The 142,819-nt window shown below is 50.0% G+C and overlaps 1 protein-coding gene and 1 long non-coding RNA gene across 2 annotated transcripts; one reads left to right on the top strand and one right to left on the bottom strand.

Annotated features, from left to right (window-relative positions):
* Positions 1 to 44,518: 44,518 nt before the first annotated feature.
* Positions 44,519 to 113,059, top strand: VIPR2 (vasoactive intestinal peptide receptor 2). Its single transcript, XM_055591406.1, has 13 exons — positions 44,519 to 44,658; positions 47,680 to 47,779; positions 66,054 to 66,161; positions 68,554 to 68,651; positions 87,739 to 87,836; positions 100,346 to 100,487; positions 104,083 to 104,233; positions 105,211 to 105,271; positions 106,208 to 106,277; positions 106,786 to 106,877; positions 110,924 to 111,053; positions 111,136 to 111,177; positions 111,785 to 113,059. Exons 1-13 carry the CDS (start codon positions 44,596 to 44,598, stop codon positions 111,956 to 111,958), a joined length of 1,329 nt encoding a protein of 442 aa, XP_055447381.1. The 5' UTR covers positions 44,519 to 44,595; the 3' UTR covers positions 111,959 to 113,059.
* A 10,398-nt stretch (positions 113,060 to 123,457) lies between these two features.
* Positions 123,458 to 130,296, bottom strand: LOC129659719 (uncharacterized). Its single transcript, XR_008718200.1, has 4 exons — positions 129,630 to 130,296; positions 125,777 to 125,950; positions 124,284 to 124,370; positions 123,458 to 123,972 (listed from the first exon to the last, which is right to left on the bottom strand). It is a non-coding gene; the product is annotated as an uncharacterized LOC129659719 (long non-coding RNA).
* Positions 130,297 to 142,819: the final 12,523 nt, after the last annotated feature.

Genomic DNA, 142,819 nt, shown 5'->3' with positions numbered 1-142,819 from the left:
AGAAGCATAGGGAGAAAGAACGTGTAGGGAACTAATTTAGAGGAAGAAGGGGGTTGCAAAGAGAAGCCTGGAAACAGGGACCCTTGAGGAGACACCAGCAGGGAAGGAATCCTTGGGATGAGTGAGAACCAGCCCAGGAGGAGGGTGAGGCTCAGGCACGAAGGGCAAAGAGCTGCTGCAGAATGTCTGTCCCCCTCCTCATCCGACTGTGGAAATCTCACCCTCGTTGGGACGGCGTGTGGGACCGACTAGCCCAGGAGGACAGAGCCTCGTGGTGGGAACGGTGCCTTCCAGAAGGACCCAAGAGCTCCTGGCTCCTGCCTCCACATGAGGACACAGGGAAGATGCCTCTGCAAGCCAGGAAGCAGGTCCTCGCCAGACACGTCAGCATTCAGACCTGTAAGAAACAAATGTGTGTTGTTAAGCCACCGAGCCCAGGGTTTGTTGTTGCAGCAAGAAAAGGAACCAACATGGTGGGGAGGGCGGTGGTGCCCCCAGGCCAGGCACCCGCAGAGCTAAGCTGACCACGTCTGAGCATTGCGGCCGGACCGCGGGAGGTCACGGAGGAACCTACGAGGCTGTCTTGGGGGCTTGTTGACTTTGGCAAGAAAACCACAGGAAAAACTTTGGAGGAAACACACGTGTGACAAGGGGAAGAGAAAGTTTGGTCCCTCTGGGGAGCTCTGCTGAGAAGCAGCGAGAAAGGGTAGCAAGCAACCAGGCTGAGAGGACAGTTGGGAGTGTTTCACAAGCTTTTGACTTCCTATTTATCCCCCGGATGTAAATCATTTGAGCACGTTAACAGCCTGAGGTAACAGGCGAACAATGAAAGAATGCTGAAGCCTCGGGAGAGATGAGTGAAACCACAGAAGAGGAGGGAAGGGAGCCAGCAGGGAGGGAAGGTAAGGAGGAGTCAAGATGCTCAGCTGAGCTCCTGTGCCCCCCGCCCTCCATGGTCCTCTGAGAGACTCGCTCATCGGCCAACTTGAAATCCTGGGTGTTTACAGCCCCTTGGAGAATTGTAAGAGTGGGAAAATGTGGAAAGTGGAAAAAGCTGTAACAATTGCTGTCCCTTCAAGTTTGGTATCTGTGACCTCTTTCAAGTTTACCGTTGCTCATGAGATGGAATGGGTTCACATAGATACTAAAGAGCAGTTCATGTATTAATCTGTTTTGGCTGGAAAAATTCAAAAGCAAATGAGGCCTTTGTGAAAATCTTCCTCTTTCAAAACCAAACCAATACTTGCTCTGTGTGTTCCTTGTTAGAGGAAGGAGGCTTGGGCACCCTCTGCCACAAAGCTTCGACAGAGCAGGGGCAGTGTGGTCGGAAGACACGGCGAAGCTGGTGCTGAAGGCACAGCAGGGTCTCGACAACAACTGGGTCTGGTTGGCCGAGCAGCCCTTGTATTTCATTCAGTTTTCCTGACAGATTTGTGGTTGTCTGTTCTCATTTTATTTCAGCCCGTATGCTTTAAATAGATGAGTTTTGCTTCTCTTCTACATGTCCAGCTAAATGAATTCTATTTTTCTCCAAGTGAAAACGTACTGGTGATCAGAGTATGTCTGTTCTAGACGGAGTTCATTGCTGAGAGATTCCTTGGGTGGTCTCACCTCGGAGTCTTCAACTGCTGTCCAGGTGAGAGAGGGGATTCCTACTGAGGGGTCTCTGAGCTGCTCTTCAGTCAGGTTTTATGGGTTGTTTCTCTTAAATGACTGGAGAACAAGAGGTCCTGGTTTAACAAAACAAAATATTATATTAGGACCACTTGTCTCTTTGATTTTATGTTAGCAATGTCCCTATTTTCTGATTCAGCCATATAGTAAGTTTTCCTTTCAGAAAAAAAGTGCTTTCTGTTTGCTATACAACATTGCGTGTGTAGTCAAAGATGACATACGTGCACTGAAAACTGTCTTAAGAGGACAGATGTCATGTTAAGTATTCTTAAAGTCACTCAGTCGTGTCCGACTTATTGTGAGCCCATGGGCTGTAGTCCACCAGGCTCCTCTGTCCATGGGATTTTCCAGGCAAGAATACTGGAGTAGGTTACCATTTCCTTCTCCAGGGGATCTTCCTGACCCAGGGATTGAACCCAGGTCTCCCACATTGCGGGCAGACGCTTTACTGTCTGAGCCACAGGGACCTATTATCTAAGTATTCTTACCACAATAAAATTTTTAAATTTTATATGGTATTTTTTTCAACTCAACAGGAATTTCTATCCTTCTCTGTCTTTAAATTTTTTCAGATTAAACTCAGCAGCAACACATAAATTAGTTTTAGCTTTCTTTTATATTCTTAAATCTAAACTTTTTCCAAGCTTTAAACCTTTTTACTGTATTGGAGTATAGTCCATGTAGTTGAAGCTATGGTTTTTCCAGTAGTCATGTATGGATGTGAGAGTTGGACCATAAAAAAGGTTGAGTGCCAAAGAATTGATGCTTTTGAAATGTGGTGCTGGAGAAGACTCTTGAGAGTCCCTTGGACTGCGAGGAGATCCAACCAGTCAACCCTAAAGGAGATCAACACTGAATACTCACTGGAAGGACTGGTGCTGAAGCTGAAGCTCCACTGTTTTGGCCACCTGATGTGAGGAGCTGACTCACTGGAAAAGAACTTGATGTTAGGAAAGATTGAAGGCAGGAGGAGAAGGGGGTGACAGAGGATGAGACAGTTGGATGGCATCACAGACTCAATGGGCATGAATTTGAACAAACTCTGAGAATGGTGAAGGACAGGGAAGGCTGGCATGCTGCAATCCATGGAGTTGCAAAGAGTCGGACATGACTTAACAACTGAACAACAACAATAGCCGATTGACATTGTTGTGGTGGTCTCAGGTGAACATCGAAGGGTCTCAGCCACACACATATGGCCATCCAGTCCCCCTCAAAGCCCGCTCCCATCCAGGCTGGCACACAGCATTTAGCAGAGCTCCATATGCTACACAATGGATCCTTGTTGGTTACCCATTTTGAATTTAGCTGTGTGTGCATGACCGTACCAGTCTCCTAACTATCCCTTCCCCTTGGCAATCATAAGTTCATTTTCTAAGTCTTTGAGTCTTTCTGTTTTATAAGTAAGTTCATTTGTATCATTTCTTCTTAGATTCCATATATAAGGGATGTCATACAGTATTTCTCCTCTGTCTGACTTACTTAACTCAGTATGACACTCTCTAGGTCCATCCATGTTGCTACAAATGAAATTATTTCATTCTTGTTAACAGCTGAGTAATGTTCTGTCATATATATATATACCACATCTTCTTTATCCAGTCCTCTGTTGATGGACATTTAGGTGGCTCCCATGTCTTAGCTACTGTAAACAGTGCCGCAGTGAACATTGGAGTGCATGTATCCTTTTGGATCATGTTTTTCTCCAGATAGATGCCCAGGAGTTGAATTATAGGGTCATATGGTAGCTCCACTTTTCATTTTTCAAGGAATCTCCTTACTGTCCTGTGGCCACGTCACCCTGACTTAATTCTCACAAACACACACCATTATGAGAGACAGCTCGGGGAGAACTCGTGAAAGAGCAACTCCCTGAGAAAATGCTGAGTACAGACTTAGAACTTATCTGACATTCAGTAACAGAGCTCAGCAAAGCAATAGTAAAGCTTTGAAGATAAGGAAGTCTGTTCTGTATGCAGAACATCTGCTGAGGCTGATGTGTCAGCCAAGGTATCTATCTTAAGAGCATGAGAAAGGGCAGATAAGGAAAGGGGAAGACAGAACAGTCCCCTTGAGAAACTAGCAGCTTTTGTATTCCCACACCATTCTCCAGAGCGGCTGTGCCAGTTTGCATTCCCACCAACAGTGCAGGAGGGTCTCCTTCTCTCTGCACCCTCTCTAGCATTTGTTGTTCGTGGCTTTTTTGATGGAAGCCCTTCTGACTGGTGTGAGGTGACGTGTCAGTGAAGCTCTGTTCTGCATTTCTCTAATAACTAGCAAGGTTGAACTGCTTTGCAAGCGCCTACTGGCCATCTGTATGTTCTTTTGGAGAAAAGTCTTATTCAGGTCTTATTCTGCCTATCTTTCTTTATCTAACAAGGTCTATATCCTGACTTCATTTTAAAGCTAGTTTTGCTGAACATTTTTTAGTTTCCATACTTTGAATGTGTCATTTTGCCTCCTCTGGCCTCAACTGTTTCTGAAGAGATGTTAGCATTATCTGAATGTTTCAGGGTGAGTAGACTTTCTGACAGAGAAGGCAATGGCAACCCACTCCAGTGTTCTTGCCTGGAGAATCCCAGGGACGGGGGAGCCTGGTGGGCTGCCGTCTATGGGGTCGCACAGAGTCGGACACGACTGACGTGACTTAGCAGCAGCAGCAGACTTTCTAAGGCTGCTTTCAAGTTTGAGGCTGTCTTGGGCTGCCAACATCTTGGCTGTGATATAGCTACACACGGATTTCTTCGTTTTTATCCTTTCTTTGCCTTTAATTTTTCTGACAGGTAGATCAATATTTTTCATCATGTTTGGGAAGCTATTAGTTCTCTCTCTGAACAATATCCCACTTTCTTCCTCTTCTCCTCTACTGCTCCCATTGCCCTTATGCTATGCGCCTAGCCAAGCCCCAAATGCCTCTTCATCCCCGCTCCGCGTGATCGCTCCTGGTCTTCCTTCTGCCAGTGCAGACCTACTGGTGAGCCTTTAGGGATGTTCTCATTTGGTTATTATCACTTTCATCTCCAACATTTTCACTTTATTCTTTTCAATGACTTCTCTTGATTCATATTCTCTGTTTAATGAGACATTGTCATCCTGCTTGAGTTTCTTAGGCAGGGTTCCATTTGGTTCTTTGGACATCTTTCTTGCAGCTGCATTGAAGTCTCTAAGTCTACACTCTGGGCCCCTCAAAGGCAGTTTCTCTTGCGTGCTTTTCTTCTCTTGCCCTGTGTATGGACCACACTTTCCCGTCCATTGCATATCTCAGAATTTTTGGTTAAAAACAGAGGATCTCAGATAATACACTGTAGCAACCACACACTGACTCACCTCCGGGTGGTGTTTGCTTGGCGGTTTGTCTTGTTCTTGGCTGAGCCAGTTCTCTAAAGTCTGTCTCCCCACCAGCTTGCCCCTGTACATCGAGTGCAACCCCTAGTACCTCCAGCCGGATTTCCGCATCTTCTAGTCTGGCTGCGTAAGTTTCCCCTCTGGGTCAGCCCAGGTCACCTTCTGGTCAACGGCTGTGTTTAAGTCAGTGACATTTTTCACCCTTTAACACATTACATGACGGGCTCGGAGGCAGCTAACGCCACTCACTAGGCTCACCTGTTCTCCTCCTGTTCATCCAGAGAGCAGCAGCCTGCGCCTTTCCTTGCTGACCTCTCCTGAGGGACACGGTGGGAGGTGTGAATGGTCTTCCAGGCCACCAGGCCTGCCTTGCTGTTCCTCACAGGCCGGGCTGCCTAGGAGTTACCCCTGGGTCAGAGCAACTTGGTCAGTTTTGGTCACAAGGCCCACGTCCCGGTGTGACTCCTGCCCTGGTGACGGTCTGTGTGTGGCCGGGAAATGCGTTCATGTCTGCTGCTCGCGACACGGGCTGCTTGCCGGCACCCAGCCTCGCCCCTTCCCTCCGGGTCGTCTGAGAAGCTTCTGGAGGCTCTGCTGCCTTGCTCACACTGTGGAGCTACCAGCCCCCTGGTAGCTTCCCCCTGCCCAGACCCCCATGGCTACTGACTCCGCTTTGGCGAGGGGCCCTCCAGGCTCCTGTGCTGTGTGGGCGGGACTCCTCCGCATCGTGCCCTGCCTTCCGCCAGTCCCACTGCACCAGCGCAGGGGTGGAGAGCCGACCTCTCTTCCTGCAGCGTCACCCATGCTCTGCAAGTGGGAGCCTAGAGGTGAACGAGGGAGCTGGGGTGTGGACCCCGGGCTCAGCCTGCTGTGCAGGGGAAGGCTTCCCTCCTCCAGATGGGAGCCGAGGGGGAGAGGCTTCTGCAACGCGGTGCAGGAGGAGGTGCCGGGCGAGGGCAGCTCATCCTCCCAGGGAGGGAAACACAGCCCTGCCTGAGAAGTGGGGGCGAGGGTGCCTGTGTGGTCGGCTGCCCCTGCCAAGGACGCAGCCTCCACAAGACAGGGCCTGAGGACCGAGAGTGATCCACCTGCTCGTGGTTCAAATGTCCTTACGTTAACATGGTAAGAAGCAGGCAGAGAAACTGTAAGTCACTCTGGCCACTGCCCGGTGAGGCTCAGTCAGAAATCATGATAGTAAGCCACTACAGACACTTAAATCTCAGCAGCGCGTGTTTTTGCAGAGCTTTAGCAGACTAGTCCCACTTCCCTCAGTTTCCTCACCAGGAGTTTGCCTGGTGGCTCAGATGGTAAAATCGTCTGCTTGCAATGCTGGAGACTGGGGTTCGATCCCTGGGTCAGGAAGATCCCCTGGAGAAGGAAACAGCACCCCACTCCAGTACTGTTGCCTGGAAAATTCCATGGATGGAGGAACCTCGCAGGCTACAATCCATGGGGTCGCAAAGAGTCGCACATACTAAGCGACTCCACTTTAATTTTTAGTAGTCTAGTCTCAATTCCCTCAATTTCCTGAGGAGGTGAGGGCTTTGACGGGACCCCGGAGAGACGAGCGGGAACATGCAGGGCAGGGTGGGCTTCCCCTGGGGACACCCCGAGGCCCCAGGCGGCTCAGCCCACACAGGGGTCCCAGGCAGCTCTGAGAAGAAAGGCACAGAGCCAGAAGTCATGATGACCTGCTCAAAAATGCGCCCACAACTGACTCCAATAAATCAAGAGGCTCCTGGTTTCTTGGATGAAAAATCTGCAAATGTTGTGAAGCTAGAATTTCTTCTGTCTGGAAAATAAAATCATAAATCCTGGTTGTGCATGTCAGTTCACCCAAAGGAAGTTCAGAAGCACTTTCTTTGGCTTGGTGTGTAGCAGCTTCTGGCTTAGATGAGGCTTCCAGAAATGCACTGCTTTTCAGGGAAGATGGAACCCAGCAGAGCCAAGCCCCTTGCTCTGTTGACGAGGCCCAGAGAGGTGAAATAATTTTCTGTGGTCTTCCAGGCGTGCGGGCCTGTCCAGCTCTGGTCGTTTTATCTGATGGACGAGGAGCCGGGGGGCACTGCTTCCCACAAGTGCAACTCGGCCAACAGGCCTGAAAGCCAAGACAGTTGCCCTGCAGCAGAGACCATGTCGACTCACATCTGCCCTGCAGCAGAGACCGTGTTGACTCACATCTGCCCTGCAGCAGAGACCGTGTCGACTCACATCTGCCCTGCAGCAGAGACCGTGTCAGACTCAGCCAGGCTGGTCGGGAGGAGGTTTAAGATCAGAGTGAAATCTTGAAGCTTAACATGTGAGCAAGACTACTGTACTTGCCTGCTCGGGCTTTAAGTTTTAAAACTCACTGCTCTAGGTTAAAGCCTTGAAAGCTGGTATTAAACTGTGACCACCATTAAGAGCTTGATGTTAAAGATTTTGTTGGATTGAAGCTTGCTCAGTTGAGGGATGCTTGGGAAAGGCTCAGCATAAGGAAGATCCAGGGAGAAGTCCTGGAGCAGGTGGCGAGGATGCAGGTAGGGAGACAGAGCAGGGCTGTCAACAGGAGCCAGACCCGCGTCCGCAGCTGCTGACTCCCACCTGTTCTTGCTCTGTGCTGGACCGTTCTTACTTATGCTTCATTTTGTTTAACCTTCACAGCAGCCTATGTCAATGATATTATTATTGTCTTTCATTCTGCAGCCCAGGACCTCTGCCTTGTAAATGGCAAAGCACAGGGACCAGATATTATTGGATAAACTCAGGTTATGTTCTGGGCCAAAAGGCATGCTCCACTCCATCGCCAAGGCAGGCAAATGCAATGATTCTCCACAATGCCAACTCCTCAGACTATCATCTCCCAGGGGAAAATCTTTATAAATGGCTCACAATGGCACTGAAACTCACAGCCAAGTCACAGCCAATGCCATAAGAAAGGCCACGTGCAAATCCATCTCAATCGCTAGGAAAATAGACTTAAGTGCCAGGCTTAGCATCAGATCCTTGGTTTCATTTAGGGGATGGAAGGGAGCTTTATGTGCTCCCTCTAAGTTGGTCCCAGGATGTGACGAGTCCGTTTGGGAACAGGCAGCAGTGCCAACAGCTGCGTCACTGCGGTCTCAGTCACTCAGACGTCGTCTGGAAACTGGCCTGAGAGAGGAAGACTTGAGTGGCGCTTGTGCTCCTAGCCTTCGCCCTTGATCCATCCCTGCCAGGCGTCCTACAGTGGGGCTGTGTTCTACACATGGCAGGTATGTGCAGCCTGAGCTGAGTTCTGGTTGTAAGAGCAAACAGAAAAAAATTCTTTTTAATTTTCAAAATGTTTCCCTCTCCTGGAAATAAATAAAACTCGAGCCTGGCAGAAGGTCTTCACTGAGTCTTAATGGTTTCAGCTTGTCGTGCAAGGCACTGGGAACTGAGTGGAAGGAAGACCCCAAGGGGGAAAAAGACCACCCTACCACCCCCAGTGAGTGAGATGTCCAGGAAAGGACTTCATTTGCACCGAACTCTCTTTTTTACATCAAGGATAGAGAAATAGTGCCTGAAATATCTGAGTAACTATCTCCACTTGATTTTAGTTTCAAACACCTAATCTGTGACCAAAGAAAAAATGATGAAGAGAAAGGAGTCAATCTGGGTGATTAGCTGGTGTCTGAACACAGGTGCATCAGAAACGCTCCTGTGACCTCAGTACCTCTCCCCGGATACGCCCACCCCAGGCAACTCCAAGCCTCCACCGGAGACCTCAAGGCAGCCCCAGCGGCACAGGAGAACTGAAGGATGGAGGCCTTGGCTTTCATGCCCCTGGGATGGGGCAATTCTGGGGCACACCCCAGACGTTCACCACAATAATCTGCTTATTAATGACCTTCTCTTCCCCGTGTCTCTTCCCTGTAACCCCATCAACAACTCAGGGGCCACCTCCCAAACAAACTGGCTGCTCAGAGTTAGCTGCAGAGTTATTTGTGACAGAGAGAAAAAGCTATAATTTCCTACTGATGAACCAAGAAATGTATTGTTAAGAAACAGTGCCTGCTATTTTCTTCAAGGACTGTTTTTTGTGGTTTTTTTTTTTAACCCAAAGCTTTTAATTTTTAAAAAACTTATTTTTAATTGGAGGATAGTTGCTTTACACCACTGTGTTGGCTTATGCCATGCAACAGCGCGAATGAGCCTTGAGTGTACACCTCCCTCCCTTTTGGACCTCCCCCGCCCTCACACCTCTAGGTTGTCGCAGAGCTGAGTTGAGCTTTGTGTCTACAGAGCAGCCTCCCGCTGGCTGTCTCCTTTACACACTGTGGTGTGTGTCTGTCAACACTATTCTCACAATTCAGCTCACCCTCTCCTTCTCCTGCCGTGTCCACAGTCTGCTCTCTATGTCTGTGTCTCTACTCCTGCCCTGCAAATGGCTTCATCAGTACCAACTATTTTTTGATTGGCTTTTGTAGCATTTTCACTGTCACTCAGAGCCATGTGAATGTATGAAAGTGAAAGTGAAGTCGCTCAGTCGTGTCCGACTCTTTGCGACCCCATGGACTGTAGCCCACCAGGCTCCTCCGTCCACGGGATTTTCCAGGCAAGAGCACTGGAGGGGGTTGCCATTTCCTTCTCCAGGGGATCTCCCCGACCCAGGGATTGAACCCAGGTCTCCCATATTATAGGCAGACACTTTACCATCTGAGCCACCAAGAATATATAAAACATAAACATATATTAAAAATCCAATTAACTGACCAAAAAGTATTCAAGAAGTTAAATGTTAGAGTTCTCAGTCCTTCTCCAGGTGGCCTTGAGTGGACCCCATGATCTGGGAGATGAAGCCACTTTTGTTTGGCAATAAAAGAAAAATCCCTGCTTCAAACTTATGGGGAAAACTGATGCACATAAGTTGAGCAAATCTTAAATACATGACTCGATGAATTTTACACACACACATCCCCCTGGATCCAACTACCAGATCAACACACAGATCCTTTCTGACATTCCTGACCCTCAAAGGGTCTGCGCTCTGGCCTCTGTTGCCACGGTGAGCGCTGTCTGCTTTCACACCTGGTGTCTCTGGGCTCATCCTTGGTGGGCAGTCTGGGGTCTGCTTTCCTCCCCGTTTGTCACATCGTGTATGTCAGCCGTCTCTCCTCTTTGCTGCTGTAGATTATCCCAGGGCACAACAGTAGCACAGGTTACCTCTCTCTTCTATTATTCATGAATACGAGATTGCTTTTAATTTGGGGATGCTATTAAAAGACCGCTAAGAGTATTGTACATGTGCAGCGGTGGACACACACACACACACACACACATTCATCTCGGATGTCACCATGGATGGAGCCAATGGGTTATGCACAGACGTGGTTTTGGTCTTCAGTAGCTACTCCAAATGGTTTTCCCAGTGGCTTGTACCAACTTACACTCTTACCAACAAACACTGTGAGTTCCGTACCCCACCTCCTTGCTAAGACTTGGTTCTGTTGGTGTTTTTAATTTCAGCCATTTCTTTGAGTATATAGAACATTTCTTTGATAAATAATGATGAGTAAGTAATTTAATCACACTTCCATATGCTTATTAGCCACTTGGGTATCCTCTTTTGAAAGCAAGTGAAGAACACGTGGCTTTAATTCTAAATAAAATAGTATTATATAACATTATGCTGTGTTCAGTTGCTAAGTCGTGTCTGACTCTTTGTGACCGCATGGGCCGTGGTGTGCCGGGCTTCCATTTCTTTACCATCTCCAAGATTTTGCTCAAACTCATGTCCATCTTGTCTCAGATCACTTCATGAAATTAAAAGATGCTTGCTCCTTGGAAGAAAAGCTATGACAAACTACACAATGCATTAAAAAGCAGAGACATCACTTTGCCAACAAAGATATGGTTTTTGCAGTAGTCTAGGTTTGTCAAAGCTTTTCTTCTGAGGAACAAGCATCTTTTAATTTCTGCAGTCACCATCTGCATTGATTTTAAAGCCCAAGAAAATGAAATCTGACACTGTTTCCACCTTTTCCCTATGTATTTGCCATGAAGTGATGGGACCAGACGGCATGATCTTAGTTTTTTGAATGTTAAGTTTTAAGCCAGCTTTTTCACTCTCCTCTTTCACCTTCATCAACAGGCTCTTTAGTTCCTCTTCACATTCTGCCTTTAAAGTGGTATCATTATGCCCTCAACAAAAATGGTCCATGAAAAATAATAGATGTCAAACACATCTCATTTTCAAAATTTACCTGAAAGTTTCAAAAATGAATTTCCTTGCTGAAGAATGTCACCCTGAAAGTTCTTAGGGTAATAACCTGACAGTGAGCCGTCCTGTGTCCGAATGATCATAAATGCTGAACCGCTGAAAGCCCCCCTTGAGAGCTTGCATGGAAAGGGCTCAGCCTGGCCTGACAGCACAGTCTTGGCTCCGGTCGTCTGCGGTCCTGTCAGCACATGGCTGTGGTAGATCACGTGGGTGTGCAGGGCGCAGGGTCTCTCTTGTGGAGGAGTTCACAGCTTGTGGCTGCCGCACTTGACTTACAGACATGGGGCCTCTGCTTCCCTCCCGCCTCACCTGTCTCTCAGAAAACGGCTTCTGTTCCAATTTCCAGAGCACCTTGCTGTCCAAACACAACCTCCCTGTGATGCAGTGTATTCCTGCAGTGACCTGTGGGACAGGCGCCAGGCCTGACGTGGATTCTCCCCTCGGTGAAGCAAAGAGAAACAAAGAGCAGGCTCCTGGCCGATGTGAACCTGAGGGGCATGTGTGATGGGCTGTAGAAAGGCCCATGCAGCTCTAACTCCAGCAGCTTTGGGGGAAGCATCTTGGCCTCCCTCCTCTCTGCCCCAGGCAGCGCCAGGTGGACCCATTCCTCCAGGCAAGACTTTCAGCATCACCCACCCCCAGCTCAAGGGCTCGAAGAGGCCGTGAGCAGAAGAGACCCCAAGAGAGACAGAGAGGCCGGACGCATGGGTGAGAAGCCATGTTAGTGGTGGCTCCTCTGGCCTTAGCCAAGAGGGTCAGACAGCGGCCTGTCCTTCTGCACATCTGACCTGGAGCCATATGCAAGAGAAAACAGTGGTGTTAATGCCCTAACTTTTGTGGTGGTTTGTTACAGAGCAGTAAATAACCAGAACACGCCCTGGTGGGGGGGGCGCTGTCCACCCACGTGCTTTTCTGAATGCAGAATGCAGCAGGGAGCAGACACCTAACCACTGGTTTCATCTCAGAAGAGGCATTAAGATCTCCGCCTGGGGCTCAGTGACATCCTACCACCTGTGCTCCTCCTGCGATAAGTGACATAAGCCTCAGGAGTGGGCATCATGGGAGCTGAGCAGGGCCTCCGATCGGACAGCTGTGGGCTCCATCAGCTCCTCCAGCGAAGTGAAGACCGAGGTTTTCAGCTTCCCCCTTAGAGACTGTGATACACGTGTGCAGTGAAGGCCTTGATCAATGGCACCCTGGCAACCAATGGGTCTACTTACAGGCGAGTCTTCTGAATGACTTCTAGCTTGAGGCATGAGGATGACATCTTCTGGGCTGTATTTGAATCAGAGGCTGACCCGATGAAGGTGCTGGGCCCCTGCTCACCTGGAGGCTCTGTGTCTGTAGCCCTAGCAGGACCCCTCCCGCAGGGTCAGAGGAGGAAAGACATCATCTGTCAAATTTCCCTTGCAGCTGCAAGATGTTCAACATCACTAAGATTTAGCTGCTTTTGCAGAACGAATTACTTCAAACCTTAGGGGCTTCAAACAAGCACTTGATGTTGCTTTTACACAGAGCTGGGGGCAGGAATTTGGTAGGAACATGGCTGAGCACCTTTCACTTAGGGTCTTTAATGTAGTCATCCCCATTGGCAGCTGAGGCCACGGTTGTTTGGGGGCCTATAGGAAATGGCAACCCACTCCAGTATTCATGCCTGGAAAATCCCATGGACCGAGGAGCCTGGTGGGCTACAATCCATGGGGTCGCAAAGAGTCGGACACGACTGAGCGACTTCTGTGTGTGTGTGTGTGTGTGTGTGTGTGTGTGTGCAATGAAAAGGAAAAAAGAGGAATGAGTTTTTCTCTTTCCCTTTCCTGAGAACAAAGAATATAAAGAGAACAGTGAGTAGGCCTGAACATTCCTACTTTTTTCGCTTTAACTGCTCCTAACGCTGTATGTCTATAACTAAATTTGCTTTTCTGCCCCCAACTCTGCAGAAGCTACACTTCGCACCTATTTTCCTTGGACTCTATGCTAAGTGCGTCCCCTACCTGGTTGTTTACCCTTACAACACTCTGCCTCCCGTAGTTACATAGAAAGAAGGTGCAGAGCCACCTAACTGCCAGACTCAATGGCTGGCTGACTACTGACAGTTTATGACTGTCTTTGAAACAATGCAAGAGGGAAAAATAAAGATCCTATCCCCTTTGTTCCTCATCACTGATTCCTGCCTGCGAGCCCTGCCTTCTATAAGCCCCTGGACTTCTCATGGGGAGGGGGGGGTTGGGGGGCACAGTTCTTGAGGCACGAGCCTACTGGGTTCCCCTCTCAGTCCACTGAGAACTAAAGCCACCTTTCTATTTCCTCCAAACTCTGTCCCTGTATTTTTCATTCTCGTTCGGTGGACAGAGAAGGCCAATTTTGGCCACCGACAGGCCCTGGAGCCAGATGCCCATTGAGAGCTTACTCCTGGGATTTCTCTGGGTGTGGAACAGAGGCCCAAATCATTGCGGATGGCTCAGGGTAACTCCTCACATGGCCTCCGTCGGCTCCCCAATGGAGTGTCCCAGGAGAACCAAGTGGAAACCATGGTAACCCAGATCTTAAACAATAAAAAGTCAGAGTTGATTTTTAAGGACAAATTGGCAGACAATATAAAAATACAGTGAATAAAAATTTAAAGAGCAAAATTATTTCATGAACTTTCCATTCAGTTCAGTTGCTTGGTTGTGTCCGACTTTTTGTGACCCCATGGACCGAAGCACACCAGACTTCCCTGTCCATCACCCACTCCCAGAGTTTGCTCAAACTGATGTCCATCAAGTCAGTGATGCCATCCAGCCATCTCATCCTCTGTCATCCCCTTCTCCTCCCACCTTCCATCTTTCCCAGCATCAGGGTCTTTTCCAGTGAGTCAGCTCTTCGCATCAGGTGGCTACATCAGTATTAGAGCTTCAGCATTAGCATCAATTCTTCCGATGAATATTCAGGACTGATTTCCTTTAGGATGGACTAGTTTGATCTCCTTGCAGTCCAAGGGACTCTCAAGAGTCTTCTCAACACCACAGCTCAAAAGCATCAATTCTTCAGCTCTCAGTTTTCTTTATGGTCCAACTCTCACATCCATGCATGACTTCTGGAAAAAACATAGCTTTGACTAGCCAGATCTTTGTTGGTAAAACAATGTCTCTGCTTTTTAACATGCTTTCTAGATTGGTCATAGCTTTTCTTCCAAGGAGCAAGCATCTTTTAAATTTCATGGCTGCAGTCACCATCTGCAATGATTTTGGAGCCCCCAAAAATAAAGTCTGTCACTGTTTTTATTGTTTCCCCATCTATTTGCCATGAAGTTATGGGACCAGATGCCATGATCTTAGTTTTTTTAATGTTGAGTTTTAAGTCAGCTTTTTCGTTCTCCTCTTTCACTTTCATAAAGAGGCACATCAGTTCCTCTTTGCTTTCTGCCATAAAGGTGGTGTCATCTGCATATCTGAGCTTATTGATAATTCTCCCAGCAATCTTCATTCCAGCTTGTGCTTCATTCAGTCTGGGATTTCACATGAAGTACTCTGCATATAAGTTAAATAAGCAGGGTGACAATATACAGCCTTGACATACTCCTTTCCCAATTTGGAACCACTCGTTCTTCCATGTCCAGTTCTAACTGTTGCTTCTTGACCTGCATACAGATTTCTCAGGAGGCAGGTAAAGTGGTCTTGTACTCCTTGGAAGAAAAGTTATGACCAACCTAGATAGCATATTGAAAAGCAGAGACATTACTTTGCCAACAAAGGTCTGTCTAGTCAAGGCTATGGTTTTTCCAGTGGTCATGTATGGATGTGAGAGTTGGACTGTGAAGAAAGCTGAGCACAGAAGAATTGATGCTTTTGAACTGTGGTGTTGGAGAAGACTCTTGAGAGTCCCTTGGACTGCAAGGAGATCCAACCAGTCCATTCTGAAGGAGATCAGCCCTGGGATTTCTTTGGAAGGAATGATGCTAAAGCTGAAACTCCAGTTCTTTGGCCACCTTATGCAAAGAGTTGACTCATTGGAAAAGACTCTGATGCTGGGAGGGATTGGGGGCAGGAGGAGAAGGGGACGACAGAGGATGAGATGGCTGGATGGCATCACTGACTCGATGGACGTGAGTCTGAGTGAACTCCGGGAGTTGGTGATGGACAGGGAGGCCTGGTGTGCTGCGATTCATGGGGTCGCAAAGAGTCGGACACAACTGAGAGACTGAACTGAACTGACTGATTCCCATCTCTTGAAGAATTTTCCACAGTTTGTTGTGATCCACACAGTTAAAGGCTTTAGTGTAGCCAATGAAGCAGAAGTAAACGTTTTTCTGGAACACTCTTGCTTTTTCTATGATTCAACGGATGTTGGTAATTTGATCTTTTGCTCCTCTGCCTTTTCTAAATCCAGCTTGAACATCTGCAAGTGCTCGGTTCACATTCTCTTGAAACCTAGCTTGGAGAATTTTCAAGGTTATTTTGCTAGTGTGTGAGATGAGTGCAAGTGTGCAGTAGTTTGAACATTCTTTGGCATTGCCTTTTTTGGGGATTTGAAAGAAAACTGACTTTTCCAAATTTTCTGGCATATTGAGTGCAGCACTTTCACAGCTGCACCTTCACATCATCTTTCAGGATTTGAAAGAGCTCAACTGGAATTCCATCACCTCCACTAGCTTTGTTTGTAGTGATGCTTCCTAAGGCCCACTTGATTTCACATTACAGGATGTCTGGCTCTAGATGAGTGATTACACCGTCGTGGTTATCTGGGTCATGAAGATCTTTTTTTTGTATAGTTCTGTGTATTCTTGCCACCTCTTCTGCCTCTGTTAGGTCCATACCATTTCTATCCTTTATTGTGCCCATCTTTGCATGAAATGTTCCCTTGGTGTCTCTAATTTTCTTGAAGAGATTCCCTAGTCTTTCCCATTTATTATTTTCCTCTATTTCTTTGCAGTGATCAGTTAGGAAATCTGTCTTATCTCTCCTTGCTATTCATTGGAACTTTGTATTCAGATGGTTGTATATTTCCTTTTCTCCTTTGCCTTTCACTTCTCTTCTTTTCTCGGCTATTTGTAAGGCCTCCTCGGGCAGCCATTTTGCCTTTTTGTGTTTCTTTTTCTCAGAGACGGTTTTGATCATGGCCTCCTGTACAATGTTACGAACTTTTGTTCATGGTTCTTCAGGCACTCTGTTTATCAGATCTAATCCCTTGAATCTTGTTGTCACTTCCACTGTATAATCATAAGGGATTTGATTTAGGTCATACCTGAATGGTCTAGTGGTTTTCCCTACTTTCTTCAATATAAGTCTGAATTTTGCAATAAGGAGTTCAAGATGTGAGCCACAGTCAGCTCCCGGTCTTGTTTTTGCTGACCATATAGAGCTTCTCCACCTTTGGCTGCAAAGAATATAATCAATCTGACTTCAATATTGACCATCTGGTGATGTCCATATGTAGAATTGCCTCTTGTGTTGTTGGAAGAGGGTGTTTGCTATGACCAGTACATTCTCTTGGCAAAATTCTGTTAACCAATTTTGTTACCCTGCTTCATTTTGTACTGCAAGGCCAAACTTGCTTGTTACTCCATGTATCTCATCTTCCTACTTTTTCATTTCTGTCCCCTATGATGAAGAGGACATCTTTTTTCAGTGTTAGTTCTAGAAGGTGTTGTAGGTCTTCATAGAACCATTCAACTTCAGCATTTTCTGCATTAGTGGTTGGTTGGGGCATAGACTTGGATTACTGTGATGTTGAATGGTTTGCCTTGGAAACAAACAGAGATCATTCTGTCATTTTTGAGATTGCACAGAAGTACTGCATTTTGGACTCTTTTGTTGACTATGAGGGATATTCTATTTCTTCTAAGGGATTCTTGCCCACAGTAGTAGATATAATGGTCATCTGACTTAAATTCACCCATTCTGGTCCATTTTAGTTCACTGAGTCCTAAAATGTCAATGTTCACTCTTGCCATCTCCTGTTTGACCACTTCCAATTTACCTTCATTCATGGACCTAACATTCCAGGTTCCTATGCAATATTGCTCTTTACAGCATCAGACTTTACTTCTATTACCAGTCACGTCCATGACTGGGTGTTGTTTTCTCTTTGACTCTCTCTTCATTCTTTCTGGAACTATTTCTCCACTCTTCTCCAATAGCATATTGGCACCTGGGGAGTTCATCTTTCAGCATCATATCTTCTTGCCTTTTCATACTGCTCATGGGGTTCTCAAGGCAGGAGTACTGAAGTGGTTTGCCATTCCCTTCTACAGTGAACCACGATTTGGCAGAACTCTCCACCATGACCCATCCACCTTGGGTGGCCCTACATGGCCTGGCTCCTAGTTTCATTGAGTTAGACAAGGCTGTGATCCACATGATCAGTTTGGTTAGTTTTCTGTGACTGTGTTTTTCATTCTGTCTGCCCTCTGATGGATAAGAAAAAGAGGCTTGTGGAAACTTCCTGATGGGAGGGACTGGCTGGAGGGGAGTCTGGGTCTTGCTCTGATAGGTGGGCCATGCTTAGTAAATCTTTAATCCAGTTTTCTGTGAAGGGTGGGGCTATGTCCCCTCTCTGTAGTTTGGCCTCGGGCCAAACCATGGTAGGGGTAATGGTGGTAGTGGTGACGTCCTTCAAAAGGACTTGTGCCAGCATGCCCCGTGGCTCCCAGGACTGCTGTAGTCAATACCCCTGTCCCCACAGCAGGCCACTGTTGACCCATGCCTCTGCCAGAGGCTCCTGGACACTCACAGGCAAGTCTGGCTTGTCTCTTGTGGGGTCACAGCTCATTTCTCCTGGTGCACCCATGGTTTTGCTTGTACCCTCCAAGAGTCTGTTTCCCCAGTCTTATGGAAACTCTGTAATCAAATCCCGCTGACCTTCAAAGTCAAATTCCCTGGAGAGTCTCAGCCCCTCTGTCGATCCCCAGGTTGGGAATCTGCTGTGGGCCCTAGATGTTTGCAACAGTGTGAGAACTTCTTTGATATCATTGTTCTCCAGTTTTGTGGGTTGTCTACTCGGTTGTTCTATGGTGGGGCTAATAGCAACCTTCTCCAAAAGGATTTATGCCATATGGCACAGGTCCCAGGTCTGCTGCAGCCAGAGCCGCTGTCCCTGCAGCAGGCCATGCTGATCCGTGCATCCACAGGAGACACTCAAACACTCAAAGGCAGGTCTAGCATAGTCTCTTGTGGGGTCTCTGGGTCCTGGTTTGCACAAGGTTTTATTTGAGTCCTCTAAGCATCTCTGGTGGGTATGGAGTTTGATTCTAAATGCAGTTTTGCCCCTCCTACTGTCTTGTTGGGGCTTCTCCTCTGCCCTTGGGTGTGGAGTACCTTTTTTTGGTGGAATCCAACATTCTCCTGTTGATGAATGTTCAGCAGCTAGCTGCAGTTTTGGAGTTCTTGCAGAAGATGAGCACATGTACTTCTACTCTGCCATCTTATAACTGCCATCTTATAACTTATAACATCATGAACTTTAACTTCAAAAATGTTACAATTTCATTGGTTTCTAAATTTACTGCTAAATTATTTCTTATTGCATGGAGCTTACTGAGCTCATTCAGATCTGGCTTAATGGGTCACCTCTCTGGGCTATAAGTGCCTGGGATACATAGGGTGGACAAGAGCAGACGTGACTGCCAGATGGGCTTGTTCATGATGGGGTGGTCTTGAGTATTACTAAGGAAGGGACGGTGAGGAAGGAATCCCAGTATGGGAAATGGCTCCAGAGAGTTGTGCAAATACACTACTTTTATTTGGACTGAGCAAAGTGTTTGAGTGGGAAGACAACAAAAATGTGTCTTTTGGTGGAGAAACTAGGAGAAGAGAGAAGGCAGCTCTTGGCGCTGAGGGACGCTGCTTTGGGTAAACACCTGAGGAAGAGCCAGCAGGGCTCCCCGGTTCCGTTGCTCCATCTTCACCACACCCATCTCCTGAGTCCCGAGTGTTGGTCTCAAATCGGAGATGCAGCACTTTATTTTTCTTTTTAGGAATTAAATTCTAAGAAGATGGCATTAAAATTGCATTTTCAAAAGACCATTTCATAAACAGAACTGTAAGGAAAATGGGAAAATTAAAAGAAACATTTTTTATATTATTCTTCAAAGGGAAGAAAATGTGACCCCTGCCTGGGGTGCAGAGTGGGGCTGTAAGCACCTGGCAGTGCGGGGGCAGGGAGGGCGGGGTTGGGGGTCGGGATCAAAGCTGCAGATTCCCAGGGACCGCGCCCAGGTGAGGGCGTCAGACCTCATGACACCTGCCCGCCCACGCAGTCCAGCCACAGCCCCCCACTTACAGCGCCGACCCCCACCCCTGCCCAGAGGCCGGCAGGTTGACCATGCTGCCCACACCGAGCCTCCATTTCCTCTTCCGGTTTCCTCTCCCACTCCCATTCCAGTTCCCGCTCCTCAGGTCTCTTGTTTTACAAGCTGCGGAGAGAGCTGCCGGCGCAGAGAATCCAAGCAGGAAGTGAGTGTTTGGGGGATGAGCACCCTAAAGGGATCAGCGAAGTGCTCTCGGTTACAACCAGGCACAGCCTCAGGACGCACGTGGGCCTAAGGGAGCGTTCTCTTCTGCAGTCACATTGCGTCCAACTCCACGTGTTTACTTTACGTTGACTCATAAAGGCATTTGAGCTAAAGCTCACTGTTTATTTCATGTGTAATCATCTCTGCGTTCTCTGTGATCAGCCAGCTGAGTTTATCAGAACAAAGCACTGATGACAGCTCAGCTTTTCCTGTCATCGCCGAGGCGGTCTCCCTGCAGGCGCTGAGCCCCGAAGGCCGGGGCAAGTCTCTGGTCCCCAAATGTCCAGCACGGCCCCACATGCTCTGGGTACTGACTGGTGACTAACCGTGTTGGACCGCTGAACATGTGGTTTAAAATTGTTCTTTATCTTGTTTTCCTTTAAACTTGTTCATTTTCTTCTCTTCTCCCTAAAAAAAAAAAAAACAGAAACAAGACATTGAAAAGGGTCTTTCAGACCCTCTGTGTGTTATGTCTGTCCATGCCACTGGTCAGGGCTGCCCTGTGAAAGAAACACCAGACGGGACCCTTTTCAAAACTGTTAATGGCCCCTTGTGCAACGGGGCTCAGCAGATACCGTCCCTCCCCTGGGCCCTCCACATCAGTCCCCCGTCCCTGTCCCATGCTCCACCGGGGCGTTCAGGCCCAGCCCCAAGGCCTCTGCATCTCTGCCCTCTGGCTCTCTCCCTTCTACCCCCCATTCTCCTCCTCTCTGGACCGGTCACCCCCTCAGCGTCCTCTGGGCACCCCAGCCTGCCTCCTTCACCAGCCAGCTCTGAGGGAAGGACCCTGGTCTTGCAAGAATTGGGCGCATGACAACTGCAAGGCTGGTCTACTTTGGAGGAGGACCTGAGGGAGCAAGGAGCATCCTACCGCACCCCCTCCTTCCCCACTGCCCCTCCTCCCCAGGCCCACTGCGGGGCGCTCTCTGCCCAGACTTTTCTCAAAGATGAAGGGTCTGAGTTACCAGTTCGTGTTAAACGTGCATGATTTAAAACCTGTCACCTGCGCCCCAAAGCTTGGCCCTGGTTTAGAAGACAAGCTTCTCCTCCTGACAGCTGTTGGATTTGTTTCTGTTGGTTCCGCCCAGCCTGGGGAGGGAGCCCTAGCCCCCAGGCCGCTCTCCCCGGGGCCTGCTCAAGCCCAGCTCCTGGCTCTGTTGGGTGAGAACCCCGGCCTGGCCTGGCACTAAACTCTGCTTAGATGGGTGCAGGGTCTACATGTTTCCCTCAGCAAGGAAAACAAGATGCTTCCGGAGATGGGCCAAAGGTGAGAGTGTCCACCTTAGGCTTATAGAATCTCGAGTTGTCCAGTTGGGAGCGACAGCAAGTTTTGCTCACTACAAACTCAGGCAAGTGGTGAGAGAAGCGGGTAAGGAGGGGTCAGATCACCTATGGCCTCAAGTGTAGGGTGACCATGGAATAGGTCCAAACCAGGACAGGTCTGAGAATGCAAGTGAAAGTGAAAGTCGCTCAGTTGGGTCTGACTCTTTGCCACCCCATGGACTATACAGTCCATGGAATTCTCCAGAATACTGGAGTGGGTAGCCTTTCCCTTCTCCAGGAGATCTTCCCAACCCAAGGAGTGAACCCAGGTCTCCCACATTGCAGGCAGATTCTTTACCAGCTGAGCCACTAGGGAAGCCAAAGAATACTGAAGTGGGTAGCCTATCCCTTCTCCAGGGGATCTTCCCGACCCAGGAATTGAACGGCATCTCCTGCATTGCAGGTGGAATGCAAGGGACACTGGTAATAGCCTTGCTGGGTGGTGGGTGAAGCAGATGGTGGACTCGGCATGATGCTGAAAGGTGTATAAGCGGCAGCCATAGGAGGGTTCTGGGCAGGGAGGTGTCGTGGTCACTGCGTTTTAAAAGTGGGTTTGATGGTTGTTCAACAGAGCCTGTATCTGTGGCATCCCCCGACCCTCCATCCCTGTCACTGCAAGGAACTCATCATCAGGGCTATCCTTGAGCTCTGCAGGGACTTTGGGCTCACCCCACACTCCTGTTCCATGGCCCTGACCACTGGTGTGCCCTGCATAATGCCTTCCTTGGACCACACCGTCAGTCCCCTACATCTTACACTGGTTTCGGGGAAAATCCCCACATGACTAGATCTCATCTTTCTAAGCTGATTGTGAGGTTCCACCTAAGGCTGTGCCTCTCAGGTGGCTTTGTTGACGGGTCTGGAGGATAGATCTTTAAGGTGAGGAACAGCTGCCTATACCTCAGAATGCTATGCACCTGGCCTCACTGATGTTCACAAGCCCCTTCTTTGCTCCACAAACCCCAGGAAGGACAGCTCCACCTGAGACTGCTGGTAGTCTGGGGCCGGTTTCACGCCTCCTACACTCACAGTCAGTTGGTGATGGAGGCAACAAGTAGGAAGCAGAGTCTGCCTCCCAGGGTGGACCCTTGAGCTTGGGGTAAGGAAGAGTGTTGGGGGAGGGCAGGTGTGCAGGACAAGCTCTACCTGTAAGGACATCAGCATCCCAAAGGCTGGTCCTGCCCCCTGGACCCAGCAACCTGAGCAGAAGCAGCCCTGAATCCCTGCTGGCTGCTTTGGTACCTTTGTGTGTGTGTGTGCGTGTGTGTGCGTGTGTGTGTGTGTGTGTGTGTGTGTGTGCTCAGTCACAGAAACAGAAATACCTGTGACTTGGGCATCAAAAACACTAGATGTCACTGGTGAGGTTTTTGAAAGAAAAGCTGAGAAGATTCCAGCTCAGTGGGAAAGCAGCTGCTTTGTGTGGCAGTGACTTGGGAGGCAGGAGCAGGAAAGGCCCTCTGAGCTCCCAGGCTCCCGCTAGAGGCTGCCAGCCTGATGTCAGCTCGGGCCAAGCAGGCGTCTGCAGGGGCCAGTCACAGCACCCACAGTGCAGGGATGGTTTCATCAAGAGGCAAGTAGAGCAGCTCAGATTGCAGAGCACGGGTCAGGGAACCAAACAGAGTTAGGTGTGTTGGAAGGTTTGCTCTGTTTCCCCCCTTCCCCTCTTCTGGGAATGAGGATTCAACCCATTCCGTCAAGGTCATTACACTCTCCAGGCTGATAATCTCCAGCTTTTTGTTTTGAGTTTATCCACTCTGGGAAGTCAGCCTGCCATTTGAAACATTAAAGCTACAACTACAAGGCTTTCCTGATCTTCAAAAAGTACAGAAAATCTTGTTTTATCACCTAATCTGCTGATTGGTTTATCATTTGATCTGTTTTCCCTGGACTTTACCAAACATTAAATGTTGGAGTCCATCTGATTTATACTCTGGCAAGCCCTTTAAAAAGCCATCCAGTGTATTTACAGCAGTATCAAGCTGTATTCTGCCTCACCCCTGGCTCCCTTAGGCGTCCAGTTACTAATTCAGGACACGGGGAGCTTGGAAGCCATCAATGTTGTCTTCACAGCAAGAAAAAGCTGAACAACCTGGAGATCAAAACTCACTTAGACATATCAGAAAACTGAGTTCAGAGGGAAAACCATGCCCCCAAACTGGAGACACAGACAACTGCTGCAGAGAGCCGCAGCCCCAGACAGAAGACCAGAAGCAAGACCATTGCGGGAAACAGGCCTAGGGCTGGAGCACCAAATTTGTAATTATTAATTGATGGAGGTTCATTGTGGACAAATTCAAGGGTTAAAAACTCCAAGGGGAACCCAGATGGCTTCACGTTTTCATGACTTTTACCTCCAGGAGTGACCAGGTTCTCATAGTGAAAATCCCTTTGTGCTTGCAGCAGGGATGGAGAGAAAAAAACCATTTTTAAACACTTCAAGCTGGTTTTAGAAAAGGCAGAGGAACCAAGAGATCAAATTGCCAACATCCACTGGATCATGGAAAAAGCAAGAGAGTTCCAGAAAAAAAACATCTATTTCTGCTTTATTGACTATGCCAAAGCCTTTGACTTTGTGGATCACAATAAACTGTGGAAAATTCTGAAGCAGATGGGAATACCAGACCACCTGACCTGCCTCTTGAGAAACCTATATACAGGTCAGGAAGCAACAGTTCAAACTGGACATGGAACAACAGACTGGTTCCAAATAGGAAAAGGAGTACGTCAAGGCTGTATATTGTCACCTTGCTTATTTAACTTCTATGCGGAATACATCATGAGAAACGCTGGGCTGGAGGAAGCACAAGCTGGAATCAAGATTGCCAGGAGAAATATCAATAACCCCAGATATGCAGATGACACCACCCTTATGGCAGAAAGTGAAGAAGAACTAAAGAGCCTCTTGATGAAAGTGAAAGAGGAGAGTGAAAAAGTTGGCTTAAAGCTCAACATTCAGAAAACTAAGATCATGGCATCCAGTCCCATCACTTCATGGCAAATAGATGGGGAAACAGTGGACACAGTGGCTGACTTTATTTTTCTGGGCTCCAAAAATCACTGCATATGGTGACTGCAGCCATGAAATTAAAAGATGCTTGCTCCTTGGAAGGAGAGTTATGACCAACCTAGACAGCATATTAAAAAGCAGAGGCATTACTTTGCCAACAAAGGTCCGTCTAGTCAAGGCTATGGTTTTTCCAGTGGTCATGTATGGATGTGAGAGTTGGACTATAAAGAAGGCTGAATGCCAAAGAACTGATGCTTTTGAACTGTGGTGTTGGAGAAGACTCTTGAGGGTCCCTTGGACTGCAAGGAGATCCAACCAGTCCATCGTAAAGGAGATCAGTCCTGGGTGTTCATTGGAGGCACTGATATTTAAGCTTAAACTCCAATACTTTGGCCACCTGATGAGAAGAGCTGACTCATTGGAAAAGACCCTGATGCTGTGAAAGATTGAGGGCAGGAGGAGAAGGGGACGACAGAGGATGATGGTTGGATGTCATCACTGACTCGATGGACATGGGTTTGGGTGGACTCCGGGTTGGTGATGGACAGGGAGGTCTGGCGTGCTGCGGTTCATGGGGTCACAAAGAGTCGGACACAACTGAGCGACTATACTGAACTGAACTGAAACACTCCAGAGTGCTCTGTTCCTATTGAGGCCTGTCTCTGGGGGAGCTGACTGACAATCGCCTGACCTACTGGGGGCAGGGAAATACTCAACTCCAGCACCCCCGGCCATCCATCTGCTTAAGGGGAAGAAAAAACTGGGAAGCACTTGGCAAGTTCAGTCCAAGGACACAGGCCTCAAGGCTGAGGCCTCTCACAGGTTATAAAACCCCCTCCCCACATTCCCCTCTGCCACATCAGTAGGGCTGCTGGACACAACAAGGAAATAAACTGAAAGACCTGCACATCTCAAAGCTTTAAACAAGAAAAAGAAGTCATCTCTAGAGAAAACCAGAGACAATAGAGGAGGAAAAACCAAGAACATGAGAAATTTTAGCCTCCAATATCCAAGGCTTTCTCAGACAAGCAAAACTGAGGGCGTTTGTTGCAAATAGTTCTGCCTTGCAAGAAATGTTAAAATAAACTCTTCAGAAGAAAGAAATATGCCATAGATTAGAAATCTGAATCTCTATAAAAAAGAGTGTTAAAGAAGGTATAACTGAAGGTAAAATAAATTTTTTTAATTTTTATTTCTAATTGATCTAACACATGACACTTTGCTCAAAATAGTAAAAGAAATGGTACATTTTTTATAGCTGATGGATGAATACATTGAATGACATAAAGAACATTAGGATTTATTGGGGGTACTCTGTTATAAGGTACTTATGTTACTAGTGGTTTAGTGTTGGTTTTGGTGTTTTTTTTTTAACTTTGCGAAATAAAACTTACTCAAAAGGACACTTTATACTTCAACACATTCCCCTAAAGACTTGTTAAAATTTCAAAGTGTTGGAAACAGAGTCAGGCTTGAGAGACTGTCTCAGCCAGCTTTACCATTTTACAGATGAAGACGCCAAGGCCTGAGCAGAAGGGACCCCAGGAATGCCAGTCTTCAGATGCAAACCCAAAGCTCCTGACTTCAGTGCTTTCTTTTTCCTTGTGTTCTGCCTGTCTTGTGGTTACATCTTTGCAGGGAGGTGTCCTTTGAAAGTGGACATGAATTGGTCTTAAATGTATATTACAAACTCAAGGGCTACCACTAAAAAAGAAGTCATTTTAAAGAAATACAATTAATATTTTTAGAGATGATAAAATTAAATCACATAAAAAGATAAACTAAAACCAGAGAAGAAAGACGAGCAGGAAAATGAAAAAACAAACAAGAAAAAAATACCCATAAAGGGCAATGAATAGAAAACAGTAACAAAAATTGTAGATTAATCCAATTATATCAGTAACCACTTTAAATATCAATGATCTTAATATACACCAGTTATAAGGCAAAAACTGTCAGAGTTGATTAGAAACAAGGCCTAGCTATATGATGTCTACAAAAAACTCACCTTAAGTAAAGACACAGCTAGATTTAAGGTGAAGGAAAGAAGAAATATATGTCATGCTAACAGGAATCAAAAGAAAGTTTGAGTAGTTAGTTTAATTTCAGACAATGCAGACTTTATAACATGGAAAATTATCAACAATAAAGAGGGGCACCACATAATCATTAAATGGTACATTCTCAAAAATATACAACAATCATGAATGTGTACGTGCAAAGCAGCAAAGCCCCAAAATGCGTCAGGCAGAAGCTGACAGAGCTGCAAGGAGAAATAGCCTGAATCTGCTATTTCTGTTGGACTTCAGCACTCCTCAGTGAGCAGTTGGCAGATCTACCAGGCAGGTAATTAGTAGACAGATGAATTGAATAGCACCATCCATCAACTGGATCTAATTGACATCTATAGACTGTGCCGTTCAACAACAGCAGAATTCTTCTCAGCCTTACCAGGAACATTCACCAAGACAGATCACATTCTGGGCCACAAAGCACACTTTAGCAGATTTAAAACAATAGAAATCATACAGTGTGTGCTCTCAACTCACAGAGAAAGTAAACTAAGGATCTGTAACAAAAGAGAGTTGGAAAACCCCCAAATCCTGGGAGGTTAAACAGCATACTTCTAAATAATTTGTGGATCTAACAGAAGTCTTGTGAGAAATTTAAAAATATTTTGACCTAAGTGAACATAAAATCCAACTAAACAAATTTTCAAGATACAGGGAAAATGGTGCTTAATGGAAATTTATAGCATTGAATGCACACATTAGAAAAGAAGAAAGATCTAAAACCAGTCATCCAAGCTTCCACTTTAAGAAACTGGAAAAGTAAGGACAAATTAAATCCAAAATAAGCACAAGAAAAAAATATAAAAATTAGAGCAAAAATCTTCTGTGTACAGTTCTTTTGTCTCCTTAGGTAAGTTTATTCCTAGATATTTAAATCTTTTTGTTGCAATGGTGAATGGGATTGATTCCTTAATTTCTCTTTCTGATTTTTCATTGTTAGTATATAGAAATGCAAGTGCTTTCTGTGTATTGATTTTGTATCCTGAAACTTTGCTGAAGTCACTGATTAGCTCTAGTAATTTTCTGATAGTATCTTTAGGATTTTCTGTGTACAGTATCATGGAATCTGCAAACGGTGAGAACTTTACTTCTTTTCCGATCTGGATTCCTTTTATTTCTTTTTCTTCTCTGATTGCTGTAGCTAGGACTTCCAGAACTATGTTGAATAATACTGGTGAAAGTGGACACCCTTGTCTTGCTCCTGATCTTAGGGGGAATGCTTTCATTTTTTCACCATTGAGAAAAATGTTTGCTGTAGGCTTATCATATGTGGCCTTTACTATGTTGAGGCAGGTTTCTTCTATGCCCATATTTTGGAAGAGTTTTAATCATAAATGGGTGCTGAATTTTATCAAAGGCTTTTTCTGCTTCTATTACCATATGCTTTTTATCTTTCAATTTGTTAATATGGTGTATCACATTGATTGATTTGTGTATATTGGAGAATCCTTGCATCCCTGGAATAAACCCAACTTGATCATGGTGCATGAGCTTTTTGATATGTTGCTGAATTCTGTTTGCTAAAGTTTTGTTGAGGATTTTTGCATCTATGTTCTTCAGTGATATTGGGCTGTAGTTCTCTTTTTTGTGCATTATCTTTGTCTGGTTTTGATATCAGGGTGATGGTGGCCTTGTAGAATGAATTTGGAAGTGTCCCTTCCTCTGCAATTTTTTGAAAGAGTTTTAGAAGGATAAGCATTAGCTCTTCTCTAAATGTTTGATGGAATTCTCCTGTGAAGCCATCGGGTCCTGGGCTTTTGATTTTGGGGGAGATTTTTTATCACAGCTTCAATTTCAGTGCTTGTAATTGGGTTGTTCATAATTTCTATTTCTTCCTGGTTCGGTCTTGGAAGATTGAGCTTTTCTAAGAATCTGTCCATTTCTTCCAGGGTATCTATTTTATTGCCATATAGCTGTTCATGACAGTCTCTTATAATCCTTTGTATTTCTGCACTGTCCGTGGAAACCTCTCCTTTTTCATTTCTAATTTTGTTGATTTGATTCTTCTCTCTTTTTTTCTTGATGAGTCTGGCTAAAGCTTTGTCAATTTTGTTTATCTTCTTGAAGAACCAGCTTTTAGTTTTATTCATCTTTACTATTGTTTCTTTCATTTCTTTTTCATTAATTTCTGCTTGGATCTTTATGATTTCTTTCCTTCTATTAATGGGGGGGGGGGGTTGTTCTTCTTTTTCCAGTTGTTTTAAGTGTAAAGTTAGGTTGTCTATTCAATGTTTTTATTGTTTCTTGAGGTAGGACTGTATTGCCATAAACTTCTCTCTTAGGACTGCTTTCACTGCATCCCATAGGATTTGAGTTGTGTTTTCATTGTCATTTGTTTCTAGAAATTTTTCTGTTTTCCTTCTGATTTCTTCAGTGACCCGTTGGTTATTTAGAAACAGCTTGTTTGGTCTCCATGTGTTTGTGTTTCTTACACTTTTTTCTTGTAATTGATTCCTAGTCTCATAGCTTTGTGGTCAGAGAAGATGCCTGATATGATTTCAATTTTCTTAAATTTTCTGAGGTTTGATTTGTGATCCAAGATGTGGTCTACCCTGGAGAATGTTCCTTGTGCACTTGAGAAGATGGTGTATTCTTCTGCATTTGGATGGAGTGTCCTGAAGATATCAGTGAGATCTGTCTCATCTAATGTATCATTTAAGACATGTGTTTCCTTACTAATTTTCCATCTTGATGATCTGTCCATTGGTGCGAGTGGGGTGTTAGAGTTTCCTATTATTATTGTGTTACTATCAATTTCTCCTTATATGTCTGTTATGAAAGAAATCAAGACATAAACAGATGGAGAGATATTCCATATTGCTGTGTAGAAAGAATCAATACTGTGAAAATGACTATACTACCAAGTGCAATCTACAGATTTAATGTGATCCCTATCAAATTACCAATGGAATTTTTCACAGAACTAGAACAATAAATTTCACAGTTCTTATGGAAACACAAAAGACCCCAAATAGCCAAAGCTACTCGAAAAAAGCTATGAGAAAAGAATAATGGAGCTGGAAGAATCAACCTTCCTGACTTCAGGTTATACCACAAAGCTACAGTCATCAAGACAGTATGGTACTACTGTACCATACTGATATACAGACGAATGGAACAAGATAGAAAGAAAGCCCAGAAATAAACCTATGCACTTATGGCTACCTAATTTTTGACAAAGGAGGCAAGAATATACAATGGGGCAAAGACAGCCTCTTCAATAAATGGTGCTGGGAAAACTGGACAGCTACATCTAAAAGAATAAAATTAGAACACTTCTTAACACCATTCACAAAGATAAATTCAAAGTGGTTTAAAGACCTAAATGTAAGACCAGAAACTATAAAACTCTTAAAGGAAAACATAGGCAGAACACTTGATGACATAAATCAAAGAAAAATCCTCTATGACCCACCTCCTAGGGTAATGAAAATAAAAACAAAAGTAAACAAATGGGACCTGCCGGGGTCCAGCCCCGGTGGATCCAGGGAATTCGAAGCAGGGACGGCATTGGCAAGGATCAGGAAACAATTGCTTAATTAAACGTTAATTAAGGATATAAAGAGTGGTTAAGTAAGTATAGCTCAGTGAGAAAATTTAGTGGAGAAAAGAAGCTGAATAACTTGGTTTACATGGAAAGCTAATAAAATTCTAAAATAAGGAATTTGTGTCACCTACGTAGGCCGCAGGCACCCTCCCATTCTCCCAAAGGAGAGGAGACACTAAGGCCTCCCCGGTCAGATCTTAGAAGCCCAGGAATAATCAGTAGGCTTGACGAGCCTCCACGTTCAAGATGGGAATTTAGCCGGAAGGTGAGAGAAAGAACGACATGGGGAGACCAAGCTTTGGTAAACAAGGCTCACACTTTATTTTTCAAAGTAGTTTTTATACCTTAAGTTATGCATAGAGGATAATGGGGGAAGGGGTAGAGTCATGCAGTAAACCAGGCTTTCTTCCTGCAAACTTATCATATGCAAAATTTTAAGTGATTTACATCATCTTCTGGCCTGGAGGCCTTTTAACATTTTAAGATCCTTTCTTCAGAAAACTTATTTTTCTCTAAAGGTGATTATTCTAAAGTCAGGCGCCACCCTCCGAAAGCATTAGATAAAGTTGCGTTCCTATAGGGCAAAGGTGTGGTGGGCTATAACAAGAAAAAGAATTAACTCAAGGGTCCAAGGTTACAAACATTAAAGCTACTACTTACACCAATTATATTAATCAATACACTGCCAGGGACACAGCAGGTAAGGGATATGGAAACTTAGCAGCAAACATTGGCCCAACAAGTGAAAACCCTTCACCAATACAATTTCCAATCAATCTTTTAACTGCTCAAAGGAATCTGTATTCAGACAGTTTAGAACATCTCATGCCTCTCACGGTTGTGAACTAAAACACTCTTGTCACGCCCAGGAACTTTATTAACTGGAGCTGTAATTTAACTCTTCTTCAGAGAGAGAGGTGGTGGGGGACAGCCCCCCACAAAGTCAGAGGTGTAGGTGAGAGCACAAAGCAGTAAAGTAGGCACACTCTGGTTTTGGGGGTAGATGCTCGAGAATTTCCAGGGGGACTCCTGAGGCTCGATCCCGCCTTTGCGTATGCCGAGCCTCCTTCCTCATGACCTTTGCCATGGGCGGAGATCCTCACACTGGCTCCGGCATCTCCCCCTTTTTTATTTCTTAAAACAGCCAGATGCAGCTCAGTTGCGAGCTTCTGAATGTTCTGCCGAAGAATCCTGATAATACAAGGAAGAATGATTATGAGAAGATTAGACAGAATGTTTTTTCCAGAAATAAAGTTAGAGAAGGTGTGAAAAAAGTCATTAGCTGTTCCAGCAGCGGTAAAATCCAGTCGAGAGTGTTCCAAGGTCTGTATTTGATTATGAAGTTTCCCTAAGTCCAGGCCAATGTCAGAGCTGTTCCAAACACCTGAAGTATGATTTTTAATTTTCTCCCATTCATAATCTGTCTCGTTTACCTTCAAAGATGTCACGCATATCCACCAGTAATCAGCGTGGCATGACAGAGCCATTTTCACTTTTAAAGCCTGTAACTCAGTCCCAATATGCATTATTGCCTCTTCCAAGGCATCTACCTTCATCTCCAACTTTTTATCTATAGCTTCCTGTGTTGCTAGAGTTAGAGAAACATTTTTAGACATGGCATCAACATATTGGGCAGTATGCACTTGTTGAGTCAATGATATTGCTGCCGCAGTAACAGAAGTAATTGCTGCTATTAAAGCTGCTATTCCCAGGATAAGCAAGCCCACAAACCGTCGCGATCGCATTAAATCCTGCAGTTGTTGTAATACAGCAAGATCAAAATTATCATATCAATAAGTGGTTACATCATAAGATAAGGTGGACGTTGTAACACTACAAAGGAGCAAACATTATATTGAGGGTTTAAACAAGATGAGAGTATGCATTGTTCACAAGTCACTACATTAGATCCACCTGAATAATTAATACGTACATTGAGTTTCTTGGAGTCATTAGTAAAAAGAAAAACATAAGGCGAGGGTAGACAAGCTAAAACAGAATAAGTAGAATTATTTTCCGGTTGGAGTCCGCTCTGCAGCAGCCCTGTCAGTCTCGCTGGGATCGCGATGTTTATCTTGCCTCCCCTGCCGGCGGGTGCCGCCCCCGCTCACTCGCTGAACCAGCCTTGGGCTCAGCGGTGGCCAAGCGAGCTCAGACAGACGCTGGCGGGGCTACCAGCTGCGAGTGCTGTGTGCTGAGCCCCGGCAGCCAGGCTGGTCCCACCCGCGGCTCCGGACACGCAGCTGTTCCGTGCAGCGGCGATAGGGGCAGAGGAGTGCCCCTCCTCTTTTGTGATCGAAGCAATGGGGGAACTGAATGTCTGGGGGACTGCAACATGGTGAATCAGCCCATCTGGGATCTAAATTGGAGAATCTGCGTCCTGTGGAAAAATATAAGCACATCCTCAACCGCTAGTTAATAATGGGTCAGGACCCTTCCATTGTCCGGAGAGGAGGTCCTTCCATTTTACCAACGGCTTTGTATCTTGTTGTTCCGGAGGAATCAGCATTTAGGTTATTTATTACAAAGAGAGCATGTTGTAAGATCTGATGGGGGGAACTATACTTAAATTCCCCTTCCTTTAATTTTTGAATTTGTATTTTTAATGTTTAGTGTGTTGTATCTACTATAGCTTGTCCCTGGGGAAAATAAGGGATGTCCATGTTATGTTTTATTTGAAATTTTATACAAAATTTTTGGTGTCTGGAATAGGGAACTGTTTGTATCTAACAGGGAAAATAACTGGGTGTCTAGATATAAAATTGAACAAAACATTGGAGGGTAAATGATGCAAAAATTTGACCACAACAGTTTTCTATAGCAATCTGTCAATTTTCATCAAACATTAGAAAAGCATCAAGTTGTTCCTTATTATATGGAATTACAATTCCTGATGGCTCTTTACCAAATAATTCAATGGTCTGCTTTTTTCCTTTAATATCAATCCTGGATAAGAAGCTGCTACTTTTTTAGCTTGGGCAGGGAGATGGACCCATTTTAGAGGGCTGTTTTGCCATAAAACCAATTTTTTGTCTGGCTACCCCAATTACACCTATGGGAGTTTTATGGCAAAGGGATTGTCAAGCAGTTGTCAATTTAATTTTTTAAATTTTTAAAATTTACATTTTAACAACATAAATTTAAGGATATGTTAATTTAGGTCTAATGTTTAGTTTAGGTCTCTGTATAAATTTAAATAATAAATGTATAACCTCCTTATCTCATTTAGGTATACAGATATGTGTAAATGCAAAATGTATTTATGTATGTATTTATATATGGCAACAAGTATAAACTTATTGACATATAATATATATAAATCAATATACTTGAATTAATCTTTATAATTAATATATTAATATATATTACAGCAATACAACACATACACAGCTAATACCAACCAACACAAACCAATGTACTGCAATAATACATGTCACACATATATAATATAATTATACAGTATATAGAACATATATCATCACAGCACATCAATCCACACCAATTAATATCAGCCACACACACATTATATTACTGCAATATATATTTAATTATACAGTATATATATAATATGCATATATAGTATACATATTAATTTATATACAAATTAATTAAGTATAGATCTATAAATAGAATCAGGTATGAGTGAGTGAATGAGTGAAGTCGCTCAGTCGTGTCCAACTCTTTGCGACCCCATGAACTGTAGCCTACCAAGCTCCTCCATCCATGGGATTTTCCAGGCAAGACTACTGGAGTGGGTTGCCATTTCCTTCTCCAGGAGATCTTCCCAACCCAGGGATTGAACCTGGGTCTCCCACATTGTAGACAGACGCTTTAATGTCTGAGCCACCAGGGAAGTAGAATAATTATATTTTATTTATACCCATACCTAATTAGGCAAATATATTTATATTCTGTATTTATAACAATATATAAAGTATTGTTAATAGTACCGCTTGTTGATAACTAAAGCTTTTGCACAGCAAAGGAAACTATAAACAAGATGTAAAGACAACCCTCAGAATGGGAGAAAATAACAGCAAATGAAACAACTGACAAAGGATTAATTTCCAAAATATACAAGCAGCTCATACAACTCAATACCAGAAAAACAAACAACCCAATCAAAAAGTGGGGAAAAGACCTAAACAGACATTTCTCCAAAGCAGACATACAGATGGCTAACAAACACATGCAAAGATGCTCAACATCACTCATTATTAGAGAAATGCAAATCAAAACTACAATGAGATGTCACTTCACAGCAGTCAGAATGGCCCTCATCAAAAAGTCTACAAATAATAAATGCTGGAGATGGTGTGGAGAAAAGGGAACACTCTTGCACTGTTGGTGTGAATGTAAATTGATACAGCCACTATGGAAGACAGTATGGAGATTCCTTTAAAAACTAGGAATAAAACCACCATATGACCATCAATCCCACTCCTAGGCATATACCCTGAGGAAACCAAAATTGAAAGAGACACACGGATCCCATTGTTCATTGCAGCACTATTTGCAATAGCTAGAACATGGAAACATCTAGCATAGCCAGAACATCAACAGATGAATGGATAAAGAAGTGGTGGTACATATACACAATGGAACATTACTCAGCCATACAAAGGAACACCTTTGAGTCAGTTCTAATGAGGTGGATGACCTAGAACCTATTCTGCAGAGTGAAGTGAGTCAGAAAGAGAAAGATAAATACTGTATTCTAATGCATATATGCGGAATCTAGAAAAATGGTACTGAAGAATTTATTTCCAGGGCGACAATAGAGAGATAGACATAGAGAATAGACTTATGGACGTGGGGAAAGGGGAGGAGAGGGTGAGATGTATGCAAAGAGAAACATGGAAACTTACATTACCATATGTAAAATAGACAGCCAATGGGAATTTGCTGTATGTCTCAGGAAACTCAAACAGAGGCTCTGTATCAACCTAGAGGGGTGGGATGGGAGGGAGATGGGAGGGAGTTTCAAAAGGGAGGGGATATATGTATACCTATGGCTGATTCATGTTGAGGTTTGACACAAAACAGCAAAATTCTGTAAAGCAATTATCCTTCAATAAAAATTAATTTTAAAAAATCAGAGCAAAAATCAATGATATGGAAAATAGGAAATTAATGGAAAAAAATTAAAGAAACCCCAAAGCTGTTTTTTTGCAAAAAATCAATAAAATTGATAAACTTCAGGGAAAGTTAACTCTTAGACTTAACTAAAGAGAGAAAACACAAATTACTAATATCAGAAGAGAAAGAGGGGACATCACTATTGATTCCATGGACATTAAAAGGATAACAAATACCAGGAGCAATTCTGTGCCCAAAAGTCTGATAGCTTAGATGAGATGAACCAATTTCTTGAAACACACAATCTATCAAAACTCACATAAAGAGAAACATATAATCTAAATAGTCCTATATCTGTTAAATAAGCTGAATCAATAATTAATACTCTTCTAATACAAAAAAGCACCAGGTCCAAATGGGTTGCCTGGTAAATTCTATCATTTAAGAAAGAAAGTTTACAAATTCTCTACAATCTCTTCAAGAAAATAGAAGTAAAGTAAATATTCCTAACTCATTTATTTCCTTAATACCAAAACTAGATAAAGACATTGTAAGTAAAGAAAATTAGGCCAAGATCACTCATGAACACAGATGCAGAAATATTCAACAAAATATTAGCAAATGAAAGTCAACAGTATATAAAAAGATTATGCACTTCAAAAAAGTGACATTTATTCCAGGTATACAAAGCTTGTTAAACATTTGAAAATAAGTCAATATAACTTATCACATCAATGGTCTTCCCCAATAACTCAGAGGCAAAAATCCACCTGTCTTGCAGGAGACGTGGGTTCAGCCCCTGGGTTGGGAAGATCCCCTGGAGAAAGAAATGGCAACCCACTTTAGTATTCTTGCCTGGGAAATCCTATGGGTGGAGGAGCCTGGCAGCCTACAGTCCATGGGATCACAAAAGACTTGGACACAACTTGGCAACTAAACAATAACAACAAATTACATCAACAGGCTGAAGAAGAAAAACTGCATTCTCACATAAAGTAGATGCAGAAAAAGTGTTTAATAAAACCCAACTCCCATTCATGATAAAAACTCTCTGCAGGAGACCTTCCTAATTTAATAAAGAAAACCTGGGGGGGGGGGGGGAGAAACCTACAGCCAGTATTATACTTACTGGTCAGAAACTAGGTGCTTTCCTGCTAAGATCAGAAACAAGGTAAGGATGTCACCTCTCACCACTCCTATTTAGCATCATACTGGAAGTCCTAGCTAATGCAACAAGACAAGGAAAGAAAAGGAACACAGATTCAGAATGAATAAATGAAGCTGTCTTTTTCACAAATTACATCATGCCTATGTAGAAAATCCCAAAGAATCAACGACAACAAAAGATCTCTTGAAACCAATAAGTGATTACAGCAAAGTTACAGGAAACAAGCTTAGTATACAAAACTCAATTGTTTTCTTATATACCAGTAACAAACAATTGAGACTGAAAAATAAAAACACAAAATACCACTAACATTAGCACAAAAACCCTATAAACTACTAGATGTAAATCTATAAATCAAAACAAAATATGTACAAGATCTGTATGAGGAAAGCTACTGAAGTCTGATGAATGAAACCAAAGGAGAACTAAATAAATGGAGAGATATCCTGTGTCCATGGATATGAAAACTTGATAAAGTCAAGATGTCAGTTCTTTCCCAATTAACCTATGGATTCACTGCAATCCCAATTTAAACCTCAGCAAATTATTATCTGGATGTGGACAAATTGATTCTAAGATCTGTATATGGAGAAACAAAAGACACAGAATAGCCCACACAATATCGAAAAAGAAGAAGCAGATTAGAGAACTAATACCACCAGACTTCACAACATACTAGACATCTACAGTAATCAAGACCACATGATATTGGCAAAGAAATAGACTAATAGATCAGTGAAACAAAATAGAGAACCCAGAAATAGACCCTCATAAATACAGTCAACTGATCTTTGACAGTTGAGGAGCAAAAGCAATTCATATTAGTCTTTTCAGCAAATGTTTCTGGAACAACTGAATATCCACAGGCAAAAAAGTGAGTCTGGATGCTAATCTTACACCTTTCACAAAAATTAACTCAAAATGGATCATAGATGTAAATGAAAAATGCAAAACTATAAAACTTCTAGGAGATAAATAGGAGAAAATCTTGGTAACCTTCAGTTTAGACATAACACCAAAAGCATAAATCAAGAAAGGAAAATTTTGATAAGTGAGTTTTTATTAAAATTAAAAACTTCTGCTCTGAGAAAGATACTGTTAAGAAAATGAGAAGATAGGAAAATGAGAAGACTGGGAGACAATATTTGCAAACCACTTATCTGATAAAAGACTAGAATCTAAAATTTACAAAAAGTTCTTAAAATTCACCATAAGAAAACAAATGAAGCAATTTTTAAAAAGCAATAAAAGATAGCAATAAGCACTTCACCAAGTTTAATTAGACAGATAACAAATAAGCATGTGAAAAAATATTTCACCTCTTATGTCATCAGGGAAATGCAAATTAAAAGAACGAGATTATTGCTGTTCAGTCTCTAAGTCATATCAGACCTTTTGTGACCTCATGGACTGCAGTACACCAGGCTCCCCTGTCCTCCACTCTCTCCCAGAGTTTGTCCAGATTCATGTCCATTGAGTTAGTAATGCTCTGTAACCATCTGATGCTCTCCTACCCCTTTCTCCTCCTGCCCTCAATCTTTCCCAGTATCAGGGTCTTTCCCAATGAGTTATCTCTTCTTACGAGGTGGCCAAAGTATTGGAACTTCAGCTTCAGCATCAGTCCCTCCAATGAATATTCAGGGTTGATTTCCCGTAGGATTGACTGGTTTGATCTCCTTGCAGTCCAATGGACTCTCAAGAGTCTTATCCAGCACCACAATTTGAAAGTATCAATTCTTCGGCTCTCAGCCTTCTTTTTATGGTCCAACCCTCATATCCATACATGGAAAAACCACAGCTTTGACGATATGGACCTTTGTCAGCAAAGTGATGTCCCTGCTTTGTAATGCATTGTCTAGGTTTGTCATAGCTTTTCTTCCAGGAGAAAGCGTCTTTTAATTTTGTGGCTGCAGTCACCACCTGCAGTGATTTTGGAGCCCAAGAAGATAAAATCTGCCACTGTTTCCACTTTTTCTCCTTCCATTTGCCAGGAAGTGATGGGACCAGATGTCATGATCTTACTTTTCTTTAATGTTGAGTTTCAAGCCAACTTTTTCACTCTCCTCTTTCACTCTAATGAAGAGGCTTTTCAGTTCCTCTTCACTTTCTGCCATTAGAGTGCTATCATCTGCATGTCTGAAGCTGTTGATATTTCTCCTGGCAATCTTGATTCCAGCTTGTGATTCATCCAGCCCAGCATTTCACATGGTGTACTCTGTACAGAAGTTAAATAAGCAGAGTGACAATATACAGCTTTGTTGTATTTCTTTCCCAATTTTGAACCAGTCAGTTGTTCCATGTCCTAACTGTTGCTTCTTGACCTGCATATAGATTTCTCAGGAGGCAGGTAACGTGGTCTGGCATTTTCATCTCTTTGAGAATTTTCCACAGTTTGTTGTGATCCACACAAAGGCTTTAGCATAGTCAATGAAGCAGAAGTAGATGTTTCTCTGGAATTACCTTGCTTTCTCTATAATCCAATGAATGTTGGCAATTTGATCTCTGGTTCTTCTTCTGCCTTTTTAAATCCAACTTGTACATCTGGAAGTTCTCAGTTCACATACTGATAAAACCTGGCTTGAAAGATTTTGAGCATAACCTTATGAGCATGTGAAATGACTGCAATCACATGGTAGTTTCAACATTCTTTAATATTGCTCTTCTTTGGGATTGGAATGAAAACTGACCTTTTCCTGTCCTGTGGCCACTACTGAGTTTTCCAAATTTGCTGGCATGTTGAGTGCGGCACTTTAATAGCACCATCTTTTAGGATTTTAAATAGCTCAGCTGGAAATCCATCACCTCCACAGGCTTTATTCATTAAAAAAATGAGATCAGATCAGATCAGTAGCTCAGTCGTGTCTGACTCTTTGCGACCCCATGAATCGCAGCATGCCAGGCCTTCCTGTCCATCACCAACTCCCGGAGTTCACTCAGACTCACGTCCATCGAGTCAGTGATGCCATCCAGCCATCTCATCCTCTGTCATCCCCTTCTCGTCTTGCCCCCAATCCCTCCCAGCATCAGAGTCTTTTCCAATGAGTCAACTCTTTGCATGAGGTGGCCAAAGAACTGGAGTTTCAGCTTTAGCATCATTCCTTCCAAAGAAATCCCAGGGCTGATCTCCTTCAGAATGGACTGGTTGGATCTCCTTGCAGTCCAAGGGACTCTCAAGAGTCTTCTCCAACACCACAGTTCAAAAGCATCAATTCTTTGGCGCTCATCCTTCTTCACAGTCCAACTCTCACATCCATACATGACCACAGGAAAAACCATAGCCTTGACTAGACGGACCTTTGTTGGCAAAGTAATGTCTCTGCTTTTGAATATGCTATCTAGGTTGGTCACAACTTTCCTTCCAAGGACTAAGCGTCTTTTAATTTCATGGCTGCAGTCACCATCTGCAGTGATTTTGGAGCCCAGAAAAATAAAGTCTGACACTGTTTCCACTATTTCCCCATCTATTTCCCATGAAGTGATGGGACTGGATGCCATGATCTTCATTTTCTGAATGTTGAGCTTTAAGCCAACTTTTTCACTCTCCACTTTCACTTTCATCAAGAGGCTTTTTAGTTCCTCTTCACTTTCTGATCCTACTATACAAATGTTGTTGTTGTTTAGTTGCTGTGTCTGACTCTACTGACCTGATAGACTGTAGCCAACCATGCTCCTCTGTCCACAGGGTTTTCCAGGCAAGAATACTGGAGTGGGTAGCCATTTCCTTCTCCAGGGGATCTTCCCAACCCAGGGATCAAATCTACGTCTTATGCATAAGCAGGCAGATTCTTTACCTCTGAGCCATTTGGGAAGCCCATTCAAACACTAGAATGTCCAGAATCCAGAGCACTGACCTCACTGAACGTTGGCGAGGACGTGAGGCAGCAGAAACTCTCGTTTGTTGCTGCAAGAATGCAAAGTGGTGCAGCCACTATGGAAGAATTTGGCAGTTTCTTATAAAAGCAAATATAGACTTGCCATACAATTCAGCAGCTACCCCCCTCAGTATTTATCCAAATCAGGGGAAAACTTATGTCCACATAAAAACATGCTCAGCAATGCTTTTAGCAGGTTTTTGTTTTTTGCAGTATAGCTAATTACATTGTTGTATTCGTTTCTGGTGTACAGCAAAATGAGTCAGTTATACATACATGCATATATTCTTTTTCTTATCTTTCTCCTTATAATTTATTACAATTCTATTCATTGTAGTTTCCTGTGCCACACAGTAGGACTGTGCTGTTTTAGCAGCTTTATTCACGATGGGAAGAAACTTGGATGTCCTTCAGTAGGTGAGTGGAGAAGTAAGCTGTGGTACATACAGATACTGGGAAATTGCTCAGCTCTAAAAGTAAATGAGCGGTCCAGCCTCCAAAAGACATGGAGGAAGCTTAGATGCATGTTTTTAAGTGGAAGTAGCCAGTCCGAAGAGGCTGCAAACTATTTGAGTCAACTTCATGCCATTCTGGGAAAGGCGAAACCACGATGACAGTGAGCCATGAACGTCAGTGAACAACGACATCGGCTCCTCAGTTTTACCAACGTGCCACTGTGGAACAAGACGTTAACACAGGGAAGTGTGTGGAAGCGTGACACATATAGCAACTCTGTACTTCCCTATGAACATGCGCGGCTCTAAAAATAAAGTCTGTTTACAAGACCACAACCTTCCAGGGGAACACCCGAGGGCAGGTCTCTCCCCAGATGTTTCTGAAGGCCCCCTGGCCACAGGGCTGAGAGTGATGTCAGACATCAGAGACAGCTCAGCTCATCACATCAGTGTGTGAGCCCAAAGACCAACACAGCTCTGATCAAGTCCCCGTGTTTAAATCGAGGGGCTGGACCATCTGCAGGGTGTGTGACCCCAAGGCCCGTGTGAGTCCCAGCTCCGGGCCCATCTCCTGGCTGAGTCGCAGCAGGGCCCGAGGGAGGCATTCTCAGAGGTGAGGGGCCCGGGGTTCAGCACTCCCTTCTCCAGGAGGGACTCCGGAGTGCTTCCGCACCGCAAACCGAGCGGAGCTCAGCCCTCGTCCTCCGCGGGGGCAGGCCGGCTGAGCCTGGCCGCCCGCCCGCAGAGTCCCCGGAGGACGCTCTCCTGGCAGCCGCCGCTTCCCCGTTTGGCAAAGCACAGGATGGGCTTGTGTCCTCATTAGCCTGAGGAGGACCATCTGAGAGTCTCCTGCCTGAGAGGACCGTCTGGGGAGGGAGGCTGATCCCAACCAAAGGACCGCCTCTGGGAGCAGTAGGCGTCCTGAGAGGCGGCCTCGCTCCGGGCCAACGGGGGCGCCGGTCAGGAGGGGCCCCAGCTCTGCCAGGAAGTGGGGCTGCCTGACCCCCGACCCGCCTTCTGAGCCTGGGGGACCCCCAAGCCTCAAAATGGGCAGAGGTGAAGCAGAAAAGAAAAGACACCGCCCGCCCCCAGCCCTGCCCACTGCTGCCCAGCGCTCTGTCTGCGTTCAGGCCCTCCTCCGGACTCAGAGCCTTCCCTGCCGCCGACAGAGGACAAAGCTCCCTAACCTCAGGCTCGGGGCCTGATCCAGAACTTAGACTTTTGAATCTAAAGAAAGTGGGGCGCTTTGCCATCCAAGTGCTGGGCTTTTTCATAGCTGGAAAGGAAAGCATCACCAGCAAAGGGCCCAGGACTGGAGACATCGGGGCAGGGGGTGCAGTTGTAAGGGAGCTTGGCCTAATTAATCCCCTCACAGGACAAGTTGGTTATGGTTGAAAACAGGAGGGGCTGGAAACCACCCGGGGCAAATGAGCCGGTCAAGCAGGTCCCTGACCTGTCCTGAGGCCTGAGCGCAGACTGCCAGTGTTGGCCTGGGCAGCAGAGAGCCCCCACAGGTCACAGGGGCACACCCCCGAGGCAGCACGTCGCATCTATATACTTGGAAAATGTGTGTGAAGGCTTTCCCGGGCTGGTATTTGATTTTATCTTCACCAGCATTTTGAGAAGTAGGCTGAGCACGTATTAGGAATTCCACCACAGCCTGGGGATCTAACTCAGCCTGACATTATCAGCACACATGCAGCACCCGTTCTGTGCTGCAGGCAGCCGTGCTGCTGCGGCACCCGGGAGCCGGGGTGCCCTGTGCCTACGGGAACCAGGACGCAGCAAGGAAACATGCTCTAAGTCTGCTTCCAGGAAACCAGGAGGCATGGGCCAGGGTCCAAGCTCCAGAGAGTGCTCCCTGCCACCTTGATCAGAGACTTCCCGCCAGCAGCATCTTCGACTCCCCTGGCTTTTTTAGCAGGAGGAAGAAGTAAACTTTTTACCGAAGTCTAGTCTCCCAGCTTTCAAAGGACACAAAAAGAGGGACACAGTTTACTGCTACTTTTCTTTGTAGGTACGAGTTAAAAATGCACCCGGGGATGGGGGCGTGTCCCCTCCCCCCAAGCAGATCTAGATGGAACAGGAGGACCAGGCGGCCTCAGAGAGTCACGTGGTTCTGAAGCTTCTATCCCTCTTTGAACAAAATATAAGATAACAGTGTGGCACATATTTCTGAGGCAACTTCACTTGCTCCTGATTGCAAAGGCCTGCAACTTCCCTCACTGAAAAAGTAGGTTTCCAGGCTTCCGGCGTGCAGGCTGGCACACTAGGAGCCAGCTAGCTTCCACCAACAGACAAAGCTCAGCCTGGACACCCAAGGACACAGCAGAGTGGGAGTGGTGACAGGCAAGGGTGTCCAGGCAGGAGGGTGGGGAAGGCAACTGAAAAGGGTCTCACTGGCCTGACCCCTCCTGGGGCCCCAGAACACAGGCAAGCAGGTGCCAGGGCTCCGAGCCACGTGGTCCAAGTCAGGAGGCATGGGTCAGGTCCTGGAGACCAGGGCCCTGGAGACCATGGGCATCAGCATAGCCCCGCAAGTGGGCTGTCACGCCTCAGGGCGCCAGTGCCAGGGGTCTAGAGACAGGACCACCCACCCCACCACATCAGACACCCACAGAGGAGCCCCTCTCCCCACCAGCCCTGAGGACACACAGACCTCCCCCTGCAAGGGGAAGTGGGAAAATTCCTGAAAGAACGGGCATTCACCCAGGAGAAACAGAGCAACCTTCAACTGACACATGTAAGTACCACCCATCCCAACATCAGTTTTGAACAAGAACAGTAAGTCAGAATATAAAGAACCTTGTGCTGTGCGTTCGCAATGTGTTAACATTTTCAGTCCTGTGTGATTCAGGTTTTACTCTCCACGGACTGAAGACTGTTCTTCAGGCCCTCGGGCCTCCCAAGGTGCCCCTCTTCCTTACAGAGCCCTGGGCCTCAGGCTTCTGCCCAGGCGCTCCCTGCGGTGGAGATGCCTGCCCCACCATCCCTGTCTCTCACTCTCCACCGTGTTTCATTTACACATTCACTTCTCTGGGCCCCTCCTCCTCCCATTTGTCTGCATCTTGTACTTATCACACTTTTTCTCCACATCAACCCCCCCTTCTCTGGACCACAAACTCCTGCAGAGGGAGACCGTGTGTCTTGCTTGCACCCGAAGCAGTTAATGTTTACAGCATGGTATTTACATTCACATAAATGGTCTACATTCTCAGCAGTCCTCTAGGTGAGGGGCAGGTGTCAGCTTTCTCATTTACAAGGGCACTTGGCCCAAAGTTCACCGCTTGTCCAGCTTCAAATAGTGAGTAAAAAAATGTCTGTCAAGTTGGATCCAGAATGGTTAAGTTTCCAGATCCCAAGCTGCATACCCCGAGTCCAGATGCTGTCTCTACTACTGATCCCCCCAGCCCCCACAGACAGAAGGACAGACAGTAGGTGATAATGACCAACGGACAACGACGATGGATGATCGGCGGAGGACAGAAAAACAGAAAACTCCCGGCTTCGTTTTTCATTTCTAGCGCTTTTCCATTTGCTGAGTAACAACAGCTCTTAGGCTCGGCTGCTCCTTGCGAAGTTCTGAGACAGGTGTGGGATGAGGAGGGATCTCAGGCCCCGGCAGCTCCTGCCCAGCGTCCAACTCTGCGGCCGAGCAGCTGAGGGGAGGGGGGCGGCGGGAGGGGGAGAGAGAATGACCTGCCCAGCTTGACGCGGGTCTCCCCGCATCAGGACGCCTTCCAAATGCCTTCTGATTTTTCAGTTGCCCCAACCAACCCACTTGCCCTTTCTGCCAACTTCTCGGGGGTCTTTAACAGGGAGGACACAGTAGGTGCAAAGGCCGGGAGCCCGGGTCTCAGATAAGGTGGGTCGCTCTGGAGTCGCTCCCCTGGCATCTCCGCTGGGAGCTGGGCTGCACAGGGACCCCACCTGTGCGCACCCGTCACCCGCAGATTAGAGGCGGTGGAGGGAGCGAAGGCTGGGGGTGGCCAGGGAGAGGCCAGGGGCGCGGGGAAGTGGGTACAAGCGCCTGGGGGCGGGCGGCCGAAAGGAGTGCGGGTGGCTGGGGGCGGTTGCGGAACGTGGGGCGGATACCCAGGCGGCGAAGCCAGTGCGAGGGGAGGGGAGAGACGGAGAGGCGGGGGCGGGGGGCGCGGGGTGGGGACGGAGTTGGGGGAAGGAGCGGGGCGGAGCCGGGGCGCCGGGCGCAACCTCGGCGGACCGCCGACCCAGAGACCGCTGCCCGGAGCCGCGCACCGACCTCGGAGCGGGGAGCCGACCCTGGGTCCGCGTCGCTGCGCACGGGCGGCCCGGCCCATGTCCGCGCCGCGGAGCCGGGATGAGGGCGCCCGCGCTGCTGCCGCCCGCGCTGCTGACCTGCTGCGGCTGGCTGCTCGCCCCGGTGAGTGCGCTCGGACCCGCGCCCTCACGACCCGCCGCGCCGACCCTCCCTGGAGGGAGCGCCCCGGGCGCCCGGCTTTACTGCACCTCCGGGTCCCGCGCGGGGCTGGGCCGAGGCGCGGAGATCGGCGCTGGTCCCGGGATCGCGGGGATCGAGCTGGTCCCGGGGCCGCGGGGATCGGGGCTGGTCCGGTCCCGGGGCCGCGGGGATCGCGGCTGGCCAGGGGGTTCCACCCACCCTCCGAGCTCGCTGGAGGGCACAAGCCTGCCGAGGACTCTGGATCCCCACGCAGAGCGCGAAGAACCGAAGCCCCAGCCCGGCCCGGTGTAAGACCCGGCTGGGAAGGTGCGTTCGCACAGTCTGCTCCGGCGTCCCGGGTTTGCTGGGACCGGAACCCACTGCCTTGCTCGACGCCCTTCGTAGCGGAGCGGGTCCGGGGCCCTGGCGCCCCCTCTGGAGTTGGGGACTGAGCTGCGGTCACCTGAGCAGGCTTCTCCTTTCAGAGGGAAATTGGAGTTTGCCTTATCATTAAATACTTCCCTTTCCACCTGCTAGTACCGGTTACGCTTTTTGTTTGTTTTAGTGTGTGTCAGGGAGACGTGATGTGGCTAACCAAAGTTTCCTTTGAAAATAGCCTGCTTTGATTTGTTACCATTATTTAAGAGCACCGGAGGAGGTCATATGCTAGGTGGAAGTTTGTTGAATGAATGCATTTATAGACTATTTAATTCTTCCTCTTATGCGAAGACACTTAAACCGTAAGCCCCGTTTCCTGCTTCCCTCCCGCAGCCTGGAGCCAGTTTGGGTGTGCGAGCTTACGCACTTCACACCGCGGCCAGATCACCGTCTCTATTGACTCATATCCCCTCTTAAGGTTGCGAAGCCAGGGATGGAGCTATTTAGGGAAAGTCGTCTGTGCTGAGGGTGTTTCCCGTCTGCACCTAGCCCACCCCTCAGAGGGGCCAACCCCTCCTCAGAGTGAAGGCCAACGATGCCTTCCTCCCTCAGAGGAATGCTGTGGGGATGAGAGCCTGCCTGATCATTTCAGTGCATGAAATAGCTGCAGAAATTGTTACGCTTAATGCTGCTTTAACTTCTAGGGTATCCCAAAATAAGGCATCACTGTGCATATTCCAAGAATGTCTGGTATTATGATGTCTTTTAGTACCTTATCAAAAATCCATTTTTTAAGTTAATACAATTTTCCTAATTCTGACATTTAAGGTATTGACTTGTTAATGTATGAAAAATACAACCTGGTTGAAACCAGGAGCTTGTACAGTGGTTGTTGCCCGTGATGAGCCACGGGAGGGAAAAGAAAAAAAAAAAAAGACCATGCTTCACATCTTATTTTTTTAAGTGAGGGTGAAGTCACTAAGTCGTGTCCAACTCTTTGCGATCCCATAGACTGTAGTCTACCAGGCTTCTCTGTCCATGGGGTTTTCCAGGCAAGAGTACTGGAGCGGGTTGCCATTTCCTTCTCCAGGGGATCTTCCTGACCCAGAGATCGAACCCAGGTCTCCTGCATTGCAGGCAGACGCTTTACCCTCTGAGCCACCAGGGAAGTCCAAAAGTGAGGGTAAATGTGGCAAAAGCATTCAGCGTTATGTTTCTGCTCTTAACACTGTTGTGTACATGCTCAGTGGTGCCCCACTCTTTGGGGCCCTGTGGACTCTAGACCACCAGGCTCCTCTGTCCATGGGATTTCCCAGGCATTCCTGGAGACCTGAGATGGGAGTGGGTTGCCGCTTCCTCCTTCAGGGGATCTTCCAAACCCAGGGATGGACCCTGAGTCTCCTGCATCTCCTGCCTTGGCAGGCAGATTCTTTACCACTGAGCCACCTGGGAAGCCCCTTAACACTGTTGGGAAATGTTATTTCTGGTTAAAATTCTATTGACTTATTTCAGTGGTAGGATAACTAAAGATGTGAGCATGTGTGCTAAGTCGCTTCAGTCGTGTCTGACTCTTTGCAGTCCTGTGGACTGCAGCCTGCCAGGATCCTCTGTGATGGGGATTCTCCAGGCAAGAATACTGGAGTGGGTTGCCATGCCCTCCTCCAGAGGATCTTCCCGACCCAGAGACCAAACCTGTCTCCTGCATTGCAGGCAGATTCTTTACTCCTCAGCCACCAGGGAAGCCCAATTAAATATAGACAGCCATAATATATGCGAGAGTATGATTCTCTTCAGTAAAACAAAAGTTTTGTTCAGACATGAGATTGGGCCTCACAGCTCCAGCCTACCGTGTGAGTACTTATCAGGGGTTGGAGATGGTAATAAAAAAAAGAGAATGCTGGACCTTTGTGAAAATAAAGACCAGAGAATATTACCTTCCAAGACTCAAGCGGTGTTCAGCTTTGTCTTTTGCACACATTGACAGAGAGTGTTCATCACATCTTCGGTTCCCATAATCAAGCCTGACGAGAAGTGCCTCGGTTGCTGTGACTCTGCCCGAGGCCTCTCCCTGCTCACCCCTCATCTTTTTGAAAAGTTCGTTCATACCAGATTCCAAAGTTCAGTTTTGAATGTGACCTGCAGCCTCTAAAAATAAAGTTATTCTATTAGGGCTTTCCAGTGAAGGCGGAGGCTGGCCTTAGATGAAGCACACTGGCGTCTGGGGTTGTGTGCAGCCATTAAGAACGGGATGATGAGTAAACATGTATTTACTTTGATTAAATCAAGGGCTATGAAATGGAGGACTCGAATATTGAAAGATTATTGGATTAACGAGCTTTATTGCTGCCAAATTAGTGTTGACAACATACGATGTATTGCGTTAGTTTGCTTTCCTGCCCAGAAAAAAAAATTATATCAAGTTTCTTATTTGTTTACTAATTCCTTTACAAAGTAAATAGTGAAGCTTTTTTAAAAAATAGCCACGCCAAAATATGAAGGCTATTGCTTTTAAATGAGTGTTAGTTTGGAAGCAGTTTAGAACTGTGAGATCTAGGGGCTTTTATGTAGTTTTTGCTTGCCTTTCCTATTACAGTGGAATTTTCCCTTTCTTTTAACCACAACTAGGTGAGCAGTATTCACCCAGAATGCCGATTTCATCTGGAAATTCAGGAGGAAGAAACGAGATGTGCAGAGCTTCTAAGCACTCAAACAGAAAAACACAAAGGTAAGGCAGATGATGCTTGATGAGACTGTCCCTGGGATGGACAGGCGGACTGGCAAGTAGCTTGCACCTCACTCAGAAAACTGGTGTTTACAGTCATTTGTGTCTTTAAAAAAAAAAAAAGTCTGCTTCCACTGTTTTTTAATGACCTGCTGGCAAAAATCCTATAGCATTGTGGGTAATGGGCAGTGGGGTATGTGTGTTGGAAAGGGCAGAGGGGAAGGGGGTCCTTCACATAAACCTTTTAACGTAATAGTTTCCGTGGTTTGAGACAATAGCAACAGTTACTAAAATAATTTATGACAGTTGTTACACTTTGCAAAGGCAACTCCCTTTCCCATGACTATTCATCCGATTTCTTGCATTTTAAATCCTTAGTTACATCACAGATGATTTAGATCCAGTTAAGAATGGTGGGAATTTATCAGAAATCAAACAGGAAATTGAGACTTCTGCTTTCTTGAAGAACAGACCAGTTATGAGGACAGTGAGCTTACTGACTTTATTTCTCCCAGAAGCAAAGCTGGGATGATGAGCTCCCGCCCTGGGTACCTCTCCTGTTTGTAAACTCTGAAGGTTCTGGGATAACACCCAGATCATAAACAGTGGCAAAAACCTCTTGTCCTTCAGCTTTCTCCTTTTTCTCTGTTCTGCGTCATCATTTTAGTCTATTCAAGAAGAAATTAAAGTCAAAGTACAGCCATGTGTTAAGGGCCTGGCGCCCTGCAGAGGACGGCGAGTGGGAAGCCCCAGGTGTGGGTGCTGGTCTAGACCAGTACCTTCCAGTAGAAGCAGGATGCAAGCCTTATGGGCAGCTTGAGTTTTCCAGTGGCCATGTTAAAATAAGCGAAAAGAAACTTAGGACTTTGACAATGGTTTTGTTTATCCAAATATACCCAAATCACTATTTTTTCAACTTGTGATCAATATAAAATATTGAGGAGAGATTTTGCTTTTTTTGTATATTGTCTTGGAAACCCAATATGCATTTCACACTTAGAGTGCATCACAATTTGGACCACACATTTCAGGTATTCACAGGTGGTCTGCAGCCAAAGGGGTTCTATACCAGTTCTAAAATAGCTCTCCCAGGCCCCTTCCTGTCTCCCTGGACCCTCCCCTTCCTCAGCTGAAAAAACAAGGACTCTGGCCCAAGGGCTCCTTGCAGCCTTTGAGATCTGTGGTTCTGCAGTGCACACAGCGTCCTGAGAGCCATGTCTTCCAAAAGGTCTGGTCAAGCTCTGTCCGGAGGAAGGCAAAACAGGTGGCTCAAACATGAACTCAGGAGTTGTCCTGTAAAAGCTACATGTGACCGCTAGCCAGCGACTAGGGTCCACGAGGCTGGGTCTTGCCAGTCATGTCAGCCTCAGGACAAGACAGGACAAGACAGGACAAGACAGCCGCCACAGCCACTGAGCTCTGTCCTTTTGGTGGAAATTAAGAGACTTAGGGGAGCTAAACGCTGATAGGAGGCGAGCCGAAACCCTAGAAGCATCTAGTCACGGCATCTAGTAGGTCCGGCCTCCCTCGTGGAGAGCGTGGGCGGGTTCCGTGGGGTGACCCTCGGCCTTTGCCCCCTCATGCCGTCATCACTGGGCCATCAGGTTGCTGGGCTCTGAGGCTGCTCCCAGATGGCGTCTACTCCCTGGCACTGACCGGGGACAGCTGTGAACAGTACCCCTTCTTCACGCGGGCATCGGCCAGCGTTCAGAGGGCAGGCTGATGCCTCCAGGTCCTGCAGCCCTCACCGCTGGCAGGCCCCCGCCACAGGCCTGATACAGCAGGCACTCCCGACGTGGGAACCGGGGAGGACGCGACCCCTGACACAGGGGCAGACTGAACTGGAGTCAGTTTATCACCATGGATAAAGCCTCTGCCCCAGCCCGCCTGGCAGTCACCCGGGGCGGCCCCTCCCGCCCCTCGCTGTCCCCTCTGTTTGGGGACGGCTCCTGAAGCACCAGCCTCATGCTTCCTCCTTAACACTCTTCATCTCCCACACTCACCAAGAGCATTTTGCTAACAAGAGGAAGCCAACCCAACAGGAGGCAGGGAGCATTTACTTTCAGGAGAGGGGCTTTGGCCGTGACTTTCCCTCGTGGAGACCCCTCCCAGCTGGCCAGGGTCACTGGGCGTTGGGAGGGGTGCCTGCAGGTCTGTGCCCGTGACTCACCCTGACGGACGCAGGAAGGAGAGCAGTGTGAGCACGTCCACTGTGAGGCAGGAGGCATGGTCCTCAGTCGGCTCTCTTTCATAAAGAGACTCTTCACCTCTGGTTGGCCCAGGTGGATGGAGTGTGGCCTTAAGCAGTGTGAAGGCTTGTCCTTTAGTGCTTCTCATTCCAAAGGCTCAAGTCTGTCCCTGGTCCCTGGCCAACAGCTCACGAGTGTGAGCCGGGGCCATGCCACTGGACAGGGTAACATTTGGCCATGGGGCCATGGGGAATGTCCCTCACCACCCACTTGTTGCTGTGAAGAAACGCGGGCACCAAACGTTAGAAAAGCAAACTCTAGGTCCCTGTTGTTCAGTCACTCAGTCGTGTCCGACTGACCCCATGGACTGCAGCACACCAGGCCTCCCTATCCTTCACCGTCTCCTGGAGTTTGCTCAAACTCACGTCCATGGAGTCGGTGAAAATACTCCAATTCTTAAAAGTTTGCAACCAGTATTTTTTAAAATGCTCCGTGGGAGCAGGCGGAGCTGCTGTGCAGACGCTGCCTGAGCTGCCAGGCTGCTCTGCAGGGACCGCAGGCCAGGCCAGCCCTCCTCGGAGAGCTGCTCGTGTTGCAGCGATGGGCCAGGATGTTTAAAGCGCTCCTCAGGGCTCAGCCCTCTTAGGCTCTGCTGTCTGGCTCCGCATTCCTCAGAGTGACCTCACAGGGCCCGCTGGACATGCTGCCGGGAGCGTGGACGGCACAGCCTGTGCAGACTTGGCGTCGGCCGGAGCAGAGAGGACGTGGGAGAGTTAGAGGAGCCGGGGGAAGGTGTCACTTGGTCTTTGTGCAATGACAAGCGTCAGTCCTTCGGTGTTTCCTTGTATCAAAGGCTCTTATTTCACTGTTAGCTCGACAGCAAAAACACCTGCCGGAGCTCTTTCACCCTGACTCACAGGAAGAGCCTGTGGGCAGCGCTCCGCCCCCAAGGAGGGAGGCCGGCCAGGTAGCCTGCCGGGCACCCCCGCTTTCTGCAGAGAGAAGCAGCTTGTGTTCTGAATTCCCGTCTTTTCCTTGTTGCTCTTTGAAATGTGTGTGGCTCGAATACCAAGGATATAAATAGTAATGAGTTACCAGAATAAAGATACTACAGACGAGGTAAACCGGGAGCTGAGCGAAGGCCTTCTCGCCGAGTGAGATGAGACGGATTCCAGTATCCACGGTGAACGTCAGGAGACACAGGGTCTGTAGGAGCTGCGAGAAAGCAGCGTGAGACAGCACCCGAAATGGCAAAAAAAAAAAAAAACACTAGCTTTCAATTCTGGTGAGGTAATTTGTGTAAGTCTAACAAGGAATCCTTTTTATTACATGTTGGATCTAAAACAAATACAAACAAACCAACACAGAAATCTAGACAAAAGCCAACTTCAGTTCTAAAGCTCTTTAACGGATTCACTTTGTAAAAAAGAAAAGTTTAGGAGGTGTTTAGAGATATTTAGAGCTTTGTGACTTAATATTGATTCAGCACTAAGACTGACCTAGTCCCGCCCGTTAGGCTCAGGCCACAGATGCCTGGAAGTAAGCTCACAGCAGCTCTGTCCCTGCCTGCGCCGCCGACCATGGTGGGAGGCCCTGAGTCAACGCTCCTCTCTGCCTGCGTCCCCGCCTGTGCCCGTGGCACCTGGGAACTTCCCTGTGACTTTGCATCATTTTTGCCCTAATTTTGGGAGAGGGGATGGGGCAGCTCCACAGTCTGAGCCGTGTCAAGAAGGTTCCTGGCTATGGAGGCTTTGATAACAAGCAGTAGCTTAAACCAGGTCCCCGGGAGGTGCTGGACTAGCAAGCTTCCCGCTGTTCGACTTTTCTAAGGATACTGGACTGATTTTGAGTCACCCGTCGAGAGCCATGGCAGGTTTGGGTTTGCTCCCCTTCGAGCTAGCGGGAGGTCCTGGCTCATCCTGAGGCCCTGGCAGGTTGGTCGTCGTAGGTGACTGCTCCAGGCAGAGCAGGCTGTGGGCAACGTGCTCTCACTCCCATGGGTGCCCTTTGCCCTCACCCCCACGAACTGCGGAGGAAGGCCTGGGGCGGTATGTCCTGCCTGAGGAGCCCTGAGCTGGGGAACCCCGGGTTCGCGGTAGACACTGGTGTGCCCGCCTGTCCTCCACCCCACGAGAGATGCCCTCTCGTTATGGCGATCAGCCCTGAGGCCGTGCACCGTCTGCCAAGCTCGCTGCCCTGCACTCATCCTCAGGGAGGGTCTGGGGCAAGGCTGTCTGTGCCCCTCCTGAGGCGCCCATGCCTGTCCCCGGCTCAGGGGTGACTCCCCGCAGGGTGGCCATCCGCGGCCTCCGGCAGTGGCTCCCACGTAGGCTGCTGGCCCCTCTGCTGCGCTGTCCGCTGTCCCTGCGGCCACAGGTCCTGCCCAGCACTTGGTGTTGCCACCCTCCTGGGGGTGGCCAGGTGCACCCTCTGCTGTTCCGGGGTGGGCCCTGTCTGCACACCCCCAGCCTCCCGGCAGCGAGGCTTCTGCCAAGGGCCATCCCGTCTGCTGACCCAGAAGCAGACCTGCAGACCCCACCTGGTGGGCAGACGGAAGGCCCTGAGCGTCTTCTCTCTGGACAAGGGAGGGCGACGTCCACCCAGGAGGCACAGGGCTTCCTGGTCTTGATGCTTGAAGGTGCCCTCAGCCACCTCCCCGAAGTGAGGACACAAGAGAGGACCCCCAGTCTCTCGCCCAAGCTGGTGGCAGAGCCTGGCTCCCTGGACCCTGAGTCTAGTGCTCTTTTCGTAAAACTGTACTTGGCACCGTAGTGAGAGAGGCGTGTTTTAGACCAGGGTTTTCTTCCCTCCCAAGCCTGCTTCAAAGCTGAGGGGCCTCCCTCTGAACCCCCACAGCTGCCTCTGTTCATCTATTATCTGCACCCCCTTGGGATGGAGGACCCTCCCTGGCCACTCACAGTGACATCACTCTGCTGGGGTTTGAGGGCAGCGTGTGGATTTGGTGAGTCCTTCCTGGCTGGCTGTCCTCACTACATGCCCGGTTCTCTGCGTGTCCACAGGGGCCCTTGGAGGCCGCTGGGGTTCAGCTGCAGGCAGAGACCCCACAGCGCGGGCGCTGAACCGGGGCCCAGGGCAGCCCAGACGCCTGCCCTTGGACACCACCCTGGCTGTGAGCTGTGAGGGGCTCCCACAGCCCGAGAACTGACTGACAAGTCACCTCTTCCCCACCCCAGGGAAGGGCTGCTCCAGCTTCTCAAGTCCTCTGTGACTTCTTACAGTTCCTTCCTTCCCTGCAAGGAAAGGACTGAGGCTGGTCTGAGTGGACGTGGAGGGTGAGGCCAGGCTGCCCAGGGGCCCGCCGCCCCGGTGACAAGGACAGCACGCGTCCCCTGCTGTCCCTCTGCTCCTGACCCGCCTTGCGTGAAGCACCAAAGGTCGCCAGGCAGGTGGCAGGCAGGTAGGCGTCAGGCTTGTTCCCGAGCTTGGAGAGCTGGGTGGGCCGCCAGAGAGGCCACTTCGCTGGGGGCGCCGCCGTGGAGCGAGTGGAGTGAGTGGGTGGAGGGGGGAAGGCAGAGGCACCCCAAGGCCTGAAGCTGCAGACCGGCAGGGTGAGAGGACCCAGCCCCTCCCTGGGGGGCAGTGGGGATCCCGGAGGCCAGGTAGAGCGAGAGGAAGGGACGGGAGGAAGGCTGGAGGCTGCCCGCCAGGTGGGACCGTGCGGGGCCGTGGGCCCCAGAGGCAGGAGGAGTGACCGAGGGCCGGCCCGAAGGGTGTGACCCAGAAGGAGGAGGGCAGGGAGAGGGGGCTCCCGGGCTGCGAGGTCAACAGGATGTGCACTCGGGCAGCGGCCTGTGGACTCAGAAGGTGCCCGGCCACGCCTGCAGCCAGGAGGACGGCCCCGCGGGAGGCTGGTCTGCGCAGCCGGGTGTCCAGCCCCGGGGGTCACGCTCGGATGAGCGGCTGCTGGCCCGTGTGAAGATGTCTTGTCATAACACTGCGAGATGGATGTCCCGGGACCATCCCGGGACGGCGCCCAAGTGCTGCTCGTAAATCCACGGAAGATCGCCCTGGGAGTAACATGGCAGGATCCACCATCCTCCAGCCCCAGCCCGTCAGCTGAGTCCGGCCTCCGGTGCCATGCGGCTTGACTCTGCCCACCCGGGAGCTTGTGCGGCACCAACAACGTCCCAAGGGGTCACTGCCGTCAGAGGGAAGGTTGTTGAGGAATTGTACAGAGGACGGCGGGTGAAGGTGTGGCGTCTGCACAAGCTTAGCTCTCCATCAGTTCTGAGCTGACTCGCTGCGGGGCCTCACGGGTCTCCTGACGGTCCGGTCCTGGTGCTGTGGGGAGACGCCTGTCTCAGGGGGATCTCCAGTCAGCCCTCAGGCAGGCGTGCCTGCCGGGACACCCGCCACAGGCACCGCATGTACTCAGCTCAGCGTGGGGGACATTTTGATATTTGGGCTTGATTGGATTCAGCGTATTTTAAAAATAGTTTCAAAGTGGACTTCTGTACATTTCTTTAAAAAAAAAAAAAAGATCGTTTTGTTCAGTTAACAGCTTTGATTAGTTCTGGGTTTTGAATCTTTGTTTAGCATTAGTTCAGGTCCCAGAATATGACTCCCAACTATGGAATCCACCTGAACTGAAATGAAACTTTGCCACTTCCATATTCGAAATTCCAAAGTGATTGGATCAAGACACCATCTGGTGGCATTGTCGCCCAAAATGGCATTTCCCAGCCCTTGGTTTGTGGTTTGCCTCCAAATTACCAAGGTTGGGGTCATTGTAGCACCCTAATTATACGGACTATTGGGATATCCAGGAGGTGTCTGAAGAATGAATTCCCTGTAAAACATTCCTTGCAGCCCTGGAAATGCATTTAGAGCTGGAGCACTGTTGTGGAGCCTGGGTTCACTCCTGTATAAAGTCCAGGCTCCTGCACAGGTGGCCTAGGAAGCAGCGTGGCTCTGGGTCATGGTCCATACTCGCCCCATGGTTTCTCTCTGGGCCGGAAGGCTTGGCCTGCAGTGTGGACTCAGAAGAGCCAGCCCCAAGCTGGTGCCTTTGTTGGCTTGTGAATCTGTGATGTTCCTGCTTCAGGAAGTCCTGGAGAGACCCTCCTGGCCCAGCGCCTCCATCAGGCCCCTCGGGCAGCCTCAGGACCCAGTGACCCTCAGTGAATATTTTGTTTGGAGAAGTGAACGCTCATCACTACAGGTTTGAAGAGTCCGAGGCTGTCATTGGTCCCAGAGCTGTGCTGAGTCATGAAGAAGGTCCAGTCCGTTTGGGGAAGATGAATGCTCCATCTCCGCCTGCACGAGCAGAGGTTGTCATCTTGCCCTGAGCCTGTGCTGTGAGTGCCTTCCAAGTCCTGATTAGAGCAGCCCGCTCCCAGCACGTGGCTGATTTCACCTGCACTGACATGTCTGAGACTTCCCTGGTAGAGCGTCTGCCTACAATGCTGGAGACCCGGGTTCAATCCCTGAGTCAGGAAGATCTCCTGGAGAAGGAAATGGAAACCCACTTCAGTATTCTTGCCTGGAAAATTCCATGGACAGAGGGGCCTGGTAGGCTGCAGTCCATGGGGTCACAAAGAGTCGGACACGACTGAGCGACTTCAATGTCAATGTCAATGACATGTCTGAGAAGTGCGCCTCCCGACATGGGCTATTATTTGCTCTGGGCGGCTGGCCCCTCGGGAGGCTCCTTTCCTCTCTGCTTCCACCCTTGGCAAGTACTGTTGTCATCCCAGATGACAGCATTTCTAAAAGACGTTTGGCTCCGTGTGCAGCTGAGGGAATGCATGGAATGGCGCTCCTTGCACCACTGCAAGTCTTTTGAGAACAAAGGGTGTAAATACGCACCCTTAGAACAACAGAAGGAGGAGGCCTCCGTCTGGGAGAGCTTGGTCACCGCTGTTAGTGTTCAGGCTAACGCTTCTCTGCAGGACGTCGGGAAACAGGGCATTTGTAGTTGGACACCTGGACACGTCGCACCGAATATGCCCAAAGGGTGACTCCAAAACTGAGGGAGGGGCTGGCAGGCCGGTGTCTCAGAGCCTCCAGGTCCAGTGCACGGGATCCCCAGGGATCGCGTCACCATCTGCGGGGCTGGGGGTCTGAACCCACTCAGCATCACATCCACTCCCTCGGTGCACGCTAAGACTGCTGGGCGTAGGGGCTGAAACATGGGGCATTCCAGGCTGCTTCCCTGGGGGTACCTTCCGCATCTCAGCCTTGAACACCCTGCAGTCAGGAGGCAGACCCTGGGGTCCTTCCTGTGCTGTGTGGCCTGAGAGTCTAGGGTGGGAGCGCTCTGAGAGGTGGTCTCGGCAGGCAGTCAAGGTGAGGCGGCAGTGAGGATGCGGGCAGGTTTCTTCTGGTCGTGACCACAGCTGCCCTGGGAAGGGGCCAGGCTCGACCAGGGCTGAGCCTGGAGCCTCCATGGAGCCCTGCTTTGGTCATGGGCACACAGCAGGTTTGACCAGAGACAGAGGCCCCCTGGATGGCCACTTCTGGCAGCGCTGTTCTCCACGCCCTGGGAGAGGTGGGAGGCTCTGGGCCGCCCCAGCTGCCTGTGTGGCCTCCTTCAAATCCCGGGTGCCCACTGGCCTGGGGAAGCCCTTTGGTCAGAGTCATCCCGACCCCGGGGGTCTCAAGGCTGGCCTGGATTTACCTGCAGAAAGTAGCAAATCAGGCGCTCACCCTGCACCCAGAGTGGGGCCCTCGGGCAGCAGGCAAGTGGGAAGCGGCCTGTTCAGTAATTCGGGTCAGAACAGGTGAGCAGGTTCACAGGGAAGCACAAACCCTTTTATTTGGGTTGGCCAAGAATTTCATTCAAGTTAAAGATGGCCAGGGGGCACCCAGATGAACATTTTGGCCAACCCACTTTAAAAAGGATTTTTCCCAACTTTCAGTTGGTGAGATGATCCATCTAGCTTTCAATTATTTACATTGATAGTAGACAGGGGTTGCTGGGAGCCAGAAGCAGATCAGCGGCTCTGAGGGCTAAAGTGAAGATAACTCCTTTGTTTAAAACTGTTAAATCAGAGTTTCAGAGCACAGAGGACCCCTGGCCCCTCGTGGTCAGCACAGCCCCTGCAGGGGGTGCTGCAAAGCTGCGTCTGCACAGGGCGGCTGCGGTCCTGTTTTTACGAGGGCGGTCTCACCGTCAGCCCAGCCGGCGGTGACCACATCTGTGCTGCTGCCCCAGCAGGGTTCGTCTGGCAGTTTCTCTTTTCCTGTGGGAATGCAGTCCTCACCTTCCAGGAATAAGAATAAGTAAGCTACACCAGAGCGGGCCGCACTTCCCGGCTCTGAGACTGCTCCCGTGAGAGCACCCAGAGGCCTCTCCTGGAGTACAGCTTCCCTCTGTCCCTGTGCACTCTGCTCGTGGGCTCAGTGGCAGGCACACCAGGCCTGGCACGGCCTCCCCCACCGGGGACCCTGGCCGCCTCTCTCCAGCCAGGGCCCAGAATCCCACGTTGCCCCAGCTACTCCAGGGCCGGACCTCGCTCTGCAGCCAAGGGACCGTGGCTTTCCCCTACTGTCTTCATGAGCAGCTTTCCAGCAGCGAGGCTGCCGTTTCTGTGAGAGTGGACGCCCGTGTCAGCAGGTGTTGCAGCGGAGGCGTTGGGTGGTCAGCAGCTGGCAGCACTTCTGCACTTGCTGCGCCGGCCTGGGCAGCACGCTTTCCGTGGACATGTCCACAGAGCTGTGGGCCCTGGCCCTGGGGGTGCTTCCGCCTGCACCCCCAGACAGTAAGCAGCAGATCAGTCACCTCACAGAGTGTCCCATATTCCAGGTGCGTTTCGGTGTGTCCTTCCAGCCCGTGTCTCCTTACAGCAGCTTGGACATGAAGGCTTGAGGAGACTCCGATCAGACCCTCTGGGAAGAGCGGATGCAGGTCACGTGTGTGCTCTGTGGGGTCCCCGCACTGGTGATGATATGTCCCTCAGTATCCCATTATGCTGTCTGGCCACTTGAGTATAAGTGGCCTCCAGATCTTGAACACCAAGTTCTTTTTCCCTGCAGTTGGCTGGTGGTCTTTGGAGCTGCTCCTCTTTCCCAGCCTTCCCCCCACCCTGTTCCTGATTCACACTTGAATCAGTCTGTCTCAGGGTCCAAAAGGTCAGCTTTTAAAGTTCTAACCATTCTTTGCACATATCAATTAGCATTCTCTGTAAAGAAGAGCTTTTCCTCATCATTTGGGGAAGAACTGCAGTTCCTTCTAAAAGAACTGGAAACAGGTCCAGTCACCTGGGGGGCACCTACTAAGGCCTTACTACCTAGAGTTCCGATCAGACAGTTGTATCACCACTCCTTGTGTGTATCACAAGTAAGTGGATGTTGAACTATTAGCTAGCCATTCAAAACGCGGCACACTGCAGAAAGAACAGGAGAAATATGAGACATGTATTGTTGAGAAAGCAAAGAAGACAGCATACAGGGCGTCCTGTTTTTCTGAAAGAAAAGCATGTCACGTCTCTGTGTCCGTGGTGCACAGAGTACAGGACGTTGTATAGGATGTGTAGGATGTTGTATAGGGTGTATAAGACGTCATATAGGATGTTGTATAGGCTGTATAGGGTGTCGTATAGGGTGTTGTATTGGAGAAGGCAATGGCACCCCACTCCAGCGTTCTTGCCTGGAGAATCCCAGGGGGAGCCTGGTGGGCTGCCGTCTATGGGGTCGCACAGAGTCAGACACGACTGAAGCGACTTAGCAGCAGCAGCAGCATAGGCTATTGTACAGGGTGTTGTATAGGCTGTTGTACAGGGTGTTGTATAGGCTGTTGTACAGGGTGTTGTATAGGCTGTTGTACAGGCTGTTGTATAGGATGTATAGGCCGATGTATAGGATGTTCTCAGGCCCCGAAGAGAGCAAGAACCAGGTGCCCATGAGTGGCCAGGAGGAGGCCACTCAGAGGGGTGTTTCCCCAACACCCACAGCACAGAAGCAAAAGAGCAGGACTGTTTGGGGAGCGGGTGTCTTTGGGGAGAGTCCTTGGAATACCCTGTGATTTCTGCCCCACTGTGGAGGGAACGGAGGGCCCCCAGTCCCAGGGGACGCAGGGATGAAAAGTGAGTGGCAGCCGCCCCGCTGCAGCTGGCAGGGAGGTCTTCTGGGTCTGTAACCGTCCTCTACCGGGGAGGACAGCCCCCAGAGCAGGGTCCAGGAGGGGTCAGTGCCAATGCTTGGGGTGAGGAGCCTCTGGGCTGTGGGAAGTGGAGGTGCTGGATCCTAAGGGGAGCCCAGAAGAGCACCACCAGCAGAGTGGCCCCACACACTGGGCCACTGGCCTGAAATACGCCAGGGTTGGGGAGGCGTGTTCACTAGGAACCAGGCCGCACCTTGGAGCAGGGGCCATGGGGGCCATGACGCGCCGTCAGCCAGGGACTAACCGGAGCAGGCGTGGCCTCCCAGCGCCGCACACATCTCCCCGCACCTGGATTGATGCCCGTGCAAACACACCCAGCACGTGTGCAGCGCCTGTAGCTTAAGATCGCACACCTGGAAGGTTTTGTAGGATTGTAAGGGCATCTCCATGAATGGCTGAGACGTTCCGAGTGGACAGAGGCTGGCGTCGCGGGAAGTGGCCTGCGTCCCGTGGGCCTCAAGGCTCCTGAGACTCTCTAAGCGTGGACCCCCGGGTGTGAGGCAAAGGGCCTCCAGGGGTCAGCAGGTCCTTCCGGCTCTGACGTCCTCGGGTCCCCTTAGTGAGCCCCAGCTGGCCCTGCCCCACAGTCCTTGTTCTCCAGGCAGAGCCCTGGCGCTGATTTTCAAAGGCTCACGAGGACAATGGCAGGCGCAGTGAGGAATCGTGGCAATCATTCTCAACTTGCTTTGTTCCCGCTGGGAGGGGTCTAGTAATTAGTGTGGCCTAAATCACCCAGACCAGAACTCAGGGGACGAGAGGGCCCCAACACCAGAGCCATCTTGCGGCACCGACCAGCCAGCTTGTCTCCCGTCCTTGGCCCAGCGGTGGGCTTGTGGCCCTCAAGGGGGTGGCCCCACAGGAGTGCCAGGGTCGGGGGCCCTGGGGGCCGCTCGCCATCCAGGAGGCCCAGGTGGGTCAGCGACACTCCATCTGGCCCAGGCCGAGACCACCAGCCTGGCGCTGCCACTGACCGCCAGGGCAAAAGCAGCCTCACCAAGCTGGACGCCTGCTGGGTGTCTACCCTGCCCCACCCCAGACAGGTCACACAGAGGCGCTGCAGGCAGGGCTGGGGGGCCCCGCCCCATCACTCAGTCCAATCACTTAGTCATGTCCGAATCTTTGCGACCCCATGAACCACAGCACTCCAGGCCTCCCTGTCCATCATCAACTACCAAAGCTTGCTCAAACTCATGTCCATTGAGTTGGTGATGCCATCTAATGGTCTCATCTTCTGTGGTCCCCTTCTCCTCCTGCCCTCAATCTTTCCCAACATCAGGGTCTTTTCAAATGAGTCAGTTCTTCCCATCAGGTGGCCAAAGCATTGGAGTTTCAGCTTCAGCATCAGTCCTTCCAATGAATATTCAGGACTGATCCCCTTTAGGATGGACTGGAGAGTCCAAGGGACTCTCAAGAGTCTTCTCCAATACCACAGTTCAAAAGCATCAATTCTTTGGTGCTCAGCTTTCTTTATAGTCCAACTCTCACATCCATACATAACTACTGGGAAAACCAAAGTTTTGACTAGACAGGCTTTTGTTGGCAAAATAATGTCTCTGCTTTTTAATGTGCTGTCTAGGTTGGTCATAACTTCTTCCAAGGAGTAAGCATCTTTTAATTTCATGGCTGCAGTCACTATCTGCAGTGATTTTGGAGCCCTGCAGGGTGACAATATACAGCCTTGACGTACTCCTTTCCCATCTTGGAACCAGTCTGTTGTTCCATGTCCGATTCTAACTGTTGCTTCCTGACCTGCATACAGATTTCTCAAGAGACAGGTGAGGTGGTCTGGTATTCCCATCTCTTGAAGGATTTTCCACAGTTTGTTGTGATCCACACAAAGGCTTTGGCGTAGTCAGTAAAGCAGAAGTAGATGTTTTTCTGGAACTCTCTTGCTTTTTCGATGATCCGGCAGATGTTGGCCTGCACGTCCATATCCATGAGCTGAGACTGGGGAGCCACCCCCACCCTGCTGCCTGGGTCTGGGGATAAAATGAGCTCCTGAGGGCAGAGCCGGCCCCCAGGGGTGGCATCCTGCCCCCTGTTGCTCTCACAACTCCTCCTGAGCAGCCCTTTCCCCAGTGGGCTCACGTGATGGGGTGGTCATCGGGCACAGCCCCCAGGTCTGTGGAGGTGTTGGGGGCCGTCAAGCTGGGGAGCAGGGTGGCCCTCCAGCATTGCTGTCATCCCAAGAGCTGCCCCGTGGCCACTCTGGGCTCCCTGGGCCACACAGACCCTGGCACCTGCCACATGGGCACACCAGGGCTCCCCCCCTCCCCCCCCCCCCCCCGCTGTTTACAGCGGTGGGGGGGGGGTGGGGAACCAGGCTTCCTGAGCTGCAGGAGTTCCATGCCCACCCCCTTCCTGTGCTGGGCAGGGATGGGGCCGCATCAGCCCCTGAACTGCTCAGCACCAGCTTGGAACTGCAGGGCCACCCTGGGTCTCTGGCTTGGTGGCCTGGGATGGGACCCAAGAACTTTCTGACAAGTTCCCAGGGACAGCAGCCCCAGCACCTTCATCAACACCCACACTCATGACCTCAAGGTCCCTTCTGGCGCCTGCTCTGCAAGACAGTGGGTCTGAGCCCTGGGTACTTGTGAGAACCTCCAGGAAACTTAAAAATTGAGCCGTGCCAGAGGGAGAATCAAAGCAGGACCCTGGGTGTGGGCATTAACAGCGGGTCCCGGGGCAGGGGGTGGGTGGGGGTGGGGAGTGGGAAGGACCTGGCATGCTGTCCACTGCCCCTTGGCCGCCCCACTGCCAGCCTGGACCGAGGAGAGAACTGCCCTCTGATGGTGTTATCCGTGGGCACACGCAGGGCAGCCCCAGAGCTCCAGCCTCCTCCCTGGGCAGCCAGGCGAGCCTTGGAGACCTTGTCATTCTGGCCACAGTACGTCCCACGCAAGGCGTGTGTTCATTGCACGCAAGGCCTGGCCAGAGAGCAAGGGTGCCATTTCTCTGGCTTCTCCTGAGCAAGATCAGCATGTCGTGGGGACGCCCCGGGCCTCGTGGGCCCTGCCGTCTGTGGGCTGGGGTCCAGCGACCAGCTCAGCTCCAGCCTCAGAGCCCGGGGGCGCGTCCAGCACATGCCTGCAGCATCTGATTCTGGCCGCTCGTGACTTCAACTTTAAACTTACGAACGGAAGTGCTGGTGCTGCCAGCTGCTGCCAAACCCCGCGCCTCTGTGCCGGAATGGGCGTGTTTCGTTTTCTTTTCCCACGTCCCTGCTCCTGCAGCCCCTGCCCCATACCCCGCCTGGAGCAAGGTGACCCGGGGGTGCTGGGGTGCTGGTCCCTCTGCCCCCTTCTGGTCTGCTAGGCTGCAGGAGTGTAGCCACTCCCTGGCGCTCCCGGTGGGGCTGGGATGCTCCTCCATCACCCCGTGCCTGCCCGCCCGCTGGGCACCTCCCTGCTGCATGGGCACCTCTGGTCTGCCAGGGTCCCTGGGTACCCGGGGTCCCACTGCTGTGCTGTCTCTCTCTGCCTTGGTGTTGGCTGGGTAACGGATTCCTCTCCCAGTGACAACAAGGACAGAGCAGAGCCCGGCCTCTGCTGGGAACGCCCCAGGAGCCTCGCCCAGAGAGAGCAGCCGTATCCGTGTGGTCAGAGCCTACCTGAGACTTCAGCCCTCAGCCCCCGGGCAAGTGCCCAGGGCCGTCCTCTGTCCACATGCTCACCTGGACTCGGACGTGCCTCTGGCTCTGTATCCAGGGCTCTGACCACAAACCACCAGTGAGGACATGGCCTTCAGGGGTCAGGGCGGTGGTGGCCACATGGGGTTCTGGCCCCGACCGCCCTGTGTGCACCCGTGAGCAGAAAACGCATGCCTGTGAAAGCTCCGCCAAGAGAAGCTGCAGGACCTGAGTAATGAGACTCACGTGCTTCTCTGGAAAGTGGTGTTTATGTCATTGAAATAATGAGAAAATAAATCCAGGACTCAAAACAACACCAGTACCCCACCTGTGGCAGTGTGACTTGCCCGGAGATAGCTTGGAGAGAAAGTGGGTTTTGGGGAACAAGAGGATTAGGGTTCTCTCCATGATGGTGGGTACCCCCCGCTTAAGACTCCTGTCTGGCGGGTGAATTGCCGCTGTCCCCTTGGAGCTCCAGCATATTTATAGGCACGTGTTCCGATCGTAGCCCTTCCTACACTATTCATCCGTGCCTCCAGTATGTTCTGTATGAGATGCCGTGAAGTTTCGGGGATGTCTGGAGGCTGCACGCTGTGTCAGGTCAGTTTTCCTGAACCGCTTGGGCTAGAAGGCTGCTTTCAGGAAACTAAACTGCCCTCCCAAGAGGAGCTTAGGAAGCCCAGCACCAGTGTCCACTGGGCTCCTATGCTTTCTTTTCTGGTGACCCTGGTGGGAAGCTCTTTGCTCAAGGCTCTCCGCCACCTCCTCCCTGCAACCTCTGGGACCACTTTGCCGAGCTTACAATGTATCGTCACCGCCCACATCTGCTACTCAACCACCGGCTTAGTTAAACAGTATGTAAGCTGACAGATACCAAAAGGCACTTGTTTCTGGGAAAACCAATTGGTGTGCTTTGGAAAAACTAGGAAAGTGAGTTGCTAAGCAGCCACAAAGTTAGAGGTGAGAATGATGGCTGGGAATGTCTGGAAATCTGGCTTTGCAAAACAAACTCTTGCCAAGCTCCGGTCTCCATGGGGTTCTCCAGGCAAGGATACTGCAGGGGGTCACCACTCCCTCCTGCAGGGGGTCTTCCGGGGCCAAATCCGCATCTCTTATGTCTCCTGCATTGGCAGGTGGGCTCTTTACCATCAACGCCACCTGGGAAGCCCCATATCTCTCAACAATTAGCATCAGACTTTGCAGCAAAACAAGACAAGCTTCTCTCAGGACGAACACCGGGTAGTCTCCAACTGCAGTTCTCAGAGCGACTCCGCCTGTCTCAGGTGGCCTGGCTGTCTGGGGCCTCCCCTGGGTGCTGCTCCAGCAGGTGGCCTAAGCAGAGCTTCCAGACACTTGGCAGGTTGGGGGAGGCTGGAGTTCCCAGAGTTCAGAATTCACACTCAGTGTGATTCTTCCAAATTTAGTCGGCCCGAGCCCCGGGTCCTGGGGTCCAGGGCCCTTCAAGGGCACTGCCCACTTCCCTTCTCCTGCAGGCTCTTCTGTGCCCCCTTTGCTCTGCCTGAGTCTTTAAAACACACGTGCTGTTTGTCTTCAAAGTTTTATGAGCTCTAGGAACTGCCCTTTCTGATTTCTCGACTGTCATTTTCATGAGGTTTGGAAGGTGGAGAGAGAAGCACATATGTTCCCCGTTATCTGTGGCTTGTGCTCAGACTCACTGCCCAGGTAAACCCCCCACCACTGCCCCCTGCTCACCCACACACCCCCAGGCCCACAGGCCACACTGTCCACCCAACTGGGAGAGTGTTTCTACTGACATCTTTGTCCTTGATGACTTATTCTAATTAATTTTTCAGAAAGCAACATTTTCTTTAAATATGTAAGCTACTGTAGTATAAATTTATGTAGTCAATCTTTGGTATGTAATTCAGTTTGTAGGATGAGTGTATTTTCATTTGGGGGCTTCCCTGGCAGCTTAGATGGTAAAGAATAGTCCCACAATGCAAGAGATCTGGGGTCAATCCCTGGGTCAAGAAGATCCCCTAAGGAAGGAAATGGCTTTTATGGACTCTGACTTCAAGGACAATTTGCAGATTTAAATATTTGATAAGATTTAGTTGATTGCAGCAGTCAAGATGATATATGAGTGATGAAATTTTAGGCTACCTTCATGGAGTTATCTAATAACTTAATCAGCGCAACGTTAAAGCCTAAAACATTTTTCAGATCTCTTATTTTGCTTAATAGCCATCCCATGAGGGGTGGTATTCTTGCCTGGAGAATCTCACGAACAGAGGAGCCTGGTGAGCTACAGTCCATCGAGTTGCAAAGAATCGGATAGGACTGAGTGACTAAGCACACATATTTTCATTTTATTTATAAAAGCCTTTAGAAAGATATTTTCAACTTTTTTGCAAAACTTGGTTTGGAGCCAACTTTTCATTATCTGTTTTCATAGAAGTAAAACATTCCTGTGGTCAAACTAAAACTATATCACACTTATTGTACAGATCTGGATGGCATGTCAGAGAGCAGAAATGTTGTTTCTTTGTTTTAACTGAAGCCAGCACACTGCTCCTCCAATACTGAAGTTTAACTGAAATGTAAAACTTTAGAGGTCACAAAACAGTAGAAACACCTTGAACTTGTAGTAAAAAATCCCTGGGTTCAAAGATTCATTTTCTGTTTGTTTGACGTAAGAGGTCCTTGCGCCGTTTGAACCTCAGTGCTGCTTGTTGGTGAGATGATTAATGCGATGCGTGTATGAATTACCCTCATGGGGGGGCTATTACACAAAATAGGAGATCTGAAAAATGTTTTAGGCTTTAACACTGTGCTAATTAAGTTATTAGATAACTCCACGAAGGTACCCTAAAATTTCACCACCAATATATCATCATGACTGCTGCAATCAACTAAATCTTATCAAATATTTAAATTTGCAAATTGTCCTTGAAGTCAGAGTCCATAAAAGCACAAGGGTGTGTGCCTCAGGGGACCCTCATCTCCGAGACTTACACAGACACCGGGTGGTGCCCACTGTGCCACAGGGGCGAGCACATCATCAGGAAAAAGTACTGATTCTGCTGAGATTCAGAAGTGCACAGTGCACTCTGGGTGCCTCAGGTTCGTCCCTTCTCACTCACTCACTTCTGCAAAGCTGATCACAGTGAACCGGTGCCAAGCATGTTCTCAATAATATCGTGGTGCGAGTTTGTTTCACAGGAGAATGATTTGCAGTATAATCATCTAACTGATAGGCTCTCTATTTGCAAAGTTTCAGAGCAGATCTGGCCCCACCTCTGGGTGCCACATGCGGGCTGGAGGGAGCTGCCTGAGGTGGGCCGCAGGCCTCGCTCACCCCTGTCTCCCCTGCAGCCTGCAGCGGCATCTGGGACAACATTACTTGCTGGCGCCCCGCAGATGTTGGCGAGACCGTCACGGTGCCCTGTCCAAAACTGTTCAGCAATTTTTACAGCAAACCAGGTACTGTTCCGCTGTGTCATTTTTTAACTTTTGGGGGGTTTTGGTCAGAGGGATCGACTTCTCCATGGAGGCACAAGAAGCAGGGCGTCGGTGTCCACGACCTGGTGGGTCAGGGAGCAGCTGTGCTGACCTGGCCTTAGAGCTTGGGAGGACAGAATGCCTGCTGCCAGGCCGTCCACCCACAGCACATGCGGAGGGCTCGGACGGGAGACCCTGAGCAGGAGCCCGGCACATGGGTGTCCAGTGCAGACGAGGGGCCGCCGGCACCAGGCAGGGGGAGAACAGGAACACCTGCCTCACCTGGGCACCCATGGCCCTCAGAGCATGTCCTCCAGGGTGTCCCTTGCTGGCCTGGGACGCACTCTCTCCCTCACAGGAAACGTCTCCCTTCCTGGACCGACTCTGGGTTCTCACCCCTGAACACCTGCAGGAGGCGCTCATGGGGCCAGGGGCTGCCTCTTCCTGGGGCTTGCTCTGCACACAGACCGTGAAAACCCGGATGTGTGAGAAATACACCTGGTTTTTATTTTTTTTAAAAGTTGTAGGTGGGAAATTGTGGGGGGGGGGGGGATCTCTCCAGACATTGGTCACGTTGTCATAGCAACCATGCCAGTGGGCCCTGGGGCTGCAGAAGGTCCCCCCAGGCAGGGCTAGGATGGGGGTGGGAATGGGCCGCAGGAGACTCTGCCTCTGGGTGGGGAGCTGGGCTGCGTGTCGCTCCGAGGCAGGTCTTTGAAAGGAGCGGTGTCAAACCTCCAGGTGCAGGAGGGCCAGGTTCAGGGACTCTGAGATCTGTTCTCATGAATGGACGAAGGCCCTCAGGGGGTCTCCCCCTTCGGGGAAGGTGCTGCGCTCTGCATCCAGCAGCAAGAGGGCCCAGCCCTGCGTTCTGCCCGCTTCTCTCTAAAAGCCACGGGGCTGGTCCTTAGAGGGCTGCAGGGCTCTGACCTGCCCCTGACTCGAGCCTGAACGTGACTCGGGATGGGAGCTCTTGCCGGGGTCTGGTTCCTTGTGGAGCCCGCCGCCATTCCAGCCTCGCCCCCAAGTCAGGACCCTCTGGAGCAGGGCCTGAGCCCAGCTGGCAGCGCTCAAGACCAGACACTGTGACCATGGCCCCTACAGGACAGTCACACTCAACCATGCACTGAGCAGCAAGGAAAAGCGTGGGAAAAGTGCTAGTCGCTCAGTCGTGTCTGAGTCCTTTAGAGCCTAAGGACTGTAGTGACCCCCAGGCTCCTCTGTCCATGGGATTCTCCAGGCAAGAATGCTGGAGCCGGCTGCCATGCCCTCTTCCGAGGGATCGTCCCCACCCAGGGACCGAACCTGTGTCTCTTGCACAGAAGGAGGACTCTTTTTCCTCTGAGCCATGAAGGGTGTGCAGTCAGCTTTGGGGGGGCTGTGGTGGGGGCCTGTCACCACTGTGCTGAGACCCCCCCATGAACCGCAACTCAGGACGGCCAGAGTAGGGAGCGGCCTGGAGATAAGGGGGCCCCACAGCAGGGGGAGGTCCCACAGCGATTGACGCCCCCGGAGAGCAAGGTTCTCACAGACCCTGGTGCGGAGACCCTGTAACTGCGCGCCTGCTTCCCCCACTGCCTTGCCCACTGCCCCGCCCCTCACTCTCTGCCCCGCCGCATCACTACGGCCCATCCCCTCGCTGCCCCGCCCCCTCGCTCATGGCCCCGCCCCCTCCAAGCCCCGCCCACTGCCCCACCCCTCGTGGTCCCGCCCTCCCCTCACCGCCCCGCCCCCTGGCCTTCCAGACCTCAGGGTACTGTCCCAAGGGCAGGTGGGCCGCAAGCGTGCTGTGCACTTGAGGAGTTGACTGCCCCGTCCTGAAAAGGGCCACTTGCTCTCGGCTGTGGAGCTTTGGGCCGGTGGGCCACCTTCGTTAAGCGTCAGGTTTCTTGTCCACAACAAGGGATCGTCGCAGGGCCTCCTCGTGAGACGTCAGGGTTGCATGAGTTACAAAGAGCCCCGAGCCCTGCTCCGCCATCGCTCTTCTCTGTTCCCGACTCCAGCCGGCAGGACAGGGTGATCGGGGTCGGGAGAGCAGGACACGGTGATCCGGGTCTGGCTGCAGACCCTTCTCACTTGACAGGATACACCCCGTTTACTTCCACTCTGCTCTGTGGCGATCCGAGCACACTGTTACCTCATCCCACGTGACCACCATCACGTGCCCGTGCTTTGTCAGGGAACCTGCTCCCTCCAGCCACCGAGGCCCCCTGAAATGCAGGACCACTGCCTGGGTTCCAGGGGTCAGGAGGCCCTGAGCAGCGGGCACCCTGGTCCAGGCCCTGACCCTCACCGGCCCAAGGGAGAGAGAGGCCCCGAGGCACAGGTGCAGGCCATGGACATGCAGATCAAACCCGCGGCGTTCACTTTACAGGAAACATAAGCAAGAACTGCACCAGTGCCGGGTGGTCAGAGACATTCCCGGATTTCGTGGACGCGTGTGGCTTCAGCGACCCTGAGGATGAGAGTAAGGTAAGCGCCTTGCTCGCTGCTCCCGGTCTTGGTCACATCTCCTTCCACTTCCGGTCAAATCCAACTGGGCCCGTATTTCAGCTCAGCTGCATGGGCTTAGGAATCGTGACGGTTCTGTAAGGTTGGGGTAGGGAGGCCTCACCAGCCTGCTGAGTCTGGAAGGTGACCCCAGAGTGGCGGTGCTTGCTGAGCCCAGCTGTAATGTGTGTCCTTTCTGCTGTGAGGGTTTCTTGTTCCATTGGAGATGTTGCCACAATACAGGCTCTCAAGAAGCTGTGAAGCGGTTTTCTTAGCCTTGAGCCAGCCGCAGGGACGGGACCAAGCTTGGAGCATCTTTGCAGACATAGAGCCAGTGTGCCTGGCTCAGTGCCTGCTGGTGATGCTCTCAGGCTGGGTCAAGACTTGGCCCAGGGCAGGCGAGGGGTGAGAAGAGCCCCCCCCTCCAGGAACGACCGCGGCTCTGCTGAAGCCTGCCCCGGGCCTTCTGTAAACTCCCCGGCGCTGGCATGCTCACCCAGCCGTGGCCCGTGACGGGGGTTGTTTTGTTTACCACCAGAAACCAGCCCACTGTCTCCCCTTGGGCCCTGCCACTAAGGCCATGACCTTGTGTGGACAGGGATGAGCCTTAGGAGCCCCAGGTTGGGCCTGCTTCAGACGTGTGCTCCCTGCCAGCTTCGGGTGTTCAGTTCCGTCACTCAGTCATGTCCAACTTTCTGCGACCCCTTGGACTGCAGCATGCCAGGCCTCCCTGTCCATCACCAACTCCCTGAGTTTACTCAGACTCATGTCTATCAAGTCAGTGATGCCATCCAACCATCTCATCCTCTTTCGTCCCCTTCTCCTCCCACCTTCAATCTTTCCCAGCATCAGGGTCTTTTCAAGTAAGTCAGTTCTTCACATCAGGTGGCCAAAGTTGGAGTTTCAGCTTCAGCACCAGTCCTTCCAATGAACACCCAGGACTGATCTCCTTTAGGATGGACTGGTTGGATCTCCTTGCAGTCCAAGGGACTCTCAAGAGTCTTCTCCAACACCACAGTTCAAAAGCATCAATTCTTCTGTGCTCAGCTTTCTTTATAGTCCAACTCTCACATCCATACATGACTACTGGAAAAAGCATAGCCTTGACTAGATGGACCTTTGTAGGTAATGTCTGTGCTTTTTAATATACTATCCAGGTTGGTCATAGCTTTTCTTCCAAGGAGCAAGCATCTTTTAATTTCATGGCTGCAGTTACCATCTACAGTGATTTTGGAGCCCAAGAAAATAAAGTCTGTCACTGTTTTCATTGTTTCCCCATCTGTTTGCCATGAAGTGATGGGACCAGAGGCCATGATCTTGGTTTTTTGAATGTTGAATTTTAAGCCAGCTTTTTCACCCTCCTCCTTCACTTTCATCAAGAGGCTCTTTAGTTCTTCTTCACTTTCTGCCATAAGGGTGGTGTCATCTGCATATCTGAGGTTATTGATATTTCTCCTGGCAATCTTGATTCCAGCCTATGGTTCCTCCAGCCCAGCGTTTCTCATGATGTACTCTGCATATAAGTTAAATAAGCAGGGTGACAATATACAGCCTTGACGTACTCCTTTTCCTATTTGGAATCAATCTGTTGTTCCATGTCCAGTTCTAACTGTTGCCTCCTGACATGCATACAGATTTCTCAGGAGGCAGGTCAGGTGCTGTGGTATTCCCACCTCCTTCAGAATTTTCGACAGTTTGTTGTGATCCACACAGTCCACGCATTGGGTGTGGGGCTCATTTAAAGAGCCTGGGGGCTGCCTGCCACCCAAGCAGGAGCCCAGAGAACCTTGGCAGAAGCCTGTCTGTGGGCTGAGGCCCCCCTCCTGCCAGCCCCCCATGTCAGTCCTCAGGTGAGACCCACGGGAACATTGCTGCCCGTCATTTTCCTGGATGACCGAGGGGCTTCCTTTGCTCTCTTCACCAAGGTCTGTAATTTAAAGCCAGTTCCTCTCCTGTAGGATCAGGAAACCCTGGAGAAAAAGCACCTTTTTTGCGTGTACCCCTCTAACTGGAAGGTCAGCCTGGTGAGCCGTGACTGGCGGTCAGGGAGGGTGACCGAGGTGAGGTGCAGCTGGGCATCCGTGCTGTGTGCGCCTCACTGACAGGTGTGAGGTTCTCCTGCGTGCGCCGGGCGTGGGGGCTCACAACCCCTCACATCCGCCTTGGGGAAGATCTGAGCCTACTCCTCCAACCACTGCAGGTGTGTGCTCGTCAGCTGCTTGGCCACCCCGCACCTCATTTACCAGGTGACAGCCTACTTTATAGATGGAGAAACTGAGGTTTGGAGAAACAATGTGGCATAGCCAGGGACCCTGCCATTCTGATGAGAGTCAGTCTGTCTGACCCTCCTCGGGGGCAGTTCCCGAGCCCCTGCTCCCCACACAAGGGCAGCTGCCCAGATGCACTGGGACCCACCTGGGCAGCCAGGCCGGGGCTGCTGACCCATCCACAGACCCACCTGGACCTGCGCCCTGGGGTGCTCTTCAGGGACCCCACAGAGAAGGGGCGGCCGGGAGGCCCCCATGGCTGCAGCACAAAGGTGGGGCCCCAGTGCTGAGCCTGCAGCTTGGGTGGGGTTCACCGCCTCCACTGTCAGCCCCGCCACCCAGGACAGGCTGGGTGCCATGGCCTGTGGGCTCACTGGAGGCCGGGCCCCCAGGCGGGTCAGAGACCACCAAGGGAACTCGGGGCCAACCGCCTCTTCACGGGCCTGTGAGCCATCTCAGGTTCCGGACTCGCCCCAGACTGCTGTTCTATGATGTAACGTGTCCAAACCGGGAGCCGTCCTGTCGGTGTTCTACGAGGGAGCCTTAAATTGCGTAGCATTGACCCCAGTTTGAGGACCGTCCCTGTCGAGACGAGTGTCCCAGCCCTGTTCTGACCAGGAGCGAGGACAGCCCCACGGTGGCCCGGCCCCTGCCACCTCACACGTGCTCCCAGACGGGCCAGGGCTGCAGCAGGAGAGCGCCCGGCCTCCTGAGCGTGGAGGGCAGGTGGAGCTCCAACACCCACCTACCATTGCCCACAGCTCCTGCCCGCCGCCGCAGCCAGCCCAGCATGTGGACCTCCCAGGCCTCGGGACCCCATGGGGGGAAGCAGAGTGTCCAAGGCTCCCCCTTGCTCACAGCCTGTGCTCACGTCACACATGAATGTTCCGGGAGCCCCGGCATTCCCCTCTGTCTTCAGGCAACAAAGCACTGACACGGCCGTAAAGGACACCCTGTGGGAACCGCGTCAGCTCAGACCCATCGAGGATGGAGCGCCTGTGACTTCCCAAAGCTTTTCTATCCAGCGTGAAAAGCTATTTTTGTTCTCAGTTAAACATTTCAGAGACTCTGCAAGTATCATGAGTGCATATTCCCTACTAATGGATTAGAAACTCAAAATATTTTAATATGAGAAAGTGAAGGAAATAATGGCACAAAGCCAGGATGAGTAACTCTCTGCCTGGTTGCAGCTCCCACGCTCGCATGCTTTGCATGCTTGGTTGTTTAGAGAGTTCATGAGGATGAGAGCCTCAAGGCATGGGGCTGCCCGAGCAAGGCCAGGACAGGCCCTCCCGGGTGGGGAGCGAGAGCCTCAGCCACCGACCCTCCGTGGGCTCCTGCTAACGCGTCTCCCCGCGTCTCATCAGCCCGTCTCTCCCCGCGTCTCATCAGCCCGTCTCTCCCCAGTTCTACAGTTGTAATTGGGTTTCCTGCTGTCACGCAGCCAGACTCCACCCTGGGTGCCATGCGTGCAACCTTTGTTGGTTTCAAAGTTAATTAAATTCAAGGGGAAAACAGTCTCCACATAAGCCACATATGGTGAGGGAATCAGGAGGTAAAGTAACGGGGAGCGGGAGCCCTGAAAAGGAGACACGGGCTTGAAGACCCCAGAGAACCCCTTGGATGACAGCCGGAGCTGTGACTGTGAAGCTGCGAGGGGATGGGGGGCACTCAGTGGTCTAAGCCTGCGTTCCTGGTGCCGCGAAACCCTGACCCAGCCCTGCTCATCTTGGAACACCCTCTCACTGCACCCCAGCTTCCACAGACAAGGTCTCCCCTGTCTGTGTTCCTCTCCCAGCAAAAGTCACCTCCAGCCTGGCCTGCGTATCTTCATCTTAACTTCTTCTCTTTTAACCCTTGGATAAAGGGCTTAATACCTCTAAGAAGGTTTAAGGAAGCCCCACCCTTATCATGGGAGCCCAGGGTTTCTCTGAGAGCTGAAGGTCTCTGGAGCCAAGGAGCTCATCCTGCACCATAGCCTCGGCCTTAGGAGGGACAGCCAGGACTGGGCACTCCACCCCATGTCATCTGCCTGCCCACCCGCCCCCCCCCAGCCCCCGACCAGTCCTGCCCCAGACCCAGGGGCTCTCTTGGCCCAGGGGCTCCCCCGCAGCACATCAGGCAGACCCTGTCCTCCTGACTTCCCTCCTCCACCGAAGGCCATCTGGAGGCTCCTGGTCAGAGTGTCCTGGCCAGCCTCCCTGCCTCCGGTTCCCACCTCCTGCCCAGTGTCCCACCCGAGAGCTGGCAAAACATCCAGCAGCTTGTAGTCAGAGGCCATGATGAGTCTCTGCAGGTCCATGAGGTCTCCTTTCCCCTGTTATCGAGAGCCGCCCAGGTGAAGAGCCCCAGGGCTGTACCCCGCTCGGCCACCAGGCGTGACTCAGTCACTGCACGTGGCTCCACGCCTGGCCCACGGCCCCTCCCAAGGACAGCAGTCTCAGAGACAGGCTGGCGTCCTGTGCTGAGTGGACACGCCAGGGCAGGCACTCCATACATCTCCCACATTATATATTTGCTAACATAGGTCTTAAATAAAGAGCACTTCTGCTAAATTTAGCCAAGAGAGCTGTTTGGCATTTCAACCTTCCCATGCTTCAAGCAGACACATTTCTTCCATGTTATGCCATATTCCTAAAAATATTTCTGCGGCGTCCTCTCAGCTTTCAGACCACTGCAGCAACTCTCACTCTGACCGCTAGTGCCGCCTCCTCCAGGGTCCCCGTCCCCAGCGTGCGGTCCTTCCGCGTCAGATGCCTTCCATCTCTCACTCCTAGGCCCTGCAGGACCACGATGTCCCTGTGTCGGGGTGGGGTGAGGGGCTCGGCAGGGATGGCCTGCAGGGGGCGGAGGCCAGGATTGGAGCCCTGAAGGTGCAGGGGGGCCCACACTCAGCTCTGTTATGGTGGCCAATCCCATTCTGCCTCCAAATAAGCACCAAAGGTGGCCGGTCCCGTTCTGCCTCCAAACAAGCACCAAGGATGGTGTCTTTGCTTCACTTTGCATCAAGTGGCGGGAGGAAGCTTCCCAGGGTTTTTTTCAGGGCACCGGAGGGCACGCTCAGTGCATGGACTGCTCATCAGATAACGGGGTGGCACTGCGTCTGGGAGGTGAGGCAGGCGGGGGTGGGCTCAGGATGGGGAGCCCTTCCAGCAGGGCTGGGTGCCCATCAGCCCCAGCCGTACCCACCAGGCCCTCAGGAAGGGAGGCGCTGCTCCAGGGTAGGATGGGGGCAACCAGGATATTTGCTGGGTAATCCTGCTGTTTCTCCACGTGACATACAGATTTCAGGACTGAAAGTCTGTAGTCCAAAGAGATAATTGAAGAAAATATGGAAACTAGCAATGTTTGTTTTACTGGGTATTTGCGGTCTGTTACAGACCTAGAAAGAGAGGACAGGTTTTCGGAGAAGCTCCCTTCCTCACTGTTAGGGTGCTACCACCCGCCACTGGGGTGGGATGTGGGCATTTCAGGAGCTGGACAAGGGCAGCAAGAGACTGCACGCCCGGAAACATGTGGATGAAGGATCGGAAACAGTGAAGCTGCATGTTCCCTTTAGTGGTTCGGTTATATTTTCTACTTCTTCAAAACTCAGCAAATACGTTACTTCTATATTCAAATAGTTTTAAGACCCCTCAGAACAAATTTCTGCTGTTTGACAAATCATCTCTCAGTGACATTTGCCTCCACCCAGAATCTGTCAGGACAATGGGGAGACTCAACTGTCAAATTTCCTGCTGTTGAGCATTTCCTGAGGCCTGTTTGGAGGCGACTTTCTTGCAGGAGTGGTTCAGGGAACCCGGCTGGCTGGTTGTCCTGCAGCCTCTGAGGCCTGGGTGGGGAGCGGCAGACCCCTGGCCACACACACACACTGCCTCAGGAGTGAGCAGCCCTGCTGTAAGCCCAGCACCGCACGTCTTTGCGAAGCTGCTCCCTGACTGCTGTCTGTGTCCCCTGCCCAGGGTGCGTCCCTCCGAGGAGCCAGGGCGGCTCTGGTGGAGTGACCCAGCCTCTCCCGCCCCAGCCGTTCTCTGTCCTTCCCTCATCGTGCTAGAGGCCTCGCCCCTCAGCCCGGCTCCCTGTGGGCTTTGCCTGGTGTCTCTAGGGTCAGGTCCAGGTTCCCCACTGAGCGTGAGGATGCTTGGTGACAAAGCACAGGCTCCCGACCTCTCTCTCTGTCGCCTTTTCTTTATCATAAACCCTGTGCTCGAAATAGGTGTCAGTGGGAGAAAACATTCAAAAATATCTACCACTTTTTTTTTTATCGTCAGAAATGTCACATTTGGGTTTTAAAAGAAAATCCATTCTCCTCTAACCAGTCCATACCAACAAAGGAGTGGTCCCTGCGGTGACTGAAGACAGGGAGCTGGGCCACAATCTTGACAGCTGTGCAGACAGGGACCCCAGGACCCCAGGACCCCCGCCTCTGGAGGGTCGCGGGACACCAGGACCCTTGTCTCTGGAGTGCCATGGAGCCCCCAGCACCCCAGGACCCCAGGGCCCCCACCTCTGGAGGGTTGCCCCCTGACCCATGGCCAGGCTGCCCGCCGCTCAGGGTTGCAGTCTCCACGGGGAGCCTGCCTGTGCTGAGGGGGCATTAGTCGTGGGGACTGTCTGGACCCCCGTCTCCTTCTTGAAGCCTCTGCTCGTCCTCCGGAGGACAGTGACCTCGGGGGCGACGTGAATGATGTCCCCAGGTGACCCTGACTTGCCGGGACAGGGGCCTGGTCGTTTCCTCCCAGGACAGTGCTGTCAGGACGCCCAGCTGGGCTCAGGTCCAGTTCCTCAGAGGCCCCGAAGGCTGCAGCAGAGACCAGAGGGGCCCAGCACAAAGCCGGGGACCTGCGTCTCCCCTTTGGGTCCGCGGCACCTCTGAGCCCCCCAGGCGGGAGGAGGAGCTGCGGTCAGCAGGAGCACGCCGGCCAGTCCCCCCCGACACGATGCTGGTGGTCGTGCGGGAGGCGGGACCACTCTGCCCGTGGGGAGGCGGTGGGTGTGATTCCAGGTGCTCCGTGAAGCAGAGTGAGCACAAACGGAGCCTGACCCAGGAGGCCTAGGGGAGCTGGATTAACAACCTCGAGGATCTCTTTCCTCATAAAAATGGTCTTTATTATAAAATCAAACCAAGCGCCATAAATCACGTCTCGGGCTTTTACTGAGAGTGTTTACAGCTCTCACATGGATTGGCTCATTGAATCCCCCAACAAGCCCATGAGGGAGAGCTCTGCCTTTAAGCACCGCTTCACAGCGCAGGGACGCTCACCCTCGGGGTCCCTGGTGAGTGCAGAGTCCGCACGCGCTTGCTCGCCACCGAGTCTGCAGGCTCCTGGGGCCTCTGTCCGCCTGGACGCCTTGACCTGTGCTTTCTGGGAGCATCTTCTCATTTGCCTGTTTGCCACCTGGATCCGTTCTTTCGAGAGGCAGCTGTTAAGGTCTTCGGCCCATTTTTAATTGGGTTGTTTGTTTTCTCATTGTTGAGTATTAAGAGTTCTTTATATGTCTTGAATAACAATCCTTATCAGATGTCTTTTGCAAATATTTTCTCCCTGTCTGTGGCCCGTCTTCTCATTCTCTGAAATTCTTTCACAGGGTAAAATTTTTTAATTTTATTGAAGTCCAGCTTATCAATGATTTGTTTCATGAAGGGTGCCTTCGGCACTGTATTTTTTCTAATTTATTTTTTTATTTTAATTTTATTTTATTTTTAAACTTTTTTATTGAAGGATAATTGCTTTACAGAATTTTGTTGTTTTCTGTCAAACCTCAACATGAATCAGCCATAGGTATACATACAGGCATTGTATTTTAAAAAGCATCACAACCCAAGGGAATCTGGGTTTTCTCCTATGTTATTTTCTAGGAGTTATAGTTTTGCAGTTTACCTTTACATCTATAGGAGCTTCCCTGATAGCTCAGATGCTAAAGAATCTGTCTGCAATGCAGGAGACCCGGGTTTGATTCCCGGGTCAGGAAGATCCCCTGGAGGAAATGGCAACCCTCGCCAGTATTCTTTCCTGGAGAATCCACGGACAGAGGATCCTGGCAGGCTATGGCCCATGGGGTCACAAAGAGTTAGATAGGACTGCGTGCCTTCCTGCTTTCTTTATGGCTATAGCCCATTTTGAGTTAATTTTTGTGAGAGTATAAAGGTGTGCCTAGGTTCATTCTTTTGCATGTGGATGTCCAGTTGTCCCAGCAATGTTTGTTGGAAAGACTGCCTTTGCCCCAGCGTGCTGCCTTTAGTTTTTGTCAAAGACCAGTGACCATCACGCGGACTGGACTCTGCTCGCTGACATCCTTCTCTGTCCTTTCCGCCGCACCAGTGTCTGATTCCTGCAGCTTAACGGGCAGCTTCACGGTTCTGTTCAGGGAACCCCCAGCTCCTGCCGCTGCCTGGTCTCCCCCAGTCTTGGGACAGCCGTTTGTCCTGTGTCCTCCCTTCTCTTGTGGACCCAAGGAGAGCCGTTGATTTCCAGTGTGTTCAGAGTTCTGCTCTTTGTTTGAATAGAGTGGTGACGTCCACATCCTTATCTGCAGAACTGACCGATTCCTCTTAAAGGAAAAAGCTGAAACAGTTGGGTAACTTGCCCTCAGGGAGGGGCCTCTGGAGGGAGAAGACACTAGGGTCTGACTGGAGTCTCAACCCTGCACCTCAGTGGCCCCACGTTTTACAACTGTTCCCCGGACTTAGGTCCCACCTGAGTAAGAGAAGTGTGGCAAGAACACGTCTGCTCCTTCACAGGCCGTTGGAAGAAGAGAATGAATTAACTTCTGTGCTACATTCTGTAAATTGCAAAGCACCATCATGATTAGGTTATAGTTAGAATCTTCTAATCAGAATGGGTGGGTCTTAAAAGATATTTGCCAACAACCTTCAGGAAGAAAAACTCAACGGTAAGATTGTTACCAGCGTGACAGTGAGCCTCACAGCGAATCCTGAGCTGGAACTGAGCCTGGACCACAGGCCCTAAAGACGGGCGGGGCTGTGTTTTTGGCAGCCTCTAAAATGAAGAAGCCCCCAGCTTCCATCTCTGAGGTGAGAACAGGAACCTCCTTGCATGGGAGACAGAGGCTACCTCCTGGCCCTGCTGCTGGTCCACAGGCTCCAAAATCCTGCCCCACGCCAAAGCCACCACGAGTAAAGGCCCGGGCTGGCCAGCCCACTCTGCGTCCTGCCATGGGCGGCACGCACTGCCCACTGCGCCTCACCTGCCGCCCCACAGGACGGCGTGTGTGGGTCCCTGCAGTGCCTTCTCAAAGGGGCTGGAGACCCAGCAGGACCGGCATGTTCGGAGCAGCTGCCAAGCGGAGTGAGTGTCGTGCACTACTCATGCCTCTGCATGGAGCCCAGACGGCTCCAGCCCCATCCAGAAACATCCCGGCGTCCCCAGCACCCCACGCCCCCCACCTCAAGCCCCCCACCCACCCTTGCCACCTGCCAGCCACGAGGGGTCCCTGCTCCTCTGGCCCCTGCTGTGCCTTGGCCGCTCGGTCTGAGTTTGCAGCTAGAAGCACAGGCCAGTGCCTACTCGTCCATTTTTCAGGGTTTGTGTTAGTCTTGTTCACCCAACAGGACATTGTATGTCCTATGTTCCCCAGAGACAGGGGTTGTGCCTTCTAATCAAGTGGCTCCCGTCCCAGACAGACACTGCATATCAACGGTGGTTTCCTTTGCATTCCCAGGGCCCCAGGTACGCAGGTTAATCATTACCAAAAGGTCTGGGGAAATGAATTAGCTTTTGTGTTACAAAGGTACTGAAGCATGGGGCTTCCGCAGGTTCAAAAGAGAACATGGCAGGGTGTTTGTGCCTCAGCTGCGGGGTGAGGCGATGGGCCAGGCCAGGCTGTAATCAGAAGTTTCCCGAATCAAGTCTCTGGTCCAGCCAAGGGGCTTTCAACTGCTGATTGACATCCACAGTTAGAAATGCATTTCACACTGTGAGCCAACACAAACACTCCACAAAGCCACATTTTCCGTGCTGCCTTCTTTTAAGTGTTGGTTGTCACCTTCGGAATTGATTGCATAACCCACGACTGGGTTATAAATAGGGTGGCTGTATAAAATATTGGCCAAACCTGGGCTCTCAGGAGAGAACGGGAGCTATTAATAGTCCCGGGGACAGCAGATGCGCAGCAGGCCTGGCGGGTCGAGCGGAGGCTCCGTCGCACAGTTAGGGCTCTGCGTCTGCACACACAGGCCAGGCCACGGGGCACGTTGGGGAGGGCTCTGCCGGCAGCTCCGGGCGGTGGATGCGCGTGGACGGCTGGGTCTGCGGGGGACTCACTCGCCACCTGGCCCCACACACTTGGGGGGCGGGAGGCCGCCCCGGGTGACAGCGGGGGATGGGGCGGCATCTCCTCCCAGCAGGGCCTCGATGGCCCAGCGTGCAGGGTCTCATCCCCACTGCCCACTGCAGCCTGCCCCGCTGAGGCCCCAAAGCTTCGAGAAGGGCAAGCTCCCTGGCGTGTTTCCCCCGCTGCCTGATCATGCGATGACGGTGACATGCTGTAGAGCGTTCTCCCAAGTAAATCGAAGTCTCACACTCGTGCCTGTGACCCGTGACCATTGGAGCATCTCCCCTGGTCGAGTCGTGCAGAGACGTGTGTACTGCTCATGCTGAGGCCCTGGAAACGTGGCCCCCACCTGCCCTTGGGTGTCCCGCTGGGGGGCACCTCGGCCGCACTGGGACTGACCTTTCTGTTCCCTGATAGTCATCTTTGCAGCTTCAGCCCCTCAAGATCAGGTGCCCCCAGCAAAGTTCTCCCCACTCTCCACTCCCAGGAATCATCCTGTAGGCCTCAAGCTTATCGAATCTGAGGGCTCTCTGGGAAAAGAAGAATACAGCATTGGATATGAATGGGTTGCGTTGAGGCCTCCCTTCCTACTGTCTGCACACTCCGAGATGCTCCAGTGGAGGGACCGGGACCCTGACTCGGGAGGGGCCCTGGCTCTGACCCAGCAGGGACCCGCCTGCCCTCCTGGGCTTCCTGGGCTGAGTCACGTCACTGGCGGAGACGCAGGGGTCCCCGGCCCCTGGCGCCCGCTCTGTGCCAGGCGAGGTCACTTTGTTCCAGGGCGGTACTGGCAACCAGAACTCAGGCCTTCCCTTGTTTCAGAAGCACGTGCACTCCATCCATTCAGCAGAGGGAAAACAAAGCGGAGCAGCCGCTTGACCGAGGGCTGTGGCTGAATTAGCTGCCTGACTGGGTTTTTAGGTTTGCGCCCTTGTTTCGGGACGACAGGGTTTTAATGGTTCAGGGTAAAGTGGCCTCTGACCCACATGCTGACGGACAGCAGTCCTGCCTCCCTCGGGCCCAAAGGGCCCCGTGCTGGACACGGTCAGCAGCAGAACCACAGCCAGGCCAGCCTGACCCCCTCACTGGTCCTCCAAGAGATGCCCTGAGACTGTGAGCTACGTCTGCCCACAGAGGGGAACAGAGCGGTCACTTCACAGGACGGCTCAGGCCACGGCTCTTGTGTGCAAGGCTCATCTGCTGTTTTTAATGAGTTTTCTCTGTTCACCCCAATGTTCACTCCAATACCCCTTGGAGAAGCCTCAGAGAAAGCCCCAGAGGTCACCTTCCTCCCTAAGATGCCCCGGTCAAGATTAGGGGATGTGATGTCAAGTCTGAAACTCAATTGCATAAACTTATGCATAAAATTGCATAAACACTGTTGCAGGTCACACGTAAAGGTTTTCTGCTAGGCGACAGTGAAAAGCTTACTGGGACTACAGGGAAAACAGCAAAACCTGCAGCAGATGCCCTCCGTGGCTTTTTGCCCATGACACCACAGGGGTCCAAACGTGTGCAGTGCACAGGTTAGGGTGATACACAATTCTGAACACTTGAAAGGGTCTGCAAAGGCCGTGTGTGCAGACAGAAGCTGGCAGAGACTATCAGGCTCATCAACAGTGTAGCCAGACATGGCCTGTCTGACTCCAAACCCCATGTAATCAAACATCAGCTAAGTAGTGTATTCTCTGAGCTGACTTTTCACAGACCACAAGCTTAGTGGATGCCCAAAGGGTTACAAAGAAAAGAGTTAAGAACTGCAGAGTATCCTACATGTTCTTTTATCACCTTTCGTTGGCTTCAGGAAAACAAGTCCTTACTGACAATATAATTAAAAACATCCTTTTCATACATCACTAGACTAGATGTCTCGTTCTAAGACTTCTATAAATTCACAGTTCATAAGAATGAGTTTGGAGAGGGTGTCATCCTATTATCCTGACTGTGTCACAAATGAATATTAAATTCAGCCAGTCATGTAGAATGAATCTTTTCTGTATCAAGAAATTATTACAAAGGAGCGTTTAGATAGGTCCATCACCCTGAAGGGGAGCAAGGCCTTCTAATTTCAGAGGTATTAGAAAGGGGGTGAGCACTGGACTCATTGCATTTCCCCCAAGTATTTGTGCCTTCAGCTCTGTTTCATGAGGTTCGTGGTGCAGATTATAGGTGTTAAAAGGTTTCCCTGGTGGGTCAGATGGTAAAGCATCTGCCTACAATGTGGGAGATCCGGGTTCGATCCCTGGGTCAGGAAGATCCTCTGGAGAAGGAAATGGCAACCCACTCCAGTACTCTTGCCTGGAAAATCCCATGGACAGAGGAGCCTGGTAGGCTACAGTCTATGGGGTCACAAAGAGTCAGACACGACTGAGCGACTTCACTGTCTTTCTTTATAGGTGTTACAGATGACAAAAAATAGGTATTTTCTCCCTTGGGAGCTTGCCGGTAGTTTTGCTGGGAACTGAAGACTGGCGGCCTATTACCGACCTCCGAGCAGCCTCTGTTGCGCGTGTGGTTAGCGTGCAACCGTTCCTATTTCTGCTCCTCTTACTGCACGGTGCGGCAGTGTGAACAGGGAGGGGCCCTCCAGGAGGAAGGCGTGGGCAGTCCCCACCCCCGTGTCTTCCCCGAGCTCGTGTGTTTACTTCAAAGTTGCCATTGTACATAATGTACACCTGGCCTCTTCTGTTTTACGAAGTATCACATATCATGAACATTTTCTGAAGTCAGTCAACATCCTTGAAAAACAAGATTGTTAAGGGAGTGTGATATTCTGTTTTATAAATATGCTGAGTTTAGTTCATAGCTTAGGTTGTTTCTAATATCTTACTATTTTAACCAAACAAATCTGGGTGCCAATCTCAAATTCCTGGTTAAAGGACATAAAGTATGAAGAGGATGTCTTTAATTATGTTGTCAAACAGCTTTCCCTGAAATGTGCTGATGTGCATTTTCCTTGGAAATGGATGTGATTTAGCCAACACCCTCACCAGCACTTTCATATTCTTTCAGTTATCACCAATTTTGTAAACAAAAAAAGTTATCTTATTGTTTTCACTGCACTTGGTTGATCCTAGTGGACTTGGGCTCCCCATAGGATTCCTTTGCCAGCTTCCCTGTTGGGCAGTCCCCCTTCCCAGCTGCCCGTCTTCCCCGGGATCTGTCACCCCAGCTGTGCCTTCCTGCAGGGCGGTTTCTTGTTATGCTGCTCACTACGGAGACTCTGAGCTGAGACATGCAGGCAGAGCCCTCCTGACCAGCAGCACTGAGGGGCCTGGCAGATGCAAACACAGGTTCTCCCCGAAGGAACTCCTTGCCCAGGCCTCCCACATTCCCGTAAACCAACCCCAAAGATGAGCTCACACTTAAATGTACAAAGTGCACAAAGCAGCTTCCCGGGCAGCACCAGTGCTGAAGAGCCCGCCTGCCAGTGCAGGGGACAAGAGACACAGGCTCGACCCCTGGGTTGGCAAGATCCCCTGGAAGAAAGCATGACAACTCACCCCCGTATTCTCACCTGGGAAGTCCCATGGACAGAGGAATTTGGCAGCTACAGTCCATAGGGCTGCACAGAGTCGGACACAACTAGGGGGCTTAGCACGCACGCAAAGAAGAAAGCACTGTGAACCAGTCAGCAGGTCACACACAGTGAAGTCATATCCCCAGCACTGGAGACAGTGTATTCATCAAGCACAGAATACAAATAAGTGCATTTTAAAATGTTTTTTTTGTTTTAAGAGGAAATTGAAAATAACCAAAGACAAGATATTCCAAAAAGGACCTGCTCTGAGGGGGAAAAAATAAGACCTAAAATAATGAAAAGCAAAGTATACAGATCTATTGCATTCCTTTATGCTAACGATGAAATATTGATATCAGAAAGAGAAATTTTTTAAATGACCTCTTTAAAATTACATCAAAAAAAAAAAAACAACAACAAAATATTGAGGAATAAGACTGACCAGCAGTATGTAAACTGAGAGCTTCCGGATGTACTAACTGGATTTAGAAAAGACAGAGGAACAAAAGATCAAATTGCAAACATATGCTGGATCATAGAAAAAGCAAGGGAATTCTTCTAAAAAATCTACTTCTGCTTCATTGACTACACTAAAGCCCTTGACTCTGAGGATCACAGCAAACTGTGGAGTATTCTTAAAGAGATGGGAATACCAGACCAACTTACCTGCCTCCTGAGAAACCTGTATGCAGGACAAGAAGCAACAGTTAGAACCGGACATGGAACAACAGACTGGTTCCAAATTGGGAAAGGAGTATGTCAAGGTTGTGTATTGTCACTCTGCTTATTTAACTACTATGCATAGTACATCATGCAAAATGCTGTGCTGGATAAATCACAAGCTGGAATCAAGATTGCCAGGAGAAATAGCAACAACTCAGGTATGCGGATGACACCACTCTAATGGCAGAAAGTGAAGAAGAACTAAGGAGCCTCCTGATGAGGGTGAAAGAGGGGAGTGAAGAAGCTGGCTCAAAACTCAGCATTCAAAAACTAAGATCCTGGCGTCTGGTTCCATCACTTCATGGCAAATAGATGGGAAAACAATGGAAACAGTGACAGATTTTCTTTTCTTGGCCTCCAAAATCACTGCAGAAATTGACTGCGGCCATGAAATGAAAAGACACTTGCTCCTTGGAAGAAAAGCTATGGCAAACCTACACAGTGTATTAAAGGCCCATACGGTCAAAGCTATGGTTTTTCCAGTAGTCATGTATGGATGTGAGAGTTGGACTATAAAGAAGGCAGAGTGCCAAAGAATTGATGCTTTCAAACTGTGGTGTTGGAGAAGACTCATGAGAGTCTCTTGGACAGCAAGGAGTTAAAACCATCAATACTAAAGGAAATCAACCCTGAATATTCACTGGAAGGATTGGTTCTAAAGCTGAAGCTCCAATACTTTGGCCACCTGATACAAAGAGCTGACTCATTGGAAGAGACCCTGGTGCTGGGAAAGATTGAGGGCAAGAGGAGAAGGGGATGACAGAGGGTGAGATGGTTGGATGGCATCACTGACTCAATGGACATGACTTTGAGCAAACTCCAGGAGATGGTGAAGGACAGGGAAGCCAGGCGTGCTGCAGTCCATGGGGCCGCAAAGAGTCATTCATGACTTAGAGGCTGAACAACAGCAAAGACTGACCCAGAAGGTGAAAGACTCACATGCTGAAAACTATGAAACACTAACAAAGGAAGCTGAACATTATTTTAAAGATGGAAAGAAACCACATGCTCTTGGATTGGAAAATTATCATTAAAGTGACCATACTGTGCAAAGCAATATACAGATTTAATGCAATCCCTATCAAATTACCCATGACATTTTTCACAGAACTAGAACAAATAACCCTGAAAATTATATAGAGCCATGAATGGCCCAGAATTGCCAAAGCAGTATTGAAGAATAAGAACAAAGCTTGAGGCATAACCATCCCAGACTTCAGACAATACCACAAAGCTACAGTGATCAAAACAGCCTGGTATTGGCACAAAAACAGACACGTGGATCAATGAAACAGAACAGAGAGTCTGAAATAAACCCACACATTGATGGCCAATTAATCCTCAACAAAGGAGACAAGAATACACAACAGAGAAAAAACAGTCTCTTCAGCAAGTGGGATTGGGAAAACTGGACAGCTGCATATAAATCAATGAAGTTAGAACACTCCCTCATACTATATACAAGAATAAACTCAAAATGACTTAAAGACTTAAATATGAGGCAGGACGCTATGAAACTCCTAGAAGAGAACATAGGCAAAACATTCTGACATAAATCATTGCAGTGTTTTCTTAGATCAGTCTTCCAAGGCAATAGAAATAAAAGTAAAAATAAACAATATAAGCTTTTGCACAGTGAATGAAAGCATAAACAAAATGAAAAGACAACCTACGACTGGGAGAAAATATTTGCAAACGATGAGACTGACATAGGCTTACTTTCCAAAATATACAAATACTTCATGCAACCCAAAAACAGTAAGACAAACAACCCAATAAAAAAATGAGCAGGAGACCTAGACATTTCTCCAAAGAAGACATACAGGTGGTCAACAGGCACCTGAAAACACGCTCAGCATCGCTAATTAGTAAGGAAATGGAAATCAAAAGTACAACGAGGCATCACTTCACCTTGGTCAGAATGGCCATCATTAAAAATTCTACAAATAATAAACGCTGGAGAGACTGTGGAGAAAAAGGAACCCTCCTGCATTGTTGGTGGGAGTGTAAGTTGGTGCGGCCACAATGGAGAACAGTGTGGAGGTTCCTTTAAAAGCCAAAATAGAGCTACCATATGATCCAGCAATCCCACTCCTGGGCATGTATCTGGAGAAAATTCTGACTAGAAAAGAAACATTCACCCCAGTGTTCATCACAGCACCGTTTCCAGTAGCCAGGGCATGGAAACACGTTTGTCCAGCAGTGGGTGAATGGATAAAGAGGAGGTGGTGCATACGTGCAGTGGAATGCCACCCCGCCTTAGAAAGCATGGGATAATGCATTTGTAGCAACATGGAGGCACCTAGAGACGATCATACTAAGTGAAGTTAGAAAAGACAAAAGTCACATGGTGTTAATTGTATGTGAAATGTAAAATATGATATAGATGGACTTATTTACAAAACAGAAACAGGCTTATAGACACAGAAGACAAACATGGTTAACAAAGCAGACAGGGGGCAGGCATAAATTAGGAGCTTGGAACTAAGACACACACACTGCTATCTGTAAAACAGATAGACAACGGGGGAATTATGCCCAGTATTCTGTACTAACCTATGAAGGAAACGAATATGTGTGTGTAACTGAGTCATCCTGCAGTACATCTGAAACTAACACATTGTAAATCAATTACACTTCAGTTTTAAAATGAAACTCAAGTAGATTCATCAAAGAGCAAAATCAGATACAGATGAAAAGAAATTTCTGGAACAGGGAAGAAAAGTCCAAAGAAACTGCCAGGACACAGCAGAGGGGTGACGGGGCAGGCCGTGGGGGGCCCCTGGGATGAGCGGCCGTGTCACTGTGATCGGAGCCCCAGCAGGAGGGACAGACCCCGGCCACCCAGGCACCGTGGACAGAGGGCCATCCCCAGCCAGGCAGCTGCGGTGAGCCCGGAAAGCACCCAGCCGCTGAGAGTCTGAGACAGGCTGCCCACCGCAGACCGCGCCAGCGCGGCCTCCTCCCACGCCTGGGACTCTCGGGATCCAGCACAGAGTGCTCTCAGAAACGCAGGGGGAAGAGATGGTCCAGAAAACAAGCCTGATGTGTCCACGGCCGCAGACCCATCAGACTAGCCTGAGGAGTGTGCTTCCGGGGACGCAGAAAGCAGAGGGGGCACTGAGACTCAGGAAACGTGAGAAAAAGGCCGAGAAGGGAAAACGCAGCCGAGACTGAACAATAATAAAGGAGGCGGGGCAACTGCAAACAGCGCGATGGGGCGCGGAGGACGAGCAGCAGGGAGGCGGCTGCAGGAGAGGAGACCTCCTGCGACCCCGCCAAGACCCGAGAACAGACCACGGGTGTTATAGGTACACTGCGGGCGTCACGCCTGGGGAGGGTCCCAGGCGCCCCCTGGTCTCACTCGGCTGTGGCTTCGCTTCTGGGGTCTGTTTGCAAGTGTGTGCTCATCACTTCGTTTTCCGTGCTTTCGGTGGCTTGAAATATGTCCTTTTCCAACGGTCCAATCCACTGTAACCGCAGGTGACCCGGTGGCGGCCGCGGCAAACATGCCCGTCCTGCCTGCGACCCCGCGTCAGGGCGACAGGGGGGCAGGCCCTGCGGTGCGGGTTGCCAAGGCCGCTGCTGAACCCCAATGATCCCTGCGTCCCCCCTTGCAGCTCGAGGCCACAAACAGTGCCGCATCCCGCACACGCTGACCCGTGAGCCTCGGGGTCACTGGAGGCAGGATCGGCTGCTTCTCTCACGCTTAGCTCTGCTGTCCCATTCACTTAAGACCCAGATCACACCAGGGGTCCACTGTGGGAGCCGGGAGCCACGCGCCGTGGAGGCAGGATCCTGCCTCAGGCTGGTCTTCCCGGGTCAGACCCGCCCGGTTCTGCTTGAAAGTGGCCATTTCCGTGGGCAGGGTGACCTCGGGGAAGACCACGGGCTGGGCGCAGCACCCACCTGGGTGGGCTTCTCCCCCAGAGGCAAGCACGAGCTGGAGATGGGTCCCTGCGTCTGGAGGGCTGACTGCTCTGGGCAGGCCTGGAGGCCCCTCCAAAGGTGCCGCCCACCGTCCTGGCTTCCTGAGGTTCCCCAGCTGGCACCCTCCAGACAGGTTTGCCTTATGGAGACCGGGCCAAGTGGTTCACGGTGCCATGGAAGGGAACAGGTGGGCGTTGAGTGTCATTTCTGGCTCAGGGCGGAGGTGGAGCTCCAGGACATTACTGCCTCCGTCATGCCCGCAGCAGCAGCCCCCCAGCCCCTCCCGAGGAGGAGGGCCCCGCTGCGGCTGACGGACGCATCTCTTCTCTTTCAGATCACGTTCTACATTCTGGTGAAGGCCATTTACACCCTGGGCTACAGCGTGTCTCTGATCTCCCTTACAACAGGAAGCATAATTCTTTGCCTCTTCAGGTAAGCAGCAGAAATGAGTGATTCTGCCAAAAACGAGGTGGGAAAGCATCCATCTGAGCTGTCTTAGCCCGTGAGGGGGGCAGAGACCACGCCCCCGCCCTCCTCTGTGCCAAGCCAGCCAGACTCCCTTGGAAGGTACAGTACCATGTGACGCTGAGATTTGCATGTCTCATTTGAGGAGACAATGCTGACTGTGGATAAGAATGCAGTTCAAGTGCTGGAATTCTCCAGGCAAGAAAATCAGAGTGAGTAACCATGCCCTTCTCCAGGAAAATGTTCCTGACCCAGGGATGGAACCTGGGTCACCTGCATTGCAGCCAAAATTTTTTACCAGCTGAGCTGCCAGTGAAGCCCCCTACTGATGCCATGCTTTGAAAACACAGATGCAGCCTGGCCTTCCCCTCCCCGCTCAGAACACCACCCAGGTTGAAGCTGTGGGGGCGCTCTGTTGAGAGACAGTGTCATGTGTTCTGGAGGACAGGTTCAAATCCGGGCCGGTCTTGTAGTGGTGGTATGACACGGAGCCGACTGCCTTCTCTCTGTGCGTCTGTGAAGTACACAGGCTGACAGACCCACGCCGCGTGCAGGGGGCGCTCCATCAACACAGCCTGCTCCTCCCCTGCGCCCGGACCCTCACTGTCTCTGGAGTTAACGCCAGACGTTTTGTGGCTGGTGGTGGGGTGTGAAGGAGGTGTAGACGCTTCCACCTGAGAAAAGCTTTTACTTTCAGGTTAAATCCATGTCTTAAGCATCACTAGCCTTAGTAAAATGGGTGCTCTCCAGCTTATTTTAAAGGGTTTTGATCACCTGTCAAAAAATAATCTGTAGACAACAAAGAGCTTTATTTGGGGGTCTTAGGAATCCCAACTTGGGAGACACAGATTCGGGCAAAACTGAGAGTGTTCCAGGGAAGAGAATGAGTTGGAGGCTGGTAAAGGCAGAAGCCGCGGGTTGTTAAAGACATCTGGCAGGAATTGGGACTGGCCCTGACACAGAGGGAAATAATGTCGTCACGGCGTAGACTGTGACGAGTTGTTCAGGGTCGGGGGCCCACATGCATCTGAGTTTCGGGGGCACTGTGCAGACCTTCTGGGTACCTTCGTCAGACAGTAGGTGGTCAGAGCTCAGATTCCGTCAGCTGAGACGTGGGCGGCCCACCACCTCCAGGCCTCCAGCCCCGTGTGGGTGCTCTCTTGGCAAGACTCCCTCCTTTTCTTTTTCCTCCACACACCACATATCTTCTTTCTCTCTGCTAAAATGTAGATCGGGTGTCGGTCAGCCTTCAGATAACATCAGTGGCATAGCAAATGGAGAATTTTAAAACATTAGGAGATCCATTCTTGGAAGAAAATGAGTGAGTGGAGGCAACGGAGCGTGTAGACGAGATCCCAGCAGCTGTTGGCTGGTGCGTCTCTCCGTTCAGGCATCTCAGGTGTGACAGGCGGCTGATCATTCTCAGGAAGAATGAGGCAGTGCCTTTAATCCAGAACTGCACTTCGAAAAGTGTAGGGAAGACCTGTCGTTGTATATGATAAAAAACTCTTTTAAGAAACTGATATAATATTATTACTATTTGCTTTGCTATCTTCTATATTTAACTGTACATTTTAAAATATAGAAATTGTTAATACAGAAAAAAAAATTTAAGGAGGTAAGCTGGCACAGGGTAACTTGAATGAGAAAAAACTCAGAGCTCCTATCTCGAGCAAACCATATACTTGACATCAGTATGGGGCTTCCGTGGTGGCTCAGCTGGTAAAATTCGATTCCTGGGTCAGGAACATTCCCCTGGAGAAAGGCATGGTTATCCACTCTGATTTTCTTGCCCAGAGAATTCCATGGACAGAGGAGCCTGGCGGTCTGTAGTCCATGGGGTCTCGAAGAATCGGACACGACTGAGCGACGAGCACTGACACCAACAGTTTCCCTCGGGCTTGTCCTTCACGGCCTGTTTAACCGTTGCAAGTATGGTCATGACCCGTGAGGAGGATCTCAGATGGCTTTATGCACATCAAACACCATCTTCTCTGCAGGAGAAGATGCCTGGTTACGGGCAGCACACTCCTGCGGTGGCGGTCACTGCGCACTGGCTCAGTGAGGAACAGCTGCAGGCTGGGCTCCGCCTTCCGCCTGGGTTTCCGTCCACCTGCTCACGCCACCCCCAGAGAGCTGTGAGACAGCTGAGTCTAAAATCCACGTTATAAAAATAACACACCCCATTGTCTTGGTCATTACACCCAAGAAACAGACTTCTTTGCAGTCACCAAACATTTATTCTCCAAAACAGCCCAGAGGCTAAGAAAGGACCGAGCCACCACGACCTTACTTTGCAGACAGAGAAGGAGCGTCGCGTTTTGTCCAGGGGCATGCAGACTTGGGTGCCGGCGCAGGGCCCAGCTCTGCGCGGGAGTCGTGGGCGGTCGGTCGCTGTGTTCCTGACCGCGTCCCGGGGTCCAGGCATGTGCTCACCGGCCTTTACTCACGTGCCCAGGAGCAGCTGCGGTGATTGCTCCAGCCCGTGCTGTGCGTTTCACCAGGGTCGTTATTAATAATTTGGTCCTTATAACACCTCCACCAGCTGAGCGCTCTTGATCCCAGTTGTAGCAACTTGAGAAGGAGGCCCTGCTGCTGAACAGGGGATGGCAGGGTCGGATCCACAACCACATGCACCCCATTCACCTTCAGGAATCTGTTCACGCAGTCATGGGGCGTGCCAAACACAGGGAACAGACTTCACGACTGAGGCCCTACGGGTGTGTTACACATGCAGAACAGGCTTCACTACTGAGGCCCTGTGGGCGTGTTACACAGGCGGAACAGACTTCATTACTGAGGCCCTGTGGGTGCGTTACACATGTAGAACAGACTTCACTACTGAGGCCCTGTGGGCGTGTTACACACACAGAACAGGCTTCACTACCGAGGCCCTGCAGGCATGTCACACATGTGGAACAGACTTCACGACTGAGGCCCTGCGGGTGTGTTACACATGTGGAACAGACTTCATGACTGAGACCCTGTGGGCATGTTACACACATGAAACAGACTTCACAACCGAGGCCCCATGGGTCTGTTGCACATGCAGAGCACACCTCAGTACTGAGGCCCTTGTGGTCTGTTACACAGAGAACAGCCTTCCCTGAGTGAAGCCTGCATCAGGGGCCTGGGTAGGGCTCCCCACGCTGAGACCCATCTCCCCACGAGCACAGCGCCCAGGCCACGGTCCAGCAGGGGCAGCGCCAGGAGCCTGCATGTCCATCAGCTCCCACTTCCCAGCAGGTGACCGCTAGTCAGAGCTCTGACTGCAACGCTAATTTTGACTCTTTTAGAACTTACGGGAGGAGTGCCCAGTCTCGGGGCTCCTCACTCAGCATTTTGCAGGGAGATTGATCCGCGTTGTTGTGTGTGGTTGTCCTGTGTGAAGCTAACACAGCTCACTTAGTCATTCAGTATTCATGGAGCTAGGGGCAACTGTTTGACGACAGGCAGTGCTGCTGTGAACAGTCATGTGCCGTCTCCTGCACACATGCACACACTTCTTCAGATGTGTATGTGTGTGCACGCCTCCCCTTATATTCCCATCTGTTTTATAATTATACGTCTTGCCTGATCATAGCCATGCACACACTCTTTCTCTCCGGGTGCTGCACACTCACACCTGCTGAGTGAAGATTCCTTCTACTCCATCTCCCACACCATTTGTTATCCCAATTTTAAAAGCTGTTGCCATGCAGTTGGGTCTGTATAATATAGAATTGTGTTTTTAATTTGCATTTCCCTGGTGGATCATGATATCATGTTTGGAAACTTTTTAATTTTTTTTTTTTTTTGCAGTACCATTTCAAGTGTTTGCTCATTTTTCTATTGAGCTGTCTCTCTTTTTTTTTTTAAGTTAATTTTTAGGAGTTCTGAAGTGCAGCCTTTTGTCAGCCCTGGGAATTACAGATTGTATCTCCAGCACTGTGGTTCAACTTTATACTCCCCTGATGAGGTTTTTAATCAGTCAAAGTTCTTCATTTGAATCAAGTCTATTGACTATTTGTCATTATGATCAGAGCTTCCTGAGCGTGTTACCATCTAGAAATTTTATTATTTTAACCTCTTGTGTTTGGGTTATGATCCACGGGTGGTTTGTTTTTGTGGGTGGTGTGAGGTAGGGTTGAGATTCACGTGCTTTGTCCGTGTGTGTATTCAGCTTCTCCAAGGCCGTTGCCTGGAAAGCCAGCCTGCGCCAGGGCAGCGCAGCGGCGGCAGCAGGACTGTGCGCTGGGGGCTGGGTTGTCTGTCCTGTCCTGTCTGCGCCTTCCTCTGTCCCCTGCCGTTTTGCGTTGCTGTAACCACTGTGCCGTATAAGAGGCCCTGATTCGCAGCGGTGCATGCCTGTCAGCTCCGTTTCCCGTTACGAGGCTGGGCGTCCGCTTCCGTGCTCGCTCAGTGTGTCAGTGCCAATTGATGGGTTTCATTCTGGGTTTGCATTGAATCCGTAGGTCAGCTTGGACACACTAGACACCTTCACCATTTTAAATCACCCAACCAGTGACTTTAGGCGCTCCTTCCCTTGGTTGGGGCTTTCTTAGTTTCTTTCAATACTCTTCTGTGGTCTTCTGAGTAAATATCTTGGACATCTTTTGATAGCCACGCCAAAGTCCTTGTTTATGGTATTGTATATATGTGTGCGTTAACTTTCTAGAAAAGGAATTGATTTCTGTGTATTAATCTTGCTTCAGCAGCCCTGCTTAGTTTATAAATTTTATACTTATTGCGTAAATCCATCTGGATTCCTCCATGCGAGCTCATGTCTTGCTGAAGCACAGTGACTAGAGGTGATTGTAACAGAGCCCCGCCCTTATTTCCGAGCTCAGAGTGGGGGCTCAGACATTTCACTGCAAAGCAGCATATTTTGATGATACTCTTTATCAGATTAAGAACACTCCTTTCAATTCCCAGTTTTCTGAATTTTTAATCATGAATGGGTTATGAATTTTGTGATAATTTTTCTGCATATATTGACATAAGTAGGTGATCTTTTCTCACAAGTTCATTTAATGTGAAAATTACATAGGGAGATTTTCTGATATTAAATCTCCCTTTCATTCCTACTTGGTTGTTCTATGTACTATCCTTTTCCTATGTAGCTGGGTTTAATTTACTAATATCTTGTTTGGGATTTTTGTGTCTACATTCATGAATTTAATCTATAACTCCCTTTCTTGTAAAATCAGGCTTTGCTCTGACAGTTATGCTGGCCCACAAGTGAATGAGCAAGTGGCCTCTTTCCTATTCTGTGGAATAGTGAAGGCTGAATAAGGCGCTGTTTCCTCTGTAGCATTTGTGGAATTCACCAGGAAAGCCATCTGGGTGGAGAATTGTCATGTGGGAAGGTTTTATTTTTAGGTTCAATTTTTTAAAAACAGACATAGGATGATTCAAATTCTCTGTTTCTCTTTATGTTAATTATAAGCTGTATTTTTCAAGGAATCTGTTCATTTCATCTATATCTCTTATATTTTCACGTGTGTAAGAGCTATACTGATACCTCCTTTTTCATTCCTGGTATTGGTCATCTTAGTTTGTAGTAATGCTTCCTAAGGCCCACTTGATTTCATACTCCAGGATATCTGGCTGTAGGTGAGTGACTGCACCATCATGGTTATCTGGGTCATTAAGATCTTTTTTCTACAGTTGTGTGTATTCTTGCCGTCTGCTCTTAATCTCTTCTGCTTCCGTTACCTCCTTGCTGTCCTTTGTTGTGCCCATCTTTGCATAGCATGCTCCCTTGGTATGTCCAGTTTTCTTGAAGAGATCTCTAGTCCTTCCCATTCTATTGTTTTCCTCTATTTCTTTGCATTGCTCACTTAAGAAGGCTTTAACTCTGCATTCACTTGGGTATTTCATTCCCTTCTACCTTGCCTTTAGCTTCTCTTCTTCTTTCAGCTGTTTGTAAAGCCTCCTCAGACAACCATTTGGCCTTCTTGCATTTCTTTTTCTTGGGGGTGGTTTTGATCACCCCCTCCTGTACAGTGTTACAAACCTCTGTCCATAGTTCTTCAGGCACTCTTTCTACCAGATCTAATCCCTTGAATCTATTTGTCACTTCCACTGTATAATCATAAGGGATTTGATTTAGGTCCTACCTGAATGGCCTAGTGGTTTTCCCTACTTTCTTCAATTTAAGCCTGAATTTTGCAATAAAGAGCTCATGATCTGAGCCAGAGTCAACTCCAGGTCTTGTTTTTGCTGACTGTATAGAGCTTTTCCATCTTCAGCTGCAAAGATTATAATCAATCTGCTTTTGCTGTTGACAATGTGGTGATGTCCATGTGTCGAGTCGTCTCCTGGAATGTGAAGTCAAGTGAGCCATGGGAGTCAGTACTACAAACAAAGCTAGTGGAGGTCATGGAATTCCAGCTGAACTATTTAAAATCTTAAAAGATGATACTTTTAAAGTGCTGCAATCAACATGCCAGCAAATGTGGAAAATTCAGTAATGGCCATAGGACTGGAAAAGGTCAGTTTTCATTCCAATCGCAAAGAAGGGAAATGCCAAAGAATGTTCAAACTACTGCACAATTTCACTCATTTCATATGCTAGCAAGGTACTGTTCGAAATCCTTCAAATGAGGCTTTAACAGTACGTGAACCAAGAACTTCCAGATGTATAAGCTGGATTTAGAAAAGGCAGAGGAACTAGAGATCAAATTGCTCACATCTGTTGGATCATAGAAAAAGCAAGAGAATTACAGAAAAATGTCTACTTCTGCTTCATTGACTATGATAAAGCTTTTGACTATGTGGACCACAACAAACTGTGGAAAATTCTTAAAGAGATTGGGATACCAGACCACCTTACCTGCCTCCTGAGAAATCTGTATGCAGGTCAAGAAGCAGCAGTTAGAAATGCACATGGAATAACGGGCTGGTTCAAAATTGGGAAAGGAGTACATCAAGGCTATAGATTGCCACCCTGCTTATTTAACTCATATGCAGAGTACATCATGCCAAATGCCGGGCTGAATGAATCACAAGCTGGAATCAAGATTGCCAGGAGAAGTATCAACAACCTCAGATATGCAGATGATACCACTCTAATGGCAGAAAGTGAAGAGGAACTAAAGAGCCTCTTGATGAAGGTGAAAGAGGAGAGTGAAAAAGCTGGCTTAAAACTCAACATTCAAAAAACTAAGATCATGGCATCCGGTCCCATCACTTCATGACAAGTAGATGGGGAAACAATGGAAACAGTGACAGGCTTTCTTTTCTTGGACTCCAAAATCACTGTGGCCGGTGACTGCAAACCATGAAATTAAAAGACATTTGCTGCTTGGAAGAAAAGCTATGACAAACCTAGACAGCATATTAAAAAGCAGAGATGTTATTTTGCTGACAAAGGTCCATATAGTCAAAGCTGTGGTTTTTCCAGTAGTCATATATGGATGTAAGAGTTGGACTATAAAGAAAGCTGAGCACCAAAGAATTGATGCTTTTGAGCTGTGGTGTTAGAGAAGACTCTTTAGAGTCCCTTGGACTACATGGAGATCAAACCAGTCAATCCTAAAGGAAATAACACTGAATATTCTTTTGAAGGACTGATGCTGAAGCTGATGCTCCAATACTTTGACCACTTGATGAGAACAGCTGACTAAACACCCTGATGCTCAGAAAGATTGAGGGCAGGAGGAGAAGAGGTGAAGAGGATGAGATGGTTGGATGGCATCATCGACTCAATGGACATGAGTTTGAGCAAACTCCAGGAGATAGTGAAAAACAGGGAAGCCTGGTGTTCTGCAGTTCATGGAGTTGCAAAGAGTCAGACACAACTTAGCAATTGAACAACATTGGTCATTTTTATTTTCCTTCTTTGTATCTTGATGAATCATACTGTATAAAGTTTTATCAGTTTTATCAGTGTTTTCCAAGAACCAGCTTTTGACTTTTTTCTCTTGTATGCTTATTTACTAACTTACTGACATGCCCTCTTATCTTCATTACTTCCTTCCTTTTGTGTTCTCTGGTTTCGATTTGGTGTGCTTTTTCTAGCTTGTTAAGTTAGATGTTCAGCCTTCCTTTGTTTAAACTGCTTTTATTTATATATACAAATTTCCCTCTCAGACCTGCTTCATTCCCATCTTTCAAGTTTAAAGATGTGTTTTTCATTATCATTCAGTCATAGTTTTTCTAAGCTCTTCTTTTGATTATCTTTTAACTATAAAATTTTATAGTTTAATTTCCAATCTGTTATTAGTTTTCTATTCAGCTTGCTAATGATTTCTGGCTTAACTCGTGGTAATCAGAGACCATACCACATGAATTAAATCCTCTGAAATTTGTTAAGATTTGATTTGTGACTCCGAATCTGGTCTTTTTTAGTCAAAGTTTCATTTTCATTTTAAGACAGTGCAAATTCTACAGTTACTGGTTTGTGTGCTACATATATCATTTACATCATTTATCAATCGTGTTATTTAAATATTCTAAATTTTACTATTTCGCTTAACTACTTCCCCGGCGGCTATGGTCCGTGGAGTCACAAAGTGGCGGACACGACTGAACAGCTAACACTTTCACGTGTTCTATAGTTACTGAGAGACGTGTATTAAAACCTCCAAGTATAATTGTGGACTTAACTATATCTCTATTTATTTATTTCACTGTTTGCTTTATATACTTCAAGGTTATGTTATTAGGGGCACACCCGTTTCGTGTTTTATCTTCCTATAAGCTGTCCATGTTTAGTAACATGCCTTGCCTTAAAAAGAAATCTACATTAGTGTAGCTATGTCTGCTTTCTTTTCTTTGATATCTGCAAGATACATCCCTATTTTACATTTGTGTGTTCTGTAAGCTCCACTTAATTGAGATTTGTTCTTTACTTCCAGTCTGTTTTTAGTCATACACACAGTATCTTCCACTCACATTCCGACCGCTTGCTGGCAAGCTGCAGTTTCAGTCCGCCTCCATCTCTTCGTATTGTCTCAGCTGTTCTGTGGCCCCTGCACTCTATTCGTGTTTGTTTTTAAGTTGTCAAATGTTTTTATTATTCCAGTGTTTCCCTTTTGGATCGTTAGTAGTATATTCAGTGCTTCTTCCTCTGGTTTCCACCTCATGTTAACGAAGTGCATCCGTGTCTCACAGGCATTAACCTCCAGTTACCATTTCCATCTCTTCAGGCAACTCAAGCCTTCCCTTCAGCCTCATGACTTCTGTATCATTGTCATGTATTCTAATTGTGCACATATTTTAAATGCCACATGCGTGATCACTATTTTTGTTATTTTCAAACTCAATATTTGTTTAGAATTGCCCATCTGTCTGTCTTTCCTTCCTGCATCTTCACGTTTCCATCTGGGTCAACTTCCTCCTCCCTGAAGATCTCCTCTTAGGAGACCAGGCCTCCCAGCAATGAATCTCATGGCTATTGATTGCCTGAAATCATCTTAATTTTGCCTTCACTTTTGAGGATATTTTTGAGAGGACCGAATTCTTTGTTGGCAGTTACTTTTTTTCATCACTTTGAAGATATACATCGTTATTTCTTTTGAAAAAGTCAGCTTCCAGTCTCACCATAATGCTGCTGAAGGATGAGTCTTTTTCTCTGGGTCCTTTGAAGATTTTTTTCTTTGTCTTTGGTTTTTAGCAGTTTTGCTGTCATGGGCTTTAGTGTGGTTTTCTGTGTAATCCTCCTTCTTGGGGTTAGTGGAATTCCTTTAATCTGTTATTATATTTTATCAGTTTCAAAAATTCTTGGCCAGCAGCTCTTCAAATATTTCCTCCACCTTATTCTCTCTCTCCTTTCCTTCTGAAACACCATTTGCACATGATAAATATTTTCAACATTTCCTGTACACTTCCTCTTGTTTCTTTCTATGTTCCATTAATTCGTTTCTCTCTACCTTAGACAGACATGGGCTTCCCAGCTGGCTCAGTGGTAAAGAATCCTGTCAGTGCAGGAGACACAAGGGACACAGATTTGATCCCTGGGTTGGAAAGATCCCTTGGCGGAGGAAATGGCAACCTGCTCAGTATTCCTGCCTGGAGAATCCCATCGACAGAGGAGCGTGGCAGGCTGCAGTCCACAGGGTTGCAAAGAGTCAGACACGACTGAGCGCACATGCATGCAGGACTTTAGACACAGTCCACCAATCTGTTTTCCAACTTATAATAATACTCTGTCTTACTGTGTCTAATCTAATATTTAAACCCAGCTATTTAATTCTTAATTTCATGGGTTTTTTAAAATTTTCAATTTTCCATTAGATTTTTACAATTAATTCCATCCTCTAACCAGTATCAGTTCCGTCACTCAGTCATGTCTGACTCTTTGCGACCGCATGGGCCGCAGCAGGCCAGGCCTCCCTGTCCATCACCAGCTCCCGGAGCCTGTTCACACTCATGTCCATCGAGTCGGTGATGCCATTCAGCCATCTCATCCTCTGCCATCCCCTTCTCCTCCCGCCTTCAATCTTTCCCAGCATCAGGGTCTTTTCCAATGAGTCAGCTCTTGGTATCAGGTGGCCAAAGGATTAGAGCTTCAGCTTCAGCATCAGTCCTTCCAATGAATATTCAGGACTGATTTCCTTTGGGATGGACTGGTTTGATCTTGCAGTGCAAGGGACTCTCAAGAGTCTTCTCCAGCACCACAGTTCAAAAGATCAATTCTTCGGCACTAAGTCAGAAGTAAAGGGAAATATTTATTAGCGCACCATCCTCTAATTTTCTTGGATATATTAATCAGAGCCATTTTATAGTCATGTCTTAAAATGCCAGTATCTGGATCTCTTTCTATTCTATTTTTGTTTTTCCATTTTTAACTGCATTTGATCATTTGGTACTATTTCTGGCATATTTATTAATTGATTATTGAAGTTACATATAATTAAATCATAGAGCTTTAGATGGTATCATACCATAGAGAGGATTTACTATTTCTAGCAAGATGGGCAGACAAGCCTGAGCCAGGCAGGGACTGAGTCAATCTAAGGCCGCATTTCAGGCTCTCTGAAGGCTGGTTTGTCATTATTCCTAAGTCACAGCCCTTTAGGGGTTTCAGATGAAAACCTAGGAATCCTTCTACTCATCCAACACATGAACACCTTGGGAAATGGAAAAAAAGAGAAGGAAAATCTCTTAGGTAACTGCCTGCAGAATTTGAGGCTCCCTGTGGCTTCCTTTTCTCCATTCTGTTGCCTTGAAAGCCCTTAACGTCTTTTGTCATCCGTTCCATCTGGTGACGCTGTTACAAGCTCTGGGCCTCCGCTCTCTAATCAGGCTGTGCCCTGAAACCTGGGTTAACCCGCAGCCAGGAGATGAGAGGAGGCTGCAGTGCCTGATGCTCCCTCCTCACCAGGGCCCCAGTCCTCTAGATCCCAGCCGCCTCAGCTGCCCTCCAGAGCTCCGTAGACAACTTTTTAAATCACGGTTGACACGGGAGAGAGGTCAGGTAAGTTTCTCTTTGGAGCCACAGGTGAAAGTCTGCTTAGAATATATTTTTTAATATCCTTCAAATTTGTAAACTCTACTTCAACTTAAGGAGTTAATGTTTTAATGATCTTGGAAGTTCATTTGTGTGGAACAGCTTGTCTCCAAACAATTAAAAGTCAGAGTTAAATCAAATATCTAATTAAGTCTTCTCCAAAGCAGAATTTAAGTGTTGTAAAATGATTATAAACAAAATGTTCTTAACATGTTTTAGAGAAGCAAATACCACATAAAGTTAAGTTCAAAGACAGGTCCTTTGAGGTGGGTCTTGCAGGAAGTTTGCTGCAGAGACACATGGTGTTCACATCTGTGAAGTGGGGCATGCTTCTGCAGGCTCAGATGCGCCGTGGCTGTGCTGTCCACATTTATCCCAAAGCCCTGTTTCTAGGACTCTGCTCTAAGGTGCGAAGTCAGAAATAAAGGGCAATATTGATACCCAAAAATGTGTACCGTAATGCAAAGCAGAAACCATCTTAAATACACAAGGAATACTTAAATTGTTCAGTTCAGTTCAGTTCAGTCGCTCAGTCGTGTCTGACTCTTTGCAACCCCATGAACTGCAGCACGCCAGGCCTCCCTGTCCATCACCAACTGCTGGAATCTACCTAAACTCTTGTCTATTGCGTTGGTAATGCCATCCAACCACCTCATCCTCTGTGGTCCCCTTCTCCTCCCGCTTTCAATCTTTCCCAGCATCAGAGTCTTTTCTGAGTCAGTTCTTTGTATCAGGTGGCCAAAGGATTGGAGCATCAGCTTCAACATCGGTCCTTCCAATGAACACCCAAGACTGATTTCCTTTAGGATGGACTGGTTGGATCTCCTTGCAGTCCAAGGGACTCTCAAGAGTCTTCAACATTGTTCACTTCCATAAAAAAGAAGCTTAAAGATTAAAGCCACACAGGCATCTGTCGAAGTGTTTAACTCTCCATCTTCTCCCTCTTCCCATGACCCCCATTCCCCCGCCCCATCCTCCCCTTCGCCCTCCTCGCCCCCCGCCCCTCCCCCACGCGCCCCCCCCCACCTCCCCTTGGCAGGAAGCTGCACTGCACCCGGAACTACATCCACCTGAACCTGTTCCTGTCCTTCATCCTGCGGGCCGTCTCGGTGCTGGTCAAGGACGACGTGCTGTACTCCAGCTCCGGGACGCTGCACTGCCCAGACTTGCCATCCTCCTGGGTAAGGCTGTATGGGCTGGGCCCTCTAGGTGGCCTTGTTTACTCCCGCCCGCCACCGACCTCCGTCTGGGATGAGGTCCAGAGCTGGCTTCACCAAGGCCCCAGTCAAGGTGGGGTGGGGTCCGGCCTGCGCTCAAAGCATCTCAGGGCGGCAGATGCCGCGAGTGGGGGCACAGGCGCTGCCTACTGGGAGGTCACGGCCTGAGCGCTGACGCGGACAAAACCAGACTTGCTCGAGGGCACCGCTGGAGGGACCAGGAGCAGCTGGGGGCTGGTTGGGCACGTGCGACGCCATTTTCTCCCTCGTGTCCGGGATTCCGAGCGGTGGATGCTTCCAGCTGGCAGGACGGGTACCACCTGGGGGAGCGTGGCCCTGGCACCTGCCCGGGACACAGTGCGGTGCACGGGCTGCACAGGGATCGCCCGGACTGGTAGTCTGTGCGGTGCAGGCGGGGCATGCGGTGGGCTTAGTGGGCTTTAGGAGGAAGCTCAGTTTGGTGCGTTCATGGAGCATGCCGAGTCCAGTGCTTCCCTCCTCCGGGGTTCTTCATGTCACCCGGTCAGATCGGCTCTTCCACACGGAGCCAGAGCTGGCTTTCCACCGGCATCGGGCATGGATGGACCCACCTGCTGACTCCATTCCTCTGGACTGAAGAGCTCTGAATCAGGGTCTTTCTAAGACAGTAAAGCTTTTACCACACTGTAGAGCAGCTGCTTCCCGGCCCGCAGGTTAATATACGCTGGGGACAGTCCCTCCGCAAGGCGTGTGGACTGACTGCAACAGTAAAATCAGCAGCACAGCGCTCCACCCGGACGTCCCAGCCCAGGTGGAGGGGGAGCCCTGGGCTCTCGTCCCGGGATGGAGTCTCCTCTGCACAGATGGGGGTCCCCCAGAGGCCAGGACCTGGGAGACCCAGTTCTCCTCCCGCTGAGAAATCTTCTGCTGCTTCTCTGCCTTACTCAGAACTCTGCTCCAAGGAGCCCTCCTTACTTAGCTCCTCCTTCATTAAAGGATGTAGTGACCCTGATGGACCCATGGACACCAAGCCCTTGACCTGAGCAGTATGCTGTCCTGCTGTGTAGACAGAGGACTTGGCCGGCTCCAGGCTGAGGGAGGTGGGGGTGGAGGGATGGGAACTTGGATGTCCCTGCCCCGAATCCCACCTGCCTGGAGCATTAGGGGCAAACTCAGAGGTCTGAAACATCTGAACAGGGGTACTCCCAGAGAGGAGGGCAGGAGGTTGGGCTGGGGACCTGACTTTGCTGAGGGTCCTGGGCTCCACAGCCCAGGATAGAATAGAGGGGCAGAGAGGGGAGAGGGAGCAGGAGGAAGGGAAGTAAGCAGAGCCTGTCAACACACACAGGTACACCTGTGCAGGCAGACACACAGCAGTGTGTGCTCACATATGTGCAGACACGCAGCCATGTGTGTGCTCAGAGATGTGCATGCAGACACACAGCAGTGTGTGCTCACACACATGCATGCAGACACATAGCCACGTGTGCCCACACCCAGGCACACACACACTCTTCACATTCTGTCCTATCAAGAAAGCTTGGCTCCAACCCTGGAAGGACAGCTCTGGAGACAGGGGCCGTGGGTGGTGCTGGGGGCCCACACGCTCGAGTGCGGAGCAGCTGGCGCACAAGACACCGGAAACCACAAAGGTGGCGTGGCCGTGGCCGTGGCCCTCACCTCTGCTGCTCACTGAGCAGTGAGGGCTCTGGGCTTCAGGCCCGCAGAGGTGACAAAGCCGCCTTCCCCAGCCCTGCAGCCATCACTTCCACCGTTTAAGTAAGATCTCCTGTTTGCTTGCTCTTAGCACCTGTGGACGCTGTAAGTCTCCCCAGCACCGTAGGGAGTTGCTTATGTCCCCATAGGGCCTGAGAGGCAAGCGTTCCCAAGTGTGACCCCGGATTGTGCCTTGGACAGTCATGGACGTGGGTGCAGTTTTCTCGTCCTTTGCAAGGGGTTGGCCGTCAAAGAAGCCAGCTTTACTGGCTCATAAGGCGGACCTGGAGACAGAACCCGGCTTCCGTCCCTACCAAGGCCAGCCCCCACACACACGGGCGCCTCCCTGTCTGCACTCCTTGGCTTGGGTTTCATCCAAACCGTGGAAACTGGCTGCAGTCTGGAGTAAAGAAGCAACCCGAGGGCCACTCGAAGCTGACCTTCAGCAGGACCTCCTGCAGACCCTGGGGCTCAGCGCCCTGCACGCCTGGCTGCCGTGGGTGGTAGAGGCTCCCAGACGGCACAGGACTGGCCAAGGACCCGCTGGGAACCAAGCAGGGTGCAGTCCTGGCCGCTGGCCTCTCAGCCTTCCCACGACTGAAGGTCAGCAGACAGCCCCTCACCCCAGAGCCTCTGCCCTTGGAGTGTGTTGATGGCGTATGAACTGCAGTGAAGCAGTGCAGACATGGCATTTTAAACCTTTTACTAAGAAGAAGGAATTGGAATCATGTTAAACACACTTTGTCTTTTTTCCTCCTTCAACAGTGTATCTTGGAAACTCTCTGAGTCTATCAGGGTCCCAGGGTCTCTTACTTTGAATCTGGAAGGTGTGACGTAGTCTGTGCGACCATCCCGCCAGTAACAGACACACCTTGGTTTCTATTTCTGCCACCACTCGGTCAGGGGGGACTGGAGAGAGACTGGAGGCAGTGAAGGGCACATGTGTTTAAGTTGTAACAAGCAGAGCTGGTCGCCGTGGGCGCCCCGTGTGCAGGATGCCCCTGCCCCAGCCAGCAGGGCTCACCGTGGGCCCCTCCACCCTCGGGCGTGGGCTCCCTCTCCCCGACACCCAGACCCGCCTCTGTCAGTGTTCCAGCGAGGGGCGCCAGTCGCAGGGTCTCATCGATGGGTTTTAACGTGCTTCTTTCCACTTACCGGGCCCAGCCCTGGTGTCCTCCACATGCCAGACCCCCGCCCCACACTCGGCATTGGTAAAACTTAACCGCCTTAGAAAGAAACAGAGCAAGAGAAACCTAGTGCCAGGCACCGGGAGCGGGCGGCCGGGAGATGTGGAGCCGCGCCTGCCTGAAGGGCTGCCGCGCGTTTCCTGCCTGCCCGCCAGGGGCACGTGTGCGGGTCCATCCGCACGTCGTTAGTCCACAAGTGTGTATCTGGGCTGCAGGCTGTAAAGACACAGAATAATAAAATAAAAGTGCTGGGGGGGTGTTTTCAGTGCGTTTGTATGAGCTTAGTGATCTAAAGCCTAAATTTCCCCTTTCTAAACACCTGAGGAAATATTTTGTTTGGTGGTTTCTCTTGTGTTTTCCTTTACTTCTCGTCTCTTGTTAAGAGTACACAGTGAGGAGGGAGAGAGGAGGGAAGTGGGAGTGAGCGGAGGGTTAGTGGGGACGAGGCGGCAGGAGGAGGGGGGCCGGGCCCCATGCGGTCACTCAAGGTGACCGTCCCCTCGGGCGTGGTGTGCGTCTGCCCGGCCGGTGTCGCCCTCCGCAGGTTGCGGGCCTCACCGGACGCGCACACGCACACGCTCGCGCCTCCGGGAGGCACCTCCGCGCTCCTTGCACAGCAGGGACCCGGAGCCGGGCCTGTGATGGCGCGCGCACTCACGCGGCCCCTCCCCGTGCAGGTGGGCTGCAAGCTGAGCCTGGTCTTCTTCCAGTACTGCATCATGGCCAACTTCTACTGGCTGCTGGTGGAGGGGCTCTACCTCCACACCCTGCTCGTGGTCATCTTCGCCCCCGGCCGGTGCTTCCGGGCCTACCTCCTGATCGGATGGGGTAAGGACTCCCCCTGCCTGCCAGGTGCCCCTGGCTTGGACCTACCCACGGAGACGCTCTCCGCTCAGAAAAACCCTGGGCTGCCCCTGGAGGAAGAGTCAACACCTTAATGTTTTGGGAGCCAGAAAGTGAAAGTGAAAGTTGCTCAGTCATGTGCGACTCATTGCAACCCCATGGACTACACAGTCCATGGAATTCTAAGTATTCTTACTGGAGTGGGTAGCCTTTCCCTTCTCCAGGGTATCTTGCTGACCCAGGGATTGAACCCAGGTATCCCACATTGCAGGAGGATTCTTTACCAGCTGAGCCACCAGGGAAGCCCTACAACCTGGTTTAAAACCACTGTGACTCTCATTCCTGGGGTGAACCCCAACCGAGGCAGGGGGTGGGGGGAACCAGAAAGAAGGGGCCTGGGAGAAGGAGCAGGGAGACTGTCCCCAGCGAGGTCCCCCTAACGTGCTCATCAGTGGGGCTCTGCCTAAGCTGGAATCGGAAAGGGGTGAAGCTGCGGGCCCCACCTTCACCGTGAGGAGTACCCCTTCAGGTCTCTGCCAAGTCAGGACACAGCCTCTCCAGCACGTTGGTACCAACATCCAGAAACACATGTGTTTCAGGCCTGTGAAGCCTTCAAACACATGTTTAATTATCTTCACTGCTTAGTAAGGCGTGAGGGTAAGCCTGTGTGTATTTATGAAGCTGCCGCCACCACCACCAAGTCACTTCAGTCATGTCCAACTCTGTGCAACCCCGTAGACAGCAGCCCACCAGGCTCCTCTATCCATGGGATTTTCCAGGCAAAAGTACTGGAGTGGGGTGCCATTGCCTTCTCCGCATTTATGAAGAGTTTCCATTAATCTGTCCATCAGAAAGCCCTTGTCCCCGCTGGCGGGGGGCTCACGAAGGGTCCCGTGTGCGTCCCCATCGGGCTAGTCCAGGTGGCCAGCGCCGGGCCAGGGTGACCGGGTGTCTCTCTGCAGGCATCCCCACCGTCTGCACGGGTGCGTGGACTGTGGCTCGGCTCTTGCTGGAGGACACGGGGTGAGTGCTGTGCCTGTGGGTGAGGGGGAGCGCCGCTGACGGAGGGCCTGGCGAGCCGGAGGCAGCTTTGTGTCTGGGCAGAAGGCAGCCTCTGGACGCTCGTGGGGGGGACTCGGGGTGGGGGCCTCGGAGAGGTGCCACGGAGCAGGTGGAGCTGAATGGGGGCTGGCCGTGGAGCGGGGCCTGGGGTCCACCAGGCAGAGACAGAGCGGCGTCGTAGGGAGACTGGTGTGGCCCGGAGCCAAGCGGGAGCCCAGCAGGAGGGCATCCGGGCTCAGCCCTCTGAGGCCCTGCGGCTGGGCCAGGCCCGAGGCTTCTGCTGTGTGCGCGGTGGGGCAGGCCGTGCCTAGCCTGAGGCACCCCAGCTCCCACCGTGGAGCCCAGCAGCTGCTGTGCCTCGTGCGGGCCCAGATCCACCTGCCACCCCCTCCCAGCCACCCCCTGCCAGTAACAAACACCCCAAGCTTGGCGCTCACACAGGTCCAGTTTATCGGTGTGCTTCTGTCCCTGGCTCTTTGGGCAGCTCTCCAGCTCAGTCTTGCTCACTCACCTGCCGTGGGCCCCTACCTGCAGGGGAGGCCGGGGCTGCGGGTCTAGACAGGCCACACTGAGTTCCAGGACTCCACACCCTCCTGTCGGAACCAGCCAGGCTCCAGGACAAGGGTGGGTCTGCTCTGTGGGGAGGGGTGTGGGTTAACAGGCAATCCGGGGGCGTTGTACAAGCCTGCTGTCCCAGCTTCCTCCCGGAGACAGGGCGTGGCAGTCAGGAGGGACCACCTAACAAGCCTGTGAGTCAGGGGTTCGTCGTGGCGGGGGGGCCGGCTGGTTTGGCAAGCCCCATGGAAGGGGTGTGGCCACAGGCCTGTGTTATCCTCCCGTGCTTCGTTTGTAGATGGAATCCGTGATAATGTGATTTTCCTTCTCTTTCTTCAATAGTTGCTGGGATACCAATGACCACAGTGTTCCTTGGTGGGTTATACGAACACCAATTTTAATTTCTATTATAGTAAGTGACTTCTGTGTGGAAACCTGAGTTACCACCAGGCTGCACTTGGGCAGAGAGCCCTGTGGTGAATACAGACAGCCCCGTTCCACTCGGCCTCTCTAGACAAGAATCCCAAGCCGAGCTCTTCCACAGGGGGATCAGCCCACCGTCAGGAGGAAAGGGAGGGCAAGAGGGAGACGTGCCTTTGGAGGGGGGCACAGTCAGCTCCCCCAAGTGTGCAGCCTTGGATCTGAACTGGATTTCCATCTGTGGAATGCACATCTTAATGTTCTCAACTTAACTGCCACAGCCTGGGGTCAACACATAGGTGACGCCACAGACAGACTGCCCTGCTCTGACTTGGGGGGCGGGCAGGGGGAGCAGACCCGACTGGGCAGGGCATTGGCGCTCCTGAGCCAGTGGGGCCCGGAGCCCCATTGTGGGCGGGGCTGAGCTGCAGACATCCGGGCCTCGCCGCCTCCCTTGCAGGGGGACTTCACACCCTGAAATGTCATCTCTTTTTGTGCAGGTCAATTTCATCCTTTTTGTTAGTATTATACGAATTTTACTGCAGAAGTTGACGTCCCCAGATGTCGGCGGCAACGACCAGTCACAGTACAAGTGAGTATGTGTTTCGAGCCAGCTCGGAACCACCCTCAGCAGCCGCATGCGGCCTGACAACTTGGAGTACCTGTGTGCAGAGCAGAGAAACTGGGGCCTGTGGACCCACACATGACCCCACGTCATCTCCTTTAGCCACAGGAGTGTGCCCTGGGCCAATTTACAGGGACCCCCAGACATGGAGTGACCTGTCCAAGGGCAGCGTTGCCAAGGCCATTATTCAGGCTGGGTGCTTCCCTTGCCTCCAGTGTGGACATCCTCTAGAGAGCTGGGTATTGAAGTGTCTGTCCACTCTTCTGTTTTGTACCCTGACCTTTTCTCCTTGGCCACACGTCATTTGCATTTTATATTTGGTTCTGTCTTCCCTGTCTGACCACAGGGTCCAGACAACACCTCATGTGGGCCTCGTACTTAATAACGACTCAGATTATCTTCACGACCAAGATAATCACGATGGTGTGATCACTGACCTAGAGCCAGACATCCTGAAATGTGAAATCAAGTGGGCCTTAGAAAGCATCATTACAAACAAAGCTAGTGGAGGTGATGAAATTCCAGTTGAGCTATTTCAAATCCTGAAAGATGATGCTGTGAAAGTGCTGTACTCAATATGCCAGCAAATTTGGAAAACTCATCAGTGGCCACAGGACTGGAAACGGTCAGTTTTCATTCCAACCCCAAAGAAAGGCAATGCCAAAGAATGCTCAAACTACTGCACAATTGCACTCATCTCACACGCTAGTAAAGTAATGCTCAAAATTCTCCAAGCCAGGCTTCAGCAATACGTGAACCGTGAACTTCCTAATGTTCAAGCTGGTTTTAGAAAAGGCAGAGGAACCAGAGATCAAATTGCCAACATCCATTGGATCATTGAAAAAGCAAGAGAGTTCCAGAAAAACATCTATTTCTGCTTTATTGACTATGCCAAAGCCTTTGACTGCATGGATCACAATAAACTGTGGAAAATTCTGAGAGATGGGAATACCAGACCACCTGACCTGCCTCTTGAGAAACCTATATGCAGGTCAGGAAGCAACAGTTAGAACTGGACATGGAACAACAGACTGGTTCCAAATAGGAAAAGGAGTATGTCAAGGCTGTATATTGTCACCCTGCTTATTTAACTTCTGTGCAGAGTACATCATGAGAAAGGCTGGGCTAGAAGAAGCACAAGATGGAATCAAGATTGCTGGGAGAAATATCAATAACCTCAGATATGCAGATGACACCACCCTTATGGCAGAAAGTGAAGAGGAACTCAAAAGCCTCTTGATGAAAGTGAAAGTGGAGAGTGAAAAAGTTGGCTTAAAGCTCAACATTCAGAAAACAAAGATCATTGTATCTGGTCCCATCACTTCATGGGAAATAGATGGGGAAACAGTGGAAAAAGTGTCAGACTTTATTTTTTTGGCCTCCAAAATCACTGCAGATGGTGACTGCAGCCATGAAATTAAAAGACTCTTACTCCTTGGAAGAAAAGTTATGACCAACCTAGACAGCATACTGAAAAGCAGAGACATCACTTTGCTAACAAAGGTCTGTCTAGTCAAGGCTATGGTTTTTCCAGTGGTCAGGTATGGATGTGAGAGCTGGACTGTGAAGAAAGCTGAGCGCCGAAGAATTGATGCTTTTGAACTGTGGTGTTGGAGAAGACTCTTGAGAGTCCCTTGGACTGCAAGGAGATCCAACCAGTCCATCCTAAAGGAGATCAGTCCTGGGATTTCTTTGGAAGGACTGATGCTAAAGCTGAAACTCCAGTACTTTGGCCACCTCATGTGAAGAGTTGACTCATTGGAAAAGACTCTGATGCTGGGAGGGATTGGGGGCAGGAGGAGAAGGGGACGACAGAGGATGAGATGGCTGGATGGCATCACCGACTCGATGGACATGAGTTTGAGTGAACTCTGGGAGTTGGTGATGGACAGGGAAGCCTGGCATGCTGTGATTCATGGGGTCACAAAGAGTCGGACACGACTGAGCGACTGAACTGAACTGGTGTTTTTTGCCTGAATGGTAACAGAAAGGTGGATATCATCTCCCTCATTAGAAAGAGAGCAGAGTTAAAGTAAACACCCACCCTCATCCAGCTAATTAACTAGGACTGAGAACTCTGTAAAGGAACTGGAAGACTCTGTAAATCTATCAAGAATTTATAAAGAAAAATAAAGTCTGCGACTCGAGTGTAACTAAAACTAGTTCAGTGTGGAGGGGCTGTTGCAGCTGGTCCAGCCTTGGGTTCAGGCAAACGGGGGCGGGAATTGCAGACCCCGAAGATGCAGATAATAGAATCTACTCTTTTTCCAGAATAACAAAAAAGGCAGAGCACATCTGTGATGCTCACCTGGCCGTATTTTGGTGTGTCTTCTGTCCCCATCTCATAACAGAAGTGACAGATCCCCAGGCACAGGGCCCCAGGGGTCCCACCTCTAAGCCCCCTTTCTAGAGACCAGCAGAGTCTCAACTGCAGGAGTCCAGGCAGGTCTCTCTGACATCTGCCTAATGGGCTGCTCCCTGCAGAACCTCAGCCTCACTTGCCGGGTGGACACCGGCCACAGTGCTGAAGGCCGCAAGATAGCCGTGTGCTATGGTCAGATGGTCAGGCCTGCACGTGCTGGTGGGGGGTCCTGAGGCCTCCCTGCCCAGCGAGGCCCTGGTCACTCACGCTGCTGGGGCAGATCTGCTGGTGCAGATCACCCAATACAAGGAAACCCCTTGTGAACTCTGTAGGTGTCTCAAAACACGTCAACAAAGTGGTGACTTCTTTCTGAGTATTCGGTTCAGTTTAATTCAGTCGCTCAGTGGTGTCCGACTGTTTGTGACCCCATGGACTGCAGCACGCCAGGCTGCCTGTCCTTCACTATCTCCTGGAGTTTTCTCAAACTCATGTCCATTGAGTTGGTGATGCCATCCAACCATCTCATCCTCTGTCATTCCCTTCTCCTCCCGCTTTCAATCTCTCCCAGCATCAGGGTCTTCCCAAGTACTGGGTGGCACCAACCCAGCAGAGCAGGTGGGGAGGAGCCGGAGGCAGCCCTCCCTTGGTTCCCTCCACGTTGCCAGGATGAGGCTGGTCATCCGGGTGGTGGCTGGTTGCTGGGGTCATGAGGGGGCCCAGCTCCTGCCTGCCTGCCCGTCTTCCTGGTGACCCCAGGGCTCCTGACCCTCAGACCGTGGTGGGGTCGCTGCATCAGATACAGCCACGGGGACTCCCCCGGGAAGAGGCCAGGTCACCCGCAGAGACCTGATGTAACTGGGTGGGGTGCAGCTTGGATTCCAAGTCTGAAGAGCCCCCCTGATGACTCTTGTGTGCAGCTGTGAGAGTCCCTGGCTCACAGCAGTTTCTCCAAGGGGGTTCCGCTCAGCAGCTGCAGCAGCTCTGTGCACTTGAAGAAAAACTCAGCACTGAGGCCCAGACGCTGAGTCAGAGGAGGCCCGCTTCAGCATGGCCTCGGGTGGTGCCAGGGCCGGTGCTGGGGCCTGGGAAGTGCTGACTTAGCGGAAATGACCTGTACCTGGTTGGGGTGTGGGACAGGCTTGGGGGCAGGTAGGACTGAGTTCAGCTGTCTTGCTTTCAACACCACTGCAGTGAGAAGAAAGTCTGCTCTTTGGTTAAGAGGGTAAGAGCTCCCCGGCAGGGAAGTGAAATCGGGTCCAAGCTCCCCCACTCCTCAGAAGTCTGGGCCCCACAGCAGGGTCGCCTGCAGGACCTGTCCATGGCCGTCAGGGGGACACGGTCTCGCTTGTGCCCAGGGGCAGCCTTGCAGCATCTGCTCTTTGGATCTGAAACTAAAACTCGCCCCGTCCTCTGGATGCTGGGGATGCTGGCCCCGTCTCTGCTGCTAAACGAGGGACACACAGGGCTGTCTGACCTGCTCAGACCAGTGCCGCCCTTTCCGATTGGCCAAGATTCCCGAGAGGGCTTTGCTGCTCTGAGGGGCAGGGTGCTGCTTGCCCCTGCTTTTGCACACTCTCCCAGGACGGGCAGAGGTGTGGCTGCATAGGGAGGCCCTCGGTTGGCCAGATCATGACCACTCTCTCCACTGCAGGAGGCTGGCCAAGTCCACCCTGCTGCTCATCCCACTGTTTGGAGTCCACTACATGGTGTTCGCTGTCTTTCCCATCCGCATCTCCTCCAAATACCAGATTCTGTTCGAGTTGTGCCTCGGATCCTTTCAGGTGCGGCGGGTGGGGCCACGCGTCCCGGGGTGGGGGTGGGGGGTTGACCGGTGGCCTCTGACCAGTACCTTCTCCCTTTCAGGGCCTGGTGGTGGCGGTTCTCTACTGCTTCCTCAACAGTGAGGTGAGTCCTTTGGCCTCCTGGGGGAGCAAAGGCTCCCGGTTCATGGGGGATTCCTTAGAACACCCCTAAAGGACCTGCTTCCCTGGGGGCTCAGACAGTAAAGAATCCACCTGCAACGCGGGAGCCCCGGGTTCGATCCCTGGGTTAGGAAGCTCCCCTGGAGAAGGACACGGCAACCCACTCCAGTATTCTTGCCTGGAAAATCCATGGACGGAGGAGCCTGGTGAGCTACAGTCCATGGGGTCACAAAAGAGTTGGACACAACTGACCGACTTCACTTCTAAAGATCTGGAGCGGGCCGCCCTCTGGGGGCCACCCTGCCGGGGCCGGGGCCACTGCCAGCGCCTGCAGCTCTCAGCTCCGCCTTCCCGTGCGTCTCAGCTGCCTCTGGCTCTGGGCCAGAGCACTCTTCTCTGGCACTCCCCGCATCCCTGTCCTCTCCTGGTTCCCAAGCCCGCCTGACTCCGTTCACGGATATCACAGCTTCCACACCCAGAAGCGGGCCACAGGGGGAGATTTGCTCTGGGGGCTGCGGGGGAGATTTGCTCCGGGGCTGCAGGCCCCCGGCTCCCGCCCGCTGAGCCCGTGCGGCCGTGCCCCGCTCCAGGTGCAGAGTGAGCTGAGACGCACGTGGCGCGGCCTGTGGCCCAGCCGGCCCTCCGCCCGGGACTACCGGCTGCACAGCTCGTCCATCTCCAGGACCGGCTCCGACGGTGCCCTGCAGGGCCCCCGCAGCTCCCGGGCCCCGTCCCTGCTGCAGACGGAAACCTCGGTCATCTAAGGGTGCATCAGTGGGGGCCCGAGCGGACTCGGCGCTGACCCCCCAGAGCCGGGCCTAGCTGAGCCCCTGGGGGACTGGGGGACCTCGAAACCACCCGGGACTTAAAGCTCACGATTGTCAAACGCCAGCAGTCGGGCACTTTGTATTTCACATTGTTTGGCCATGCAGACAGACCCATTTTCAAAGAGACTAACAAAGACCACAGTGGTAGAACCCAGGACTTGGGTCCAGTGACTGTGGAAGAAGGAAGGGGTTTTCTAATCTCAGCGCCAGTTCTCGGGGGGCACAGGCCTGAGCTGGGGCGCTGGCCCTCAGGGACATGGTTACCCCGTCTCTGCATGACCTGCACCGCTGGTCTCCCACCCCTAATCACAGGGGCGGTCCACCCCGCTGGGTGCAGGACACATGGGCCTCCACCCACTCCAAGGGCTTCCAGGCAGCCTCCTGCAAGCCCAGCTGGGCCCCTTGCCTCCGCACCCCTGGGGCGCCCTGCAGCCCCACCCTGCTCACACCACATTGGGGCTCTCGCCTCTCTGCTGCTGCGCTCAGTTCTCCAGCCGCTCTGTGACATCAGGCCCCCCTTACCAATGAGGCCATGGAGCCTTTGTCTTGGGGCATCACAGACGTGAGCGTGGGTGCCTGTCGTCAGGATGGCCGGCGCTGGGCAGCTGGGCCGGGGCGCAGGGCTGGGCTGAAGAGTAGGCTGGACAGCCGGGGCAAGACTGGGAGGCTTGTCACCCAGCAGAGGCCCCCCTGGGGGTGTGCCCGGCCCCCGGTGAGAGGAGCCTGGCCCAGAGCCTGGGGCAGCCGTGGGGGGCCTGGCAGCGGAGTTCCAGCTCAGACAGAGAGCAAGCCTCTCGGGGCCGCCGTATGGCGGGGGTGCTGGATGAGCACCCAGGGGTCTGTCAGCTGCTGGAGCCAAGGCCGCGAGCCTAGGACTGGTGGTCTGGCCCAATGGGAGCAGAGGGGAGACTGCCTGTCACTCCCCATTAGCAGGACAGAGGTGACCAAAGCGCCCAACGTGTCATTGCAAAGTGCTGTAAACACGTGTGCCTGGAATGCGCTCCAGCCACCGTGCGTGGCCACTTGAATAAAACCCATTTCGTGTCTGTTTGCTGGCTGACTGATGGCATCAACATCCTGAGGACGTTCAGAGGAAGCCTTCCCACCTGTGAAGAGGAGCTCGGGCGGAGGGTGGGCCGATGGGGGCGGGCGGGCGGCAGCTCAGGCCTCTGGACAGCATCGCCTCCCGGGCACTGGCACCAGTCGGGACTGCTCCTTACAGGCCTGGTCCATGCAGGGGCTCCCAGCACCCCTGGAGGTGGGGAGGGGGCTGCCGCTCCATGGAACCTGGGAACCTGCTCACCAGGGCAGGGCTGAGCACACACGTGCTCTCGTGTATATGTGTGTCTGTGCGTGCGTGTGTGCATGCCTTCTGGGAGCAAACTCCTAACTGTGGCATTTGTGCCACAGACAGACAAAATCTATTTCTAATAAACTCCATGCTCAGTCAAACCGCCGCATTCCAAGGGGAATATCGCACAGTGCCAAAGCATCGCACCCTGCGATCTCCAGAGGCTGAGCTAGAGAAGACTTAGAAATGAGCGGAGACCTGCCTCTGGTGGTTTCTAAGAGCCCCAGGCTCCAGGTGACAGGTCTCTGTCAGATGTCTGCTGGTGGAAGGAGCTTCATGAGGACTCGCATCAGGTCTGTCCCAGACTTGGGGAAACTGAAGTGAACGCACACGGTGGGGGCGGGTGTGTGCCCAGGGGCCACTTTACAGAAGACGCCAACTCTACAGATGGAAATAGCCAGCGCCTTCCTTTCGTATCAAGAACGGCAGTTTTTTCCAGTGGTGCCATTTTCAGACTAGAGAAGCTATTCAGAGGAGCTACCAAAGCTCAAACATCAGAGGCAGATATTAGCTAAAAAGTGAAAAAGGTGTGAATTCCATCCGCCATCTGCCTCTCACCACTCGGGAAGTCAATATTACCATCATGAGTGCGTGGTGTTTTCCCGACATTTTCTTCTGGGCCCATGCAAACTTCTCTCCCTCTCTCACACTCTTTCTTCTCTTCCTCGTGGAGAGTAGGTTATATTGTACAGACATTTCTGCAACTTGCCTTTCCATTGGGTCAGACGTGTGTGGATCTTGCCTGTCTAGATGTGTGCGGACTCACCCCTAACAGCTGCGTGAGTCTCCGTTGCACACACACCAGGTTTATTCCACCCCACCCCACCCGACCCCGCTGATGAGCATCTGAGTGCTTCTGCGTCTGTGCCAGCAGTCCCGCACACCCGGCCCGGAAGTGGGGGGCCCTGGACATGCTCTGGGCTCCGGGCAGGCGTGGCCCCGGAAGAGGTGGGAGCAGTACCGCTCTGGCCGAGCTGTGGTTGACGCATCGCAGGGCTTCCCTTCTCTCTTCACCCCAATCTGCCTGTCTTCAGTCTTGAGGACGGTGAGCATCTCTTCTTTACGGAAAGCTTTTCCTTTGGTCCTGAGCCTCAGCCCGACCCACTGACACAGGCGTCAGGGAGCCAGCCGCTGCTCCAGGTGGCCGGCCTACCTGACTCAGGCCCTGCTGAAAGTTTACAGATTAATGCGTTTATTCTTGGAAACTGGGGCGAGACTCAGCAGAGGCTGTGGGCGATGTGCGTCTGTCACCTGTTTGCATCACTGGCCACGGAGCCCTCCAAGAAGCGCACTCAGCTTGAGTACATCAACAAAGGATTTAGGGCATCTTTTATACAGAAGCATGCTCTTTGGAAGATGGAAGGAAAAGAGCCTGTCACTTCCTCTCCTCTCTAAAGCTTTAATGAGGACAGGGGAGTGGGCAGAGGTGGCTGGAGGTCCCCTTGCTCCTGACAGCAGTCCCAGCTCCTGGGGCGTCCTGACTGGAGCCGGGACAGGCCTCCGTGCCCACAGCTGTCACTGGCATCGTCGTTAAAGCTGCGTATATTCAACCACTGGCTCTGCACCACAGGGATGCAAACTATTGGAATATAATCACAAAAAAGGAGGCCGCGCAGTTCCCATCTCTCCTTTGGAGACTTCAGTTCAGTTTAGTTCAGTCGCTCAGTCATGTCTGACTCTTCCCGACCCCATGAATTGCAGCACGCCAGGCTTCCCTGTCCATCACCAACTCCCAGAGTTCACTCAAACTCATGTCCATCGAGTCAGTGATGCCATCCAGCCATCTCATCCTCTGGCCTCCCCTTCTCCTCCCGCCCCCAATCCCTCCCAGCATCAGTGTCTTTTCCAATGAGTCAACTCTTCACATGAGGTGGCCAAAATATTGGAATTTCAGCTTCAGCATCAGTCCTTCCAATGAACACCCAGGACTGATCTCCTTCAGAATGGACTGGTTGGATCTCCTTGCAGTCCAAGGGACTCTCAAGAGTCTTCTCCAGCACCACAGTTCAAAAGCATCAATTCTTCGGCGCTCAGCTTTCTTCACAGTCCAGCTCTCACATCCATACATGACCACTGGAAAAACCATAGCCTTGACTAGACGAACCTTTCTTGGCAAAGTAATGTCTGCTTTTGAATATGCTATCTAGGTTGGTCATAACTTTTCTTCCAAGAAGTAAGCGTCTTTTAATTTCATGGCTGCAGTCACCATCTGCAGTGATTTTGGAGCCCAAAAAAATAGTCTGACACTTTTTCCACTGTTTCCCCATCTATTTCCCATGAAGTGATGGGACCGGATGCCATGATCTTTGTTTTCTGAATGTTGAGCTTTAAGCCAACTTTTTCACTCTCCACTTTCACTTTCATCAAGAGGCTTTTGAGTTCCTCTTCACTTTCTGCCATAAGGGTGGTGTCATCTGCATATCTGAGGTTATTGGTATTTCTCCCAGCAATCTTGATTCCAGCTTGTGCTTCTTCCAGCCCAGCCTTTCTCATGATGTACTCTGCACAGAAGTTAAATAAGCAGGGTGACAATATACAGCCTTGACGTACTCCTTTTCCTATTTGGAACCAGTCTGTTGTTCCATGTCCAGTTCTAACTGTTGCTTCCTGACCTGAATATAGGTTTCTCAAGAGGCAGGTCAGGTGGTCTGATATTCCCATCTCTCAGAATTTTCCACAGTTTATTGTGATCCACACAGTCAAAGGCTTTGGCATAGTCAATAAAGCAGAAATAGATGTTTTTCTGGAACTCTATTGCTTTTTTGATGATCCAGTGGATGTTGGCAATTTGATCTCTGGTTCCTCTGCCTTTTCTAAAACCAGCTTGAACATCTGGAAGTTCTTCACATATTACTGAAGCCTGGCTTGGAGAATTTTGAGCATTATTTTACTAGCGTGTGAGATGAGTGCAATTGTGCGGTAAACCTTTGGAGATTTAGGGTTTTACAAATCCTTGTGTGCTGGATGCCATGGGTGACAAAGTATGAGAAGCAGCGTGTAAACTCAGGACACCTAACAATACAAGCTTTCGTATTAATCATTTAATCATTGCAATCATGCATCCAGAATATGCAAAATTTGTGGCTTTCTGATCTTCATACAATCACAACCCTTTCAGGTTTAAGCCACACAATATAGTAAGACCCCGTGATAAGGTGACTCGTCACCCTGCAGACTTTCCCGGGCTTGGATCGAAGCGTTTTCCCAAAACTGTCAGCCTGCTCTGAAACCCAAGGACTCTCTGTTCTTGGCACTGTAGAAGGCCCATCTCTGGAAGCATAGTTTCAGGTTCTGTGTGTGTATGTGCGCGCAAAACACACTCGTGAATGCCGGTCAGGGAGTATTTCTGGGGAGGCACCCCCAGCTGCCTCCCCAGGGCCTTTGCAAAGCATCCTCCTCTCCCGTCCCTCTGAGGAGGGTTGCTCTTCATCAGAAAGGCTTAGGACTTTGTGATGGAGAAGCTGGAGGAAAGCGGGGGGCCACCCCCACCCCCTCCTCTATGACCTCGTTTTGTGGGTGTTAACCAACAGCTTCTTAGCTGGGCTCTTGGTGCTGCTTCTCCCCCAAATTCTCCCCAAGTCATCCACAGGATGACCTTCCTGATGTGCACTTCGGGTCACACTGTGCTCTGGAGGACCCTCACCACAGTGACCCCAGGTTCTCAGCCCACCCCACAAAGCAGTTGCACTCCCTGCTGGCAGGCTGGGCTAACCAGAAACGCAGAACATGAGAGTTGCAGGTTAAGTTTTACTGGAGGCGAAAAGAGGACTATAGCCCAGGAGACAGCATTTCCGGTAGTTCTGAGAGTGTTCGTAAGAAGTAGGAGGGAAGGTCAGTATACATATGATTTCAGTGAAGGGGGCGTACATACAATCGGGCACATATTTTTTGTGCAGAAGGTTTCTGCTAGTCATGAGGAGCAGTCATCACCGTGAAGGATTTTAGTGTTCTAGATAGGCGATAACAAGAACTGGGCTCATAAAGTCAGCTCCTAAAATACCTATCTGACGACCCGTTCTGCCAGTTTTTCCTGGAGCACAGAGTGCCTCGTTCCTCTCCCCACCCTGAGCTCCTTTCAGGGGGTGTTGAGGATCGGCAGCTGCAGCAGCACCTGGTTCAATCCTTGCCGAGGTGGGTGGCGGGTGCCCATCTGTGGCTGAGAGCGAGGACTCCCCCAGGGGCCTGAGGCACCACCTTTCCCTTGGCACCAGCCTCACCGTGAACAAGCTCGTGCCACTTCTCATCTGGACTCTAAGTCTCTTAGAACAAATGGTGTCTTGGTCGCCTCTGCCCCCCAGGACTGAGGCGTCACTGCAGAAAGCAGGTCCTGTTCAGTCGCTCCGCGTTAATGGTGATGGGCGAGGCGGGCATGCTGCCTACGGGAGTGTTCCTTGCAGGGATCTGGCCCAGGGCAGAAGTCGTTCCTCTGGCCCACATCCCTGGGACTTGTGAACTCAGGAGGCAGATTTTCTGGACACAAAGAACCAAATGGGCGAGGGTCTGCTGTGCTTCCAATGGAGAGCAACATCCAAAGGCTGCTTAGATGTTGTCCTGCTGACTTTCCTCCATGCTTGGAAGCAGAAAACCTCAACTTAGAATTCCTGGAGAGCTGCCCCGTTAGATCTCTCCAGGGAGTAAAGATCAGGTGATTCTCAAGCCAGCTCCTACGGATCCATCAAGTCGAGGCGCATCCGGGGCCCCCGGGGCTGCGGAACGCGGTCTCAGCACCTGTGATCAGGGGCTGGGCGGCGGCACCTGAAACAGAAGGATGCACTCCACTCGGGCCCTGAGGCCCCTGCCCCAGGCCCCGGGGACTAGCATGAACCATGGTCCTTCCCCCAGGCAGGCAGCTGCAGAGAGACAGCGTGGAGCCCCTGGGCACGCCTTAGGCATGTTGATCACAGATGTAGTAACTTAAGAAAGAGGTCTGTGAGAGATTCAGGACTTCGTTAAAAATTTCCCTGGTGATAGGACCGCAGGCAGCCCCAGGAGGGCTGGAGGGTGGCTGTGGGGCTGAGGCGCCTGGGAGAACATGGCCGTCCCAGCAACCAACCCACCCATGGCCTGGCCTGGTCAGCAGGGGGGGCTGCCCAGGACTGATGAGACCAAGACTGAATAGGCCTTCACTTTATTTTCCTAGGACTACATTTGACAGCATTTATTTCTCTGAGGGAAAAAAAAATTTTAAATAAAGTAACTCATTTTCTCAAGTAGTCGCTTTGTCTCCAGCTATCTGCCTTACCAAAAGATACTTGTTGTCATAGTAACAAGTGTGGAATGAGAAGTAACCAGTCCAGAAATTTCAGAGTTCTTCCTCAGAAAATTTTTGGGTTTGTTTTGATAGGATCTTTTCATTAAGACAGTTCTGTTCTCAAATAGCAGACGGACCTGGTTTGGCGCCAAGGTCAACGAAGCAAAGGTTTCCCAGCCTCACGGTCGGACCACGTTTCCCTCCAGCAGCCCAGCCGCCCTGTGCTGAGAACACGCTTGCTGTCCCCAGGATCACGAGCCGGGCCCGGGCTGGAGACCTGGGCTGGCATCGCACTGGCCAGGGTCTGGGCCAGGCCCACCCCCAGCCCTGCCCACCCACAGCTCTGGGAGGGCAAGTCTGAGCCACTCGGGAGGCTAGGTGCCTGTGGGCTCCTCGTGAACCACGCACAGTCCACCAGCACCCCAGGAGCTGGAGACACCTCACCTGACCAGGGGTTTTCAAGGGCCCTTTCGGGAAAAAAAAAAGCAAAGCTCATTTTAAAACCAGAAAAGAAAAACATATGCTAGTACTTCGCGTTATGGATGAATATGAACCTCGGAAAGATAAAACAGTTAATAATGGATTAAAAATCCAAACCAAAAGATAGTACAAGAATATATAGGTCCATAAAAAAAGAATATATGGGTGAATTTTTTTATCACTAATTGAGAAAACTCTTCCTAAGTCCAAAGAAACATGCTCCATTTTACTACATAAACATTTTAAAGTTCTGCACATCAAAAAAAAAAAGCCGAAAACTAAATTAAAAGGCAAACAAAAATATGTGCAAGAACTATAAACAGCAGTTAGTATTCCTAAGGTTCAATCAGTAAGAAACCTGCCAAGACGCCAAGAAATACGTAGGCAGGTTACATAAAAAGCCAAGTATGAATGAAAATGACTGATAAACATACGGAGCTTGTTCAGTCTCACAAGCGAGTGAAGGGACGCATTTTTATTTCCTGACACTTACAATAACTTGTGAAACAAATGAGGTTCAACTCTGCCCGTGTGAGGCAGGACCCGGAATGTGAGTGATAGGGTTAAATTGACCCAAAAGTTGTAGAAAATGATTTGGTAAAGACAGCAGTAACTTTAAAAATGTTCACAAACTTTGACAGCTTAACTTCTGAAGACTGTATCCCGGGGGACTTGCCTAGTGGTCCTGAGGCTAGGACCCTCGGCTCCAGTGCAGGAGGCCCAAGTGCAACCCCTGGTCAGGGAACCGAGCCCCACACCTGCAGAAAAGGTGCTGTGTGCCACCCGGGGCAGCCAAATAAAGACGGATTCACAAGAGTCTACCCTAAGCAACAAAAGGGGGGAAAGGCTTTAAGCAACTATTTATGCACAGGATGCCCACAGGACAAAACTGGGCACTGAGGCCATGACTAGATAGCAGTGCGCCGTTCACTGGGATATAATTTGACCACTGGATACAGATGATGAAATGATGAAAGATAATGCTTAGGATGTTAGGAGAAAACAGAAACCCTAAACTGTATGTAGAAGACTCAATCCATATTGTTATTGTTGTTCAGTCACTAAGTCGTGTCCAACTCTTTGTGACCCCATGAACCGAAGCCCTCCAGGCTCCTCTGTCCTTCACTGACTCCTGGAGTTTACTTAAACTCGTGTCTGTTGAGTGAGTGATGTCATCCAACCATCTCGTCCTCTGTTGCCCCCTTCTCCTCCTGCCCTTAATTCATATGATAGGCATTAAAAACACAAAATATTGAAGTGGTGACTCCCAGGGCCACTAGTCACTCATTCTCATCAGCTTGTCCTTCCTTCCCGTCATCAGCATGTGTGACATGCACTGCACACAGCAGGCTGGGCTTTGGGGCTCTGGGAACACGTGTGGATGGATCAGACCCCTGCCTCCCCAGGACTCGTTCTCCAGTCAGGAAGGCGGACGGTCCGTCATGCCATGCACAGTCTCGGGGCTCAGGATCATCAGGGGGTGAAGACAGAGGTACCCAACACTGACGTTATGATGAGAAGGAAACAGTGGAAACAGAGACCCCACAAACCTGGCTTGCAGGCAGTTCCTTCTCACTTAAGCACACTCCTGCCATGTGCCATGGGCCTCCACCCTTTGAGGTCAGCATACCACCCTGAGATGCAGCTCCAGCAGTCAGACACCACACACACAAAGGCTTAAGACAGTTTATTCATCAGAACCTGCGCTCCATCCCAGGCTCTGGCTTTTTAACACAACCACACATTCCTTCCCGGGCCGTGTCCTCCACCCTCGCCAGGACCAGCCGCTCTGTCTGAGCCTCGGAGTCCCGGGCAGCCCCCCTCCACCCTGGGTGTGAGGCCTTCTCTGGGCATAAGGGGAGCCCCACACAGCAGAGGCTCAGTGGGGAAAGAAGGACAAGCTCTCCACTGACTTTAGAAACGATGATGTCTGTATTTACTTCTGCTTTTTATTTGCAATACTTTGTTTATATTAAATTTCATGTAGAACTGTGGGCACATGTCTTTAAAAGAGGAAAGCATCTTACTCTATTACCTAAAGACCTAAGTCTTTAGGCTATGGTTTTTCCAGTGGTCATGTATGGATATGAGAGTTGGACTATAAAGAAAGCTGAGCACCGAAGAATTGATGCTTTTGAACTGTGGTGTTGGAGAAGACTCTTGAGAGTCTCGACTGCAAGGAGATCCAACCAGTCCATCCTAAAGGAGATCAGTCCTGGGTGTTCATTGGAAGGAGTGATGTTGAAGCTGAAACTCTAATATTTTGGCCACCTGATGTGAAGAGCTGACTCATTTGAAAAGACCCTGATGTTGGGAAAGATTAAAGGCAGGGGGAGAAGGGGACGACAGAGGATGAGATGGTTAGATGGCATCACTGACTCAATGGACATGAGTTTGGGTAAACTCTGGGAGTTGGTGATGGACAGGGAGGCCTGGCGTGCTGCAGTTCATGGAGTCATGAAGAGTCAGACATGACTGAGCGACTGAACTGAATGGAACTGAAAGACCTAAGTGAGTACCTGCTCACTTGTGTCCGACTCTTTGTGACCCCATGGACTGTGGTCCACCAGACTCCTCTGTCCACTGGATTCTTCAGGCAAGAAAGCTGGAGTAGGTTGATATTTCCTTCTCCAGGGGATCTTCCTGACCCAGGGATTGAACTTATGTCTCCCATGTTTCCTGCCTTGCGGGCAGATTATTTACCACTGAGTCCCCTGAGAAGCTCATTAACTAAAGGGCTAAGCCTCCATAATGTAACTCAGATTTCCATTAAGTGGATTTTGTGATAATTCAGATTCAAAGTATGTGGGAGGTATGTGTGGCAGTAGTAATTGAGCTTCAAATTATTCTTGTAAGTTATATTTTGACTTTTTTGTAATTTAAAAATCTTCTACAAACATTGAAACAAATAAAGGCTGAAAATCAAGCCACTGTCAGATTTCTCTACAAACCTAGACATCAGATTTATACCCAGCCAGATCTCTTCACGTGTAAAGGCAGGAAAAGACATAAATGCTCAGAAAACATAGAACTCAGACGCCACCCAGGAACTCCAACTTTTTTTAACGACATTGCATGTCAACAGTTCAACAAATAGAGAAAATGAAAATTTTCAAGAATGAGAAAGTGGTGGTATTATAAAACCTGTTAGCCCTGAATCAGTCTAAGTAGAGATGATCTAAGTAATTAAACTGCTTTTAAAATGAAATGAAAATGTAAAAAGAAATCTCAATATTGAATTACATGACATAAGATTATATACAATAACTGCAATAGCCATTTAAAGCAGTAGATGTTTCCTCTCATCCTGGGCAGTGGACATACGTACGGCACATGTGTGAGGAGGTGAGGCTCTACAAGCACGCCTTCAGCAGAAGGGGATTCAAGACACATCATGTCGCCAGTGCCAACTGCAAATTGACACTTGCAAGAGCATTGCCAACGACTCAGCAGCAAAGGCGCTTGCCATCTGCCCCCACGGAGATCGAACCCCACGCCGCTCGCTGGCGACCCCTAACACCCCCTGAGGGAGTTCAGGGCAGAGTGAAGCACTCTGTGCTCTAGGGAATCTGGTGGGACAGGTCTTTAGAGAGTTGGATGTTTTTAGGAACAGATTTTATTATCTCAGTCCTTGCATCTCTTCATATCTAGAGAAGCACTAAATCCCTTCAGGGTGACATCAGATCCTCATGACTAATGAAAAGCCTTTCATGAAATGACTGCTTCACAGCATTGAACTCCCCCTTCACCAAAACCTTCCCCCACTGCTGCTTTGGAACAGTCTCTCAGAGCTATCTGAGATGCCGCCTCCCGGGCTGTAGTCCTCATTTTGCCCCAAATAAAACTTAACTCACAACTCTCAAATTGTACATCTTTTTTAAGTCAACACCAGTGACTCTACTAATTAGGGAAATATGGCTGAAGAATGCCATTAAGAACTAAAAATAATCACTAGTTAGCACTGAATATAGTACATATTGCTTGTAAAAGATAGAGAACACAGAAGAAAATACCAATCCAGTACCAAAAGAAGGAAGCTGCATGCAAGCCTAAGTTAAAATGAGGAAAGAGTATTTAAATTAGATATCATTTTAAATCATTCCCAGACTTCCCTGGTGGCTCAAATGGTACAGAACCTGCCCGCAATGCAGGAGACCCAGGTTCAAGCCCTGGATTGGGAAGATCCCCTGGAGAAGGAAATGGCAACCCACTCCAGTATTGTTGAGTCACGCAAGTGTATGTTCCTCGGTTCTTTGTCTCGTCACAACAAAGATTTGGAGCGACAGACATTAAAGCCCTCGGTGCGTCACAGCTCTCGGGTCTTGGACAAACCGTGCTACAGCTCTTAGGAAAATCAGTGTTACAGCTCTATTTTATTTAGAAGATAGCAGGAGAGTGAGAGAGAGAGAGAGAGAGAGCATGCGTGCACGAGGGAGATAGAGTCCGAGAGAAAGCGCTTTGGCTCCTCCTTTTATATGTTTTTTCCTCCACCTGGGCCTGCCCTATGCAAATTGGGCTTAGCCAGGAGTGCTGTTTGTTCTGTTTGTTCTGCCTAAAGTCTTCACTCTGGTCCTCAGACCTTCCTTGTCTTTTAACCACCGCCATTTTGGACTCCTTTTCCCTATTCCACCTACCTAACATTCCCCCCTCAAGAGATGGGATGCCCAATTCTTTGGGAATAGGGGCATCGAGGTCTTTCTGGCTACTTCCTGCTGAACTGGGGTGGCGAGGGGTATTGGGCCTCCCTCTCTTGCTAGTCTCAAGCCTCAGAGTCCTTATAGCGGTGTCCAAGGCTGTGTGATATTTTCCATGGTCAGCTGTAGTTTTATATCTTTGTTGAACTGGCACTGCATGTTGTAGCTGGTTGACCTGGGCAGAGACAAAGCAGGTTAGACAATTGACAGTACATGGAATAATCATAATCATCATCAATATAGCATAACAAGGACTAGTAGGGACATTAGTCAATTTTAAATTCACATTGCCAGGATGGCTCAAGTCCCTCCTTGTTCAGGGATCAGAAGATCTATCTCCTGTCTGTTTTGGTCAAGTCAAGCTGTGTTGGCTTCTTAGAGTTATCCTGAGAAATCTTATCCCCAGAAACCAGATTTTGGGGGTGTTCATTAGAATGACACTCATTGGTAGTTCGAATAGGTATCTGAGATCTCCCAGGGGCTCACAGGTATATTGAGTGTCCTCTTCTGTTTTCTTCCATGGCTTGACTCGTGAGTAGTGAATCCAGGAGTCATGTTCTGGTACCTTGACTGCTGTGGGGGTAGAAAGTATTGCAGGGTAGGGGCCCTTCCATGTGGGCTGGAGTTGAGCCTTTGGGGACCCATCTTTCCAGACTTTAATTAGGACTTGAGTCCCTGGAGCATATAGTGGTGACTCTTTAGAATCTTTTGGGTCCTGGTTCATACCCCACAAGCGTATATCCTGTTCGAATTGCCCAATGGCCATGGTATAAGACTGGAGGGTCTGAACCTCTGGATCTAGGAAGAGGTCATTGACATAAACAAAAGGTCTCCCATATAGCATCTCATAAGGACTAAGACCAACCTGTTCCTTAGGGGCAATGCGGGTGCAGAGGAGAGCTATTGGTAAAGCCTCCTTCTATCCCAGGGAGGTCTCCTGGGTTATCTTTTTATCGCTGATTTTAAGAATTGATTGGCTCTTTCTACTTTTCCTGAAGATTGAGGCCTCCAGGCACAATGGAGATAATTAGTAATGCCCAATGCTTTCGAGACCCCTTGGGTGACCTTAGAAGTAAATGATGTCCCATTGTCACTTTGGAATGACCTGGGCAGACCAAATCTTGGAATGATTTCATGGAGCAGTTTTTTTTACCACCTCCTCAGCCTTCTCAGTCCGGGTGAGAAAGCCTTCAATCCATCCTGTGAATGTATCTATCATAACTAATAGGTATTTATACCCTTGAGAAACTGGCATCTGGGTGAAGTCCATCTGCCAGTCCTCTCCTGGGTAGGCCCCACGTCGTTGGACGGGCTGGGCCAGCTGGGGTCTTCAAGCTCCCTGGGGGTTGTTTAATTGGCAAGTGAGACAAGAGGAGACCACCTGTCTTATAGTTGTTTGGAGGCCTGTTCCACTGAAGGACCTTTCTAGTAATCTTTGGAGGGCCTTTTCTCCTAAATGAGTAGTGGCATGTAAGGAGTTAACCAACTTCCATTGGAGGTTTCCAGGCAGAAAAAGGAGTCCCTCCTTTTGGAACCACCCCATATGATCTTCTTGAAAGCCCTCACTCTTAGCTTTAAGAACCTCACCTTTAGTATATGAAGGAGTTTCTGGCAAATTAGTCTGTGGAACTAAGGTGGCAATCCCTATTAGGTCATGGTTCTGTAATGCTGCTCTCCTAGCTGCCTGATCAGCTGCTTGGTTCCCTCGTGCCACTTCTGTGTTCCCTTTTTGGTGTCCTTTACAATGGGAGACTGAAACCTCAGTGGGCAGATGGACTGCCTCCAAGAGTCGAAGAATCTGATCACATTTGATTGGGGACCCTCGGGTGGTCAAGTGCCCCTTTCTTCCCAAACAGAGGCATGTGCATGTAGCACCAGAAAGGCATACCTGGAGTCAGTGTAAATGGCTATTCTTTTTCCTTTTCCCAGCTCTAAAGCTCGGGTCAGGGCTATGAGCTCAGCTAATTGGGCTGAAGTACCTGGTGGCAGAGGCTTAGCCTCTGTGGTCTCAAAATCGGAGACTACTGCATCCCCGGCTCTTCTTTTTCCATCCAAAACAAAGCTGCTTCCATCAGTGTACCAGATTTCCTCAGGACTGGTCAGAGGATCTTCTGATAATCCCTCTCGGGGTTTTGTCCAGTGGTCCAAGGTTTCTAGACAAGAGTGAAAGGGGAGAGAGCCCTTGGGGGTAGGCAGGAGGGTGGCTGGGTTAAGAACCTCACAAGGGGATATAGTGAGGCCTGGATTTTCCATCAGCATTACTTGATATCTGAGGATTCTTTGATCAGACATCCATAAATGGCCTCTCCCATTTAGGAGTTGTTTTACTTGGTGGCTGGTAAAAATAGTTTGCCCCCAAAGGAGAGTTTTAAAGCATCTTCTATCATGATTGCAATAGCTGCAAGATTTCGAAGGCAGGGGGGCCAACCTCGGGAAGTTGGATCGAGCCTCTTGGATAAGTAAGCTACAGGCTGGGGCTCAGATCCCAACCTTTGAGTTAACACTCCCAAGGCTATTCCCTCTCTTTCATGGACATAAGGTTGGAATGCTTTTTCTGGGTCTGGCAACCTCAAGGCAGGTGCCTGAGTTAAGGCCTGTTTTAGTGTAGCCTCTGCCTCCTTTTGAGGAGTTCCCCACATCAGTGGGATTGACTCATCTCGTCCCTTTAAGCTTTCATATAAGGGCTGGGCATTTAGACCATAGTTGGGTATCCGGATTCTACAATAACCAGTTAGCCCCAGGAAAGCTCACAATTGTTCCCGAGTCACGGGGGAGGGCAACTGGAGGATTCCTTGTACCCGATCAGAGGATAGCCTCCTGGACCTGTGTGTAATCTGAACTCCCAGGTAAGTGACCTTTGTCTCGGCCATCTGTGCCTTAGCACGGGAGACTTTATATCCCCTTTCTGCCAAGAAGTTTAGAACCTGAATTGCATGTTGTTGGGTGCTTTTCTCATCTGGAGAGCAAATTAGTAGGTCATCTACATATTGTAATATTTTCCCATTAGGTCCCAGATCCAGATCTAGGAGATCCCGGCTAAGGGCCCGTCCAAACAGGTGGGGGCTATCTCTGAACCCCTGAGGTAATACTGTCCAAGTCATCTGTTGGTGTTTTTCTCCTGGGGCCTCCCACTCAAAGGCAAAAAGGTATTGGGATTCTTTAGCCAGTGGTATGCAAAAAAATGCATCTTTGAGATCCAAGACTGTAAACTTGGCACTGGGTGGGATTTCTCCCAAGATTACATAGGGATTGGGTACTGTGGGATGGAGGAGGACTACACCTTCATTTATGATCCGGAGATCTTGAACCAGTCTCCAGGTTCCGTCTTTTTTCTTTACTGAGAGGATTGGGGTGTTACATGGCGAACTAGTGGGGACCAATAGCCCACAAGCAAGGAATTTATTTATTAAAGGCTGTAGTCCCTCCTGAGCCTCTCTTTTGAGAGGATATTGTTTCCGGTTAGGAAACCAAGTGGGATCTCGGAGGACAATGATGACCGGTTCAGCTTGGTGGGCTCATCCAGGAATCCCCTGGTCCCACATCTGGGGGTTAGTTTTGTCTTCCCATAGTTTTTGGTCCCTCTCTATTGAAGGTGTAATGGATTCCTCAGTAGTAACCAGGAGCTGTAGAGCTCTACGGGCTGAAAAACTTCCCATCACAAGGGTGGTCCCCAGTTTAGTGAGTATATCTCTTCCCAATAAGGGAGTAGGACACTCAGGGACCACCAGAAACTGGTGGGAAAATATTTGTCCATCCCAGCAACAAAGAAGTGCTCGGGTGAATCTTTTAGTCGTTGCTTTTCCTGTAGCACCCAAAATGGTACAGGTTTGGGAGGAGAAGGCTCCGGAGTAGGAGATCAAGAAAGAGTAGGTAGCCCCCGTGTCAACCAAGAAACTCTCAGACCTACCTGCCACATCCAGTTGCACCCTTGTTATCTGTGACAGGCGGGCTGGCTGGAGCGGCCGCTTCAGTCCTCTTGAACCATCGTGAGGGTAGGCTTGGCCCTTGACCTTGAGGCTCTTGGGTCCTGAGGGCAGAGTGCCACCCAGTGTCCCAGTTGATGGCATTTGTGGCAAGCCGTTCTAGGAGACTTGTCACGGTTTGGACACTCTTTGGCCCAATGCCCCGCCTGTCCACAGATCAGGCATCTGTCTCGTGCCTTGTCCCTCAAGGACTTGGGGTTTGCCATAGGGCTTCTCTGGAGGGCAGCCAGCATCTGGGCATGCCTTGTCTCTTTCTTTCTCTCCTTCTCCTGGGCCTTGGCCTCCTTCTCCTGTTCTCCGTTATAAAAGGTATTGGTGGCTGTCTGGACCATCTCATCTAAAGAGGCAGCAGTCTTGCTGTTGTAGCTGCTGTAACTTAATTCTGATATCTGATGCACATTGGGACAGGAATTTGTCCTTTAAAATCACCTGTCCCTCGTAAGAGTCTAAGTCCAGGTTGGTAAACTTCTGGAGTGCCTCTTTTAGCCTCTCCAGAAAGGCAATGGGGTTCTCATTGGGCTCCTGAGTTATTGCTGAGACTGAGCACAGTCCCATAAGTAATAGGCTTCTTTATGTTTCCATAGGTAGACTTGCTTAGGGGTGAGTCTTTCTGAAGCTTATCCTACCCAGAACTGTTGCAACCTGAGAGCCAGGCGTCCCCGGGTCAGGGTGCAGATCCCCAGGCAGGCTGAGGCATGACAGCCTCCTAGAGATAGAATCCCTGGGCAGGTCGAGGCATGACGGCCTCCCAAGGATTGGGTCCCTGGGCAGGTCGAGGCATGATGACCTCCTGGGACCCCTGGGACTAGAGGATCCCTGAACAGGTTGAGGCGTGACAACCTTTCCAAGACCGATCCCTAGGCAGGTCAAGGCGTGATGACCTCCTGGGACCCCCCAGACTGGAGTTTGGGCGTCCCCAAGATCTCCAGTGTGCCCAGTATTGGGTAGGATTAGGGGGTTGGATATTCTAGAGTATTTCCCTCCCAAGGCCAGCTATTTTCTGGTTGTCTCTCCAGAAGATTGTAGAAACCTTGTGGGTCTGGATGGGGCTCAGGAAAAGATCATGAAACAGGAGGGAAGGGGGCAGAGCTCAACCTTTGAAAGAATGACATAGCACAAGGGTATAATGTAAACCAATTAAAATCAATTGGGTCCAAGGTGACAAGTCAACTTCAAGTAAACCTTAATCCCCAATCTATAAGCCAACAGACTCACCCAGAGGTGGCAAGACAGCTCCAAGGCACAAAGTAAAAGAGGGAGGAGTGGGTGGTTCCCCAATGGCTGGGATGATCCTCTCACTCATTAGTATATGAATTCCATCCCTTCACAAAACCTAGCCAGGCCTAATACCATGGCCGAAGCCCTTGCCCTCGGCAATGGTTCACACCCTGAAGGGTGGCTTCCCTCTGGATCCTAACAAATCTACCTCTTATCGCTTTGTCTCTCAATGAATTTTTGCAATGAGACATCAGAGCCTGAGTTTCATTAGTTTTGGCCGGGCTTGAGTCCCGGGAGAGAGCTGAAGGACAGGAGGAAAAAGCAGTGGGAAAACATGCCAAGGAATCCCCTTCATAGCCCACCGGAAAATTTGCTAAATATCTGACCGGTGCTCACAGTTTCATTGGTCTGATCCTTGGCACAGAGAAGAGAAAGGCCAGAAGGACCCCCGCTGGCTTGGGTAACAGCCACTGGGGCTCAGCAGATAGCGCCTTTGGGACATGCTGAGGAGCAGCCTCTCCAGAGTCCCTCAGTTGTGCCCCTGCCGCCCGCCTGTTTGCGGGAGGTTCGAGGAAACAAGAAACGAGAGATTGTAAAAGTTCCTCCAGCCATAGGAGCGAGAACCTCTTACCTTAACCGGAGGTCTTCTGGAATCTGAGACTGGGCCGCTGCTCAGTCTGAGTTCTGCTGAGTTCATTTTTCACTGTCCCGGTTTCCAGCACAATGGGCCTTCCCCTGCACTGGGTTTCTTCACCTTCTGCTTCTAGCGCGGGAGCTTCGCTGAGTTGGGCTCCTGCTGTGCTTGGCCTCTTCCACGCAGAGGTTGTTTCAGCCAGGTTATATCTGAGTCACGGCACCATAGATGTCACACAAGTGTATGTTCCTTGGTTCTTTGTCTCGTCACAACAAAGATTTGGAGCGACAGACGTTAAAGCCTTCGGCGCGTCACAGCTCTTGGGTCTTGGACAAACCATGCTACAGCTCTTAGGAAAATCAGTGTTACAGCTCTATTTTATTTAGAAGATAGCAGGAGAGTGAGAGAGAGAGAGAGAGAGAGAGAGAGAGAGAGCGTGCGCGCACGTGGGAGATAGAGCGCTTTGGCTCCTCCTTTTATATGTTTTTTCCTCCACCTGGGCCTGCCCTATGCAAATTGGGCTTAGCCAGGAGTGCTGTTTGTTCTGTTTGTTCTGCCTGAAGTCTTCACTCTGGTCCTCAGACCTTCCTTGTCTTTTAGCCACCGCCATTTTGGACTCCTTTTCCCTATTCCATCTACCTAACAGTTGCCTGGAGAATTCCATGGACAGAGGAACCTGGTGGGCTACAGTCCAAAGTGTCATAGAGTTGGACACAACTGAGCAACTAACCTGAAATCATTCATAGGTTAATTCTCTGTAGAAGAATAAATCTGAAACTGAATCTAAAACCAAAATCCAACCACATGCTAGTTTTAGAAGTTGCACCTAAAATAAATGATACTTGAAACACTACTATATTTTATTTATCTATTGGCAAAGAATCCAGGCAAATATAGTGCTGAGTAATTCCAGGTGGAGGCAGGGAGGCTGTGATTTGGTTACTGGTCTGGTTTCTCTCCTACAGTAATATGCAGATGACCTCACCCTTATAGCAGAAAGTGAAGAACTAAAGAGCCTCTTGATGAAAGTGAAAGAGGAGAGTGAAAAAGTTGGCTTAAAGCTCAACATTCAGAACTAAGATCATGGCATCTGATCCCATCACTTCATGATAAATAAATGGGGGAAACAGTGGAAACAGTTGCAGACTTTATTTTGAGGGGCTCCAAAATCACTGTATATGGTGACTGCAGCCATGAAATTAAAAGACGCTTACTCCTTGGAAGGAAAGTTATGACCAACCTAGACAGCATATTAAAAAGCAGAGACATCACTTTGCCAACAAAGGTCCATCTAGTCAAAGCTATGGTTTTTCCAGTGGTCATGTATGGATATGAGAGCTGGACTATAAAGAAAGCTGAGCGCCAAAGAATTGATGCTTTTGACCTGTGGTGTTGGAGAAGACTCTTGAGAGTCCCTTGGACTGCAAGGAGATCCAACCAGTCCACCCTAAAGATAATCAGTCCTGAATATTCATTGGAAGGAATGATGCTGAAGCTGAAACTCCAATCCTTTGGCCACCCAATGCAAAGAACTGACTCATTGGAAAAGACCCTGATGCTGGGAAAGACTGAAGGCAGGAGGAGAGGGGAACGACTGAGGATGAGATGGCTGGATGGCATCACCGACTCAAGTTTGAGTAAACTCCAGGAGTGGGTGATGGTCAGGGAAGCCTGGCATGGTGAAGTCCAGGGAGTCACAAAGACTCAGGCACAACTGAGTGACTGAAACTGAACTGAACTGGAAGAGTCAATTCTTAGGTTGATAGAAGTCCAGGGTCCCCAAGGAGGAGAAAGGGGTCTGGGGCTCTCAAGAATGAGAAAAGGACAAACTTCTTTTCTACATTCCTGCATCTTAATCACATAAAACGTTTTTTCTTTAGGCCCAGAGCTGATGATACCACAACAGAACAGCTCATCTTGAACTCTGTGAGCGGGTAACAGGCAGGAAGGCCAGGGGTCTCCAAACAGAGGAAATAGCCTGCAAGTGTCAGACATTTTTATCTCTCTAAGCGGCAGGAGGAAACAAACTAGCAATATTTTTTTCTTCTCTATACAAATTTAAAAGGAGGTTTCTCTTAAAATACTGTGTTGCCATAATGACACCTGGTTTCACCTGAAGTTAACTATTCTCAAACCTGGAGATAACCAATGCCTTTTTCTTAGGGGAATGTTTGTCTTAAGCTATGCTAATGTACTATGCATTTACCCCAGACTCTGTCTTCAAGTCGGTTCCACCTAATGGCTCAGAACCTACTTGACAAACCAGTATGTTATACTCAGATACTGTTCCCCTAATCTATGTAAATGAAACTATTTGTATGGTAATCTGTCCTTCTACAAGATTCATGTTAACCATTTTATGGCCCAGACTGGTGTCAAGATTATCCCAAAATGCATCTTATAGGTGAGGGGCCTGGTGCCATTCTGAGTTTTAAGACATTCTTTTCTTTCATTAACAGATTGTGAGTGACTATATAACATCCAGCTGAAGACTAGCAGGGGGGCACTCTTTCTGCCCCCTTCTGATGCCTATGTCAGAAGCTTTCTCTATCTCCTTTATGCGTTAATAAAACTTTATTACACAAAAGCTCTGAGTGATCAAGCCTCGTCTCTGGCCCCAGATTAAATTCTTCTCATCCGGGGGCCAAGCATCCCGGCCTCTTTGTGTTGTTCAGCAACAACCTTTCATCTGTACCAATGATTATATAACAACAGTGTACCCTACTTGAGGACTTGTTTCTCTTTCTTGAGAACCTTCTGACTAATCCTGTCATCTTAAAATGTATATTATGGGAGTGGGTCTGGTAAGATCTTTCTATTGTTAGTTCCAATCTTGTTGTCTCAAACTGTAAATTGTGGAAGTGGGTCCGGTAAGACCTTTACTGCCTTGAGACATTCTTTTGATGTACTGTAGCAGCTAACTGGAAAAGTATATACCTCCCTTGTTAAGACTGGCCAGGAAGGCAGTCTCCATTCCCCCTTCTGATGTCTGTGACAGAGGCTTTCTCTGACCCTTTCTCACTTTAATAAAACTCTGCTACACAAAAGCTCTTGAGTGATCAAGCCTGGTCCCTGGTCCCGAAGCTAAGTCTTTGAAGATCGTGCATCTGACACCATTCACCATCAGCTCTCAGTGCCCGGCCCTGTGTTTCTGGCTCTGTCTGATGCCCAGCGGCTCCAGCTGCCCCCCTGGGCACCCCAGCAACTCCGGTCTCCTCTGGGGCCTTGTCAGCATCCTGCTCTGGACCGATGCCCACGTCTAAAACGTGCAGGGAGTCAGGGAGGGTTTTGGGGTGCACCGTGAAGGCAGAGTAGCAGCATAAAGGTCTCAAGGGCCTTGAGGTGGGGGTCTGCTGGGGCCCCAGGGGTTCTGGGAGAGCGACCTCCCAGAGGCCAGCTGTTGCTCTCACACAGCGTTTGTCCCTCAAGGAAGGTGATTTGACACGCAGTCACTTGCAGTTTCTCCTCCCCAGGCAGGCATTTCTAGGACAGTGAGGTCCGTAGGCAGTGGGACCTTGTTCTCCCAACACAGGAGCCAGTTTGGACCCAGGCTCGGACCACGCTTGTTTCAGTTTGGGTTCCCCCCGGGCACACCCCCAGACAAAGGGTGAGTGCGGGATGTTTATCTGGGGAGGACGTCTGGAAACCCATGGAGGGGCCACAGCCTGACAGAAGAGTGACGTCCAGCAGCTGACCTGTGTGCCTGATGGGATGGACCTCCAGACACAGCCCCTCACCCCAGCTCCTGCACAGCACCCCACTCTGCCCCCAGACCCAGCCCCCCACCCCAGCTCCTGGACAGCACCCCCCTCTGCCCCCCAGAGACGCTCCCTCACCCCAGCTCCTGGACAGCACCCCCCTCTGCCCCAGGCACTGGGCCGACAAGGGGCGCAGAGACTTCTGCTGGAGCTCCTGCAGCTCCTCTCTGCTGGACGGGGCTCTCTGCAGTGCGCATGACCAGCGCCCGGAGGGCCCGTCCATCGTGGGCAGCTGAGCGTCCTCACCCGCTTCACCAGCAGTCTGGCCTCCAGGACGTGGCAACAGACCTGGCAGCCCAGCCGCTGCAGACGGGCTTCCGCGGTGGGGCTTCTCAGTGTGAGGCCAGGCCCGCCCCTCTCCCTTTGCTGGTCTGGGTGCAGTGGAGGCATCAGAACATCCCCAAGCTCTAAGGCAGCCGGAGACGGGCCCGCAGTGCGGAGGGTCCGCGGGCTGGCCGCATGCACGCCTGCAGTCCCCACCCACCTCTGCCGCCAACGTGGGAATGGGTCCACTCTCAGCGCTGGCGGAGCCGGCACTGGGACACGTCTGAAGTCCAGGGCCGGGCGCAGAGTCGGCTCTGGTCTAGGGGTCGGCAGGTCTGCCCAACGCCCCCAGCTGCTTCCACTTCCTTCCATCCTCCTCTCTCCGAGTCTGAGGAGAGCAGGCCCTCAGAAGTGACCAGTTTCTATTCCGTTCAAATCCCGTCTGAGGGTTTTCCCAGGATTTTGTGGTGCTGATTTTCAGATTAGCAAGCTCCAGCCTGAGGTTTACACATCACCTTCGGATCATCCAGACCCAGTTAATCATGAACGCGGGGCCCCTCACACGTCCAGCCCCAGCCCCCCGGGTGCACGGGTCCACAGCGCTCGCGTGTGGCGGGGACGTCCCACTTCTGCAGGGCTGTGGCTGCTGCTGAGTCACTGCTGTGTGGACAGCCCCACACAGTGGCGGGATCGGCCGCACCCCAGGAGCGAGGGGAGCTGGGAGGTCCGGGTCACGCAGAGAGAAGCCCCTGCCCCAGGCTGGTGAAGGTGGTCTTGCCCTTGGCAGATGTATCACAGGGCAGGCCTGGCTAGAATCAAGACAAGAAATGCATGAAACCTCCAGTCACAGCTGCAGAGCACAAATCAACAAGTCAATACAGTCCTTCTGGTTCACCAGTGCACAGGTTCTCACAGGGGCTGGCTCTCCAGGGGGATGATTTTAAGAGTCAGCAGCCACCTCTCCTGGACCTCTCTTCATATGATAAATAAACCCTCCTTTTCTAAGCTAAGTTGTTCTGTTACTTGCAGCCAAGGGGAGTCTGGGACCAGAGACTGGGCCATGTCTGCCTGTATTGCTCCCCGACCCAGGGTGCACTGGCCATCCCCACCCTCATGACACCCTTTCCTGGGGGAGAGGGGGGCCTGAGACCCTGCGTGGGCCAGTCCCACAGAGGTCCTGACCTTTCTAGGGTCTTCGTAACCAGAAGCTTCCATGGCCTGAGTCTTGGTAAACTCTGCCAGACCAGAATTACTCCAGCTGGTCCTCCTGTCAACCTGGGCTGCCCTGGCCCCTCAGGGGCTATGGACCTCCTGCCCAGGGCTCACATCAGGGAGGCCAGTCCCCCCAAGCTGAGTCCAGGCTTAGAGGAGGAGCTGGCCAACGAGCCGAGAATTCCTGCCGCATCAGATGTTGGGTTGCTCTTTTCATTACTGACAGGATCGGTGTGATCACTTGTCGACAGTGTGCCTCAGTCCTTGACTAGATGGATGATCATCACCCAGCGTCTTGGTAGAAACCTAGCAAAGGGCAGCTGAAAGCTGAGGCTGGCCACCTGAGAGCCATCAGGGAGGCCTGGCCCATCTGCCAGCGAAAGCCACAGCAGCAAAGCTGGGAGTCAGGAGACCGGGGTGCTCTGGCCTGGCTGTCTGCCCACAGCCCTGGGCTCCAGGAGCTGGTGTCCAAGACATCGTGCCTGATTCTCTGGGTTAGGGTTAGGGGTGCCTCACTGGCCTGCTTGTCAGTTCCCGCAGGGCAGGAATTTGGGATGAATGGTCCTCCTAATTTTCTAGACAGAGGAGGAGATGGTTGAATGGCATCACAGACTCGATGGACTTGAGTTTGAGCAAGCTCCGGAAGTTGGTGATGGACAGGAAATCCTGGTCTGCTGCAGTCTATGGGGTCACAAAGAGTCAGACACTAAGTGACTGAACAGAACTGAGCTGAATTTTCTAAGATGCACACTTCTATAATTAAATCAAAAGGCAGCTCTTCACTCAACACAAGTAAGTATCGCACATTTTGGGCCAGCAAGTTGTGAATACAGCGTCGTTTCAAATGAAACCAAAATCGGCCCCCCAAATACTTCAGCTGCTGCAAGAGGCTCTTCCTGTAGAGTGAGACGTCATGCAGACAGCTTTGACAGTTCACTGTCGTGGCTAATTTGTTGTTAATCTTACAGGATGTTATGGCATTTTCTACATGAAGAGGGCCTGCTGGGGAACGGAATGCAGGAAGGCCCAGCTAAATGAAATGACAGTATCCTTGCAGACAGCTCACCCAGCCAAGCCCTGGGTCTCGATTACAGGGGCTGGGGGGGTTGGGGGGGTGGGCGAGGGTGGGAAGGGGGAGCGGGGCACGGAGCAGCAGGGAAGAGGGCAGGCGAGGAAAGCAAACTGGAGCTCCCACCTCGAAAACGCCCAGAGAAAGGCGCAGGTGGGAACAGCACCCGTCAGTAGCTGAAAGGCTGGACTAGCCTCATGTGTATGTGGCTGGCTTCCCCTTTGAAAGAGGGGCAGGGAGGGGGAGAAGCTGGTACCGTGAGCGCCCCCAGAAGAGGGAGGGGCTGGCCTCCCAAAGAGCCTTCACTTGTAGGCTGACTCAGCACCTTCCCAGAAAGATCTGCTGGTGGTTCCATCCCAACCACCTGGACACTCGCTAGTCTCCCTCTTCAGGAACAGGAACCACCGATACAACCTCACTGCATGGACTCTTTAGCAGGACAGAGAAAATCCTGGGCTAACACCAAATACCTCGGGTGTCTTCATAAAGCAGCTTGTGAAAGCCATGACCACTTAAGATTGTCTACAAACACAGTGAACTTTTTTCAATAAACAAAGAGCACAAAAATACTTTTCCTTCAGAACCTGAGGCCCTGTTGCTTGGTTGGGAAGTTTGGCCCCTAAAGCCAGAGCTGTGGCCCTGACCCTGAGCAAATCATCAAATCGGACTCAGTTTACAATCTGTGAAATGGGATTCCTTCACCTTCCCACCTACTCAGTCAACCTGGAACACATGAGAGTATCTGAAATACAGAGTCGTGTTGAAAGTCAAGTCCTTTTCTGCCCTGCACAGACAGGGCAACAAGAGCACACTAAAGGGAGTTGCCTAACTGCCAGGTGGCATTATGTCAAGAGCCAAACGTCCGAGCCGCTGTGGACCAGGAGCCAGACACACAGGAGCAAACCAGGGGAGGGGAGGAGGACAGCAGGCTGGCTCTGGAGCCTGGGTCTGCACAGGGCCCAGATCAGCCTTCTGTAACAGGGTCCTTCGCGCACAGGTGGGGGCCTGTTAAGGATCACCTGAGCCCCGAGGGACATCGGACAGGGTGCGTGTCCCCTGGCTCTTCAGGACACCAGGAGCCAGGGGGCCAGCTCTCCTCTCTGCCTAGTCCCCAGGCAGAGAGAGTGTGATGTCAGCTTCCTTAACACCTTCTCTGGGTGAAGAAATTTGAAGTGGAACCTTCTCAAGACATACTCTATAGAATAAAACCTAAGGTCCCGAGATGGCTTGGTCAGCCAACAGAGACACTCACTCTTAGGAGACTCTGCTGGCCATGCAGGAGTCTGGTCTCAGAGCCTAAGGACCAGTGAAACTCCAGAGGGCCTCCCCTTCCCCAGAGGACCCCCACCCCCACACACCACCACCCCGCCCCCCGAAAACTGTAAACTCTGGAGGACTTGGCATCGCTGTCTGTTACTGCACAGACACACATGCTCCACTTTCACCGGCTGCTGACTGAAAAAAGTCACGGATGCATGGCTGCTGTCAACCTGACCTGCTGAGTTTTTAGTCCAAGTTTGGGGCAAAGGCTTGAACAGACGAACAGCATTGTTTAAACGTATTTCAGTCAACTCCTGTTGGCAGCTCCTAGGACAAAAAGTCTAAGGCTCATCTCTGCTTTGAAATGAAGCAAAGCAACATCTCAGATCGTGTATACTACATGTCTGCACGTGGGCTGTTGGCTGAGCACAAAATGTTCCAGAGGGCCCTCATGCATGGACACCACCAGCCACGTCTTATCTTGCGGCACCCCGCCCGGAGACTAGTCCAGGAGGTCTACTTGGGAGGCCCAGCCCCCTGGCTCCAGACGTCTGGACCATGAAGAGGAGTAATGCCCAGGTGACATCAGAGGCTTGCCTGCTTAAAGTTTTGGCCAGTAAGGACTCAAAACAGAAATGACCATCTTTTGTCATTAACATGACAAAAGACATAAAATTTTAAAAATAAAGGACACTCTGTTGAAGACATTTCTGCTCATCAGGACTGGAGAATTCTGCTATAATACTGTCTCTGTCCCAGAGAAGAAGCAACAGCTCCTGGGCACAAACGTTGGACAAATACCCAGGTCAGTGGGTCTGCTCTGCACACCCCAGACAGGACGTGGACAGGTCACCCCATCATGGACATGAGATGAGACAGGAGCTCGGGGGAGACTGCGGCCAGCCACACTCTTCTCAGCCGCTGGAAACCACTGGAGCATATTTGGAGTGAAAAAGGCCATCAAATGTGGACCAAAGAAACCAACTCACACCTCTTAGGGCCACACAGAGGGACACAGTCCTCGGTCAAGAGTCCAGAAATCAAAGACAGACTGAGGAAGTAGAAGCTCTGGCCCAAAGCTGGGAGGACTTTAATTAGCGTAATCAATGAGCAGAGAGAGGCCCTGTGTTGGCCCTGTATCTCATGGACTGCTTTCTGAGCTGCCAAGCAGGGCAGAGTGTTTCAAGTAGCATAGTCTCCGTTGCTAAGAGCTGCTTCCCCAGCATGCAAGCAAAGGTCACTGACCTCCTGGACTTCCCCTCCTCCCTAAGTGAGACCATCCCTGGACACGGACCTGATCACCTGCTGCTGATCCAGAAGTCTGCTTTCCCCTCTCCACCCAGTGGTCCCGGGGATTCCTTTGTTCCGGAACACGCAGGCCTACAGTAGATGATGACACAGGGAGACGTGGTGGATTCTGATCCCAACCTCCCTGGGACATGTGCCTGGAGGAGCCCAGAGCCAAGAGCAGGGAGCACCACACCATCTACGAGCAGGTGCCCAGAGAGGAGCCATGTGGAGTGCCGGGCAGGCCCATGCCCGCGTCAGCCTCTCGTGAGGACGAGTGTGGCTCATCCAGCACCTAACTGCGGGTGGGCCAGAGAGCAAAGTGCCCTCCACTCTTTCCCTGAAGTGCTGGCTGGACGACAAAGGAGGCCAGGGTGTGCTCTGTCCTTCAAGCCTTCCAGAGGCTGTAACCATGGCAAACATGTATGCCAGGAGCCAGCGTGAGGAACTCCTCCCATGGCAAAGGTCATGAGGAAGGAGGCTCGGCATACGCAAAGGCGGGATCGAGCCTCAGGGGTCCCCCTGGAAATTCTCGAGCATCTACCCCCAAAACCAGAGTCTGCCTACTTTACTGCTTTGTGCTCTCACCTACATCTCTGACTTTACGGGGTGCTGTCCCCCACCACCTCTCTCTGAAAAAGAGTTAACTTACAGCTTCAGTTGATAAAGTTCCTGGGTGTGACAAAAGTGTTTCAATCTACAAACTCCTTTGGAAGTCCTCTAGCCTGCCTGAATAAGTTCTTCCAGCCACATGTGATTGTTCACAGCCTCCCAACCGTGAGAGGCATGAGATGTTCTAAACTGTCTAAATACAGATTCCTTTGAGCAGTTAAAAGATTAATTAGAAATTGTATTGGTGAAGGGATTTTCACTTGTTGGGCCAATGTTTGCTGCTAAGTTTCCATATCCCTTACCTGCTGTGTCCCTGGGAGTGTATTGATTAATATAATTGGTGTATAGGAATGTAAGTAGTAGCTTTAATGTTTGTAACCTTGGAACCTTGAGTTAATTCTCTTTCTTGTTATAGCCACCACACCTTTGCCCTATAGGAACGCAACTTTATCTAATGCTTTCGGAGGGTGGCGCCTGACTTTAGAATAATCACCTTTAGAGAAAAATAGGTTTTCTGAAGAAAGGGTCATAAAATTTTAACAGGCCTCCTGGCCAGAAGATGATGTAAATCACCTAAACTTTTGCATATGATAAGTTTGAAAGCCTGGCTTCAATAGGGATCAAGGACCGCTGTCCTTGCATGACTCTACCCCTTCCCCCATTATCCTCTATGCACAACTTGAGGTATAAAAACTACTTTGGAAAAAAAAATGCGGGCCTTGTTCACCGAAGCTTGGTCTCCCCATGTCGTTCTTTCTCTCACCTTCTGGCTGAATTCCCATTTGAAGCGTGGAGGCTCGTCAAGCCTACTAATTATGCCTGGGCTTCTAAGATCTAACCAGGGAGGGCTTAGTGTCTCCTCTCCTTCGGGAGAACGGGAGGACGCCTGCAGCCTATGTAGGTGACGTAAATTCCTTGCCTTGGAATTTTATTAGCTTTCCACGTAAACCAAGTTATTCAGCCTCTTTTCTCCACTGAATTTTCTCCCTGAGCTATCTTTATTTGATCACTCTTTATATCTTTAATCCTATCGTATCCTGATTGCCGAAGCCGTCTCCCCTTTGAATTCCCTGGATCCACCGGGGCTGGACCCCAGCACATGTAAAGTCTCAGAAATCCACAAGATTAGCAGGTCCTGAGTCAAGCATTAGGAAGATTTGTCGCTCAGGTGATGTACGCTTGAGGATGGTGGATTTCCTTCCACAAAGGGCCACTGTCCATGCAGGTCATGAGCTCCTTTGATTAAACTCCTGTGCCTTAACATACCTTTGTGATATATTCTGATATCAGGAACTGTAATGCCTCCAACTTTGTTCTTTATCAAGATTGCTTTGGCTCTTCTTTCTGTGTCCTCATTAACTTTAATTTTTAGCTATTCTCTATTTCTGTAAAGACTACCATTGGGATTTTGATGGGGATAAACATTGGCTCTGGACATTGTAACACTAAGTCTTCCAAGCCTCAACCATGTGGTATCTTTCCATGCATTTTTACCTCCTCTAATATCTTTTTCTAATGTTTTGTAGTTTTCAGAAATGACTTTCATCTCCTTAGTTAACTCCTAAATATTTTATAATTTTTGATCCTATGTAAATGAGATAATTTGATCAATTTCCTTTTTGAATGATTCATGTTAGTGTATAGAAATGCAGCTGATTTTTGTATCCTGCAACTTTACTGAATTCATTTATTAAATCTAATAGTTTTTTTTATGCAAACTTTGGGGTCTTCTACACATAAATCATGTCATCTGCAAACAGATCATTTTGCTTTTTCCTTTCCAATATGGGTGCTTTTTATTTCTTTTTCTTGCCTGGTTCCCCAGCATGGGCACAATCTTGTTTTGCTCTTGTTCTTAGAGACAGTGCTTTTGGTTGTCATCACTGAATATGATGTTAGCTGTTGGCATGTCGTACATAACCTTTATTATGTTGAGGTAAATTCCTTCTAATGCCTTTAAGTTCATATGGCACATAACCCTTGTGATTTTGGATTCTGTATAATGTGGAAATGATGAACACAGAAACAGGTCAAGGCAGAAGTTTGTCTTTGAAATAAAGGAAAGTTTGTTTAAAAAAAAAAAAAAAAAGCAACTTCAACAAGTTCCAGAGTAAATCTCTTTGTGACATCAACGTTGGGAGGTGAGCTCCTTCGACATCTGGGGTCTATGAGCAGTAACTTTGTTCAAGGGGTAAAACTTGACCATGGTCAGTCCCAGAGTAACTGGTCCTGTAGTAGTCAGAGCAGAAATTGGGTTAATTGCAAACCTTCTACATCTATTTGGAGAAAGCAATGGCACCCCACTCCAGTACTCTTGCCTGGAAAATCCCATGGACGGAGGAGCCTGGTAGGCTGCAGTCCATGGGGTCACTAGAAGTCGGACACGACTGAGCGACTTCACTTTCACTTTTCACTTTCATGCACTGGAGAAGCAAATGACAACCCACCCCAGTGTTTTTGCCTGGAGAATCCCAGGGACGGGGGAGCCTGAAGTGACTTAGCTTAGCTTAACTCTACATCTATTACTGTGTGTGCCCCTAGAATCAGGCTGACAGCTCCATCTGATTTTCTACACAAAACCAAAAGTAACAGAAGTGTGCTGCTTCACAAATTGCAGCAACAGATTTTTTCTCTATTTTGATCTAGACTCTCGTAAGTGGTGGTAACAGCGGTGCTTCACTGTGTGAGAAACACTCCGTGTCCTGCACGTGGGAAGGACACCTGGCAGCCCCGAGGGCTGTTCCCAGGCAGCAGCCTCGGTTTTCATTGGAACCGTCCGACATTAAAGGAGTCCTCTGTTGAAACTATGACTGTGGGTAGTGGCTGGAAGTGCCTTTAAAGGTGCAGATTATTTCACAGGGCAGAGCAAATGCCACAGCCCCACTCATCTCCTTGCTTTTCAGTCCAAGCTCACCTCCCAGGGCAGCTGCTCCTGATCCATCACTGACTCCAAATACTCTTTCCTTCGGGCTCCAGGTTCCGCTCTGTCGATTCCTCTCTGTGCATATCACTCTGTGTCTGAAGACACCTGGGCTCCTCTCCGCCAGTCCAGCCCCACCAGAAAGGTGCTCTTTATCAAGTCGTCAGAAGTCCATCAGGACCCAGGAGTGCTGAGCATCTGGAGAGACCATACCCACCTCGACAAGATCACCGTCTTGCAGGGAAGGCAAAGAAGATACAGAAACTGCAAGCAAGTGTCCATGCAAATCATGGAGACTGAGGCTCTTATTCGTTTGATATGTGCTGAGCTCCCACGTGTTGGGCACAGTTTTTAAGAACTAACAGTGTTTAAGGGCTAACCTTGAATTCGTTTTGTGAAAACGTAGACCTGAGTCAAAGAGAAAAGTAATTTCTCTTCTGGAAAATGGATTTCTAAAGAAAAGTCCTTTAAAGAAAACTGTGATTGTCTGCCCCAGTTAGTGAATTTTAATGTATATGACAATCAGAAGACTGATGATCAGACAGAACTTTCTAGCAGCCTTTCTATAAGAGTGAGGATTTGGGCTTGCTCTGTAATTAAGTGGGATGACATCCACATTAGACCAGAGCCAAACTGTACAGTCAGTGGAATAAAAGCTGCCCTTCATCTCTCCCCAGGAAGGCTTTGAGGGGTCACCTTCTTGGCTAGGAAATATTTGGTTCTTGATGTGTCATGAGTTACTTCTGCAATATTGGTTTGATATTTTTAAGTAGTAACTGGCGCCTTCTAAAAAGCATTTTTGGCT

This window comes from Bubalus kerabau, chromosome 8, assembly GCF_029407905.1.
Source record: "Bubalus kerabau isolate K-KA32 ecotype Philippines breed swamp buffalo chromosome 8, PCC_UOA_SB_1v2, whole genome shotgun sequence".
In the NCBI taxonomy this organism is placed as follows: domain Eukaryota; kingdom Metazoa; phylum Chordata; class Mammalia; order Artiodactyla; family Bovidae; genus Bubalus; species Bubalus kerabau.
Note: the sequence above shows the minus strand (reverse complement) of the source record. Positions and strands in the feature narration are given on the sequence as shown.

Coding starts and splice junctions, on each gene's coding strand:
- VIPR2 (XM_055591406.1), top strand. CDS start 44,596: ATGAGGGCGCCCGCGCTGCTGCCGCCCGCGCTGCTGACCTGCTGCGGC. Junction 100,488..104,082: donor CAGACTTGCCATCCTCCTGG/GTAAGGCTGTAT, acceptor CTCCCCGTGCAG/GTGGGCTGCAAGCTGAGCCT. Junction 106,278..106,785: donor CAATTTTAATTTCTATTATA/GTAAGTGACTTC, acceptor CTTTTTGTGCAG/GTCAATTTCATCCTTTTTGT.